Source organism: Megalobrama amblycephala, linkage group LG14 (genome assembly GCF_018812025.1).
Source record: "Megalobrama amblycephala isolate DHTTF-2021 linkage group LG14, ASM1881202v1, whole genome shotgun sequence".
NCBI classification, from domain to species: domain Eukaryota; kingdom Metazoa; phylum Chordata; class Actinopteri; order Cypriniformes; family Xenocyprididae; genus Megalobrama; species Megalobrama amblycephala.
The window spans coordinates 33,555,310-33,699,488 of NC_063057.1; the positions used below are offsets into that span (position 1 = coordinate 33,555,310).

The 144,179-nt window shown below is 39.4% G+C and overlaps 4 protein-coding genes and 2 long non-coding RNA genes across 13 annotated transcripts; 2 read left to right on the top strand and 4 right to left on the bottom strand.

Annotated features, from left to right (window-relative positions):
* The first annotated feature begins 11,273 nt into the window (after nt 1-11,273).
* LOC125244317 lies at nt 11,274-12,736 on the top strand. The gene is made up of 4 exons (XM_048154361.1): nt 11,274-11,615; nt 11,751-11,989; nt 12,086-12,111; nt 12,256-12,736. The coding sequence occupies exons 1-4, from the start codon at nt 11,429-11,431 to the stop codon at nt 12,446-12,448; spliced, it is 645 nt and encodes a 214-aa protein (XP_048010318.1). The 5' UTR covers nt 11,274-11,428; the 3' UTR covers nt 12,449-12,736.
* A 339-nt stretch (nt 12,737-13,075) lies between these two features.
* LOC125244320 lies at nt 13,076-14,523 on the top strand. Of its 3 annotated transcripts, none has more exons than XR_007179302.1 (4): nt 13,076-13,233; nt 13,897-14,046; nt 14,219-14,235; nt 14,477-14,523. It is a non-coding gene; the product is annotated as an uncharacterized LOC125244320 (long non-coding RNA). The 3 variants fall into 3 exon arrangements; XR_007179301.1 differs by lacking the exon at nt 13,076-13,233 and adding an exon at nt 13,301-13,807; XR_007179300.1 differs by lacking the exon at nt 13,076-13,233 and having other exon boundaries at nt 13,250-14,046.
* Nucleotides 14,524-21,464: 6,941 nt separating this feature from the next.
* Nucleotides 21,465-86,363, bottom strand: LOC125244315 (guanylate-binding protein 6-like). 6 transcript variants are annotated; one of them, XR_007179299.1, is made up of 15 exons: nt 86,229-86,363; nt 63,886-64,078; nt 63,602-63,729; nt 63,053-63,162; nt 61,090-61,280; nt 60,666-60,908; nt 60,299-60,579; nt 53,077-53,289; nt 52,879-52,981; nt 49,558-49,792; nt 41,589-41,714; nt 28,805-29,138; nt 28,581-28,631; nt 28,354-28,491; nt 21,465-22,062 (listed from the first exon to the last, which is right to left on the bottom strand). XR_007179299.1 is itself a non-coding variant. In XM_048154356.1 (10 exons), the coding sequence occupies exons 2-10, from the start codon at nt 64,058-64,060 to the stop codon at nt 51,416-51,418; spliced, it is 1,887 nt and encodes a 628-aa protein (XP_048010313.1). In that variant the 5' UTR covers nt 64,061-64,078; nt 83,130-83,153; the 3' UTR covers nt 49,859-51,415. The 6 variants fall into 6 exon arrangements, 4 of the variants coding, with proteins under 4 accessions (XP_048010313.1, XP_048010312.1, XP_048010315.1 ...); XR_007179298.1 differs by lacking the exon at nt 41,589-41,714 and having other exon boundaries at nt 21,466-22,062; XM_048154356.1 differs by lacking the exons at nt 21,465-22,062; nt 28,354-28,491; nt 28,581-28,631; ... (2 more) ...; nt 49,558-49,792; nt 86,229-86,363 and adding exons at nt 49,859-51,858; nt 83,130-83,153.
* Nucleotides 86,364-101,608: 15,245 nt separating this feature from the next.
* Nucleotides 101,609-103,752, bottom strand: LOC125244318 (ladderlectin-like). Its single transcript, XM_048154362.1, has 6 exons — nt 103,652-103,752; nt 103,446-103,524; nt 103,157-103,251; nt 102,476-102,601; nt 101,983-102,091; nt 101,609-101,848 (listed from the first exon to the last, which is right to left on the bottom strand). Exons 2-6 carry the CDS (start codon nt 103,504-103,506, stop codon nt 101,781-101,783), a joined length of 459 nt encoding a protein of 152 aa, XP_048010319.1. The 5' UTR covers nt 103,507-103,524; nt 103,652-103,752; the 3' UTR covers nt 101,609-101,780.
* A 15,262-nt stretch (nt 103,753-119,014) lies between these two features.
* LOC125244322 lies at nt 119,015-121,102 on the bottom strand. The gene is made up of 2 exons (XR_007179303.1): nt 120,861-121,102; nt 119,015-119,869 (listed from the first exon to the last, which is right to left on the bottom strand). It is a non-coding gene; the product is annotated as an uncharacterized LOC125244322 (long non-coding RNA).
* Nucleotides 121,103-132,382: 11,280 nt separating this feature from the next.
* LOC125244319 (ladderlectin-like) lies at nt 132,383-135,130 on the bottom strand. Its single transcript, XM_048154363.1, has 6 exons — nt 135,034-135,130; nt 134,828-134,895; nt 134,534-134,628; nt 133,929-134,051; nt 132,774-132,882; nt 132,383-132,624 (listed from the first exon to the last, which is right to left on the bottom strand). Exons 2-6 carry the CDS (start codon nt 134,886-134,888, stop codon nt 132,557-132,559), a joined length of 456 nt encoding a protein of 151 aa, XP_048010320.1. The 5' UTR covers nt 134,889-134,895; nt 135,034-135,130; the 3' UTR covers nt 132,383-132,556.
* Between the last annotated feature and the right edge of the window lie 9,049 nt (nt 135,131-144,179).

Consider the following 144,179-nt stretch of genomic DNA (forward strand, 5'->3'; position numbering starts at 1 on the left):
CAAACAAACAGACACTTAGCTGATGGGTAAACTTTGGAATGTCTTTGTAGGAACAGATGGAGAACATAGAGAACAGGACACAGGAGACGAAGAGGCAACAGCAGGATAACAGGTGAGTAGCGGGTAAGGAGTCCAGGGGCCTGTTTCAATAAGGAGGTTCAACCAACTCTGAGTTGAAACTTGAACTCTGAGTTGACTTACCCTGAGCTGAGTTTTCAGTTTCAGAGCAGCTGAATTGAGTTAGATCAATCGACTCTGAGTAGGTTGACTCAGAGTTAAGCGCGTGCACCACGACTATGAAAAGCCATCATCAATGGAGCTCCGATATTACGATTCACCATGGCAACAGCACGTGACAAAATAATGTCCGGATACTTCTGAGTCAATGCAGTTTAATTCTTATCACTGTTATAATATCAAAGGTGAAAACTGGTAGAATGGTAAGTTATTGAACTGATATTCATTTTCATGGTATCCCACATGCAATTTTTTTTTTTATTAATTAAAATAATTTAACAGGATGCAATAATAAGCAATAATCGTTATTAAACACTCGTTAGGCAATTTACTTTCACTTTTAGAACATTTTCTTAATTTTTATTGAAAATAAATGCCTTTCTGATGTGATGGGAAAAGGGAGAATAGCGAGCTCGGCAGAAGGTGGATTCGAAACGGGTCAATCGCATCACAAGTTAATTCTCCGCTTCTGACACATTACTGCCTACACCACTGAAGCCATTATTCATAAGCAATGTTTTTAAAGGTGCCCTAGAATCAAAAATTTAATTTACCTTGGCATAGTTAAATAACAAGAGGTCAGTACATGGAAATGACATACAGTGAGTCTCAAACACCATTGTTTCCTCCTTCTTATGTAAATCTCATTTGTTTAAAAGACCTCAGAAGAACAGGCGAATCTCAACATAACATCGACTGTTACGTAACAGTCGGGATCATTAATATATACGCCCCCAATATTTGCATATGCCAGCCCATGTTTAAGGCATTAGACAAGGACAGCCAGTATTAAAGGGTTAGTTCACCCAAAAATGAAAATTATGTCATTATTGACTCACCCTCATGTCGTTCCAAACCCATAAGACCGCCGTTCATCTTCGGAACACAGTTTAAGATATTTTAGATTTAGTCCGAGAGCTTTCTGTCCCTCCATTGAAAGTGTTTGTACTGTCCATGTCCAGAAAGGTAATAAAAACATCATCAAAGTAGTCCATGTGACATCAGTGGGTTAGTTAGAAGTTTTTGAAGCATCGAAATACATTGTATTCTCTTCCGGAATCCTTTCCATTGATTCCTTTCATCTGTCGGCCATGGTTGTTTTTGGCGATTAGGACATCCGCGACATGCACACTTACGAACCATTTAAAAAAATATAGCAATACCAAAATACAAACAATGTAGAATAGCTTGAATACAGCGTGCGTCTCCCTCAGACTGTAAACGAAGCTCGGGCGCACCAGATAACACGTTAGCAGCGTCTTACATCAGCAGTGTCACTGCAGAGTCGTGAACCACACTCCGGAGCAGAAGGGGGCGGTAATGCACCAATAAACTGGATGCCAACCGCCGTAAAACAGGAAAGAAGAAGAAGAAGAAGCGGAGTCGTGAACACGGATTGACAACAGACCCGGAAGAGAAGACAATGCTGAATGAAGTCGTAGTTTTTGTTATTTTTTGAACCAAAATGTATTTTCGATGCTTCAAAAACTTCTAACTAACCCACTGATGTCACATGGACTACTTTGATGATGTTTTTATTACCTTTCTGGACATGGACAGTCTACCGTACATACATTTTCAATGGAGGGACAGAAAGCTCTCGGACTAAATCTAAAATATCTTAAACTGTGTTCCGAAGATGAACGGAGGTCTTACGGGTTTGGAACGACATGAGGGTGAGTCATTAATGACATAATTTTCATTTTTGGGTGAACTAACCCTTTAACGTCTGGATCTGCACAGCTGAATCATCAGACTAGGTAAGCAAGCAAGGACAATAGCGAAAAATGGCAGATTGAGCAATAATAACTGACATGATCCATGATATCATGATATTTTTAGTGATATTTGTGAATTGTCTTTCTAAATGTTTCGTTAGCATGTTTCTAATGTACTGTTAAATGTGGTTAAAGTTACCATCATTTATTACTGTATTCACGGAGACAAGACTGTCGTTATTTTCATTTTTAAACACTTGCAGTCTGTATAATTCATAAACACAATGTAACGATGTAGCGGTTCGTACAGTTATTAATCAATTCATGGGTGGAATATGAATATAATAATTCATAAAGCTTTATGAATAATTATTATGCACATACCGACCCAAGGGGGAATTAAACATATATGGTTAATTACAACAAATTATAATCAATTATATATATGATTAGTTCTGGTTTAATAATTATCTAGAGAAACTGTTCGTTTGTCCAGCAAACTAAGCCCCTCATAGAATATTATAAACGGATTTATTCTTTGGCCACAAGAATAATTCCTATTATAGCATCAAAGCATAAAGTGATCGAAAAACGTTAAAGTGACTTGGTCTTCGGTTGAAAGAACAAACAGAACAATCGAGCATGAATAACGTGTTTAATATATGCAAACTACGACTACAGCGGTTATACGTCTAAATATATATACAAGAATATACACACATAGCCTATATATACAAGAGTAGAAATGAAGAAAAGACAGGGAAAGAAAGATGATCAAAGAATGGCAAATTACACAGTTAAACCTTTTTGAGAGAGAGCCAGCACAGAAATCAGTTTAGACAAATTTCAGAGGAATTATAATACTTGCTTATTGGTTCAAGTCTGTGTGTAGCAGTTTCAATGCGCCTGGCTTGGTTGGTCCTTTCCGAGAGGATTTCTCCGGCGGGGTTTTCAAACGAGGTTTAAACTTAAGTAACTTAACCGAAGAGAGAGAGAGAGTCCAAAGAAGTGGTGGTCCCGTAAAGAGGAGCACGATGGAGGCGCGTGGTCACCGGAGACGCCCGGGAGAGACGTGCACGAGGTGCTCGTGAGACAATCGGGAGAACAAAGGAAAAGGTGTGTGTCGTTGTTTTTATGGAAACCCAAGCTAACACACCTCCTGAATTGTAGCGGCCAATAGATGCGCAGCACTATTTGGTGGGCAAAGTTTCTTTGTTTGGTCTCCTAGCTGAATTTGCATACTTTACGACTATCAGATCGGATTTCGAGATGGAGTACTTTCTTCACAATATCATTACACACATAGAAAAATGCATTTGTCAGCTATGTGACATATCTCAGTGAATAGCTCGAGTCCTGAGCTTTACGGAGAGATCAAACCATAGACTGTAAAAAAATATGGACGTAGTGTCCGTGACGTCACCCATAGAGTTCTGAACAGCAGTTTTGACGCCTAAATGAGGCCGCGGCCATCTTAGCTGCGCGTCACCGCACGTCACTCCCGGATAACTGAAAATGGGCAAAGAGGCGGGGAGGTGGTTTGAGCTGATATGATTGGTTGCTGAAACCACGCCCGCCTAGCTCGACGTGACCATGTTAGCAGCAAAGGAGCTATCTATCTTAGATACGATCTAAAATATTAATGAAGATGAGTTTTATCATCAGAACGTTCTAAAAGTTTACTGTCAATCTACGGTGTTTCTTTAAGATATAGATCCTCCAACACCAGTAGTGTTGGGTGTGCAAATAACAACATGGAAAATCAAATGGGACTTCATACCTTTATAATGAAATAGAGATCGCGAGATGAATCCAATCTGTGGCACTTGGGTAAAATATGAGTGTCCATTGCAAAAAAACATTTCACATTTCTTCTGAATGATCTGCTCTCTGTCATCGTTCTTCAAGAAAGGATGCAATCTGAGCAGCCTTTATGTTGTAAAACTGTATACGATCGTATCTAACAAACAAATGAGCCGTGTCCAAAGTATATTTTTTTCAAAATAGTGCAGCAGTTTTAGTTATAATATCCAAGCAGTGCTGTCGGATTTTGATATCCTCCCGCCATTGTCATTGTAGTAAATCTCACAACCAAAACTTTCAGCCAATGCCACGATCCAACAACGTGTGTTCTGTGTCTCTTTCGCATGCATGCACATCTACACAGACACACATCAGTCTCGAATATTATGCAGCAAGCCATATTTTATAATTGTATAAAATAATCAAGAAAAAAGGCACAAAAACGGCTGAGATGCCAAATTCAGCGGCATCTGAGGTAAAGTGACGGCTCACAGAGAGCAGTGCCAATCTACCTGTCACTCAAGTGACCACGCCCTTAATTATGCAGAACTTTAAGGCTTAATATAATTTAAACGGATAAGTTATAAAAAAATTCACCCCCCTCAGAGTTGTCATGAAGGGCAAAAATAGCAGTATAGACCAAAACCACAATATGAACCAACTTGTAAACATGTTTTTTTCTGCTATAAACTTGGCCAATTTAACATGGGACTCTATGAGATTCTGCTCCCTTTTGGAGCCTGTCCCTAGCGGCCAGTCGATGAATCGCAGTTTAAGTTACTTCCGTATTGGCTTCACGAGAGAAAGGGGGAGGTTGCCGCTTGGATCAAACTCGATAGATCAGAAAGGCATATAAAAGAAGTTATGGTTTACAGACAAAATTCTATCATTAAAATGCACACTAGCACAAATACACTCATTTAAACACTAGGAAACATGCATACGCTCGAAATACATGATGGATATATTTCGGCATAGTTGTATTTTACATATACAGTCAAAAATGTATGTTTGTGTGTTTCTGTATGTGTCTGTGTGTTGGAATGTGATCTGGTCAGTCTCTGGGGGGGTGCTCCTTTTGAAGTCTCCAAAGTTGGGAAGTTGGAGTTTTCTGTTTTACTTCGGAGGGTAACAAAGGTGTCAAGTGGGCTCATTTTTTGCAGACCGGTCGGAGCCGAGATGAGGTTTTACAAACAAGTCCAGCATGCTAAAAGCGTTCTGAACATTCCAAAGTTTATTGATTATCCTGATACGTGTGCATATGCTACAACAACTTTCTTTATAAATCTCTCCAACAGTGTAGCATTAGCCCGTTAGCCATGGAGCACCATCAAATTCATTCAGAATCAAATGTAAACATCCAAATAAATACCATACTCACATGATCCGACGCATGCATGCAGTATGCATGACAAACATCTTGTAAAGATCCATTTTGAGGGTTATATTAGCTGTGGGAACTTTGTAAATGCACTGTACTATAGTCGAGAGCTCGGGGGGCAGGCAGCGCGTGATTTAAAGGGGCCGCAGCCTGAATCGGTGCATAGTTAATGATGCCCCAAAATAGGCAGTTAAAAAATTCATTTAAAAAAATCTATGGGGTATTTTGAGCTGAAACTTCACAGACACATTCAGGGGACACCTTAGACTTATATTACATCTTGTAAAAACTGGTTCTAGGGCACCTTTAACAGTGTGTGACACATTGGTGGGCGGGGCTACTGTAAATTTGCACTTAGTAATAGAGACTCCGGAAAATTGTGTGTTCCGTTTGCATTAAGATTATTTTTATTACCACACTGGCAGATATTGATAATTTTACTTAAGTAAAATGCACTTAATTTAGATCCCCCCACCCCCCAGGAAACACGACTAAATATCTTATAGCCTCTCATTTCCAAATCCATCTTGATTCAAGAATTTTTAGATATTTGTACTTGAAATAGGACAAAAAAATACTCAATAAGAAAAGCAATTTTGCAGCGTGAATGAATGAATGAACTATTTAAACATCACTTGCACTTTAAAAAGGGGGAGGAGACCGAAGGAAACTCTGGGTTTACTGAAGAAAACCTGCTCCTGACCAGGTTAGGTTCACAGAGTAAGTAACTGACTCTGAGTATAAGTTACCTCTCTTTCAGAAAAAGGCTTGACTTACCCTGCTTTCTCGGGTTTGACAAACCTCCCATTCTGAAATGGAAAACCATGTTTATACAACTTTTTCAATAATATATAATGATTAACTGTATCAAAAATACTACAAGTAAATTCATGATTTTCAAGTGCAAGAGTAACATTTTCAATCAGGTGAAGCAAAGCAATATAAGTAGAGCGTTTTTTGCAGAATCCATGTTTATAAAGAATAGAATTAGAATCTAAATAAAAAAGAATTCATTTATATACAAGTTTTTTTCTAAAATTTTTGCAAAAAATGGCAAAATAGATATAGGTCTATAGTTGTTAAAACAATGAGGATCATCTGCTTTAAACAGAGGAATAACTTTGGCTATTTTTAAATCTTCTGGTACAACACCTGTTTTCAAAGAAAGAGAAAAAATATAAGTGGCTGTAGAAATATTATCATGACCAGCTGAAGATATTTTTAATTCATCAATAATTTCACTTATTTCGTCAATCTCAGGTGGCTTTAAAAAATAGAGATAATAGGAAAATTTCCTGATATATAATCCAAGGGTTCACCACTACCAATAGGAATATTAGTCGCTAATGAATGGACGACGTTAACAAAAAATCCATTAAATTATCTATATTACCTTTAGAGTTTATTCTTAGTCCTCAACATCTTTTGTAAGCTAGCTGTATACCAAGGCTTATTGAAGTCCTGACTGAGTTTCTCAACAGAGCTACTAACTGGAAAACATTTATTAAAACTAGAGCTAATAATGGTCATAAATTGTTGATATGCTCTATCAGCATCATATTCCTCATACAAATTATCCCAAGAGATGCTAGCAATCAAATCTTTAAATTTAGAAATATTTAACTTACTCATAATTCTCTTTTGTTGTATTTCTTTTGAAAGTTTAACTCTAATTTCAGAATAATTAAATATGGGAAAATGATCTGACAAGTCTGAATATAGAACACCAGATTTAATTCCTTCACTTAGAGAATTTGTTAAAATAATATCAATCAATGTTGCTGAGTTTTCCTTAAAGGTGCTACAGAGGATGTTTTGTTTTATACATTTTTGCAATATTACTTGAAACTGTCTTTACTAACTGATAAAAGACTATTTATTAGGTGCACTGAAAGGAATAATATCAATATACATCATCTGTGCACGAGGCAGGGCCTTAAAAACATCAGCCAATGATCGCGTAAACGATTGGCCCTCTGGCTTGTCAATCACTGCCGTGACGTTCCTTGTGAGAGACGAGCGCGGCTGCGCGCTCCAGTAACTTTCCACACTCCACAGGCGCCGCATGCAATGTTTTTGTCAGGAGTAACAACTGCAGATTATGAGTTACCTGCGGTGAGTCCGACATAATGAATCCACTAACACAACACAGCGAATGCCGGTGGTAAACACTCGTGTTTCAATACTCGTGCACGAGTTTTGGGAGGCCTTCCCTCAAAATGAGCTGTGAAGGAGGGGGGTTGTTCTTACGCATGCGCTCATTTCAACTCACTAACAGTCTTTGGTTTCTCAGTCGACGAAAAGATCCTCTGTAGCACCTTTAACTCTTGTAGGTTTATGAATAAGAGGAAAATAATAACTAAAATAAAGAATATTGAGAAAATCTGCAGTAGGGGTATCAAATTTATTTTGTAAGATATTTATATTAACATCACCTAAAATATAACAGTTTTTATGCTCATTATTTATCAAATCAAGTGAATTTGGCCAATTCACTTGATTTGATAAATAATGAGCATAAATACTTTCATTAAAATCTTGAATACTAGAATCAGGTGGTCGGTAAATAACCCCAGCAATAATGTTCTTTCCTCCAAAACCAGTAGAAAGCTCAACAAATAAACATTCCACTTCATTTCCATCTGATTTTAAGGCGAGATCATCCCTAATTTTAAATTCATACTCTTCATAAATAAACAGAGACACTCCTCCTCCCAATCTATTCTCTCTAACATGATGACAGTTATAAGTGGATAATTAAAAAATTTCTATAGAATTTTCTGTAAGCCATGTCTCAGATAAAGCAATAACAGAAAACTGGTGTTTTAGTAAAAATAGTGCATGAAATTGTCATAATTCCTAGAGAGACTTCTTATGTTCAAATGAAAAGTAGAAAAAACGGCCCCTTTAAATCTCGTGCTCCCCACCCCCGGAGCTCGCGCTTGCCTTAAACAACATAACCCTCAAAATGGATCTTTACAAAGTGTTCGTCATGCAGCATATCAGATCATATAAGTATAGTATTTATTTGGATGTTTACATTTGATTCTGAATGAGTTTGATGGTGCTCCGTGGCTAAAGCTAACATTACACACTGTTGGAGAGATTTATAAAGAATGAAGATGTGTTTATGAATTATACAGACTGCAAGTGTTTAAAAAATGAAAATAACAACAGTCTTGTCTCCATGAATGCAGTAGGAAACGATGGTAACTTTAACCCTTTAAGACCTGAAGGCTTTTTTAGAGTTTTTTTTTTCTGAGCGACACACACAAAAGTAAAGACTCATAACTCCAAAACTCTAGAAAGGAGAGTCAAAAGGTAGGTATCATTTGATAGAAAACATTTTAAATTTTAAGAAAATATAAATTACATGACATTTGGACATTTTCTTGCTGAGAAACAGCTGATAAAAGACAAAAAATATATATAATTTTTTAAAAATAATTTTTCTTTTTTTTTATTTGACATGGAATAACTCAGGAACACAATAAGATTGCTAAAAAATTCTTTTTTGGTGATGCTCTCCTATATGTGAGCTGCATCTGGTTCAAATTTCGTAGTGATAGCATAAAGAATAGTTTGAAAAATTGTTGTTCATTTTTTCCGCAGCCAGGTGGCGCCAACGGGCTGTAAACTCCGGTTTAGTGGTGCTTCTCAGCACTCGTTAGGAGTTTTTCAAAATGGTTAGATGCATTAAAAAGATGAGATTCTAAGCTTTAAAATGATATCTATTATGTGTTATTCCACGTTGGAAAACAAACATGGATGGGTCCGGGAACATTGGATACACACTGCATCCCGGAGAGATGAGAGACATGTTTTTAGCCAAGTATGTTAAATCATTCCGTGAGTAATATCTTGTGATCAACGCAATATATTATATTGATTTTGGATTCATTTTAATCTTGAGAATCTGCTTTAAATATTGATGTGCGATTTTTATGATCTGTGCATTTTTCATGAAGTTATGAGCATGTGAAATATACATACTTGTATTCAGTTAGCGGCTGTGCTATTTTGTTGTAAACGCATATTACTCAGACTCATTAGAGGGTGAAAACAACACAACAGAAGCATGTTGGAGGCTTGATATGAAAGTTTAAAGTCTCTGGTTTTGTATGCAAAAAGAATTTTTGTGCTACCTATATGGATTCAATTTTTATTGGCTTTTAAAGAGAGACGCTCCATTCGGTCTTAAGGGGTTAACCACATTCAACAGTACATTAGCAACATGCTAGAAAGACAACATTTAGACATTTAGAAAGACAATTTACAAATATCACTAAAAATATCATGATATCATGGATCATGTCAGTTATTATTGCTCCATCTGCCATTTTTTGCTGTTGTCCTTGTTTGCTTACCTAGTCTGATGATTCAGCTGTGCACAGATCCAGACGTTAATACTGGCTGCCCTTGTCTAATGTCTTGAACATGAGCTGGCATATGCAAAATTTGGGGGCGTACATATTAATGATCCCGACTGTTACGTAACAGTCTGTGTTATGTTGAGATTCACCTGTTTTTAAGAGGTCTTTTAAACAAATGAGATTTACATAAGGAGGAAACAATGGAGTTTGAGACTCACTATATGTCATTTCCATGTACTGAACTCTTGTTATTCAACTATGTCGAGGTAAATTCAATTTTTAATTCTAGGGCACCTTTAAAGGTCTCGGCTTCAAAATCGAATTTGTTGGAATCAATAATGTAAGAGTAGTATACAACTGATATGTGATTAATACTACAGTCACTTATTGCATTTTGATTAGTTAATCTACTGAACATTTGGTTTTCTTTGTTTTGGTTGATTTTGGATAGGTGGATGAATAATAAGTTTGTCGTATCTCAGACATGCAATATCACCTCTCTCAAGGGCTGCCTTCATTCCTGGTAATTCTCTTCTTCTTTGCCGGATGGTTTCAGGGAAGTCCTCATTATTGAAGATGCCCAAGCCTTTTAAGTTCTTAGCTTTATCCAAAACTGCAAGTTTGTCCTTCAGCCGCAAGAATCTAACAACAATAGGTCGGGGCTTCTCTGATGATGCCATTTGCTTTCCAACTCTATGAGCCCAATCCAACTCTATTTTCCGATGATCCAGCTGTAAATTTTTACAAGTTTTCTCACTTTTTATTCAGATTCAGACACCTTTTCTCTTACAGATTCTTTCAAGCCACCTACAATATTATGGCATCTTGACTGGCCCTCCAGATGTTCTGTCTCGTCTGAAATTGTGATCAAACTTTTACAAATTGTGTCCAGATCTGTCCTGATTTCATTACAATTTGTAGACCAATAAGATCATCAAGTTCTTTTTGAGTCATTTCTAGACTCACCTTAAAATCATAAACTTGCTTTGACAGGTCATCAATCCTCCTGTTTGAAGAATCAACAATAATTTGTACACAGGTTTTGAAACTTTTTTTCTTGTTGTTCAAGCAATGTTCTGTAGAAGTCTTTTTGCTGTTCCAACAATTCACGCACTTGAGCCACGGTAACATATTCCTCGGTATTGTTGTTTGTTGCTTTAGGTGGCATGGTTTGGTCATCAAGGCCTGTTAGGACCAAAGTTCACCTGAAGCTAAAAACCTCCACAAAATACAGATAAAGTCCACAATTTTGCTATTTAAAGTTGATTTACCTCTTCTTAACACAATCTTCAAAAGAAGAATGTAGTTTTGGGCAGGATTCTTTGGATTTGTGTTTGATTGAAAACCTTGCACAAGCACATCACATAGTAGAAGATTACAAAATAGTTGTCTATAAACAAGTGAAACACATCTGTCCTGATATTATTTGTGTGGAAAGACACAAAATGTTATCACATAGCACACATTATACTCTATACTTCTAAGGCACCGTTACTCACACTCCACCTATATATTATTTCCTGCTGAGATGTTTCTGTGGTTAAACTGTTAAATACGTGAATACACATCAAGAAAAACTGTGCGGAACGAGCAATACAAACACAAAATCTGAAATTCAAATAAATCTTTATTAATTTTGAGCACCTGTAATATGAACCAGACTGAAAAAAAGATTTACTCACACATTTACAGTACAACAAAATGCACAGCCAAAACGCTCTGCAAAAAAAAAAAAAAGAGTTCTTCCTTGCATCACGTCGACACTAACCGACACTGTGGCTTTAGCCTGTGACTCATAAGGGGGTTAAAAGGTGAAACAGGAAATAGAAGCAGAAGGGCACAGAAGAAGCTGACAGAAACTCTGAAGCTGTTCTCAAGAATTTTTAACACAAGAAAATACATATTTAAGAGCTGCAATGTTTTTGAGAGACTTTATTTTCTTCTTATACGCAATCAACAAGAATTTTGACCTGATTGAGGAAAATGACACAGGCATACCATCACAATATAACCTTAAAAAAGGAGACCTTCTTATGAGGGAAACAATTTTTGGACTTTATCACGCTGGGGTTTATGATGGAAAACATGTCATTGAGTTCACAGGTAATCATTTCACTTTATTAACTTTGAAATAAGATATCACATGTCTGTTCTGAGGTTAAAAATGAACAAACACAGGGTGTAAAAATATTCTGTACTTAATAGTTGTGTACCTAAAGACTTTGTTGTTTCTTATAGCTCCTCTGAGCCTATCATCGGGTTATCATTTCACACTTATTTCATCAAGCCATCTGCCTGGCGTAGCGAGCATAAAGAGTTTGAAGGGCTTCATTGCAAAAAAGCCGTACTCTGTCCACCGTCCAAAGAAGGCTATTCCTGGGAATTTCTCTGACATGGTTGAAGAAGCTTTGGATTATGATGAGAATTATAATTTTTTTACAAATAACTGTCTGCATTTTGCACTCGACCTCCTGGGGGTAGGCACATGGCAGAAATCAATTACATATTCATTTATGAAAGTAATATATGGTATTGCACGAAATAATCTAATGTTTATATTTCTTTATATGCAGCTGAAACCAGCACGTTTTCCAGAAAGGTATACATTTATTATGTAACTTTATACACGTCTGCTCTAAATATTTAATATTATAAATTTATGGTTATTTTAAGTATAAAAATTATATTCAAACTTGAAAAATATTCACTAACTTTGTTGATGCATTTCTGATCTCTTCTGCAGCTTGTGTTTGGAGGTATATGAAGATCTTTTAAATGGAGACATCAAGAAGGAGGGTCTGGAAGAAAAAGATGCCTGCTTAGCCATTGGAAACAAGTTGGAAGGATGGAAATATGGTGCACTGCCTGAGAAACAAATCAAGTTTTATTTAAAACAGATCCAACATGCACATTCTTATTTTAAGCCTTATCTGTGAAACCGGGGGTAAAAGCTTTAACCTAAAATCAGCCCTTCTTGTCCTTGTTTCAACAATGCATCATCTGCTGGGTAAAACAGACCTGATGGTCTTAATGTAGCTTTCTTTCCCTATCATTTGTTGAAGTTTTTGCTGCTTTTTTTGCACAACGACATGCATGCTAAAGGTTCAAAAAGGTTGACATTTATCGGGCAACAATTAAAAATCTGGTTTCAAATTCATCAATATTTAGGCATTAACATGTTGCATGACGGAACAATTTCATGTTCAATAAAATGTACAAAATTACTTCATCTGTTCTCTGGTCTATTTGTCTGTAAGTTCCTCAACAAATGTAAACCATCAGATGGAGCAGAGTGACAACCACAGGGACAGGACAATATTTATTAATGTGAAATAAAAAGTATCCAACCACAAACCCATAACAAAACTATGTAATCTTTGCTGTAACAGATTCAAAAAAATACAAACAGGTGTGATCATTAATGAATGTCCATGGACAGATAGTGATGGGAAAATAGAACAAAGAGAAACACGTGACTGACGAGAAACAAACTCAAAGTCCATGAAAACGAAACTAAACACCTACAGAGTATCAGGTTGAGATCAAAACAGATACAGAGCTGAGTTTGTGTTTTGTTTGAGCAGTTCTAATACACAGTGGAAGGCTATTCAATAACAGAGAGAGTCCGATCTCCTCTCATTTTTAGACTTGCCCTGGAACAGTCAACAGCCTCTGATCAGATCTCGATGGGTTGTGTATGGACAAAAGGCTTGACAGATAAGTAGGTACCAGTTTATTAAATAAAATAATAAAATAAGAATTAAAAACAAAAGAATCTTAAAATAAATTCTATATCAGACAGGAATCCAGTGAAAAGACATTACAATTGGGGTAATACTCATGCTTAAGTAGACCCAAAGTCTAGCTGCAGAATTTTGCACCATTTGTAATGAGCCAAACACAAAAACCACACAGGATGATAAAGTAGGTGTTGCCCTGACATGCAGGCTTTGTAAAATACTTTCTGTTTTCTAGTAGAAGAACTTGAAGTAGAGAAGCTTTCACTTTTATTTTACACAAAACTCAACTCTTCACTTTTGTCCATTTTCATCAGAATTATTCTTGTGTGCTTCTTATGACCAGAATATAAACCAAAAATCTAGGGGGGAAATCGTTTGAAGAAGAACATTTGAATAGCCAAAACGCCCTGCAAAAAAAAAAAAAAAAGTTCTTACTTGCATCACGTCGACACTAACCGACACTGTGGCTTTAGCCTGTGACTCATAAGGGGGTTAAAAGGTGAAACAGGAAATAGAAGCAGAAGGGCACAGAAGAAGCTGACAGAAACTCTGAAGGTGTTCTCAAGAAATTTTAACACAAGAAAATACAGATTTTAGAGCTGCAATGTTTACTTGGACTGAGATTGTGTTCTTACTATTTGCAGTCAACAAGAATTTTGACCCGATTGAGAAAAGTGACTCAGGCATACCATCAAAAGATAATTTGAGACCTGGAGACCTTCTTATGAGGGAAACAAATATTGGACTTTATCACAGTGGGGTTTACGATGGAAAACTTGTCATTGAGTTCGCAGGTGATCATTTCACTTTATTAACTTTGAAATAAGATCACAAGAATCACATGTCTGTTCTGGGGTTAAAAATGAACAAACACAGAGTGTAAAAATATTCTGTACTTAATAGTTGTGTACCTAAGTTTAAACGTATATATCAGCCATGTTCATGCATTTCTGATCTCTTCTACAGCTTGCCACAGGAAAGAGGTAAGATCTTTTTCTGATTTATACAACTATTATGATTTCTTGAAAAGCCATTGCTGTGAATTTAACAGTAACTTACTGACTGCTGGATGACAGTAAATGACTGTAAAATGTTTACAGTATTATTATGATATTTTAACTTACAATATACTGTATGGTTTACTGTACTTAAATTTGTATTTTCATTTATTTAAAAGTTAAATCAAATATTCTTTTTTTTAATCATTGAACATTTTCTTTTTAGGAAAACAAATTATACATGGTGACCTGTAGGAGCCACTATTTGAAGGGGGAAAAAAAGGCAACACCACCAATGTCCTTAAACTCATTTTTCTGGGGACCATTTGTATAGCATGGCAAAAACGTACACATATTGAAAAGCAAAACAGGCCTTAAAAATAAAACATAGTAACAGTCAGCTTGTGTTTGTCACAATTATGTTAAGTTTGTTTAGTTTTCATGGACTTTTCGGGTGCTTCTCAAACTAAAGGCTGCATATATTGGATCCAACGTCATCAAGCATCGTTGAAGGATCCTTGGAAGGCAACCTTCATTTCACGTCCTTCGTTCAGCTGAATTTGAAGGATGCATGGAATGTATCCTTTGCAATCTTCAATCACCCACAATCCTTTGTACACATTCCAATTCATGAAAATAAACTGAGAGAAAACGAGTCGGTATTAAGCTTGTCTGAATTTATTATGAAATGTAAGAGAAAAATAATGTTTTCAGACATGAAAACATAGATGTTATATTTTGTTTTGCTACTATTTACTCTTTTAAAGGGTTAGTTCACCCAAAAATGAAAATAATGTAATTAATTACTCACCCTCATGCCGTTTCACACCTGTAAGACCTTCGTTAATCTTCAGAACCCAAAGTAAGATATTTTTGATGAAATCCGATGGCTTTGTGAGGCCTCCATAGGGAGCAGTGGACACTTCCTCTCTCAAGATCCATTAATGTACTAAAAACACATCTAAATCAGTTCATGTGTGTCACAGAAACGCCAGGCTCCACCATCACCCAATCAAAGCGCACTGCGTCGCCAGAATACTAATCACACACCCCTGCACATCATCAGCACACTCATTACGATCAGTATAAAGGACTCTCAGTCACTCACACTCATTGTCCGGTCTCGTTAGCATCTGACCTGTATGCTCACCTCAAGGACTCTATAGGATTATTTACCTGTCTCCGTTAGTCTCTTGTTCTTTTCTCATGTGCTCCATCATCGTGTGTGAAGTCCAGCTACGTGTTAACGTCTGGAAGCCAGCTTTCTACCTGCCATCATCACCTGCAATACAAAGGACAGTATTACCATTCCATTCATCTTCATTTACTCAAAGAATATCTATTTACTCACCTGCTAAGTGTTGCTTCATCTGGTTGTGAAAATAAACACCTTACTTTATTATATCCAGTGTCTCTGCCCTTCTGTGATTGTAACAATGTGAGTACAGTGGTTCAATATTAAAGGTGCTCTAAGTGATCCTGGGTGGAGTAACTTCCTGTTGACATTTGAAGTGTTGTCAAACAAAAGAGGCTAGCTAGACCCTCCCTCCTCCTCCTCCTCCTCCCCTCCGTGCTTCCTGAAACAGTCATGATCGCGCATTTAAAATCATTCTTGTCGGTAATTGGCTGGAGCATGTTTATTATGTTTCGTGGTCCAGGCTGCACCAGGTTGTTTTTATTGCCGTTTTTGGAGCTTGTGGCGACTACAGAGACCACGTTTTTTTACAGTGTGTTCAGGGGACAGGCAGCTAGCGGATAGTGAGATGTTTGATGTATGTGACAAAATGTTTTGGCCTAAAAACGCGTGACATCACTTAGAGGACCTTTTAATATTAATAGATGGCACTTAGAAGCTTTTGCATCTGAAGTCTGTCTCTCTCTCTCTCTCTCTCTATATATATATATATATATATATATATATATATATATATATATATATATATATATATATATATATATATATATATATGAAGAGTTTGGTTCCAAAACACGATAAACGCCATTTTCAAAAAAATTGAGTTTCCGCCAAAATCAGTATTGTATATGGTCAGTATTGAAAAGTCATTTATTAATTTTGCGCAAAATGCGATATCCGTCGTGTTATTCTGTCATGTTCCCTCCCTTTCTTTCCAAAATGCGACAAACGCCAGTCTCCTTTTTCTCCAAAATGCGATATATCCTCTCAACCAATCACAGTGCACCATTCCACCCACTGTAAACATTGAAGGCTTTTTAAAAAGCCGATTTTAATAACAATGTACTCGGCAAATGTGTTTATTTAACAGTGCGGTGGCGCAAGATACTCTCTAATCGGTAATGACAAATAATTTATAACATTAACAAGATGACCCGTTGAATTCATTTTGGGAGCGACGGCTGAATGTATTTTTAGTAAAATGTCTGTACATAAGATAAATATTGGCAAAGTTTAGACTCTGTCATATATGTGTGAATCAACTTACTTTGTTGTGTATTTTCAATTTGAAAAATAACTTTTATATTGATATAATAACATGTATAAATAACATGTTTTTATAATAAACTTTTTAAAATCAAAATGTAGATTTGAACTTTTAATGTTTTTATAACCAAAAGATGCTATGTGAAAGTTTGAAACAGAAAATAGTGGTTTTCATCTTGCCACTTTCTTGGTAAAGAAAACACCTTTTTACTCAAATTAATCAAAATGGAATTATTGCGTTTTGGAACCAAACTCTTCATATATATATATATATACTGTTTATATTTTAAAAATGCATAGAACATAAAGCTTAAAAATTGATCTTCATGTTACATGTATAAATAGGCCTGTGTACATATGTAATAAGATGATTAAAAAATATAGCCTATTCATGATTTGTTTTTTTTTTGTTTTTTGTTTGTTTTTGTTTTTATAACCAAAAGATGATATGTGAAAGTTTGAAACAGAAAACAGTGGTTTTCATCTTGCCACTTTCTTTTTAAAGAAAACACCTTTTTACTAAAATTAATCAAAATGGAGTTATTGCGTTTTGGAACCAAACTCTTCATGTTTATTAGAACAACTGCTAAGCTCTGGAGCACTATAATGTTGGCTAATGCATTTTATTTACTAAAATCAGTCAGTCGATCATCTTTTCCAATGAGTGATTATTGTATTGAGTTGGAGTAGCTATGCTGTGGCGCCAAATAGGCCTTCAACTTTACCGGGTGGAAGAACTTGATTTTTTTTCTCCACAAAAACTTTATAGCCTAATGATTGTTAACATAAGAGCAATAATAATTCTGTAATGAAATTGCAGCTTCAGCCTTAAAGTTCCTTTTTTATAGTCTATGGCAAAGCAATTTTGTGAAATCTCCACCCTGTCTCCTCCCAGAAATCACCACATATGGAGCTTACAACACATAATTTTATTATGCATTATGTCATCTGCATATCATTTCCATGCATATTACCCTCCATGTGACACCGTGTTTAACTGTACAAGACATAAGGAAAATATGACAATAAATGCCGTCTCATTACATTGCTAAAAAATCATTCACTCTGCTTGTCTTTTTTTAGAAAAAATTAATCATATAAATTACTGTTCAGAATGTTTTCAGTGAATTTATTTAAATACTTTTCCAGTAGCTGAATGGTACTTTTTTTTTTTTTTTGGTAAACTAATCAAATGTATGCAATATATGCCTACAAAGTAAACAGCCTATATTTTAGGATGTTTATATATTTTTAATTGAAACAAATAGGCGGCCTTATTTTTGCATTGTAAATTATTGTACGAGTCAGCGCATCACTGACAAACATTTTAAAAATAAAACGCACATATCTTACTGTTTCCTTCTAAATCTAGCCGTCAAATACAATGGCATTTTTCATAATATTGGGAAGACAATGAATTTGGTTCTCTTAGGCTACTGTGTGTCTGAGGAAATTGTTTGTGTCGGTTTTCGGTGTGTGGACCAGTTTTGGGCCAGGGACCCAGCCAGAACTGGGCCGGAATTGAAGCAAGGATGCATACAAATTACGCTCGTCTTGCATCTTTTGCAGCATCTCGCGCATGACACAGCATTCTAAAATTGCGGCACTTAAGTTCAAATCAGCTCAACTTTTTTTAAAAAATGCATCTGTAGACCTTGCAGTTTTTTTTCCCCCATTCAACCGCCTTGTGTTTTTGAAAGCAAAAATGTGTTCTGTGTGAACCTTGCAAGTTGTATTGTGCACAGCTATGGCATATGACGCTGCCCACAAATAGGCCTATTGCTCCTACGTAACAGCTTATTTTTATCGGTTCTTTTGTCTTTGGGTCATTATATCAGTCCCTCCAGGATTTCGTGATATTTTTTTGTGATTTTTGCAATCAAAATGATAAATTTTGTGGTGGTAATTTCCAGAAATTTATGAAAAATTTGCGATGTTTTTTTTTATTAGAATACAACATTTACCATTATTATGTTAGATGCACAGCAGTCATACCTGGCAATAGAACAAACAAAATGCACAAATCTTGTTTATTGTGGTGTCTTGCCAAAAAAGGCTAGTCCAGTGCTGTACTAGGCTAGCTTTAATAACATGATCACTTATGGTGGGAAATGTGACCAAAATATTACAGGTAAGCCACAGCAATAAGCTAATGCCTAATTATAAAAAGTTCTCAAGTAATTAAGAATCAAGTAAACAGTCAGCAATAAAATAAGAATAAACAAATTACAATAGGACAAATAAATAAATTAGAAAGATACAGATACAAACAGTGCTTTAAGTTTAAGTACTGATTGTATTTCCCCTGTTGTTGTTGTTTGATTAATATTAATGACACAGACAGGAGCGGTTGCTATATATTAGGTTGCTAACCTATATATTAGGTTGCTTTCACTTTAAGGCCTACTGTAATGAGCGGATCCAACACTGACACACGTCCCAAATTTGTTCACTCAAGATATAACCTCCAAGATGGACATTTAGGCATAATTATGTGTGTATTTGACCATTCAAGGGCAATACGGCTAGAAATATAACACATTTCGGTATGCACGTGCGAGCGTTGACAGGCGGCAAACGCATGCACAGAATCCGCAGCCAGTCGGTCAGTGTGTCAGAGCCGAATTGAGTTTGTGTAGTTTATACAGTGCTTTTATCAACTCTTATTTAGTGCTATCAGGCATATCATACTTTTTATTTGTCATTCATCCATGTCGCGTAATCGCTTCACCCACTCCTTGGCATGGATGCGAGACGACAGATGAGAAAGATCGCTTTCACAAGCTATGCACAGACCACAGAGCCTACTGTGCATGCACATTGCACCACGGTCTGAAGGCTATCCTCGTGAAAATAATACATTGCAGCTTTTAAGGATTAGAAATTAAGGATAATTCAATTAGATAATATTTATTTTTTGAATAAAATTATTTTTTGCGATTATTTTGCAGTGAAATGAATTATGCAGGATCGCAAAAAAAAAGCGACATTTTGTTGATTTTGCATTGTATTCAGCAATCGCGAAAAACTGGAGGGACTGTTATATTTCTCGCAGATTTCGGCTTGTTCAGATACAGATAAAGCAGAAAAGTAAAGATTGCATTTATAACGATACATTATATTGCCAAAAGTTTTGGGACGCCTGCCTTTATGTGCACATGAACTTTAATGACATCCCATTTTTAATCCATAGGGTTTAATATGGAGTTGGCCAACCCTTTGCAGCTATAACAGCTTCAACTCTTCCAGCTTTCCACAAGATTTAGGACTTTTTGCATTCTGATTCTGACATCCAAATGGTGCGTTCACACCGGACGCGAATGAAGCGGTAAGCGCGAGTGATTTACATGTTAAGTCAATGCAAAGATGCGAATTGACATCCTGCGGCGCGATTCGCGTGAATCGCGCAAGTTGAAAAATCTGAACTTTGGCGAATTTCCGCGCCGCGTTAACCAATCAGGAGCTTGCTCTAGTAGTGACGTGACGTAGCGAGCTGAGGCAGAAATTAGAAACAACAATGGAGGACAAAATCATCGTCGCTATACATCTTCATACATTTATAGAAACAGAAATAAAAAGGATCGTGTTTGAAAGAAAGTGAGTGAGGAGATTGGACAATCTGATAAGTTGTAAAAAACGGTCTTTACTCAATTAGATATATATATATATATATATATATATACATATTAAGACTACAAGCCAACTAAAGACGACCAATTGAGCTTATTCGCTGTAATTTACAATTATTTCCCCACTGACAAGTTGTGTTTATTCAGAGGAAGTGTGCAGAAAGCAGTGGGAGAGTCTGGGACACATAAAGGAGCGGGAGAGCCCCTCTCATGACGCGAATTCGCATCTGTTGTGAAGGGATTTTCACGCGCGAATGAAGCGAGTAAACTCAAAACGTTCAAGCGTCCAACTACGCGCGAATAGCACGATTTATTCGCGCAAGTCGCGTCTGGTGTGAACGCAGCAAAAGGCACAACAAAACATTTTTCTCCACTTGTTACCACTATTTTTCTGTCACCACTATGCGCACACAGCTACTGTGACATCTGTTCCAAATTGGTCTATAGGCAGTTAACAAGGCTATTGAGTAACAGGTGAATACAATCATGGTTGATTAGTCCGGGAAGTGGGTTATGAGTAGTGTAGTCTGTGTTAGCGTGGTAATAGTCCGGGGTGGAGTGCTCTCTGGTGGTGATCACTTCCACTTTCACAGGTGATCATGACAAATAATTTTACTTTACGGGAAAAATGCAGGTGGCCTATAACTACATCATTAGAAAGGAACACTTCACTACACTAGAGGAAAAATACATGGCTTATCAAATGTTACTTCAAATGTTTTCATACGCTATGGCGTTATGAAGTAAGTTTGGAGTAAAAGCATTTAATGTTTGGCACGTTTTTGCTTTTCAAATGCAAATTCTAGTGACACAAACTCAAAGCGCTTGCAGAGACCATTTACTGGATCGAGCCACTCCTCACTATGAAACATTATACTTTAGCACACTGGTCTAAACATTTTAATATGCATCATGTTAGTGTAAACTCTCATACTACTTATATATCATACTGGGTTTTATATTATAGAGCATTAAAACACCCTCATGTCGTACATGTATATTTATTTAGCACTGAAAGATTGACTACCTTGTTAAATATTTAATATTTCAACATGTTTCCATCGATTTCACACATTTTAGTCTGGCACCCCTTCATTCAAGCATTGTTGGGGAAATACATGAAAAAAGGGAAAGAAAATGTCACAATGTCTCTTTATTTATGTAAAATGAAGAGATACAGATCAAGGATCAGTAACAAACTAAATTTAAAAAGGTATAATTAAACATTCTAGATTTACTACAGCCTTACATGTAGCTCAATACTTGACATTGTTTTATACAGACTTTTATACAGTAATACATACAAACTTCAAACACACATTAGTCCTCATTAATACAGGTTCATATGTTAATGATTCTTCATAATTTTCATCTTAAATCATACGCTGAAGGTTCAGAATTATTGGAATCACATTCTGCAAATCTCCTGTTATATTAAGGGAAACAGCAGGAAACCACTGAAAACATTGAGGTTATATACATTATCATAAATCATCTTGTGAGCCCAAAGTTTAACATAGACAACATCTCCAACTTCCAGGGTCAACACAACTCCATTAGAGGAGCTTAACACACCCTGATGATTAAGATCATTATTCATATCATGTGCAACAACCACATCCTCGCCATTCTTAACAATGTTTGCAGTTACTGATTGTTTGTTACCAGTATATAAAGAGAATCTGAACATGTACGCTCCTCTCAGTGGGGCTGTGAAAATACCTAAATCAAATAACAAGAGACACAGAATCAGCTGTTTCCTGTATGATTTCTTAATGGACTACTTGCACAACTACTTCCGCGTTCTACTTATTATAACTCAGGAGTTTCCGGTAACAGTGTTCAGCGCACCTACATACATGAGAAAGCAGATTATTACTGTTTTATTTTTGATTAAAACAATGAATCATGTTCTTTGAGTTAACATGAATCATCTTGAATTATCTTATCTTGAAGCTGCTAAAATGTTTTCATTAACAGTGTTTTTCTCTTACTGACCATATTTCATACCTGTTGAGTTCACATTCACAAGTTCAATTGTGCTGGAACTCTTTTTCCAGTCTTTTAAAATAGTTGAATGAATGTGCACTGATGATATTTAATGATGTTAAATATTTAATTCATCTGACACACTAACTGACATCCTGTGGTAAAAAAAAAATAATCTTGTTAACGGCTTGAGTTGGATTAAAACTTCATATTCTGCTGAGTTTAGAAAATACTTTACACAGTAATCATAAGAATATCTTGTCTCTGAAAATATCCAGATTTTTTAAAATCTTTTTGCTGACACATTTTAAGTGGTAAGTAAAGTAGGTGACTAGAGCACACTGAAAATATACATAACCAAAAGTAAATGAGTTGTACTATTCAAAACGGAACTGCGTCACGGAGCTCAGTGCAAATAGTCCATTACCAAACACACTGTAATCATTTTGAAAGATGTTAGATTTAATTCTCTCATACACATTACACAACTAGGGCCCTATGATTTCCGCGATGCAAAAAACGCGGACGGAATCGTGGAATCCAGTCATAAAAATAGATTTACTATATAACGCGTAATGTCACGGAATTTGTCAAATTTTTGATGAATGAATTAAAAACAGGTCAGTACACTTAAATCAAATCGCGATATAGACTAGTGTCCGTGAATATTAAACCGCAAAAATACTATTTAAATATGAATCCTGTGTGCCTCTGAAATGAATAGTGCGGAAGCATGGTTTCATTTACCTCACACCCACTTGCGGTGTTTTCGTCCTCTGTCGCCTCACTATATGAACGCACGAAATTCATCTCCAGAGCCACTCTGAAAGTCATTTCATCAGCATTTAACTGCTTCGTTTGAGAAAACTACCGTCATAAACACAGAGAAACGTCTAGGTTACTATTGTAACCCCGGTTCCCAGAAGGAGGGAACGGAGACGTTACATTGATACTGATGTAATGGGGTCTCGCTTAGGAGCCCAATCACCTCCAAAGGGTACAAAACAAGCCAATGGGAATTGGCCAGTGAGATTTACATGCCGGGCCCCTCCCCCGGCATCCGGGTATAAATAGGGCTGGCGTACTCACCTTCATTCATATTTTTGCTGAGGAGCCGAGATAGGTATCTGGCCGCTCAGCGGTGACTCTGAGCTATGGCAGGGGAACGTAACGTCTCCGTTCCCTCCTTCTGGGAACGGGGGTTACAATAGTAACCTAGACGTTCCCATTCAGTCAGTCACGTTCAACGTTACGTCGATACTGACGTAATGGGGTCCCTTGGAAAGCGCCATAGCAATTGAACCACGTTACGAGTGTTAGGGAGGCAGATGCTGGCAGGCCGTAGCGTGCCAAAAGCAAGTGCGGCCCATACTCGCAACGCTCCAGCACCCAGAGTAAGCCCAGGAATGTCTTCCACGCCAGTGGGATGGAGAGGACAGGGCGTTACAATGGAGAAGGTCGAAGCTGCTGTTCCTTACCCACGGGAAAGAGTGCTTCGGAACTCAATTCCCACGTCAGCCATGACCAAAATGCCAGGAAAGCGTTCCCCAAGGAGGGGAAAGCTATGGAGACCACACCCTGCCCGAGGGGAGGTAATGTGTGGAAAACACATATGGACTGGCCTGAGGACAGTAACGCATATGGAAGATCTCTGATGTAGGTCCTACCTTCCGGGAGGAACACACTAGCAATCAGAGACAGGGCCGAGCGAAGCTGCCCAGGGAAAGACACGGGTTTACCGTTAGGGAAACTGTACCGTGGACAAACACATATGGGATTACCCGCGGGGAATCACAGCATATGGGCATCTAACCCAGTACAAGGGCAGACCAATTGGGCATACACACGAGTACTGGACCTAGCGCCGGACGCCTCCACCACGTCTGGCCGCCGCAGGATGCAGGAGGAACTCCACAGGGTTCACCGTTACGGGGAACTGAACTGAGGAGCGGGAAAAGTGCACAGCAAGCGAACACCCGTAGCTATCTATGAGTAGACAGCACACGGGTGGACACCGGTGCCACTCGGAGATTGTAATATCTCGCGAATGTATTTGGTGTCGCCCAGCCTGCAGCTCTGCAAATGTCTGCAACAGAGGCGCCGTGCGCCAACGCCCAGGAAGAAGCAACAGTGGAGTGAGCTCGCAACCTGAGGGGGCACGGCTCGCCTTGCGACTGGTATGTCAAGGCGATGGCATCCACTATCCAGTGGGCCAACCTCTGTTTGGAGACAGCCTTTCCCTTCTGCTGACCTCCAAAACAGACAAAGAGCTGCTCAGAGCTTCTGAAGCTCTGCGTGCGGTCCACGTAAACGCGCAGAGCACGAACGGGACACAGCAACGCGAGGGAGTGCTTGCAAGTTCACCACCTGGTCCTGGAAGGGAGTGGTGGGAACTTTGGGCACATATCCAGGCCAGGGTCTCAAGATAACGTGAGAGTAGTCTGGCCTGAATTCCAGGCACGAATCGCTGACTGAAAAAGCCTGCAGGTCCCCAACCCTCTTGAAGGAGGCGAGCGCGGTCAGGAGCACTGTCTTGAGAGACAGATGTTTCAGCTCAGCTGACTCAAGGGGCTCGAAGGGAGCTCTCCATAGGCCCGAGAGGGCAACAGAGAGGTCCGAGGAGGGAATGAGGCGAGGCCTAGGGGGATTTAACCTCCTGGCGCCACGGAGGAACCTGATGATCAGGTCGTGCTTTCCTAGTGACTTGCCATCGAGCACATTGTGATGCACTGCAATGGCGGCCACATAGACCTTCAGGATGGAAAGGGACAGCCTCCGTTCCAAACCCTCTTGAAGGAAGGAAAGCACAGCACTGACCGGCATTTCCGGGGGTCTTCCCGGTGGGAAGAACACCACTCAACGAACAGACTCCACTTCATGGCATAGGCGCGCCTTGTAGAGGGGGCTCTGGCCGAAGTGATGGTGTCAACTACCGCGGACGGTAGGCCACTTAAGTCTGCCGCATCCCGTCCAGGAACCACACGTGGAGGTTCCACAGGTCGGGACGTGGGTGCCATATGGTGCCCTGCCCCTGAGAGAGGAGGTCCTTCCTCAGGGGGATGCGCCAGAGATGGGCTGTTGCGAGGAGCATGAGTTCTGGGAACCAGGTCCGGTTGGGCCAGTACGGCGCAACAAGCAAGACCTGCTCCTCGTCCTCCCTGACCTTGCACAGTGTCTGTGCAAGGAGGCTCACTGGGGGAAACACATACTTGCGTAGGCCCAGGGGCCAGCTGTGTGCCAGTGCATCTGTGCCGAGGGTCAGGGAATAGAACAACTGGCAATGGGCGGACTCCTGAGAGGCGAACAGGTCCACCTGTGCCTCCCCGAATCAGCTCCATATCAGCTGGACCGCCTGGGGGTGGAGTCTCCATTCCCCCGGGAGCGTGAGCTGTCGTGAGTGTGCGTCGGCCGCACGATTGAGCTCGCCCGGGATGTAGGAGGCGCGCAGCGACCTGAGTCGGCGCTGACTCCACAGAAGGAGATGGCGGGTGAGTTGCGACATGCGACTGGAGCGTAGACCACCCTGGTGGTTGATATACGCTACAGATGATGTGTTGTCCGTCCGGACCAGTACATGCTTGCCCTGCAGCAGCGGTTGAAACCGGCGCAGAGCAAGGAGTACTGCTAGCATCTCGAGGCAGCTGATGTGCCAGTGGCGATGGGGTCCTGTCCAGGAGCCCGACGCTGACTGGCCACTGCATATGGCACCCCAGCCGGTGGTCGAGGCATCTGTTGTAACAACAACATGCCTGGACACTTGTACTAGGGGCACCCCGGCCCGTAGAAAAGCAAGGTCCAACCACGGGCTGAATGTGCGGCGACAGCTCTTGCAGCAGCCCTGGCTCAGAACTACCCTCGTGCAGCTCCTTAAGAGCTTTCGCCTGATGGACCTGCAAGATGGCCATGGCGTGCAGGGCAGAAGCCACCTGTCCAGCGGCGGAGTAAGCCTTGGCAGCGAGAGCGGCCGTGGTCTTACCCGCCTTGGACGGGAGACGCGGACGATTCCGCCAGGTGGTCGCGGACTGCGGGCACAAGTGCACCACAATCGCACGTTCCACCTGCGGAACATCCACATACCCCTTGGCGGCCCCGCCATCGAGGGTAGTGAGAGTGGAGAAGGCAGAAGACCGTAGTCTGGCAGTGTGAGGTGCCATCCACGTCTTCTGGAGCTCCTCATGCACCTCCGGGAAGAATGGCACTGGGGCAGGACGTGGCTGGGAGCCACGCCCCGAACCCAGAAACCAATCATCCAACCGCGAGCGCTCGGGACACGGTGGAGGGTTCCACACGAGGCCGATGCCCGCGGCGGCCCGGCAAGCATGGCCGTCAGCTCAGAGTCCGCCTCCGACTGAGCAACTGTCCCTGAGGGCGGAAGCTTGGAGTCGTCGTCACTCTCTGAGCCATTCAGCCCACTCCCTGATGCAGCGATTGACATCTGATCCTCCTCCGGAGCGCCGAAAGTGACGTGGGGCACCCTGGTGGAGGGCCCCGCGACAACAGGCGGCAGCTCGACGGCACATGGCATTGTAGAGGAGTGGGAGGTTCGTGGGGACGGACCCGACAAAGTGGCTCCCACTGTGATCCTCAGATCTCCCAGAGCACTAACCGGACCGACGGCCACTACAGCCGCCGGCGCTGGGGTAGTGACAGAGGGGACTCTCCCTTCTGTGTTAAAGAAGGAGAGTCACGATCTCAACGCCAACATGGACATGCCCTCGCAGTGAGGGCATGTACCATCCACGAGCGCTGACTCAGCGTGCTGTTTACCCAGACCCGTGAAACAGTGATCATGGCCGTCAGAGGAGGTCAGGAAACGACCGCAGCCAGAAACACACGGACGAAAAGACTTGAAAAAGATGTTGAACGCCCATGCTTGCTCTTTCAGTATACCTCACCAGCCGAAGCACACAGGGATGAATGCAGCACCGTCCCGTGAGCAGCGCGCCGTCACACACACCGCTGAGCGTGCCTTCCCAACCAGCTGGAGAGATTCGAGCAGCCACCAGAGAACACTCAAAAGAGCAATTAAAATTGCTGTTGAAGGAACTAGTCCTTAGCAATTAAAATTGCTGTTGCTCTCTTTTTGAAGAAATTCACTCTAGTAGAGGTGAAAGGATGATCAGCCGATCGGTATGAAGTATGAATGAGGGTGAGTACGCCAGCCCTATTTATACCCGGATGCCGGGGGAGGGGCCCGGCATGTAAATCTCACTGGCCAATTCCCATTGGCTTATTTTGTACCCTTTGGAGGTGATTGGGCTCCCAAGCGAGACCCCATTACGTCAGTATTGACGTAACGTCGAACGTGACTGACTGAATGGGAACTAATAATACATTATTAAAACTATATTTTTAAGGAGTAATCTCAGTTTTTCTTCCATGTATTAATTTTAACAGTAAAGCTCTGTTGTGCAGCACATTGTTTGACAATTTTAATATAATGACTAAAAGATAAATTAAATGGTATGCGTTCATTCGATTGCTGGAAAAATTTAAGTACACAACAGAATTTCTGAAAAAACAAAACATTTCATAAAAATATATTTTTAAATTAATAAATATTGTTGTCTTTAAGAATTTAATTAATTAGACATGCTTTTTGATTATTAAAATGTAATTAAACCATTAAATGGAATCCATAAAACAGAATTTGGTAAAAAAAAAAAAAAAAAAAAATTGAGGGGAAAGAATAAAACGTATATCATAGGGCCCTAAATTTTTTATTTTTTTTTGTTAAACTTTTAATAAATTGTTGGTAAATTGGACAAGATTCATTATTTCAATTAATTAGACATGCTTTTTGATTACTAAAATTTAACCATTGAAATGGAGTCCAAAAAAAAAAAACTGGGAAAAAAAAAAAAAAAAATGGAATCCAGAAAAATTAAAACGGAAAAAACAGAATTTGGAAAAAAATAAAACGGATTTCATGGGGCCCTACTCAACTGCAGAGAGGTCTGAATGGAGCAGAAGGTTTTAATTACTATAAACAAAGTTTTATAACTCCATGGCATTAATAATTACCTGTAACTGGGTTGTAGGTGTTCCCTATGTTTGTGATGACTTTCTTGTAGATTATTACGGTTTCAGTTTTAAAAGGACCGATATATCCATCGCCAGATTCCATCAGTGCAGCTGAAAAAGCTATTTCTCTGTTTGTTGCTGAAAAACATAAGCAATATTGTGATATATTACTGTATTACACTGAGAATGAATACACTGAATTTAACATCATTCAAGCACACTTTCACCTCTATTTTCCTTTCTCAACTCCACTTGACTCAGAGTAAGATTAGAAATTTCTGTGAAGGAATAAAGATTCTGTTAAATGACATTTACACTGATTATTGTAATAGATAACACAATTTACACAGTACACACTCAACTTTACATTAACATTTACACTATACAATGTATTGTATTGGTGTTTTACTCTGAGGATCATTGATAAAAGAGTGAATGTTTGGAGAAGTACCTTCATTTTTCTTCTTCATCTCGTCCCTCAGTTGTGTCTCTAAAGCTCTGATGTTTTCTTTCTGCTCTGTAACGGTAGCAGTCAGTTCTCTGTTCTTTTCTTTCTGCTCTGTAACGGTGGCGGTCAGTTCTCTGATGTTTTCTTTCTGCTCTGTAACGGTGGCGGTCAGTTCTCTCAGTGCTGCATGGATGTCAGGGATGCCCAGATCACAGTATTATTGTCTGTCAGTTGAAGCTTCAGCTCTCAAAGTGTCTGTTTGAGGTGGATTCTGTCTTCCGTCCTCAGTGCTGATCTGTTGACTGATCTCATTCTCATTGAGTCCTCCATCTACCTGCTGCTGGACGACAAACACAAAGGTTTCCAACAGCAGCAGTATACATACTAAAGCCTTCATTCTTCACTGATGACTATTTGTTTCCAGCTCTTGCTCTGTCATCCTCACAGCCTCTCATGTTCCTTTTATAGTGTCCTGATTTACTGGCTTTTGTACTTGATTTATATTGCTTCAGATAAATAAGTAGTTCAAGTTAATTGTTAATCATAATCAATGAGATGTTCTAGACTCAGTAGATGTTTATCTCTATTTACAACATTTGTGGCACTATGGTTATTTTAACATAAAATAACTTTGACTCTGGTTGTGATTGGATTGTTGGATGTGCACACTAGTGCAGGTTAAAATCTCACACTTTAATAATATTTATAACACCTAACTTAATAAAATAGGCTGTGTGACTATAAGGAATGATTACCTCAAAATCTACGTCCATATGCAAGTTTGAGTGACTTTATTTAGCTGTTGTCACGTGTTGGTGATTATCCCAACCTCTGATATATTTCTGACCTTTGATATAGATGTCACACCACTATTAGTAAGTGATGTTTACACATAATGTTTAAGCCTTAAGGCTATACTATTGAAACAGTACGTATTAAAATGTTTACTGCTTGGCTCATTTACATCGATTGCAACTGCCTGATAATTTATTTAAATAAAGAATGAGTCGACATTTATTTCTGTATTGATTGATATCATGCCACAAATGTTGCTAATGGAGTTTAACTTGTGTTGAATCCACAAATTCCTTTAAATGTTATTTTCCCCCACAAGCAACAACAATCTGTATCAACAGATGTAAAACTGAATAAATGCATAAAACCTGTCAACTTAAATCAATTTATAATGACGTGTATAAAAACATTAAGGCCGCATTTACACTGTAGGTCTTGATGATCAATTCCGATTTTGTGACTATGCGATTTTTTGGATGACGTGCTTACATTTCTTTTAAAGGGTCATGAACTGTGTTGTTGTATAGTTTTAGAATGTTTCCTGGGGTGCACATACACTCACCTAAAGGATTATTAGGAACACCTGTTCAATTTTTCATTAATGCAATTATCAAATCAACCAATCACATGGCAGTTGCTTCAATGCATTTAGGGGTGTGGCCCTGGTCAAGACAATCTCCTGAACTCCAAACTGAATGTCAGAATGGGAAAGAAAGGTGATTTAAGCAATTTTGAGCGTGGCATGGTTGTTGGTGCCAGACGGGCCGGTCTGAGTATTTCACAATCTGCTCAGTTACTGGGATTTTCACGCACAACCATTTCTAGGGTTTACAAAGAATGGTGTGAAAAGGGAAAAACATCCAGTATGCGGCAGTCCTGTGGGCGAAAATGCCTTGTTAATGCTAGAGGTCAGAGGAGAATGGGCCGACTGATTCAAGCTGATAGAAGAGCAACTTTGACTGAAATAACCACTCGTTACAACCGAGGTATGCAGCAAAGCATTTGTGAAGCCACAACACGCACAACCTTGAGGCAGATTGGCTACAACAGCAGAAGACCCCACCGGGTACCACTCATCTCCACTACAAATAGGAAAAAGAGGCTACAATTTGCACGAGCTCACCAAAATTGGACAGTTGAAGACTGGAAAAATGTTGCCTGGTCTGATGAGTCTCGATTTCTGTTGAGACATTCAGATGGTAGAGTCAGAATTTGGCGTAAACAGAATGAGAACATGGATCCATCATGCCTTGTTACCACTGTGCAGGCTGGTGGTGGTGGTGTAATGGTGTGGGGGATGTTTTCTTGGCACACTTTAGGCCCCTTAGTGCCAATTGGGCATCGTTTAAATGCCACGGCCTACCTGAGCATTGTTTCTGACCATGTCCATCCCTTTATGACCACCATGTACCCATCCTCTGATGGCTACTTCCAGCAGGATAATGCACCATGTCACAAAGCTCGAATCATTTCAAATTGGTTTCTTAAACATGACAATGAGTTCACTGTACTAAAATGGCCCCCACAGTCACCAGATCTCAACCCAATAGAGTATCTTTGGGATGTGGTGGAACGGGAGCTTCGTGCCCTGGTTGTGCATCCCACAAATCTCCATCAACTGCCAGATGCTATCCTATCAATATGGGCCAACATTTCTAAAGAATGCTTTCAGCACCTTGTTGAATCAATGCCACGTAGAATTGGCAGTTCTCAAGGCGAAAGGGGGTCAAACAGTATTAGTATGGTGTTCCTAATAATCCTTTAAGTGAGTGTATAATGGTAGTGTGCTTTTTACATCCAAAATTGTCATAATTTACAAATAAAAGGCATTTTTCCTATCCTGATTTTAGCCCTCTGATTTGAACGCTCTGTTTTAAGGGGCGTGTCTGCTGTGAGAGTTCAGCGTAAACGCCCACTGCTGGGATTGGCTGACATCTTTATATGAAATAGCTAATTACTCTCTTGAAAACTTTTAGCACGTTTTTACTGTTACAGGTCTCAAGGATAACTAATTGTGAAAAGTGTTGCATTATATTTAGATCGTGGCATGAAAGGTTACAGTGATGAACATTGTAGTCGATCACAGACATGTTGTTGAGCGCATGAAAGCAGTGATCTCGTCATTGCAACTCAACTTCGACACACTAATGAATGCTTTCATCATAACTAACAGTCCAAACACATTGTAACTAAGAAATTCGTTGAATAAAATGGGAGATTTGACGCGAGTCCAGAACTCAGTCACTGATAAACTTGCACTGTTTGATTGACAGCTCCAGTGTTCTTTTATTGTGTTCTTTATATAATTTAATCACAGTTTAAATAACTTTAAACTGAAAATATACGGATGTGAGTTCAGTTATAGAATGCGGTTGTCACTCCCGTGAATAACCGTATCGTGTGGACATAACCAAAAATATCTTAATTTGTGTTCCGAAGATGAACAAAGGTCTTACGGGTGTAGATCAACATGAGGGCGAGTAATAAATTACATTTTCATTTTTGGGTGAACTAACCCTTTCATATCCGATTTATTTCCACATATGAATGTGACCTGAAATCGACTAGAAATGGAATCCATGTGCTTTTTTTCCTGCTTACATGGTTGTGGCTCATATGTGATCTGTGCCACATGGGAGGAAAAATAGGAATGGGGCCACTTGAACCATGCAGTGTATATGTGGTAAATGTAATTATTAACCTGATTTACAACTTTGCACAAGCAAGAATGCCCTTGATTTTGGGAAAGTGGATTTATGCACTAATGATAACCTTGACATCGGCTTGTTTTACAGTACCATAATGTGAGCTGTTGTTTTTATCATTGTTAATTATTACTTACTCATACGTTCTGTCAGAGAGTGAAATTAATTTTACATTTACACATTTGGCAGATGCTTTAATCCAAAGCAATTTATATTACAATTCAATTTCAATTTATTTGTACATCACCTTTTTACAATGCACATTGTTGCACAACTTTACAGAACACAGAGAAGAAAATATAAATAAAAGAAAGTAGTCTTTTAAAACACAAGCAGCCAATGGAAAAGTGCCAAGAAAAAACCTTAAGAAATGTACAAAATTACTTCTAGCTTCTGACCAAGGCTTTATCTCAATACTAATGTTACTTGATCTTAGTGCTGCGGTTGACGCTATAGATCATAAAATACTTTTATATTGACTACAAAATTACACTGGTATTCAGGGACGGGCATTAAGGTAGTTTAGATCGTATCTATTAGGCCATTACCATTTTGTTTAATTAAATGGGGAAAAATGGAGTGATTGAGTGATGAACAAAAGAATGTATGCAAAAAAAAAAAGAAAAAAGCTTTTCTTACTTAGTATTTTTGTCTTGTTAAATTCTGAAATCAGGAAGCATTTACTAGATAAGTAAAATTACGTAAGATATATCTTGTTTTCTGAAAAAAAAATCTAAATTAAGTGAGTAAACAAGCAAAATTTTCTTTTTGCTGTCTTTTGTACATGATTTGTTTCAGATAATAAAAGTAATTCAAGTTAATTGTTAATCATAATCAAAGGGATGTTCCAGGCTCAGTTAATAAATTTAACAACATGTATAAAAACATTAAGTGTAATTTAACCTGATTTACAAGGGCAATTCCATGCAAGGGTCATCTTTACCAAAAGAGAAAGACCCCTTTTAAGTTGTTCATTTAGGTCTGTAATTTACTGTGATAATGTGCTCTAACAGAAATTTTGAGAAAATGACCTTGTTTATTCGCAACATAACAGCACTGCCTGTTGAATTTATAAGAGCTATAATTAAGAGGTCATGATGCTTCAGTGCTCTGTGCATCCATAATGTTTTAAAGATTAAGTTTATGTCATATAACAATTATAATTACAAATAACTTGAAACTTCATATAAAATGCTAAATTATGTTCATGCTTATTTGGATCAACAAATCATCTTGCTCCTTTGCTCTGAACAACCATAATAAGTGTTACGGATGCTTCATATTAAATGTGCTCTATGTAAGAATGACAGCTAGTGGTTGAAATGGGTACTGCAGTCCAAATTCAAAATATTGTTTGCCCCGCCCCCTCCTCCTCAGACTCAATCAATCAATCAATCAATCAATCAAAATTTATTTGTATAGCACTTTCAACACCATAACAATGGACCAAAGTGCTTTACATGGTAAAAATCATTATACAAGTCATTAAAGTATAATCATAAAACACATCAAACTAACAATAAAATAAAAGTACAAAAAATACCATACACAGTAACTCAGGAAAACACCAATCATACAGCAAAAGCCTTAGAAAAAAGGAAAGTCTTCAATTGTCCTTTAAAACTACCCAAAGGAGGAGCCAATTTCAAAGACAACGGTAGCCCGTTCCATAACACAGGAGCTGCCACGGAGAATGCACGATCTCCACTCCTCCTCAACCGTGTTCGCGGAACAAACAACAACATAAGCTTATTTGCTCTCAAAGAGCGAGAAGATTTGTATGGGCTCAACATAGCTTTGATGTAGTCGGGAGCCTGTTGATGTAAGGCCTTATACACAATGATCAGGACCTTATATTCTATCCTATATAACACTGGAAGCCAGTGTAGAGAAATTAACCCAGGTGTTATGTGATCCCTCTTCTTAGTGCCAGTTAAAAGCCTAGCAGCAGCGTTTTGAACATACTGAAGGCGAGCTATGAGAGATGCATTCAAACCCAGGTATAGGGCATTACAATAGTCCAACCTGGTAGAAATAAAAGCATGAACAACAGATTCTAAATCTTTTCTAGAAAGAATAGATTTCAGCTTGGACAACTTCCTTAACTGATAAAAGGATGATTTCACGACAGCATTTACTTGTCGGTCAAAGCAAAGTTCTGTGTCAAAAATGACACCCAGGTTCCTAACATAACCATTTATGCTGGGAGCAAAATCCTCACTCACAAACAGATTTCCCGTAGACTGTTTGTTTCCAAAAACTATAATCTCATTTATTCTCATTTAATTGCAGAAAATTACTCGCAAACCATACCTTCACTTCATTTAAACATATGTTGAAGCTGTCCCATGCAGCACGCTTATCCAAAGAAAAATATAATTGCAAATCATCTGCATAGATGTGGTAATTAATATTGTGACGTCTAAAAATAGACCCAAATACAGAGAAAACAAGGTTGGTCCAAGAATAGATCCCTGAGGGACCCCTCACAAAACATCCACAGTGTCAGAAAGACAATCTCCAATCCTAACTGAACATTTTCTGTCCCTTAGATAGGAACCAAACCACTTCAAGGCCACATCATTAATACCAACATCATCTCTAAGACGTGCTAATAAAATACCGTGATCAACAGTATCAAAAGCTGCGCTCAAGTCCAGCATCATCAAAACAACACATTTCCCAGAATCTCTTCCCATTAAAATGTCATTTACGACTCTTATTAATGCTGTTTCAGTACTATGGTTTCTTCTGAAACCTGATTGGAAAATGTCCATTATATATTGTCAGTTAAAAAATCTATAAGTTGAGTGTGGACAACTTTTTCTAAAGTCTTACTCATAAAGGGGAGTTTCACTGGCTCAATAATGGCCCGCTTGAACTCAAGTGGTACTATGCCAGATTGTAAGCTACTGTTGATAATTAAAAGAATGCTAGGGCCAAGGACATGCATTGCCTCTTTTAACAATCTAGTGGGGAGGACATCATAAATGGATGTAGTAGATTTTAAATGCAAGACAATGCCCTCCAACTGTTCCAAGGAAACCAACTTAAAATGACTCAAAACTGCAAGAGATGAGCTATCTATTATATTAAACACTGTGTGCCCTACTCCTGATATACCTGATCAGATCCACTCTGTCCACAAAAAAACTTGTCATAAGATGGTCTTACAAGTACACTTTTAGGCGGGTTTAACACCTTATCTATGGTAGCAAACAGCACTTTAGATTTGCTAACGCCTTGTGATACAATCCTTGACAAATAGGATGATCCTTCTGATTTGACTGCATTTTGATAATTTCTCAAGGATTCCCTAAAAATATCATATGAGATTTGTAATTTATTTTTAACCCACGTACGCTCAGCCTGCCTGCAGACCCGCCTGAAACCCTGTGTTACCTCATTTAGCCATGGTCGCTTATTCACTTTTTGCCTCTTCACCTTAAAAGGTGCAACAGTATCAAGAATCTTACTACATACATGATTAAAAGAGTGTACCATTTCATCTGGTTCTGTTACAGGCACTTCAGAGAAACCATTTACAAAAGGTGGCTCTGCAGCCATAAAAGCAGCAATAAAAGCATCATGTGTATGATCTGTAATGACTCTGGACATTTTTGGAAGAAAAGAATCCTGTACAACACGAGGCATGTTCAAATTAAACCTAACAGGCTTATGATCCGAAATAGGAATCTCATCAATGCAAATACTCTCAAGGCTTATACCCAAAGATAACACCAGATCCAGTGTATGCCCATGAACATGTGTATGCCCCATTACACTCTGGGTGAGATTAAAAGAGTCAATCAAAATTTAAAAATCCTTAGACATGGGTTTTTCTGGGCAAGACATGAATATTAAAACCCCCCATAATCAGAATCTTGTCAGCACATGTTATAACACCAGATAAAAAACCCAATAAAAATCCTCAAGGAAATCCTTACTGTAACCAGGTGGCCTATAAACTAACATTTATTACTAATATTTATAACTAATATTTATTACAAACATTTATTAAACCCATGTTCACAGTAGTCGAATCAAGACATGTGTCTGTGGAGTGAGCACTTAGCTTAGCGGAAATGACTCGTTTCAAGTGGCGCAGGTTTGCGCAATCCACCCCTCTGCTTTCCCACTGCCTTATCCACGTAGTCCGGATCAAAGGTGGCCGAGATGCAGGAGGGACCACAGGTACAGAGAAAGAAGGCCGTATCTCCACAACTCGTCTGCTTCCACAATCTGACCTCAGTTTCTTAAGCTTTACCATGATTCCCGCACGCATACCCAGAGATGGGCGTAAATACATGGAAATGTATTTAAAATACAAATACAAAATACTGTGTGGAAAAATGTATTTAAATACAAAATACTGTGTGGGAAAATGTATTTAAATACAAATACAGTATTTTGTGTTTTGAAAATACACAAAATACATGTGAAATTGAAGATTCAGTGCAGGTATCCCTATTAGGCTGAAATCTACCTGGGCCTATTCTGAATGCCAAAAAGCATTTAGATGTGTGCAACTACTTAGAAACTTTCCTCATTTCTGCTCTCTCTGTCATTCTCTCTCTCTCTTTCTTAAGTGCTTGCTTCCTTGCTGGCAATTACAAATAAACTTATGTAGTGCAAAATAGCAGCCATTTATATACTTACTTCTGACAAGGTTACAATGTAGTCTATTACTTATGGTGAACACTACTAAAAAAAACTGAAACTGTGGGAACCTTTTCTGCTATATAGCAAATAATAGGGATGGGTGATATGACCAAAATCTTAATTTTACTTCACAGTAACAATATATGGCATGGTTTCACAATTATCAATATCAGTTTTGATACCACAGCAAAAACTGAATTTCAAACTCTTTTGATGCTTTTTTTTACGCAAGTAGTATAGTAACTTTTATATTTATTTAATGTAAAGTTTATTTGTTTCTATATACATAATTAGAAAATATAAAGTTTATCTAAAATAAAAAAAAATTTAATTAGAAATCATTTGGCACTTTTTTTGGTGAACAATAAAACTAAAAGTGTAGTGTATCTTTCATCATTGTCATCACAAATGCACACAATCACTACACCAAACTGATGGAGACAGACAATGATTAACCTAATTATTTCGTCTCTACATAAACAAACATTTGCATAGATGGGTAAACACTATCACAATTTGGAAATGTGTCCAGTTACATTTTCATAAAGCACCATGTTTGTAAAATTTAAAATGATTACATTTACAAAATGAGCCTGCATAGCAGAAATAATGAATAAAGTAATGGTCGGTGTTTAATACAATCGTTAATTGAAATAAAATAATTAATGAATTAAAAAACATATATAACACAGTATTGTTCAATTTAGTGTTATACATATGTTATCATATTAATATGTTTTGTTCTAATGTCACAAGTCACAATTTCAAGTTTACTGGTCATGAAACCCCCCTGTTTTACCCTGGTCATTCACACCTCTGAGTTTCAAAAACTCTGTTAAAATGGGCATGTAAAGCTCTGGAAAAGTGGGAGTGTAGAGGGGGAGAAGAGGGGAGAGAACAACCAATGAAACAGAGACATACAACACACTCATTATACAGAATAATGAATATTAATATATGAGCACGGAGAAAATGTCAACAAACTCCCAAGCCCAAGGGAGAAATGCGAAAGAATATTTAATAGGGCTAATAATAGGCTACTTTGATTACGTTTATGAGCACTGCAGTCTCAAAATCAGTCTTTTAGAATAATCATGTCGTCGCGTTCAGATAGGCTACACCACTATATCAGTGTCCCTGTTTACACATATAATTCATTTGAAGAAGACTTGATGAAATATGTGTGCATAACTACACCGTGCTGGTTAATGTTTGGTGCAGGAGAATGTGTGAAATAAAAACTTTAAACACGGATACTTTATTCTGTATGAGCTAGTGTTATTAAATTCATCGCGGAGCTCCGCGCTGAAACCGATCATATGCGCGCTCCGCCTGTATATCGTAAAAACAATCGTATTTTTCATGTGTTCGTATTCAAACTCCAGTTCTGACCGCATCGCGAGCAAAGTACAAACAACACATGTGCTGCTGTGCTGAGGGAAACAGCCTACGGCTCGCGTGTTTGAACGCAGCTAGAGCAGGCAGATGTGAATGAGCCGCACTTTTGTGTTATTTGAATTCTCCGCTGTAATGCGATCTCACGCAAACATATTTCCATTTGTGCTGGTAGATTACAGCAAAACAATCCACATGCACACAAACCTCTGCTCTGGTCGCGTCGCAGGAAAACACATTGTGTTGTAGTACTGAGGAAACGAGCAACAACGATATGTCTCTGAATGACAAAAGACCGAGGCGAGAAAAGTGACACTTCCTCATATCGTATGCATACTACAGCGCAGTGATTGGATTGAATGAGCTTTATGTCATGAATATATGTCGAGAATCGCTCGAAACGGTCTACATCAGCATGTTCGAAAGTACACGATGACGTCAGATTTTGTGACGTTGCTCCGACTCGGCTTTTCAAACAGGAAGACAGAAATCGCTCTGAAAAATGCAAAAATAACTATTTTTCACTTATGAATAACATTAATGAGTACCTTTAGTGTTTTCAATGATGTGCAGCCTATACATATCTGTTTACATCTCAAAAAATGTGTTTTGGGGTTTCATGACCCTTTAACTTGATTATTTGGTTAGGGTTTAAGAAGTGTAATAAAAAACTTTTTCACATGTGTCGTCAAAATGACCCACAACCTAATCAGTTTACATGTGAAGAAATCCATTTATTCACAAACTTCTCATGAGACGAGTGTTTGACATAGTATAAGAGGTGTTTGACAAATTATTCGGCAAACTACTTCCTCTCATCGCTGCTTTTTGGTGGTTTGGAGACAATTACTCAGAGTCGCCCTCTGTCGTTTCACAGAATTATACAACGGAGAGCACGTCAAGCATAAAAGCCTTGTAGGTTTACTGAGGAGCGCGCGCAGTAAGCAGGTAACAGGTTCATGGCGTACAGCCATGCGAATTGCGAAAGTATAAACAAGGCTTCAACTGCACAAAGCTAAAGAGAAAGCGGAAAGTCCTATCTATGTAAACGATTTAGAAAAAGTTCCATCGATTCACAGTTTATATCATCGCTACCAATCTACGATATTGTCATATGATATCACCCATCCCTAACATGCAGTAATGTTAATGCTTCAAACACAACTAGTTGATGCATGAAAACAACACCCTGATAAAGAGGTTGACTGTCTCAAAGTATTTTGAGTATTTTGAAAATACAAAAATACTCATCTTAAATGTTTTTAAATACAAATTACATTTGATTTTTTCCAAAGGCTTTAAAATACAAAATACAAAATAGTATTTTGTATTTCAAATACGTATTTTAAATACATGTATCTGAAATACTGCCCATCCCTGCGCATACCCCGTTTCCTCCGACGTATAGTGAACCAGCATGCACAGCCCAGTGAACCACACAATTTAAAAGGTAAGTGTGGTATTCGTCTCTGCTCAGCGAACAGTTTTATGTGGGAATCGCAAGTGTTAGTATCCGATACCATCTGTCGAAGGTTTAGCAGAGTAGCCTGATCATCAGCCGTAGACAGTCCATGTGATTTAAAAAGCATAATAAAACCAAAAATGAGTTGATATCGTGTTTTAATATGTTCCCGTTCATGGAGATTTTTAGATGAATGCTGACGCTTTTTAGGTCTGGTAGAATCTGTGATCTCTGACCCAGTTTGTTTGCTGCCTTCCATGGCTGCAATTCACTGCATGTGTTTTCCGCCAACTGGCAACCCGGGGTGGCGAAATACTATTGGGTAAATTGTCAACGTGCGGTCTTGCACAGACCAACCCAGGTGAAAAAAAGTGCAGTAAAATACACTTTATTTTAGTACACTTCTATAATGTACTTGAAGTGCTCTATTTTCATGCACTAATTTTGTACTTAATATACTAAAAATTACACCAAAAAAACCTGGCCCCCGGGGCCAGCTATGTGCCAGAGCATCCGTGCCGAGAGTGCCCTTGGTCATGGAATGAAACAACTGGCAATGGGCTGTGTCTGGAGAGACAAACAGATCTATCTGTGCGGCTCCGAAATGCTGCCAGATCAGCTGGACCACCTGGGGATGGAGTCTCCATTCGCCCGGAAGCGGAGGCTGACGTGAGAGCTCGTCGGCTGCATGGTTGAGCACGCCTGGGACGTGAATGGTACGAAGCGACCTCAGATGCTTCTGACTACATAGCAAGCAGGGGCGATTCTAGGATTTTGATTTTAGGGGGGCTCAGCCCCCAATAAGGGTATGATTAAAAAAATATTATTTGACTATTAGGGTAGGGTGGTATGCTACTAACCTTACTGCAATCCACTATTCCATTGTATTCCCTGTATTTCATACATGGGAGTAGGAGTACTGACTGAGCCATATACAACACTGTAATAAAAAATTATTATTGGATGTGACCACTAGAAAATAGGGAATGTTGATTTTTTTTTTTTTTTTACAATGAAGACCTCCTGATTCATTCACTGTACAAACACACGCACACATGTTTCCAGTACAAACACAACATTTTACTGTTTGCATTTCTATGCTCACATACAAACCTCAGATAGGAATTTTTCTGACAAAATGAAATAACATTTTAACCAGAAAATAACATAAAAGCCATAAACTTTGATTATCCATATCAGCAATATAAACAACACAGGTATGAGGCTGGACAATGGATTAACTGGGGGCTGTGGTTAACTATCGGAAGTAATGGAAAAACAAGCCAAAATGAAGAAGCACACTGATCTAAAGGTGCAGCTGCTGTCTGTGCTTCATCTGACATTTGTTTCTCTGTATGTCTGTCCTCTCTCTCCTGACTCATGTCTTCCTCTTCTTCATGCTCTCTCTGTCCCTGTACTGTGACAATCACGTAAATATAGTTTGGTAACTAAAGAAATCTTAACTTCTTTTGTATTTATTAACTGACCAGACAAATTATCCAAAACAACTGTGGCCACGGGAGTGCACTCAGAGAAGTTTAACTGCTGCACTTCGAATTCACCTCTTAAATGGAACAAATAATGATGTGGAAGACTCGACAGGGTTTTCCATAGTAACAAGGGACACATTTATCTACATAAATGTTTATTTAAATGTGTTTATGTATGTTTAGTAAATTAGAGAATACTGACAATAGCCTTAAAGGGATCACCTGGTGTTAAAGGGATAGTTCACCCAAAAATGAAAATTTGATGTTTATCTGCTTACCCCCAGCGCATCCAAGATGTAGGTGTCTTTGTTTCTTCAGTAGAACACAAACGATGATTTCAACCGCTGTCAACTCCAACAGCTGCCGTCTGTCAGCCGTATAATGCAAGTCAGCGGGAACTTGGACTATAAGAGTAAATAAAACACGACAGACAAATCCAAATTAAACCCTGCGTCTCGTGATGACAGATTGATGTCCTAAGACACGAAACGATCGGTTTGTGTGAGAAACCGAACAGTATTTATATCATTTTTTACCTCTAATACACCACTATGTCCAACTGCATTCATCACTCGATTCATTTGGTCTGATCGCGCTCTGACAGCGGCAGTGATGTCTCGCCCATATACTTCAATGAGTGCTAGACATCACTTCCGTTGTCAGAGCGCAATCAGACCTCACGAATCGAGAGCTGAATGCAGTTGGACATAGTGGTGTATTAGAGGTAAAAAATGATATAAATACTGTTCGGTTTCTCACACAAACCGATCGTTTCGTGTCTTAGGACATCAGTGTGTCGTCACGAGCTGCAGGGTTTAATTTGGACTTGTCTAAGCAAGTGTTATTTACTGTAATTGTAGAAGTTCCCATCCACTAGCATTATTTGACTGACAGACAGCAACGGTTGGAGTTAAAAATCATCATTTGTGTTCTACTGAAGAAACAAAGTCACCTACATCTTGGATGCTCTGGGGTAAGCAGATAAACATCAAATTTAAATTTTTGGGTGAACTATCCCTTTAAGACTATAATATATAACATATATAATGGATTTTTTAAATAACGCAGATCTTTCATGGGTTTTCTACTACATATTTCAGTAAGAGACATCATTTATGTTATATTAAGTCATACAAGTCTTAACACCAGGGGATCCCTTTAAAAAATGTTTGCCATGTTTTATCAATAGCCTGACAATTTTTGCCATTTTTTTTTTTTTTTTTTTTTTTTTTACAGTAAAATTAGCTATAACTCAGGATAGGAATGATATATCAACAAATCCCTCTGGAAAAGCCTTCAGAATATAGTTCAGTATAAGACTGGAAAAGCTGACTCTGAGTGTGAGAAGAAAAAAAAAAACTCATTTTGAGAAAACGGCCTTTAAAGTTTTATATTGTATAATTTCATACATTTCTATTGAAACCCACAACCTACAAACAAAATATACATTAAATTAATTAATATCAGTAAGTGTATAATATTTAAAACACATTGAAATAAATGAATAAACTATTAATAGCAATAGAAGATAACTACTTCTCTTGTCAGAGAAGAGTTAACATTTTTTGAGTGCAATTCACACCCACAAAATTGTCCGAATGGGCCATGTGCAACATGGATTGGGTCTTCTGACCTTTTGATTTTGATTAATGTGTGAAATATGAGAGAGTTAAGACAGAGAGAGGGGCGGGGGAGGGGCTCTCTGCTCGTTCTCTCTGTCACTCAGTTAACAAGTGCAGCAGTCATCTACATCACTCATAGACAAGCGGCAACCTCCCCCTTTCTCTCGTGAAGCCAATACGGAAGTAACTTAAACTGCGATTCATCGACTGGCCGCTAGGGACAGGCTCCAAAAGAGAGCAGAATCTCATAGAGTCCCATGTTAAATTGGCCAAGTTTATAGCAGAAAAAAACATGTTTACAAGTTGGTTCAAATTGTGGTTTTGGTCTATACTGCTATTTTTGCCCTTCATGACAACTCTGAGGGGGGTGAATTTTTTTATAACTTATCCGTTTAAATTATATTAAGCCTTAAAGTTCTGCATAATTAAGGGCGTGGTCACTTGAGTGACAGGTAGATTGCGCTGCTGTCTGTGAGCCGTCATGTTACCTCAGCTGCCGCTGAATTTGGCATCTCAGCCGTTTTTGTGCTTTTTTTTCTCGATTATTTTATACAATTATAAAATATGGCTTGCTGCATAATATTCGAGACTGATGTGTGTCTGTGTAGATGTGCATGCATGGGGAAGAGACACAGAACACACGTTGTTGGATCGTGGCATTGGCTGAAAGTTTTGATTGTGAGATTTACTACAATGACAATACCAGGAGGATATACAACTCTGACAGCACTGCTTGGATATTATAACTAAAACTGCTGCACTATTTTGAAAAAAATATACTTTGGACATAGGCTCATTTGTTTGTTAGATACGATCGTATACAGTTTTACAACATATAGGCTGCTCAGATTGCATCCTTTCTTGAAGAACGATGACAGAGAGCAGATCATTCAGAAGAAATGTGACATGTTTTTTTGTTTTGCAATGGACACTCATATTTTACCCAAGTGCCACAGATTGGATTCATCTCGCGAGCTCTATTTCATTATAAAGGTATGAAGTCCCAGTTGATTTTCCATGTTGTTATTTGCACACCCAACACTACTGGTGTTGGAAGATCTATATCTTAAAAAACACCGTAGATTGACAGTAAACCTTTAGAACTTTCTGATGATAAAACTTATCTTCATTAATATTTTAGATCGTATCTAAGATAGATAGATAGATAGCTCCTTTGCTGCTAACATGGTCACGTCGAGCTAGGCGGGCGTGGTTTCAGCAACCAGTCATATCAGCTCAAACCACCTCCCCGCCTCTTTGCCCATTTTCAGTTATCCGGGAGTGACGTGCTGTGACGCGCAGCTAAGATGGCCGCTGCCTCATTTACGCGCCAAAACTGCTGTTCAGAACTCTATGGGTGACGTCACGGACGCTACGTCCATATTTTTTTACAGTCTATGCTCATAGATCACAATAACTGATCAAACCAGGCTTTGGCGGGACAAAAATTCGTTTTGGCGGCCGCTAAAAAAAATAAACGCAGGAAAAACCCTGGAATATTAACTTTTTTTTTTATGATTTACGGTAGAAAAGCGCAAGTTATAATGAAAAATGATGACAAAATATAATGAAATAACCACCTTAATGTGTAATGTTGACAATTTTTTATTTTGACATGAAAGCTTACATCTTTAGGGAGCAAACTGGCCCAAAATCTCAAAATTGATCACTGCATGGTTTTCACCTGCCGTGTCTCGCCTTAAAGGTCCCGTTTTTCGTGGTTTTTTGAAGCTTTGATTGTGTTTATAGTGTGCAATATAACATGTGTTCATGTTTCGCGTGTAAAAAACACAGTATTTTTCACATAATTTACTTATCTGTATACCGCTGTTTCCACTGTCATAAAAACGGGCTGATGACTTCCTTGTTCTATGAAGTCCCTCCTTCAGAAATGCGTAACGAGTTCTGATTGTGCCAGCGGTTCCTTTGTTGTGATTCGACAGCAGCTTAGCGCATCTTGCCCGGAAAGGTCACGCCTCTTACCATAACGTGGAGATGCACGCGCTCAGTGTTATTGTAAACATGTCTTTAATTTTACCCTATCAATTTGAGCCGGAATCAGACCCGGTGATTGGACTGCGGGATGAAAATAACAGCGTTTCGACGACATGGCGACAAACACACTCTACAAACACAACTCTTGTGTATTCCTGTGGGCGGAGGTTAGTCAAAAAACTGTTTTAGTGACATCATTAAAGAAGGAAGTAGAGGGATGTAGTCCAAACTGGCCGTTCGATGTAGGCGACTTCTGTTAAATAAAATATCTCGCTTGGCATTGAACTTTGAGCTTTAAAATTTTACAGATTTTATTTATACTCTAACAACAACATTACACACTAACTAAAGTTTGAAACATGGGATCATGAAGAACGGGACCTTTATTTATTTTATTTATTTATTTCATTTATTTATCAAGGACAATGCACAGAAAAACATTAATCTCGAGTAGAGAGAAGATGCTCTGTACCAGATTTAGCTAATAGCTAATTTCCATCTGTAGTCCTTGGGCAGGTCACTAGATAAACGATTTCTCTAAATAAAAAAAAATCTAACATACACAAATTTCATAAAAACAATACCCTCTAGTATTATCATCAGCATTTCAGTTCAGCAATTACAACAGCAATTAAATTTAATAATTAATAATTAATTCATCAGTAAGACTCCCCACTAAAAATACACAATTTAAATTCAACAATAACACTAGCCACCAAAACAGAGTTAAAAAATCTAACAATATAATCTCTGAGTCCAGCTCTTATTTGATAAATAATAATATTGACATTAATTTTAATAATAATGTTGACAAGTCTGTTTGCTCAATAGCCATTGTTTTAAACCATATGAAAAAGTGTGGTAGTTGGGACATGTTTTAAGCTCAACCGGTAATGAGTTCCATTTTTTTACCGCAGTAAAAGAGAAAGAAGATTGTCCCATTGCACTATGTTTAAGAGGGATAATCAGATTGGAATTTACAGACGAACGGGATGTTCTAATCATTTGATCCGAACGAAACTGGAAAAATTCTCTTAATGGAGGTGCAGCAATGTTATGCAAGATTTTAAACAACAAACGCATTTCAGAATAATAGATCATATGATCAAAATTTAACAATTTGTATCCATGTAATATATTACAATGATGATAATTCAATGATCTTTTGTCAAATATTTTTAAAGAATGTTTAAAAAGTCTTTCCAGTTTCTTTCGTAACGTTTTAGCGGCCTGTGACCAACAAGTAAGACAATATTGTAAATGTGAAAAAATCATGGCATGGAGAAATACCTTTGAAGCCTCTAAGTTTAGAGAATTTCGAATATGTCTAAAGTTGACATTACTAAATTTTAAAACTTTACTTAAATGTTTAACATGTTTGTTGAAGGTCAAGGTTGAGTCTAAATACATTCCCAAATACTTGACTTCCTTGACATTATTAATAGTTTGCCCTGATATACTAAGTTGAGGGCCACAAATTTGTTTCTTACTAAAATACATTGTCACTGTTTTATTAGTATTTAGTGTGAGACATGAGTTTTGTAGCCATTGAGCAATTTTATCAAGTGCTAATGAGAGCTTATTAGCCACTTCAGTCACATTTCTCCCATGGGTATATATGACCGTGTCATCAGCATACATTTGTATCTCTACATCTTCACAAACTGTTGGTAAGTCATTGATGTACAGGCAAAAAAGCAATGGTCCCAAAACTGAACCCTGCGGAACTCCTACTGTACAAGGTCTCAAAGTTGATAATTTATCAGCAATGCGAACACATTGTTTTCTTTCAGAAATGTATGATTGTAACCATTTTAATACAGTATCAGAAAGACTGAATTGTGTAAGCTTTGATAACAGTACTGCATGATTTACAGTATCAAAGGCTTTTTTGAAATCCAAAAATACTGCTGCAACCACTCCTCTCTTGTCTAATGCTGATTTAATTCTTTCTATGAGATAGCAACAAGCTGCCTCTGTCGAGTAGTTACTCCTGAACCCAAATTGCATTGGGTGCAGGAGTTTTTCACTGTTGAGATGTGCCACAAGTTGTTCGGCCACTGCCTTCTCAATTACTTTCGAGGCAGCTGGCAGAATGCTTATCGGCCGATAGTTGCTAATCTCTTTCTTCTCTCCACCTTTATGTATAGGTATTACTATCGCTGTTTTAAAGGCTGAGGGAAACACGCTGTCCAATAAGGATTGATTAATAATGCAAGTAATTGGATACGTGAGACAGTCCTTGTGCTGTTTTAAAAAGACTGTGTTAAGTCCCCAGTTATCCTTTGCCTTTGAATTAGACAGAGAGGAGATGATTTGATGTACTTTCAATTCATTGATGCAATCAAATTTAAGACCTTGTTGATTATCAGCTAAGTTTTCAAGAACATCACTGACATTAAATTTTTGTTGCAGTTCTAAACATGAGTCAATAAAATAACAGTTAAAACTATTTGCTACGTCTACATTATCTTTTAGGATTTCTCCATTTATTGTTAACTCTATCTTTTCATTTTGATATTGATCTTTACCCATTAATTTATCAATTGTTTTCCACAACTTTTGAGTATTCCCATGTGCTTGTCGAATATGGTCTAAAAAATAATTTGCCTTAGCCTTTCTTATCTGTGATATAACTTTATTTCTTAAGCTTTTGTATATCAGATGGTCTGTAGTTAATTTTGATTTTATGGCTCTTTTTAATGCTGCATCCCGTTTTTTCATAAGTTGCCATAATTCATCTGTGAACCACGGTAAACTAATTTTTCCATTCTGCCTCTTTTGTTTAATTTTTGTAAACTTATTAATTGTCTGTGTTATTGAAGTTTTAAAGTTGTCACAAGCTTGCTCTGTGTCTTTTACTAAAGTTAAATGGCTCCAATTAATCATCTTTATTTCATTTTCCAGTTTCTCTCTATCTTGTTCCGTGATATATGTAAAATATCTTTTTATATCCAACAGCTTTTGATTTTTATATCGTTCTTTGGACAATTTTCTTGAGACTAGCGTTAAATTATGATCAGAGATTCCTGTGATTAGGTTATATATCTTCATTATACGATCGCATTTGTTAACAAAAACTAGGTCTATCAGGGTTTGAGATGATTTTGCAATTCTAGTGGGACCTTTTATTATCTGAGTCATTTGAAATTGAGTCATAATATCTTTTAATTTCTTCCTACATTGTTTGTTTAGCCAATTTATATTAAAATCTCCAAGTAATATACACTCTTTCCCATTGCAGTGTTTTAAAATTTTGTTCAGTTCTTCATAGAAATTGTCTTTAGCATTTGGTGGTCTATACAGCACAATAACATTGAATGACATTTCAGGAGATAGAGTTATTGTAACACCAATTCCTTCAATCTCGTTATCAGGCAAGTCACATAATTTACTCTGCAGGGTCGTTTTAACATAAAGCAATACCCCTCCCCCTTTTCCATATTTACGATCTTTTCTATAGATGTTATATCCTGGAACTGAAACTAAGTTTGTTTGGATACTATTGTTTAACCATGTCTCTGAAAGTCCCAAGTAATCCAAATTAGAATCTGTTAATAAATGTTCAAGCTGTTCAGGTTTAGATAAAACACTTCTAATATTTAAGTGTCCTCCAAATATTCCTTTAGGCTTTACGGTGGGGTCCCATAGTACTTTTGCGTGATTTACAGTTTGAAACAGACTTATTTTTTGCTGTTTCATACATGCCATGTTGCTAACCGGTCGCACAACAGTTACAAACTCACGTGGGCTCTGTGCCTTGCTGGTAGTGTTGGCGTTACCCTGCTCGACGCAACTGTGGCCCACGATGCAGAGAGATGGCTCCACCGGGCACCCCGCCGTCACAGTCGGTTTCCAGACCGCTCTCCCCGACGGTTCCGCCAAGCGGCTCGCCGTAACAGCCGGGATCCTATCCATCGCGTGGCTCGTTGTCACCGCCGCAGTCGTAACCGGGTTCCAATCCGCCATCGTCTCCATTGCCACTCTCTGAACCTGTTCACTCGCACCTGCTCCAAGTGCCCCCGCGGCAGACGCCAGATCCGTCACCACGTTCGCCACAACACCTGTAGTCCGTGCCAGCATCTCAACCGCGGCCTTTAAGAGGTGAATTCGAAGTGCAGCAGTTAAACTCGGCTTCTCTGAGTGCACGTGCGCTCCCGCGGCCAGGGGATGCAAATCCTGGCGGGGATATGTGCCTTAATTGGCATGACACCCTAGCCGATAAAACTTTGCTGACATTTACATGGACTTTCATCAGTGTTTTTGCTTTAACTGTAAATGCAACAAGTGCAAACATTAAAATTCCACCAGCTGAAAAGCGGAGAAAAGGGCATTTTACAGCTTTTTTAACAGCTTCCTAATACCTGTTCGACTGCCGTGCTAAGAAGTTTACAACCAAATACTTCTAAACAATATATTTAAGTCAACCACTCAAAACAAGCTCAAATGCTACTGACTTAATAAATTAAAGTTGTCTGTTCAGCGCATTCACCAGGTTTAGCTAATGTTACATTTGCTAATGCACAAACATTTGCTAAAAGCTATCCTCGTAACTAATACTTTCCAAAAAAGCTTTTGGTTAACATCATGCGGTAAAATCATCAAGTAATCAAGTTTATTATACTCTTACCTGCCTTTTGTCCACACGATGACACCGCTGAACTCCAGGATCCTTAACGGACAGCAGACAGTGAAAAGGCGGCAAAGTTGTTGCTGGGCAGATTCTTTTGCTCGGCGATGGGGGTGGAGCTTTCCAGATGTGCGGAGTGCGCACTGCTTACGGTTTAAACATTTTGTGGGGAAACCATACAAACTTGTCTTTTGAAACTCGTACAACGTTCTTAAAACAACTGTTTAGCTGCAGTCTGCAAAAAAAAAAAAAAACAGTTAATAAACAGAATTCGTCTTGCGGAAGAACACTGCAGCCGGAGCTACTTCTCCTGTTTATGTCTATGACGAGTCACGCAGGGACTTTGCTCCATCCGCAGCGATTCCTACTTGACCGAAATAGTCCCAATATAAACACTTATTATAAATGTATAATGATTCGGGGTAAACACGGTTAGGAAAATGGATTGTTGGATGGATGGATTGAAAATGAATGTTGTACATTCTCATTATATAATTTTTGTAAATCTTAAAACACAAAAAAAGTTACAGACAGCAGGTAATCTAATAAAATTTGTATAAAAAGTGGACCTAGCCCAGAGCCTATATTGTTAAAAATAGCATCCATGTCTGACACAATCAATTTTGAATGGAGCCCTTTAGCCAATCTACTGCCCATGTGGGGCCCAACAACAAAGCCCACTCTGAGCCCATGCCCAGCCGAAGCCCAACTAGCCCAAGCGAGGCCCATGTGGGCCCCAACTGGACGTGTTTGCAGGGTTGTTTCAAAACGGCAAATTTCACCGAAAGGTGAGGGATTTTCATGTATGTGAGTGACTAATCAGCTCAACCTGATAGAAAATGTTTATTTAATGTTATCCGTGTTATATTTCATTGCAATACCAATGTGGACTTTTATAAAGATCCAATTGGCCATTAACTTTTAAATGCATCATTCTGCATTAATATGAGGAGAGTTCTCCACATGAAAGATCCACAACTGCAGATCAACGTGGTACTGCAGAGCAGTGAGCACTGCGTTTGGACCCTGTCAATCGGGACACACCGGAGTTCACGGAGCTCTTCTAACGAGCTGATGATCTGAATCAGGTGTGTCAGATAAGAGCGACTGTGCAGAGCTGGGAGACGTGAGAACTGGAATTGGGAACCCCTGGACTCTGTGATTCTTGAGTTTTCTGTTCACCACAAGATATTTATCTCAGCTTTTGTTCTGTGTCTCGGGTGCTGTTCTGCTTTAAATGATGTCTCAACGAATGTTTATGCCCACCTGATCCTTTTAATTATGTTATTTACCTAGTGCCTTAGTTGTTGCGAGACTAAAAGACTATACAATGGAAGTGTTTACTTACCTGTGAAACTCACCTCATGCTACACATGAAACATTTATTGCAATTATGCAACTCTGATCATTTTTTCTCTTTTTTCCCAATTTCCTCTTTTTTCTCTTAAATTGAGTGTGAAACACGTTATAATTTTATGCCTTCCTGTGGTTTGTTAAAATCTCATTATTTGTCTCAATTACTTGTCTGGCACAAAAAACACATACATACACACGCACATTTTTTTTTTACACTTTATTTTTATTTATTTACACTTTTATGTAGTGCAATACTAGAGAAAGAGTTGAATCACTAACCTTATTTGTCTCTGTCTATAATTAATTAACACTCTTAAACGTAATTAATTAATTAATTAATTAATTAATTACAAAACATGCTTCTGAAGTGAAATTGAAATTTTCTATTTCATCATATCAAGCTCTTTCTAAGGTTTAAGTGTAAATAGAATGAGATCAATTAGTGTTTTATTGTAGCACTACATATACTGTAATTACATTATGATCACAGAATTAAAGCATTTCACATGATACCACATCCACCTGGAGAGCTTGCATTCATATCCTGAATGGCCTGCATCTGTTCTCTGTGTTGCTGCATTATCATAGCCATAGTCTCCTCATGTCTCTTGTTTGAGTTCTCTAACATCTCTTTAAACTCTCTAGCTCTGTTACGCTCAGATTCAGCATTCTGTCTCTTGAACTCTTCCATCTCCTGGGTCATCATGTCTGCCTTATCCTTAAAGCCCTTCTCCAACAGAGCAGCCTGCTCCCTCAGTTTACTGTCCATGGCACGCTCAGCCTCCTCTCTCTGGAGCCCCAGCTCCTCATCCATCTTCACCTTCACCTGTCTCATCCTCTCTTCATTACTCTGTTTCTCTGCTTCCATCTTCTCTTCGAGTTTTCTCTGCTTCTCCTCTTTAGCTTTGATTTCCTGATGCAGGAGAGCTGCTTTCTCTATTTCCTCTGGTCATTCAGTGACAAAAAGAGAATGAGGGAAACAGATGCTTCAGAGATAGAGACTCATACTATGAATTTAAGGGCTCTGTTTTACTGTAAAGGTACAGAATTTAAAGGGTAATATATTTTAAATATGATTCGTTGTCCTATAATGAGGTACACTACTATAATAAAATACTCTGTAAATGCTTCTAAACATACTAATGGACAGTTCAAGAAGAACACTTGGATATTTTACTAAAAGAATTTCATCTAGTTCACTTTCAATAACATAATAATGTTGAATTTTGCTAATGTACATTTTCCACATTTGCTAATATAGTTCTGGCCTTAAATGAGTTAGAACCATGAACCAGAAGAGATTGTGATTATCTAGATCACATTTATCTTGATTCATAATGATAATGGCATTAATACACTGAACAAAATTATAAGTGCAACACTTGCTTTTGGCCCCATTTTTCATGAGTTGAACTCGAAGATCTAAGACTTTTTCTATGTACACAAAAGGCCTATTTCTCTCAAATATTGTTCACAAATCTGTCTAAATCTGTGTTAGTGAGCACTTCTTCTTTACCAAGATAATCCATCCACCTCGCAGGTGTGGCATATCAAGATGCTGATTAGACAGCATGATTATTGCACAGGTGTGCCTTAGGCTGGCCACAATAAAAGGCCACTCTAAAATGTGCAGTTTTATCACACAGCACAATGCCACAGATGTCACAGGTTTTGAAGAAGCGTGCAATTGGCATGCTGACTGCAGGAATGTCCACCAGAGCTGTTGCCCGTGAACTGAATGTTCATTTCTCTACCATAAGCTGTCTCCAAAGGTGTTTCAGAGAATTTCTTTGAGTTCAGCTCATGAAAAATGGGGGCAAAAACAAAAGTGTTGTGTTTATAATTTTGTTCAGTGTAGTTGGATGGTGCAATTCTTGAACCTTTGAAACAGATGTTCCTCTTTCAAAGGGAATCTGGTAAGAATTTACAAACAGGGAAGCTGTGATCTAAAGGTTTAACACTCACCCTTAATCTTTTTCTCCTTCTCAGTCAGTTCTTTGTCAGCCTGCAGAATAGCTTCTGATTCCTCAGACTTCTGCTTCAGAAACTCCTCTAGGACCTCTTCAGCCTTGTGAAATACACACATACACGCATAAAAATTGGATAATTACAATGATGATGGATGAAATTGATCATGTTCCTGTAATGTTGTGCAATATGGACCTTGACTTCTTTATTGGCCTGTCTGTTATATTTCTTCACAATGTCCTCCAGATCCTTGCAGAAGACATCAAAGCCACCAGGTTTGGTATAGAAACCCTTCTTGAGATTTTCCATCATTTTTACAGAGAGTGTTGATAAGAGCTTCTCACATTTTGTCTTTGAAGCTTGCTCGTTTTGGCACAGGTATCCATCAAAGAGTTCTTTAACCTTTTCCTAAAAACATAACATGCAGCTTGTAAGTAGCAGTTTTATAATGTGTCTAAAGGACATGTCATTAATGGATGCTTGAGAGAGGCTGCATTATTCCTAGACCAACATTTCTGAGGTTTGAAGTCTAGAGTCCTCCTCAGCACTGAATGCTAGAATTCAACGGTCAAGGTTTCTGCGCTCAACATCGGTCACATAGAAATACTCTTAAAAAAAAAAAAAAAAAAAAAAAAAAAATATATATATATATATATATATATATATATATACAAACCCAATTCCAAAAAAGTTGGGACACTGTACAAATTGTGAATAAAAAAGGAATGCAATAATTTACAAATCTCATAAACTTATATTTTATTCACAATAGAATATAGATAACATATCAAATGTTGAAAGTGAAACATTTTGAAATGTCATGCCAAATATTGTCTCATTTTGGATTTCATGAGAGCTACACATTCCAAAAAAGTTGGGACAGGTAGCAATAAGAGGCCGGAAAAGTTAAATGTACATATAAGGAACAGCTGGAGGACCAATTTGCAACTTATTAGGTCAATTGGCAACATGATTGGGTATAAAAAGAGCCTCTCAGAGTGGCAGTGTCTCTCAGAAGTCAAGATGGGCAGAGGATCACCAATTCCCCCAATGCTGCGGCGAAAAATAGTGGAGCAATATCAGAAAGGAGTTTCTCAGAGAAAAATTGCAAAGAGTTTGAAGTTATCATCATCTACAGTGCATAAAATCATCCAAAGATTCAGAGAATCTGGAACAATCTCTGTGCGTAAGGGTCAAGGCCGGAAAACCATACTGGATGCCCTTAGACGGCACTGCATCACATACAGGAATGCTCCTGTAATGGAAATCACAACATGGGCTCAGGAATACTTCCAGAAAACATTGTCGGTGAACACAATCCACCGTGCCATTCACCGTTGCCGGCTAAAATTCTCTAGGTCAAAAAAGAAGCCATAGCCAAAGTGGAAAGCTGTTCTGTGGTCAGACGAATCAAAATTTGAAGTTCTTTTTGGAAAAATGGGACGCCATGTCATCCGGACTAAAGCGGACAAGGACAACCCAAGTTGTTATTAGCGCTCAGTTCAGAAGCCTGCATCTATGATGGTATGGGGTTGCATGAGTGTGTGTTGCATGGGTAGCTTGCACATCTGGAAAGGCACCATCAATGCTGAAAGGTATATCCAAGTTCTAGAACTGCTCCCATCCAGACGTTGCCTCTTTCAGGGAAGACCTTGCATTTTCCAACATGACAATGCCAGACCACATACTGCATCAATTACAACATCATGGCTGCGTAGAAGAAGGATCCGGGTACTGAAATGGCCAGCCTGCAGTCCAGATCTTTCACCCATAGAAAACATTTGGCGCATCATAAAGAGGAAGATGCGACAAAGAAGACCTGAAACAGTTGAGAAACTAGAAGCCTGTATTAGCCAAGAATGGGGCAACATTCCTATTCCTAAACTTGAGCAACTTGTCTCCTCAGTCCCCAGATGTTTGCAGACTGTTATAAAAAGAAGAGGGGATGCCACAAAGTGGTAAACATTACATTTTCTGAGTTTAAACATTTGATGTGTCATCTATGTTGTATTCTGAATAAAATATTGAAATTTGAAACTTCCACATCATTGCATTCTGTTTTTATTCACAATTTGTACAGTGTCCCAACTTTTTTGGAATCGGGTTTGTGTGTATATATATATATATATGTATATTAACTGACTTTCTATTTATGCAGTACAGCTATGATGGATGAAATACAAAAATCAAGTACTAAAGGTAAAGATACCCTAATGAAATATTACTCCAGTAGAAGTACAAAAGTTCTTGATTTTTAATGTACTGATTGATGAACTATGTTTATTTCTTTCTATTCAATATGCACTAGTCAATATGAAAGATTGGTGCAGACATTTAATATGTATTGATCTGCAAATAAGCAGTTTTAAATGTTTTTATTATATTACCAAAAGTTCTATTACACTGTACTCCAATACTAAAATATAATTAAAGTGCCCCTATTATGCTTTTTCCAATATTACCTTTCATGCAATGTGTAATGTAGCTGTCTGTGAATGTAAACAATCTGCAAAGTTGTGAAGCCAAAAGTGCAATATAAATAAAGATATTGTCTCTCAAAAGAAAGAGTTGACTCTGAACCACTTAAAGTCATCATGAAATCAAAATCAACCCTATTTACTTTGTTAGCGCATATTAATAGTCTTGTGGTGAACAATTAATCCGTGCAAGTTAATACACAGAAAAACATTGTTTGTCGCGGTAATCTTTAATCAAAATCTGAAAACGTTACTTCCAGTCTGGAATGGCGTTCCTTCCCTGATGACATCAGTTTGACGGCTTGGGTTGAAAACACTTAAACCGCTCTCCTCCAACCGTTCGTTTGCTGTGAGCGAGAGATGGAGAGTGTAACGAGGCAGACTCAGAGAGATCCATGTGCAGCTTTATTGTAAAATAAATTTGGTACAGGCTGGGGTCAGACAACAGCAAGGGCAGTATCAGAGACAAGACTTAATCAGTATCAGGGCAGGCAGCAGGCAAGACAGGGTAAACCAGAGAGCAGGCAGTAATCACACTAGGCAGGCAGCAAGCAGAGTCAGAGGAGTCAAGGCAGTTAAAGGTCATACACAGAGAAACTATACACAGGGATAAACGCTCAGAAATGTTAGCCGTGGCAAAACAAGACTTCGCGGAGCATTGTGGGTCAGTGGGTCTTTTATAGTCCAAGGTGATATGGAACAGGTGGAGAGGTAATCAGTCCAGATATGGAGTGTGGGAAATGTAGTCCGGGAATGGCTTAATACTTGGGTGAAGGCGCCCTCAGGTGGCGATCGGAGGGAGCCACAGAGGTCGTATTCTTGACAGAGAGGAGGAGCGCTAAAGTAAAACTCTGCCCTCTATTCAATATTCCGTTTCACTTGGAAATACGCCAGAACACTGGAGAAAAGTCGTTTGCAACTTCCGGTTCACAGGGACTTTAAACGTACAGAGCCCCGGACATGACATGCAAGAAAAAAATAGTAGGCTAAATCGTGCACACAATTTACTATTTCGTTCCCTCGATTTATAAATCATGTGCATGATATATAAATCGAGGGAACAAAATAGTAAATTATGTCTTGCATGTCATGTGCAGGGCTCCGTATAAATGAGACATCAGGAATTAGAAACCCACTTCCGGCCACACGTCACAAAGCAACACATTTGCATAATGCCTGCCTATACATTGTCCACCACCGAACAACTTGACTCTCCCTCAAACACTGTAGCTGCCTGGTTTGTATTGTGTACATGTTGAGAAGACGCTGTTTTCTGCTCTTCAAAAGAAATTCATTTTTTGTAAACGCTTCCAACAGATGAGGATGTGAAGAGTCAGTGGTTAAAATGACCACAGCAATAGCCTACAACAGCAGTATAACATTGATGATGGCTTCTCAAATCTCCGTGAGGTCTCAGTGGGATTTACAAAACGCTTTTCCATTAAAGATGGGACAGAACACACAGTATTTGGGCCAACCTGCTCCTCAGGATCACAACCTGTAAGATTAATTATTGATGTATATATTTTTTACCAAGTGTTCAAGATGTGTTTTATATTTTGTCTATGAAGCCTATGTCTTCATCTAACCGGCTAAAGCCTGGTTCACACTGTCCGATTTATAATAGTCCTTTACGATGGTTGCTTGTCAGACTGTACGAACATGATCCTCGTGTCACACCGTGGGATCTCAGCTGTCATTAATGTCAGACTGCACGACAGTCAAAACGCGTTAAAAACGGTAGTTTTACATCATCAAAACATACACATTTGATGACAGTGAGCTGCATTACACGCAGGGCTGAAAAGGTGGCTAACAAAGACATCTCTATCATTAATATTGATCACGGCTTGTCTTGAAAAACGAAGACAATTTGATGTTTGTCGTAGGAGAAGTCACACTGAAGGATTGTGCGCCAAATCTTCTGACATTGCCAGAATTTCGTCTGAGGTAAAATTTGATCCCAACGGTCATTAACCGGCTGTCAGTGAACGTGTCAAACTAGCGATCAAAGACTACAGGCTTTAGGCTAGGATTATAGGAATCTTTTAGGATTTGCAAAATTTGTCTCAGAAGACCAAATCGTGGCCAAAATCGCACAGTGTGAACCAGCCTTAACTCACGTTATTACTGTCTTACTGAAATACTTCTGTGAATCAGCTGAAAGCTCACTATTACCTAAAACTGTGTCCATTAATGCAGATTGTCTGTCGTTCTTACTACTCTGAGTAATGATAAAGGATGTAGCAATATTTGTTTTATAAACTGTTAAATCAGTCATTCATATTAGTGCTCAGCTAACAAATGCACAGTTAATGATACTGATGATAATATAGTTCTCACATGTGCACTGCAGTAAATTAGAAATATATATTTGGCAGATGGTCAGGTAGGGGAAGAAAAGGAACAAAGATCCTTTAATCAGTAGTATGCCATCTGGAATACACCAAGAAATAACAGCCCTACACAAGGGCACGCAGGTTTGTCGCCAAAGGCAGGGTGAACAAGGTGGTTGTTCCACTCGCCTATTAAACAAACTCCAGCTGGTCCACTGCATTGGCTCCCTGTTAAACATCATATAGATTTTACCTACAAAGCTCTAAATGGTTTAGCTCCCCAGTACCTGAGCAAGCTTTTAAAGCATTATAGTCCTTCAGGTTTATTGCGATCTCAGAATTCAGGCCAGCTGATAATACCTAGAATATCAAAATCAACCGCAGGCGGTAGATCCTTCTCCTATTTAGCACCTAAACTTTGGAACAATCTTGCTAGCATTGTTCGGGAAGCAGACACACTCTGTCAGTTTAAATCTAGACTAAAAACACATCTGTTTAAACTTGCATACACATAAACCATTATCTATTTCTATAATTCAAATCATGTAAATTGTTAGGCTGCATAGATTAGGTCAGCCGGAACCGGGACCACTTCCCATAACACCAGATGTACTCACTACATCATAAGAAGAATGCTGTCTACGCTAATATTAGTCTCTCTGTTTAGTCTGAGGTTTGCCGCAGCCTGCCAGATCCAGGGCGTATCCAGATGAGATGAAGGACCTGCGCCTAGACATGATGATAACGCAGCCCTGACGTTTCAACTAAACTATTCCCTGTAAAGGCCTCCTTCCCTTTCCTTTCCCTATGTATAGATAAAACATTATCAAAATGATTATAGTTTGCATAGATCCGTGGACACAACTAATTTTTCTGTATTATGCAGACCAGACAAGTAATTTGGTAAAATATCACTTTTTTAAAAAGACCAACCTTCTGCGCACATACACACTCAAACACGCAAACCTATAGACTAAACATGTAAATGAACAGCAAGAATGCATTAAAGGTCATCGGTTTTCAGTAGGAAAGGTGTCATTTCAGCTATTTTTTCAACGGAAGTGATTCAGTCAAAAACCAACTTTAGCTTGATTATAATTTTTTTCTTAGTGCTGCTGTAAATCCAAAACAATCTGTCAATTAATTTTCCTATTGTGACTGTGATGCTGCTTTGAAACAATATGTATTGTGAAAAGCGCTATATAAATGAAGATGACCTGACGTGAATGAAAAAACAAAAAAAAGTAACTTTATTAAAATACAAAATAATTAACACAAACAAACAATACCTAATGCCACATAATCTATTCACTAAAAACACAAAAAAAGAGAGATGGACAGCAGAGACTCTCAGATTTCCACACCACACTCAATGAATTCAAATAAGACCCAGGCAAAGCAGCAGTGCAGTCACATCAGTGGGTTTAGATCGCACCCCAAAATAAATTACAGGAACCCTTGGACATGTGGTGCATTCAAGTCCTCGTGGGAAGTTTGTATTTACGAGGCGGGAAGTCGTGTTTACAATGGTAGGTGCGTTCAAGTCACTTTTGTTGGAGTAAGATGGAGGTGTACCTTCTCTTAGTTAATTACACAAAAATACAACACTTTTACTTAAAGAAAATGAAGAACAAAGAGTGTGCATCAAGCGTGTTTTGCTTTTTTTATATTTTTAGTTATTTTTGAAGCCACTGTAAACTTTATCATTACGTAGGCTATTATGTTGTCATATTATAATGCTACCATATTTTGTGCAGGCAAATAGCTTCATTGTAAATAAAAAAGGCGAACAATGTCACTGCTAAATACCTAATATTGTAGTATTTCGCCATGTTTCTCATTGACATGCCCCCAACTTGTACAGATTGGGGCTTAAAGAAAATCCCGAACCACGCTGTACTACAGGGTCATACATTAACCTGCTACATTCACATCAGTTTGTTGATGGACATACACTTGTTAATGCTAACGTAGAGGTATTACAGTTGAAACAACTCATTTTGTACATCAAAATGAATAGCGTATCACTGAAGTAATGTCCTTAGAAGTCGTCCTTGTAATAGAGGTTCAGGTTGAATAACTAGTTCTTACAATGTTTCATCATTGGACTCGCGGTCGGATTGATATGGTAAGATCGATGCTGTCGTTACTTTCTTTACAGTGTGTACAATTGCTGAGCTCTGAAGGCCTCCGGACCGGTACTGAAGTTCTGTTATGGTAATGGCCGTTTTGCTGTTGTCAGGCACCAATCACAACAGAATGTGCCATCTGGCCAATCAGAGCAGAGCAGGCTCACAGAAAGGAGGGATTTAGAGAGACTGAAGCATCAGATGAGTCGTTTGAGCATCAGTGAATAATGTTGTAATGTGCAATGTAAGAAAATGAAAAGCGTTTTTGGCCTTTGATGCATGTAAACCTGTTGTAGGAGACCTCCTAAACAAAATTAGGAACCTTTAAAATAGCATAACAGGGGCACTTTAATATCAATACAGTGAATGAGAATCACATGACAACTGTTTTTGCTCTCCCGGTGATTTACTTCATGGTAAATTTTTTCACGGCATCATCCTAAATGAACTGAAACTGGAAAGAGATTCAGCCTACCTCTAGAGATTTCAGGTAGTTCCCATCAGTGTCCCTGAAGGAACGCTTCATGAAGGCTTGTGTCGCCACGCTGCTGAGATGTTGGTGTTTTGAGGACACATCTTTCAGTTCCAGAGGGAAGGAGTCCTTCAGCTTCTCCATTCCACTCTGGTAAACCTTAGTCCCCTCCTTCACTGCAGCCTCATTCTCAATCATTGCCATAGCAATCACAGCATTCTCCAGACACGGCACAGCCCCACTGGAGATGGTGTCCGCGTATGTTTTTGCCAAGTTACCCAAAACTTCAGAGAAGGAAAGAACGGAAAAGGTATTCAAGAACAGTCTTCTGTATGTACATGCAAACTCTACAGATTTAATTTTGAATCACCTCTGCCAGTGACTTTGATTCCATCTTTGAGCTTCTTCTCATGACTCTTGTTAAAGACGAATGTGCAGAAACGATCTGTGACCTCCCGGAAGTCAGAGGAAAGGTCAGCAGGATCCAAGCTCTCCAAACGTGACAAATTCTCTGGGGCAGTTGGGAATGGGAAAGTGAAGCACGTTCTGGAAGGGAAGAATGTTTGGATGCACTCCCTGGGCAAGTTGTATTCCGTCACTTTTCTTGATTTGCCTACAACAAAATGAACACATATTTTGGTTCCTCTCAATTCAAATATTATTAAACAATAAGTATCACCTCAATAAATTCTGAATTTAGAAATAGTAATGCGAAAGAGCTGTTGAAAAACCTGTTGACAGATATTAGTCACACAAACTCATTGTGATTGGGAAATAATCTTTTTTTAAATTACCAGATTTCAGCTTCAGAGCAAACTCTAGGTACTCATCCTCTGTTGCATCTTTGCCATCAATCTTTCTCTCAAGAGTGAAGTCCCTCACAGCCCAGATGAAACTAGGGAAGAACTTCACAAACTCGCTTGAATCGTCAGCTTCCTCATCTGATGATTTGACTTTAATGCACTCTGTTAGTTCAGTGACGTATCTGACAGTTTGTTCAGGCATGAACACAAAGTGACTGTCAAACACTAACACATGATCCGTTCCATAGTCTAACATCTGATGTACTCATAACCACATTAAGTGACGTTTGATCCAAAAATCACAATGTCAGCAGTGACATGAGTATCAATCCCTATTTTACTTAGTGTCCTTGGATGGGCGAAAGTATAATCACTACACCTAAACAGGTAATGGTACCTTTCATAAATTCACACTTTGCAAGATTTAATGTTAATGAGGTAGCCTCCAAACATCTACGGACTTCTCTAAGAGTCTCCAAATGCTGTACCCAATCATCTGAATGAATTACAATATCATCTAAATGCACTTCACAATCTCACACTGATGCATCATCCTCTGAAATGTAGCAGGTGCATTTCTCATCCCAAAAGCTAATACAGTATATTGTAGAAAACTGTCTGCGTAACAAACACAGAGATTTCAGAGGCATGTTCATTGAGAGGCACCTGCCAATATCCCTTCAACAAATCCAATTTTGTAACATATTTAGCTAAACCGACTTGGTCTACACAATCCTCGATCCTAGGGAGAGGAAAGGAGTGAACTAGTCTGTTAGCAATTGATTCAAAAGAAGTTCTATTCACATAAACCTTAAGCCAATTCACATGGCACACACTGCTTTTACTCTTTTGGTCTGGTGTAGCAATAACATAGTTTTGTCCATTCAAACTTCTTTCAGTCAGGTACGGACTGGCAAATTTGGCCTGAAAAATAGATCCAGGAGTCAGCAACAAAACCAACACCTGATCACTGGGGAAAGTCTCGTTTCACACTTTTTGCTTAATGTCTACTTTTCATTTTAGACTGGGTTTCAGACAGATGGGATTTAGCAAGGTCTTGTGCTCTATGTAACTTCTCATGGATAGAAGTACATACTCATCAAAGGCCACAGGATCATTCCGTGTCAACTCGACTAGAGGTCCCCTGGTGAAATTTTTACTCTGAGATTGGTAGGTCTATTAGTAAAATCTGTTGACTTTAGCAATCTTTGTTTCAGTATATGCGAACAGTGACCATTCAAAAATGGCAAAAATCACTTCTTGTGTTATTTGCCTTGAGTTTGTTTGCCTGTAAATATTAGAGAGATCTTAATATCCTTTTAGATTCTGGTTCTTAAATTTTCCTTTTGGTATCTTCATTTTAAAGGCCCTCCATGGTTCAATCCCAGAAATATGGAGATCTTAATGCGGCTCCATGAGTAAATTGGTAAATTGTACAAATGTTTAGTGGTCAAAAAACAAATGTGGGTCACTTTGCATACAGCTGATACTTTTTCTCTTTTAAAGAGAATATCTGAAGAACAAATAATGTTGAAACTAGAAATGTATCTCGTGTTTTCTGTCAACTCATTTGCATAAAACATACCTGTCTGAATGCCATAAATATCCCTTTTCCAAAGTTTGAATGCCAGTAAACTGTTCATAAATCTGACAAAAAGTGTCCATTAATGCTACTTGCACATTAATATCTGGGCTCTATTTTTCTATTTAAATCCAAACAACGACTGTTTTTGGCCAGGTAGTGTATATAGACTGAGCAGTGTTAATTTTAATGCTGGGGATTTTGCTGTGTACCTGCACATGGCAGTAAAGCATAGGTGCAGCACCTTACAAAAAGTGATGTGTCCCTGCTTTGACCACAAAACAGTGTTGAGTTTATATTAATTTGTATAAGACTTTAGATAAATGTGTCAGCTAAATTACTTGATAGTTGTCTAGACAGTCAGAAGGATACTGCAGTTCCTCTACAGCTCTGTTGTCAATCGTCCCTCGACTGTTGTAGACCAGAGTGCTGCTCAGTAACACAGCCAGACAGAAGATGTTGGTGTCATGCTTTGAGTCTCCCTGAGATAGAGAAAGACAAGCATGGAGATTAATCTCAATAAATGCTGCTCAAACAACTACCAGATACAACTGTTGGGATCTATTTTAACAGATTCATCAGCGATAATTAGTCACAACACCAATGGACATGTTTGATATCCATATTGATTAAATGTGTGGTTTCAATCCATTTTTTTTATTTAGTTAAGTTAGTAAACAAAGTGCATGGCAGTTAGGAAAATATTATTTTGCATTCCCTGCCTCCTATTTACAGCAAACTATTCATTAAAACTATTAATTCATTCTGAAAAGCCAACAGCATGCTGATCACAATTGCTAACATAGCAATATTATCTGAATAAGGGTATCTGCTCCAACAGTGAAAGTATTCTTGGATCCTTTAAAATGTTAGTGACATTTAATGCTACTTGTTTTTGTGTTTTAGTAGTGGTTACGTCACCTTGTCCACGTCTCCGAGTCCCTCAGTGTCCAGCAGCACCAGAGTGGTTCCTGCTTTAGTGGGGTGATCCACACACCACATCCAGATGCCCTTCGTCTTGGACTCGATGGTGCTGCCCAATGCAAACCCTGATAAAGCAACACCAAACACACACACACACACACACACACACACACTGGCTTATATGCATGCTTACATGCATTCAATTTAGGTCATTCTTTTAAACCATATGATGTTTCTCTCAAGCTTTTGGATGTTATCACTGTTGCCTGTAAAGTTCTAACCTGTTTGTTGTCCTGCGAGGCGATTCATCAGGTAGGACTTCCCGGTGCGGTAGAGACCCACCACGGCCACCACCACCACTGGCTGCTGGATCTGCTGCAGGATCTGTAGAGCTGACTGCTGCACACACAGCTTCCCATCTGACTCCGTGTCAATCAAGCATACTGGTTTGTCCATGATCACTGGAGAATACAGCTGTCGAACAGATACGCACATTTAAAGTCCTTCAAGTGACGGTAACACTTTATAATAACGTTCAGTTATAAGTCATTTGTGACTTATTAGTTAATGATTAACAAATCATTTACAAAACATGAATATACATTTATAAATGATTTATAAGTTATATACTAACATTTTATTAATGTTTTATTCATTCAGTTATAAGTCATTTATAAATGATTTGTCAATTATGAACAAATCATTCACAAAACATGGCTATACATTCATAAATGATTAATAAGTGATATGTTAACATTTTATGAATGTTTTATTAATTCAGTTATGAGACACTTATAAGTTATTAGTTAATGATGAACAAATCATTTACAAAACATTACAATATACATTCATAAATGATTAATACATGTTATGCTAACAATTTACAAATTTGTTGTAAGTTATCTTAATTAAATAAATCAAACAGATCATTAGTAGATAGTTTATAAGTTATTAGTTAAGACATTATTTATCACATAATAATTGAAGTATTTATGACAATTGTTTTAGTATCATTATCTGAATAAACAATTGTTAATCATGAACAAATGTTGAACAAACCATTAGTAAATGATCAGTATATGATTTATTGATGAAGTTGTAAGCTGGTCTGTGTTCAAAAGCACAAACATTCAGGTATGCTAAAGCACTATTTTTAAGAAGAGTAATTTGTTTGTTCTGAAGTGGATAAACATTTATAAATGCCTTACAGTCAGGTGATTCCAGTGGATTATATTAAATCCTTTCACTCATCAGTACAGACTTGTGTTCTGTGTGGAGTGTGTGGGATCTAGTGATGAAGTGAACCTCTGAACCGGTTTTACCTTCCACTGAAGCTCACATCAGGTGCACAGAGTTAAACACTCCATGTGTGTCAGAGAAGACAGCTGTCTATACCCTCACCAGTCAGCACTTACACTGCACTACACACTTCAAAGTGTTCAACACCTGTTATAGATGATGTGTAAACGCATGAATAAATCATTTACAAAGCTTTCTGCATACCCTATTCTAAAGTGTAAACTATTCATCATGTATAAATGTGTTACACATCATTTGTAGACATTTCTTACCTGTTACAAATTATTTGTATATGTATACAAGTCATTCATAACACTTTCTGCATACCCTATTCTAAAGTGTAAACTATTCATCACTTATAAATGTGTTATATATCATTTGTAGACCTTTCTTACCTGTTACAAATTATTTGTATATGTATACAAGTCATTTATAACACTTTCTGCATACCCTATTCTAAAGTGTAAACTATTCATCACTTGTAAATGTGTTACATATCATTTGCAGATCTTCTTTATAAATTATGTACAAACTAAAACTTGTAAATGTACAATTTATTTGCCATATGCAAAGTATACCTTTCAGTTACAGGATCTAAAAATCTATACGAATCCCAATATTTAAATTATATATTTTTATATAAAATTATAATATTTTTATGCAAATATATTTTACTATTATATAGATATCTTTGAGCCCCTAACTCACCCCTTATACCTAAACATGACCACTTTTTAGCCACTTCACAAAAATAAAAACGCAATATATATTTACAGTGACTGTTATCTTAGTTGATATACTGTTGTATAAAAATAATAATTTTAAGCTCCCTACTCCACCCTATAACCTTAACCATAACCATTTTGACAATATACGTAGTGTAACAGGAAGATAAATGTACGTTAGTCACAATCATTTATTTAAAACATTACAAAAAACAGTAACGTTATACAGAACAGATAAAATGACGTATGTGCTACATTACCAGCGAAATGACAGCAAATCATAAATTTGTGTGAGTTACAGAATTAAATTAAAGTGTTTAATTGCTGCAAACATTCCTCTGATCTGCATTTCCTTCCTTTTAAGCATCGCGCTGAATCTAACACAGCGACTCAAATTCGGCATGTCGCAAACACTCTATGGTAGTCGCAAATCACATGTGACAGCCGGTGACAGCCAATAAGGAGCAAGGTTTGACGTCACTGCCGCAAACTGTGTCGTATTGTGAGAAGTAGGGCTGTAGTCAACCAAAGAAATGCTTAGTCGACCAAAGTCCTGTCCTGCGCAACGATCAGTCGACTAAAAAAAAAAGAAAAAAAAAAAAAAGACACGATGTCTTTTTTGATTGAACATTTATTAAACAATTATAATAGAGCATTTATAAAACAACAACGAAAAACATCAATAATACATAAAACTATAATAATAATACAATTCTTTGAAAATTAGGTTATTTTTTAAACTGCAAAGTGAGGAGTTCTGTCCTAGGTCTATAGTGACCGTCACAATCGTGCACCTGACCACACCACACGCTACAAAAAATATAACTGCTAAAACTGCCAAATAATGAAAAATCCTAACAAAAGCTCTCGATTATACAGGCTGTATATTCTTCTTTACTTTCAAAGCTATGGGTTAACTTTTGTCCAACCGATCTAACGTTAGGCGTTTTAAAACAAACGCCTGTGGCATGGCCTATGGATGCGCCTAGTACATAACCAATAAAATATATAAACTTTCGACATTAGACCATAGACAGTAAAAGAAATTAGACATAGCAAAGCTGTCTGACACATTTATATCTCGCTTACCGCTTTTAGGTGATAGGTCATATTGGTCGTTGAGCTATGGTAAGTTAGCTTTAGGCCGCATAGCTTGCACTCCACGGTCTTGTCGTCTTTTTTTGTAAAATGCAGCCAAACAAAAGATTTACATTTCGTGGACATTTTTTCGACTAAAGCCCAAAACAAGTAGCGTTCTAACTGAATGAATACAGCAAAACTACCTATATTCCTTACTGAGCGCGAAGCAGCAGTACAGCCAGCCACAGGTGCGGTTCCCGAGTGTTCATGTGGTGCGCTAAACTGTGGCACCGTTATAAAATAGCCTAAATTAAAGCATTTAAAGTTTGGTATAAAACATAGGCTAATTATATTTAGAATACAGTAATATATAACTGCTAATAAAGGAATAAATATCAAGGAGTAAATCAATGAAAATTTATTTATTGGTAAAAAAAAAAAAAAATTTTTGCAACTGGTCGACCAATGAGAATGTCAGTCGACCAAAACGGTATCGACCGATTAGTCGACTAAACGACTAAAGTTGACAGCCCTAGTGAGAAGCGGCAATTTTGAAAGTTATGAAACGGCGGATTGATACAATTATTAATGTATAATGGTTATATTACTTTATAAGAATCTTTTCCTTACACAATTGCATCGTCCGACTTCTGAAGACTTGAAAAAAATGCACGAAATAATGGACTACGTTTATTATCAGTTTATGGTGCGTTTTCATGTCATGGTGAGGAGCTGTTCCATGAAAAGCAAGATAAAAATTAAATGATTAAGTGCTGGTTAAACGGTGGCAGCGTGATGATTTTTTTTTTTTTATAATGTAAAGTTTAGGCTTGGGTAAAGTGATGGAATGAGATGGATCATGTAACAGGAAGGTCTACAAATGATATGTAACACATCTACAAGTGATGAATAGTTTACACTTTAGAATAGGGTATGCAGAAAGTGTTATGAATGACTTGTATACATATACAAATAATTTGTAACAGGTAAGAAAGGTCTACAAATGATGTGTAACACATTTATACATGATGAATAGTTTACACTTTAGAATAGGGTATGCAGAAAGCTTTGTAAATGATTTATTCATGCATTTACACATCATCTATAACAGGTGTTGAACACTTTGAAGTGTGTAGTGCAGTGTGAGTGCTGACTAGTGAGGGTATAGACAGCTGTCTTCTCTGACACACATGGAGTGTTTAACTCTGTGCACCTGATGTGAGCTTCAGTGGAAGGTAAAACCGGTTCAGAGGTTCACTTCATCACTAGATCCCACACACAGAACACAAGTCTGTACTGATGAGTGAAAGGATTTAATATAACCCACTGGAATCACCTGACTGTAAGGCATTTATAAATGTTTATCCACTTCAGAACAAACAAATTACTCTTCTTAAAAATAGTGCTTTAGCATACCTGAATGTTTGTGCTTTTGAACACAGACCAGCTTACATCTTTATCAATAAATCATATACTGATCATTTACTAATGATTTGTTCATGATTAACAATTGTTTATTGAGATAATGATACTAATACAATTTTGTCATAAATACTTCAATTATTATTTGATAAATAATGTCTTAACTAATAACTTATAAACTATCTACTAATGATCTGTTTGATTTATTTAATTAAGATAACTTACAACAAATTTGTAAATTGTTAGCATAACATGTATTAATCATTTATGAACGTATATTGTAATGTTTTGTAAATGATTTGTTCATCATTAACTAATAACTTATAAGTGTCTCATAACTGAATTAGTAAAACATTCAGAAAATGTTAACATATCACTTATTAATCATTTATGAATGTATAGCCATGTTTTGTAAATGATTTGTTCATAATTAACAAATAATTTATAAATGACTTATAACTGAATGAATAAAACATTAATAAAATATTAGTATATAACTTATAAATCGTTTATAAATGTATATTCATGTTTTGTAAATTATTTGTTAATCATTAATTAATAAGTCACAACTGACTTATAACTGAACGTTATTATAAAGTGTTACCCAAAAAAGGCAGCCAAGCTAAATGAAAATTTAAATCCACTCTCTGTCAGTAGGTGGCGCTTATGGAACAGCAGAAATAGAGGGTATGCATTGACGTCACTTTCCCCCACTCTCTCAGCTGGACTGAGTGGTAAAAGAACCTGCTGCATGACTGGATTTAATAGGGGAAAGTGCGAAAACATGAGATGGTCCTCACTGCAGAACACAAGATCCAACTCCTTCCACTTTACATATCCCTTAACCTACCCGACTCCGCCCCCTGGATCTTGAGTGTTCTGCAGTGAGGGGCTATTGGAAAACAATTACACTAAAGGTTGGGCTCGAAAGTGTTCCTTATGACATGTCAAATAAAGCTAATCTATGGATATTGGCATATGTGCCTGATTTTGACGCCGGGGAAATACATAAATCAAATCTGACTGTGAACACTTTATATAAATACAATATAGGTAGGTCCGAGTAATCACTTATATCAATGTTATATATATTGTCATATTGTCCAGCCCTAAAACATATATAGGTTTTGTCACTGTTTATTTAAAATCACCCAATTATGCAGAATATAAGATTGTAAATATTTAATTGATGAGTTGTCAACACAATATATAACAATACAATATATACGGTATGATTTTACCACAAAATCCAACAATTTGACACAAAATGATATTTTTGCCTGGAGTCCAGCTGTTTCAGTGAATAGGTTGTTTGCAATCAGGTGGTTCTGGTGACATGCGAAGTTTGGTTGGAGGGCAAGCAGTGAAAATTAGATTGGAAGAGATGGAGAAAAGTCCTTTCTGTGCTGGTTTAGAAAGGTATAAACAGAAAATCACAACATATGTTGGACGTGATCTTTATGTTATGAAGAGGAGCAACTTTTTCACTGAATTGAAAGACTTGATTGCCATTGAGGAGGTAGATATAGAGAATGTGAAGCTGCCGTCACGCCGCGTTCAGTTCTAGTCTGGGTTTGTTTATATCGCGCTGCCTTTCTGCTAGTGAAGTTAGGGCATTATTTTTGATTTTCTGTCGTGATTGTGAAAAATGTCGCCATTATAGGTCATTTATGCTGAATCGAGAATTGCAACAGGAGCTCACATCATCGTTCAAAGAAAAAACTGGACGGTGTAATTTACGGGAAGACACTGTATATCAAATCTAATAATGTCACTGATTTAACCCACTCCCTATCACTCAATAAAATAATCACATAGATGAGTGTTTTTGAAAGTGTTGTCTTTGTCTTTGTTGTTGAATCGACTTCTGTCAGCTTGTTAAACATTTATTTATTTGGACATTTTCTACCATATTGTAAGGATGGATTTCACCAAGACTGAATTCAAGATTCCTATCCTGTAATAAAACAATAAAACTCTCTAATCTGAAGAGAGGATCTACGAGAAAGAGCACAGGACAACATCTGGCTCGACCTCCTCTCTTCCCCCCCATGCTGAGTTCCTGACTCCTCACACCCTCTCCTTCCCCTCAGGCCATGCAAACCTCACATATCTACCATCTTAGTTGTTTTAAGTGACATCAATGTAAATACTTCTGGTGCGACTGGTGAGAGGGTTTCACTCCCACATCAATAGAACAGACAAGAATAAAGAAAACAAAACCTGTTCTCCTGGTGTGGGAGATGCCCCAATAAAGATCTTTATTAACCATTTGTTTTGATCCCCAAAACCAGGCTTGTGACCCTTTGGGGCATGAGAAAGGGTCCAACAAAAGCTGCATAAATATTTGGGTGCTAAATGTTTACAGTCTTTTTGTTAAGACTTGGGTATTTAAAGGGATTTGGCAAACTACTCAAGGAAGAATCTGACTCTTTAAAACTCTTTTTAATCTTTATCTTTATTATACTTTGTATTTTATACTGATCAGTTGTGTGATGGATTCTTTTTAATTCTTTAATTGATGTTTAAACTGCCTGACAAATCAATGAATGTTATTCTTGATTTATTCTGCATTATTCTTAATTCATTATTTCTAGTAGATTAAAGCAAAGGTATTACCACAAATCTGTGTTCAGGATTGATCATACGGAAGATTTAATAGATTGAGCATAGGGCACATCAATTAAGGCCATTTAGATTTCTGACTATTGCTGCCTTAAATAAGTTGCAGTTTTCGTAAATATATAAAAACTATGCTTTTTGTTATGAGTAAGCAGAGCCGGCTGACTTATAAGTAGATATTTACCCTGCATCCAATGTTTAAGGTCAGAACTGACGAGTTTGTGTCCGGGAAAAGCACTCAGTCGGCCGACATGACTTTTCTGAGATAATCAGAAAAATCTAAGATCCAAATTTAAACACAACTAATCTTATGATCAGCTGTTACATCGGAAACATTGTGAAACTAAGAGTCATTTATAATTGGAGTCAGATTAAAATTATCCATGGAGTCAGATTTGAATTTGACACAAAAACTGTATTAAATTAAGATGATTTTTACAGAAGTGCCAGAGGACGAACACGTGCAATACCTTCAACCAGACCACTAGACGCCATTGTTGGGCTAGTGGGTGGAACCTTACAATATGTTGGCTGAAGCAGCAGCGCGTGACACTGTTCTCATGGTAACCAGATCAACATTGTGAACAGAATACTACAAGACTTAAAGCTGCAGTCCGCGATTTTTCCTCTTTGTCGCCATCTCTTGTTTGAAACCTGCAATCGCAGTCATATGCGGAACAGTTATCTGTACGTGCGTTGTGCCTCGGCACAGCTCGTCAGCGCGGATGAATCTAATGTTTGCTGTCAGTCACCGCACCGGTGTGGATACTGCACTTCAGAATCACAGATTCTACGTCTTGAAAGTATGACCAATATAAGAATTTTCACTGGAAAATATCATCTGAACAAGTAAGTAACATGTTTGCCACTTTTGTTCTGACCAACTGAGGAAAAAGCATTAGGCCTACAATAAATTGCGCTGCCAACGATGATTAAATCTAACAATCGCTTAGCTCGGATCACGCCAAACTGTGCAAATTATTATTACTGTTATATTGTTCTCAAATTGTTATTGTTAACAACATCAGCATTGCGTGACTGTGTATTTAGTGTGTATTAGCGTTACCTGTAGATTTAAATTTCTGTATCCACTCCACAGTCCAAAGTCTTTTGCTTTTTGACTACGGATGAATCTCCAGTTGTCACTGATGATTGTCATTTAGACCTTTCTGGATTACAATCCACCATCAAAATGATAAGTTTAATTATTTCAGCTGCTGTGAGAAAAGGCTATAAATGTGCCGCTACCGGCAGCATCCTCAACCGACTAGCCTCTCGACGGGACTCCTTCCTTTCTGTTTACGGACGTGACTTAATGATGCACAGAGGAACTGCTGCATGCTCAAATTTCCCGCGGAAATCCACCATGTCGCTCTTATTATAAAACATTATCATAACATGAATATACATGAATAACATCATTTTTAACCAAAAAAAGTTGCGGACTGCAGCTTTAAGTGAAAACACCAAATTATCATTAAATGGGATAAAATAGCTTCTCTTCCCTGCAAACGATACCATGAAGAATGTGGATATTTAACCAAGTCAAAAACAAATAAGGTAAGCAAGTATCCATATTCATTTCAGTATCGGCAGACGCAAAACGCTATTAACCCTTTAGGGACGGATTGGGCGGTACCGCCCAAAATGGCATACTTTTACAAATGTGTAGTTATCTCAAAAACTGTTAATGCTAGAGAGATGCGGTCTTTTTTGCCGTCTTCCTCAGATTCCACTGAAAACAGTTTGTATATTAAACACGCTTCCCTTATTGCGCAATACCACTGCATAAACAGGCCAATGAAAACGATTATGTTAGGCAGATTCAACACGCAACAACCAATGTAAAAATTGCCGCTGGGAGGAATATTTTTCTAACCCAATCAGAGGAAGGTTACCATGATGTATTCTAGCCATTCAGAGGACTCTGTAGCTCTGCTGTAGCCTTGTAAAAGCTGGCTGGCCTATAGTAAAAGACCGGCAGCGGGGTGTAATCAATAAGCGATCGGAGAATCAGCATGAGGTGGAGAAAGCAGAAAGCGATCGGAGTGTTACAGAGAGCGATCGGAGTATTAGCGAGCACAAAGAGATAAATTCGAGAGAGATATAGCATTATTACAGAATTGTTTTATCAAAATGGCAAGCAGTAAAAGATTTACGGCAGAACAAGCTCTGGAACAATTACTGGAAAGTGACGAGGAGAAATCTGGAGCAGACAGCTTTTACACAGATGACGAAGTATTTTACCAGGATGGGGAAGATCCATTTGAGGACTGGTATGTAACTTCAAATAACCTCTTTATCATTATAATTTATTATATCATACATCTTGAGTATGTATATGTTTTGGATTTTTAGTCAGATAGCGATTGAGGCATGAAATATTTGTTTTAGTGTACTATATTACTCTTTCCCTGTAAACTCAGTTCAAGAGTGGTGTGAAATTTGTTTCAATGACTGACTTACTCAACTAAGTAAACTGCTCAGGTCAAGAGAGGTGAAATGTGTTTTTAGTGTACAGTGGAGTTTCATAGGGTTACATGAGTTTATAGGAGTTATTTTTTTCTACATTGAATTTTGACAAAAAAAAAAGCTTCCAGTTTTATTGTGTATTTGCTCTCTCCTTTTACATTTATTTCAGTAATGATAACGACCCAAGCACATCATATACACCGGCAAGACCACCTCAGCTTCCACCGAGGAGGAGATTGAGCCAGCCAAGCACGTCATCTACAACTGCAACAGCACCTTCTCAGCTTCCACCGAGGAGGAGATTGAGCCAGCCAAGCACGTCATCTACAACTGCAACAGCACCTTCTCAGCTTCCACCGAGGAGGAGATTGACCCAGCCAAGCACGTCATATACACCGGCAAGACCACCTCAGCTTCCACTGAGGAGATTGAGCCAGCCAAGCACATCATCTACACCGGCAACAGCACCTCAGCTTCCACCGAGGAGAGGAACTCTAACACGCAGACACTCTACCGAGAGTGTTCAGAGGCCCACGCTGAGCCGCTCAAGATCACGCTCTCCACACCGTACAAGACCTGAACAACACTGGAAAACTGAAAACAATCCAGATGTGGCACCCATTCTCCCCAGGTTTGCCCCTGCCAGGCCCCCAGGAGTGCAACTCGATAAATCCAAAGTGTACAGTCCACTTGATTTGTTACAGCTTTTTTTCAGCAATAATGTCATCAGAAAATTATGCAGTAACACAAATAAGCAAGCTACAAAGAGGATATCAGAAGGACTTCAATTCAAATGGACTGATGTCACTCCCACAGACTTCCTAAAATATCTTGCACTTGTGATTTTCATGGGACTGCTAAAACTTGGATCAGTGAAAGCTTACTGGAGGCAAAAAAACATTTTTTCAGTGCCATTTCCAAAGAAAGTGATGCCAAGGGACAGGTGGCTCTCCATTTCCTCAAATGTGCACATGAGCGATCCGGCTGAGGATGTTGTAAATGACAGCAAAAAGGGAACATCAGACCATGACCCACTGTTTCGCCTCAAGCCTCTGATGACCGAAATCATGGCAGCATGCAAGTCCTTTTACCAGCCCCAAAAAAATCTGGCAATAGATGAGAGGATGGTGGCGACAAAAGCCAAAACAGGAATGACACAATACATAAAGGACAAACCGACTAAGTGGGGATTCAAACTGTTTATCTTGGCTGACTCTTCAAATGGTTATACATCTAACTTTACCGTGTACACGGGAAAGGCAAAGTTCCCCACTGGCTTTTGATGATGCAGTTGTGGGCCTCCTGGACAAAGCACATTTGGGAAGTGGTTATCACATTTATTGTGATAACTTTTACACAAGCCCTCAGCTCTTCAGACACCTGTCATCTCTGCACTTTAGAGCCTGTGGTACATATAGACAGGGGAGGAAGGACACCCCTAAATCTACTGTGAATGCCCTCTCCAAAAAATCCCAAAGAGGCACAATCAGGTGGATCCGAGATGATGACTTGCTCTTCGTCAAGTGGATGGACACAAGAGAGGTGTCCATCTGCTCGACCATCCATCAAGCCTACACATCGGAGAAGGTCACGAGAAGGCAAAAAAAGACAGATGGAACCTGGGAGAAAGTGAGAATTCCAGTTCCCACTCCAGTTGTGGAATACAACAAACACATGGGTGGTGTTGACTTGTCTGATCAGCTCATCCAGTACACCTCTGCTCACCACAAAGCACACAGATGGTATAAGACTATGTTCTTGCACTTTGTGGACATCGCCACATGTAACAGCTACATCCTCCACAAAGAACTGTGTAAAGAGCAAAATACTACACCACTGACACACAGAGACTTTATGGAGGAGCTCTGTGCTCAACTTGCAGGGGTGACAACTGAGGATGCAGACAGGACAACTCACCACACACCCCTACCCATTGCTCCCTTGGACCCAGCAAACCCTGCACACAAGCCTGCAGATGTCAGAAAGTGCTGTGAGCACTGCAAGGCAAGCAAAGTGTACAACAAGACCCCCTGGCAGTGTGGGGCTTGCCAGGTGCCCCTCTGCAACTTTCTGGAGAGGCCTTGCTTTGCTCACTGGCATGCCTAGGACTGTTTGTAAAAAAAGTTAATTATTTAATTGTTGTTTACACATTTGATTAAACAATAACACATTTCTGTCAAGCAAAGAGTTTGAAACTTTTTTTTTTTGTTGTTCAAAAACTTTTCTATATTGTGTGATGTGTGATTTTCAGTAATAAATGACAAAAATCTAATTTTCGTTTTTGAAATTCTCTAGTTTATTGTACATTTTCTTTCACTCATACTTCCTTTATAAACACATTACATGCATGCTTATGGTAGCTTAGGGTCTTCTGAATCCATAGATACCAAACACAGGGTGTTCCATCTCCTTTACATATGATTTATAAGCCCAAATATAACAATAGAGAAAACAGACCAAAAAGGGCTTAGTCCCAAAAATAAAAAAAACCCTAGGACTGTTTGTAAATAAAGTTAATTATTTAATTGTTCTTTACACATTTGATTGAACATTAACCCATTTCTGTCAAGCAAAGGGTTTGAAAAATATATTTTTGGGTCAAAAACTTTTCACTATTGTTGTGTGAGGTAGGATTTTCAGTAATAAATGACAAAAATCTCATTTTCGTTTTTGAAATTCTCTAGTTTATTGTACAATTTTTCACTCATACTTCCTTTATAAACATATTGCATGCATGCTTATGGTAGCTTAGGGTCTTCTGAACCCATTGATACCAAATACATGGTGGTCCATCATCATTACATATGGTTTATAAGCCAAAATGTAAAAATAGAGAAAACGGACCAAAAAGGGCTTAGTCCCCTAAGGGTTAAAGGCGACAACTTTTAAAGTTAAAAAATTATATAAGTTATAAAAAACGATATAAGTGTCACAGTTCATGGATTCACTGACTCGCCCTCGTGTGTTGTTGGGTGTGTGTGTGTGTGTGTGTGTGTGTGTGTATGTGTGTGTGAGAGAGTTATTGTGTGGGCGTCGCCTAATTACGACTGATTGTGATCTGTTGTCAGCTGTGTCTTGTTTCAGTGTGCTATTTAATGTTTGTGCCAATGTGTCGTGTTTGTCAGATCGTTGCAGGCTGTCCTGGTGTCGTGCACTCCTTGTTTGTCTCTCCCTGGTTTTTGGATCTCTGGACTGTTGTCGTGTGCCCTGCTTTCTGGGCTGGATTATTTCTTCGGTCTCTGATACCCGTTGCAGCCCTGCGCCACCCCACGCCGCCATCTCATCTTCGTCTGTTCTTCTGGAGTGAAGTTATTGTACAGCGTATTCTGTCAATAAATACTGTTATGCTCGCACTTGGATCCTCTGTCTGTGTTTCATTTCCTGACAATAAGTTATGTAAACAACATAAACACCTTCAGGGTTCTCAATTTTATCGATTTGAGCAACCATAAACAACGCAAAATATACGAATTTTGAGTTTTTGATAGGATTCCTATATAGAAAAATCACTCCCTGCTCTCCAGACTCATTCACGCTGCTGCTGTGACGTCATGTGCAAACAACCTATTGCAGCAACCCATTTGCTTGGCATGAACTTACAATCAGAATTTGCATTGACTAGGGTCACAGACCTAGGGGGGTTCGCACCTTGCTGTGGAACAGGAGGTAGTTTGGATGAAGGACCCTGGGAAAGGGGGCACAACCATGGTTGCAACCACAGTATCTCCAAACTCTTAAAACCTTTAATACCTTCCATGTAGATGAGACCATTGTACCAGTTGCACTGAGACATTTCAAATGATACCAAAATGTATAGCATTCTTTGATGACTGTTCACATTAAACCATATAGATTTTGGGTGAATTTCAGGTCATCTATGCATGAAGAGAGAAGAGATGGGGGAAGAGGGGGTGGAGGAAGGAAAATGTAGATTAAGGCAATGCTGAGGTGTGATTGACTCAGTGTGATTGCATCTCGGATGGGAATGCTAATTTTGCAAGAGAGAGTTCAAATGTTAATTTCATTTGTTTTCTCAAAGAGTAGCCCTCTCTTGGTCCAGGCACTCCGGCATCAGTCTTACAGTACCTATCACATTTTCCTGTTCTAGGAGACTTATACTGTAATTTTATCACAGATACACATTTTCCCCATTTCCACTTTTTCTTCTTGTATTGCTGCTAGACCTACCTAGTCTTCAAGTTTCGACCATTTTGTTCTGTCACATGAGCCACGTTCCATTTTTCTTTCTCATGGATAAGCCTAAACACATTGCTGGATTTTCGCTGGGCTCTCCCTTCCATAAGCGAAGTGTCCTTCAATAACAGGTCTTATCTTTAGCCCATCTCGCCTCTCATTCTCTGAGGCTAGCTATGTGAGACTTTCTGTCTCTCCTACAGCTTTCTCAACCTTTACTGCTCCCTGGTTCGTAAAGTTATCTGTTCTGCGCGCGTTCAACCCTTTCTGGGCCGTCTATAAATAATCCCTCTAGATTTTTTACATTTTTGGGTCTTACATGTTTCCTGGGGCCAGTTGCATAAACTTGTGTCTTTGAACAACTAGTCAAAGAACATCTCAGGTTACGTATGTAACCATAGTTCCCTGAGATAGGGAACGAGACACTGCGTCCGATAGAAACGCTTTGGGAATGCCTCCAGCATGATAGTGTCTGATGCACGACTGTCAACTAGTCCAATGGCGAGAGTGAACGTCACGGGCGGGTGACGTCACGACCAGGAAAGGATAAATACACATCTGGTGAGACCAGCTTCAGCTAAAACTGCTGAGGCAAATCGATCACAGGGATGCAGGGAGAATGGCAACGCGACGCACCGTCTCGTTCCCTATCTCAGGGAACTATGGTTCTATGTAACTATGGTTACATACGTAACCTGAGACGTTCCCTTTCGAGGGAACTCGTGCTGCATCCGATAGGAACGCTTTGGGAACGATATACCAAAATGCCATAATCACAAATACCTGTCTGTGTGAAACTCTGGCACACTTAAGACAGCAAAACCTATGATCCTGGAGCTGTGTCCAGGTCAAGGTCATAATACCTCACAAAAGTAAGTGGCGAGGATCAACTGGACGCATCGCAGATCTCTTTGAGGGAAACCCCCGAAATTAAGGCCTTGGAGGCCGCCATACTCCTAGTTGAATGTGATCTGACAGCTAATGGACACTGCTGGCCAGAGACCTCGTAGGAAAGTGAAATTGCCTCAACTATCCACTTGCTTACAGTGTGTATTGATGCTGGACGACCTCTGTTATGTGGTCCAAAGCACACAAATAACTGATCTGCTTTCCTCCACAGGGCAGCTCTGTGGACATATGTGTCCAGTGCTTGCAGATTCAATTTCTCCTGGTCTGGTGTAATAAATGTAGGAGGACAAAAGGCTTGCAACACAATAGGCCTTGGGACATTAGTCAAAACCTTTGGAATATATCCAGGTTTGGGGTAAAGGAAGGCTTTGACCATCCCCGGAGCAAACTCAAGACAGGTCGGGGACACTAAAAAGGCCTGAAGGTCTCCTACTCTTTTAAGGGATGATATAGCAAGAAGGAAGACAGTCTTAAGTGTCAGGAACTTATCTGAGACTGACTCAATAGGCTCAAAAGGAGCTGTAGATAGGCCTTCTAATACAATAGCCAAATCCCAAGCAGGGACCCTTGTGCGCACCGCAGGCCTCAGCCTCTGGGTGCCACGGAGGAAATGAATAACTAATGGGTTCTTCCCAACAGTAGTACCATCCACATGGGCATGGTAAGCAGATATAGTTGAAACATAAACCTTTAGAGTAGATGGGGTTAACCCAGACGAGAAGCGGCACTGTAGGAACTCAAGTACTGAACCTATCGGGCAGTAGACTGGATCCAACTGTCGTTCTTGACACCAGGAAGTGAACAGTTTCCACTTCAAGGCGTATAGTTTCCTCGTGGAAGGAGCACTGGATTGAAGAATGGTCTCTACAACCTCAGTTGAGAGACCAGCGTCTATGAGTTTGGCCCCCTCAGAGGCCAAACCCACAGATTCCACATTTCTGGAAAGGGATGAAGAATCGTGCCCCCTGCCTGAGACAGGAGGTCCCTCCTGATCGGAATCTTCCAAGGTGAGCCATCGAGAAGAGCTATTAGGTCCAAGAATCATATGCGTCTGGGCCAGTGAGGTGCTACTAGCAGTAGACTTCTCCCTTCCTGGCAAATTTTCTCCAGAACTCCTGGGAGCAGAACAACTGGGGGAAATGCCTCGGCCACGTCTGTACCATGGCATCCAGTCCCAGAGGAGCTGGATGTGTGAGGGAGAACCAAAGTGGACAGTGCGTCGTATCCTGAGACACGAACAGATCCACTTCTGCTTGGCTCCATTCAAGTCTCCATTCCCCTGGCCTCAGCCCCTGCCTCGACAGAATGTCTGCTCCAATATTGTGAGTCCCTGGAATATAGATAGCTCTCAAGGACAGCATCTTCCCCAGAGACCACAGGAGGATCTGTTGTGCCAGTTTGTATAATAGGCGCGACTGCAGACCCCCCTGCCGATTTATATACGAGACCACCGATGTATTGTCTGTTCTGACTAGCACATGATGGCCCCTCAGGTCTGAAAGGAAGAACTTAAACGCATTGAAGACTGCCATCATCTCCAGGCAATTTATGTGCCACGAGAGCTGATGACTCTTCCACAGACCCTGAGCTGAGCGGCCTTCCATTACCGCTCCCCAGCCTGTGAGAGAAGCGTCCATCATCAGAGTGATACGATGACATCGAGCTCCTAACACAGGGCCCTGAGACAGGAACCAATTTTTCCTCCATATGATCAAGGCGTGGAGACAGCGCCACGTGATCTTGATCATACGAAATGGGTTGCCCCTCAGGGAAAACCCTTTGGTCCTGAGCGACCACTGTAAGGGTCTCATGTACAGCAGGCCAAAAGGTATCACGTTGGATGCTGCTGCCATCAGACCCAACAGTCTCTGAAACACAGTCTCATCAGACCCAACAGTCTCTGTTTTACAGTGCGTGACTGTCCTAGCTTCAATTCTTTCATGGCTAATAGAATAGCAGTGATGCGAGCTGGAGATAGACATGCTCGCATTGTCACCAAATCCCAAACCACACCAAGAAAAGTGGTCCTCTGTTGTGGAGTAAGCACGCTTTTCTTGGCATTCAGTCTCAACCCCAATTTCTGAATATGTGCGAGAACGACATCTCGATGCCGAACCGCCATCTCCTCTGACTGTGCTAAAATCAACCAATCGTAGATATAATTCAGGATGCGTATGCCCTGCAGCCTGAGCGGGGCCAGCGCTGCATCTACGCATTTCGTGAATGTGCGGGGTGAGAGAGCTAGGCCGAACGGAACAACCTGAAATTGGTACGATTCGCCCCCGAAAGCGAACCTCAGGAACTTCCTGTGCTGTGGAAGGATGGAGATATGGAAGTATGCGTCCTTGAGATCTATTGTGACAAACCAATCCTCGGATTTGATTTGAGTCACAATTTGACTTATCGTCAGCATCTTGAATTTTAGCTTTTGTACTGCTCGATTCAGATGACGTAGATCTAAAATAGGGCGCAAACCCCCATCCTTTTTTGGAACCAAGAAATACGGGCTGTAAAACCCTGACTGCCTGTCGGCAACCGGAACCCTCTCTATAGCCTCTTTTGCTAATAAGGTTTTTATTTATTGCTCCAACACCAGAGCCTGCTGTGGAAGCACTGACGTTTGCAGCACTCCTTTCAATAAAGGTGGACGGCACCAAAACTGGATTTTGTAACCTTTTTCTATAATTTGCAGGACCCAACGTGAGATATTTTGAAGAGATTTCCACTCTACCAGAAAATCTACTAAGGGAAACCAGCCTCTCGAGGCTGGCCTCTGATGTTTTGTTCACAGCACATTTTTAATGTAAATTTATCCTCTTCAGAGGATGTGACGCAGTGTTGTGTTGTTCTGAACACTGCGTCACTAATTCGGTGGGAACCGCTGCGCCCCGAAGCATCAGAGGTGGCGGGGTTGGCAGAACGGCCCCCTGAGGGCCACGAGATGGAACGGGCACCGTATACTGAGGTGTGTACCGCACCACCCCGTGTGGGGCTGCCCTCCGAAGTCTGACGCCACTGCCGTCAGGACTTCTTCTGCCCAGCCTTCCTCGTCTGAAGCAAAACCCTCAGGTCTGGCTTCGGCTTGGAAGGCTTGGGCTGAGAGTGCCGTCCTGGCCCACCATGTCTTTGGGGTGGAGCACGAGAGGCGACACTCTCTTTCTGCTGCGCTCGGTACGAGGAGCTATACGGCTGGGGCTGCTCATGCCCAGCAGCCCCAGAAGGTGGATGGCAGCGTGGTAAGTACTTTTTGAACGCCTCTGCCTGCTTTTTAACTTCCTGGAACCTGTCGATGACAGATGTGACTGCATCGCAGAACAGGCCAGATGGTGCAAGCGGGGCGTTGAGGAGAAAGGTCCTGTATTTATCCTTTAAATCAGACAGATTGAGCCACAAGTGCCTCTCTGTCGCCACCAAGGCTGCCATAGACTGCCCAACAGCTCTGGCGGTCTCCTTGGTGGATCTTAGAGACAGATCTGTGGCTCGACGCAGTTCTCGAACTGCGTCCGGGCCAATCCCCTCCCCACCATCCAAATCCTTCAACAGGTCTGCTTGGTATGCTTGCAAAACAGCCATTGTATGCAAGCACGCACCAGCCTGACCTGCTGCCGTGTACGCTTTTCCCACTAACCCTGATGTATCTTTTAGTGGTTTAGTGGGAAGCGTGGGGGCCTTCAGGGACGATGCTGAACCCGGGGACAGATAGCTCGCAAGCGTCTGTTCAATCGCCCCATAACCATATTCTTTCAGCCCCCTTATGTTGGAATAGTGCTTTACATGAGGGCTGAATAGACGTGATGAATATGGGGTTTTCCAAATTCTAGATAACTCATCATGTAAATCAGGGAAAAAGGGAAGGCCCCGCGGTGGAAGTGCTTTATTGGATGATAAAAAGCACTCGTCTAGTTTGCTTTTTGGACGAGCGCCAAAATTCTCGGCCGGCCAATCAATGTTTAATTTAGACACAGCATGAGAGAGCACATCCACCAGCTCCTCGTACTCACGGGAAAATGATGGCGAGTCATCTTCCCCCATTTCGACGCTCTGCACATCTAATTCCTCAGAACTAGAGTGCTGATGCGACGAGCCCTCTCCCTGGGCAGAAGAAGCCACGGGGCGGGCTTCCGACACCAGAGAGGGGGCGCGGGATCTGTCAGGTGAAGACTGAGAAAGAGCACTCATGCCCGTCTCAAGCCCCGCTGACAGATCCATCTGCGAGCCCCATGAAATCTTTCTCCGCACTGCCTCGGCAGCCACGGGTCCAGAGCCGTGGGGAACGCTTGCCTGCGCACTTTCCTCGAAAAGTGCGAGGCGGGAGAGGAGCGTCTTTAGGGGAAGTTTTTCACAATGCTCTCATTCAGCCCCCTCGAAGGCTGAAAGAGCATGCTCGGCTCCCAAACACATCACGCACAAACTGTGTGTATCCCCACCCGTGAGAAAACGAGGGCAGGGAGGAACACACAGTTTAAATGCTTGAGTGTTCGCCATTATAACTGCTTGATATTGAGCTGTATGATAACGTGACAGACAACAATAAATGGACAAAGACAGTTTCACATAGAGCGCTTTGCTGAGGCAGAAAAGCTGAAGCCGGTCTCACCGGATGTGTATTTATCCTTTCCTGGTCATGACGTCACCCGCCCGTGACATTCACTCTCGCCATTGGACTAGTTGACAGTCATGCATCAGACGCTATCACGCTGGAGGCGTTCCCAAAGCATTCCTACAACAGCAGAAGACCCCACCGGGTACCATTCATCTCCACTACAAATAAGAAAAAGAGGCTACAATTTGCACGAGCTCACCAAAATTGGACAGTTGAAGACTGGAAAAATGTTGCCTGGTCTGATGAGTCTCGATTTCTGTTGAGACATTCAGATGGTAGAGTCAGAATTTGGCGTAAACATGGATCCATCATGCCTTGTTACCACTGTGCAGGCTGGTGGTGGTGGTGTAATGGTGTGGGGGATGTTTTCTTGGCACACTTTAGGCCCCTTAGTGCCAATTGGGCATTGTTTAAATGCCACGGCCTACCTGAGCATTGTTTCTGACCATGTCCATCCCTTTATGACCACCATGTACCCATCCTCTGATGGCTACTTCCAGCAGGATAATGCACCATGTCACAAAGCTCGAATCATTTCAAATTGGTTTCTTGAACATGACAATGAGTTCACTGTACTAAAATGGCCCCCACAGTCACCAGATCTCAACCCAATAGAGCATCTTTGGGATGTGGTGGAACGGGAGCTTCGTGCCCTGGATGTGCATCCCACAAATCTCCATCAACTGCAAGATGCTATCCTATCAATATGGGCCAACATTTCTAAAGAATGCGTTCAGCACCTTGTTGAATCAATGCCACGTAGAATTAAGGCAGTTCTGAAGGCGAAAGGGGGTCAAACACAGTATTAGTATGGTGTTCCTAATAATCCTTTAGGTGAGTGTATATACAAATCACTCAGTTGGCTAACAATCTATTAATTTAAACATTGTATTAATTTAAAGCTGAAAAACGAGCTCATTGAAGTAATGATTACATGTTAACAAATGATTAGGATATATAGAAAAATTTAGCATTGGTGCATGTTGATCCAGAATTTGTCATCTGAAGACCTCGCAGGGGGTTGGGTCATATCTTCACAAGTGTTGAGACATCTGAAGTCTTCATAAGATCCGAATGTGTCTTTACTTTTGTTAAATTTTAAGAAATGTTTTAGTTTTAATCAACTCATAGTGTGTGTGTGTGTGTGTGTGTGTGTTACAAAAGAACAAATACACATTTGACTTAAATAAGACGCGTGCAATTTTAAATGTTTAAACATTTATACATTGCATGTTGTATAATGTCTTTAAATAAAACTTTTATTTTATTCTTTAATTTCTTTTAAAACAGTCTGATGTATAGGAAGTCACATAGCCATGGGCCATATATTACCTGACATATGTCCTGACATCTGACAACCTGTCAGTCTGAGATTTATGAGGGGGTAATAAACCATATGATCATAAATCATTCAAAAGTGACACAAGGTATATGATAAGACTACTTCTGTGTGCTGCAGTCCAGTTCTGCTCCTCCTTCTCATGGACAGACACACACACATATCTAACAATAACAGTACATCTCTGGCCATACAGTATAATAGCTGAAAATTGGACCAATGGTCTAGGAGGAGTTTAAAAAAGTGTAATTTTAAAGAAAATCAAAGTAGTGAAGACTTAGTTATGCGGATTATGGCAGAATTGGCATAAATGTTCTCAGTATGACCCACAGAATCTAATAAGACCAGTCTCATAACAATAGGCCACATTTATATAAAGCTATTAGCATGTTTTAAAATTTTAGTTATAAAATTTGACCACAAGGAGGCATTATCTCAAAACCTATTATGTACCTTCAGAGCATGATGCCGATGGCACATCCCGAGTTTCGTAATGGTACATCAATGTATTCGTATAATATAGAATTTTTTTATAATAATACTGTATTGTAGTTAATGGAAATTTCATGTTTTGTTCAATTATAGCGCCACCAAGAGGCACAATCCAACCAATTTTTTATGTGTCTTCATCGTGAGCCCATACATGTGTGTGTCAAATTTGGTGCAAATATCTCATTTCGTTTTTTGAGTTATAGACATTTACATGTAAGAGATCATAAAAAATGACCCATGGACAACTTTGTTTTGATTTTTTTGCCACTTCCTATCAAAATTTTGACATTTGGGCTGTGACATTTAGTTAACCAGCTTAGGTTCCTTGTTTCCTATGCTGGTTTCGTCTCGATCGGACTTACGGTTTCGAAGATATTCGTAATCGTTTTTTAAGTGCTAAATCACCTCGCCGCACAAACCGTAAGTCGAAACTTAGCATGTTTGGTATCGTTGGACTTGGCAAGGATTCAGGAGTCTAAGGATGTGACTATTGTGAAAATAAGCCAACCAGATCAAAAGTTACAGGCATATGGAAAAAAAAATCACCAATGGGTGGCGCTGGTCCGAAACTTCTCAGGCTCCTTCAGGGCATTGTGCTGATGACCCATACCGAGTTTCGTAACGATACGCTAATGCGTTCATAAAATACAGCATTTTAGCACAAAATTCTAAATGGCCGACAGTCAAAATCGCCAATATGGTAAAATTGGATATCATTCGACTTGGCATGATGCCCCGAATCCAACAAGATTTATGCTTTTTGGACAAACCCATCAGAAGTTATAAGCAAAAATATATATACTATACTATAATATACTAACCATCAGAGATTGCATCATGGTTTATATGATGATTCATATTATTTTAGCATCTGTAAGCTTATCAGTTTGAAAGAATTTTCTACTTCAATGTGCCATAAGAAGTCAAGCTATAACATTTTCCTTTTTTATTATAGCATTTGTTATGAAAAAGAGCAACCTACACATATAGAAACAATAAACATGTCACAGTTGTAATAGAAATCAAATATATTCTCTTAATAGATTATAAATTCTACAAGTTAGCCAAATTTACCACAATTCATACAATAAAATGTGATAAATTCTAGTAAAGGTGGGTCATGAATAGTTTTTTAGTCGATGATGGGCGGGAAAAGGTAGAATGATAGAAGTGCTCATGCACCAATTACAACAAAGAATAGCAAGTTTACACAACAGCATTGGACACACAGTTAAAGGGGAAGCTAACAGGACAATAAATTATGCACTTTTGAAGCAAAAATACAAGTGGGTATACACAAATACTGATCCTTAGAAGTCATAATACACAAACAGCCCTGGGCAAGTATACGTGCCTATGCTCCGACTACACCACTGGTGTACAGTTGATAACCTCACTTGGTTTAGTTACTGATTACTTTACAGGAGTTACACAAATGGTATAAATTAACTGAATAATGTCCCTTACCTTTTTGCTTTGCTTCGGTCACTTCAGTCTTGTGATGAGTTGTGATGCATAAGTTTTGTAGAGTCTGTAGGTCCACCCTCTTGATGCTTACTGGTCTAGAGTGATTCAGTGGATGTTACTGGTCTCTCATAATCTTTCTGGCTATTCTCTTGCACCCCCTTCAAAAGACTAAACAAAGGCATGCTCAGTTTTCACTTTCAAAATCAGCAACTGGATCAGTAGATTTACTGAAATGGCAATTCTATTCAAATTTGCACACCTGCAGACTGCTGTGCAGTGTGCAAGTAGCCTTGCCATATCCCAAACGTATAGTTTTGACATTTTTTTATTATTTAATAATAATAATTATATAATACATAATAATAATAGTTTATCATATTGGTTGCTATTCTTTCACATTTTAAAATAATAATTATTCAATCAAAAATGAGTGTAAGCATTGTAAATGCACATACCAAACACGCGGTCCTCTCCTCTCATGCGTCCTAACCATTGCGTCGCTGGCCGAGGCAATAATCACTTTAGTTTCACTTTCAAAGATCTCTTTTATCGATGCTTTTCGTTTCTAGATGTGATTAACAAATCAAAACTCACGAATACTTCAGTCAAGCCAGCTAAGAACACTAACTTTCAGACATGATTTATATACCATCGACATGTCTTCAGAAAATGTTGGCACGCTTTGATCGATTGTTTGGAGATCGCGTGTTTCTCCATTCGAGAGCGCATTTCCTGTTCTGCACTTTCGCGACAAAACAGTTGATTATTTATGAATGAAAGCTCACAGAAACGTGAAAATGGTTAGCCTGACGTGGTCATACTCAATTCTAGTCAGAATATGAGTCTGATACTGCTCCATTGGGCTTTGATTATGGGGGCGTATTTCAACCGATCCAGGAAAGTCCTCAATTGGATAGACCTACAACCAATCAGAGCTACAGAGTAAGTGACGTATGTTGAGCGACGCATAGTTGTCAACAGAACTCTTCTTAGCGACCATCGGGGCCAGCTGATAAATCAAACTTTTGCCGAATCCCGTAGGAAGGACGGCAAAGACATCTTTCCCATCGACAAATGCCTTGATCGCGGTCCTCTGTTTCTTTTTTAAATTAATGCGCTGTCGATATCTTCTATAACGGACGCGATGGCGGAATCTACACATCTCAGTTCTTCAACAGCCATCATTGTTGTAAACTAATTGACCTTTCGCAAAGACTCGCCCCCCTTAGTTACTGTTGCTTTGTCCGACAAGCCGTGGCGCTGTCACGCCACACAGAGTGGAAAATACATCGCGGAGCAAAGAAGAAACTGACAACACATCGACAGACGAGACAAAGTCCCAGCTTTCAAACTGTGTAGTTATTAAAAAAATTCAAACAATAAAAACCGTTTTGTGGCTCTTTAATGGGTTGTGACCATGATCGTGACAGATTGCTGTAGCGCCTCAGCTCAAGAGGCTCGTGAACCGATCATCTCTTCCTACTAGTCCATTTATAGCATCTAATAAACATGAATGAACATGAGAATGAATGTTGTTTCAAATGCGGAAAGACGTCAATATGCACAATTTTTCAAGTTTAACTCCACCGAGGTTAATCTTCTAACTCCTGACTGCTTTGTTGGACAAAATGGCGGATGCGGTGTTCTGATTGGTTAGATCGCTTGTCAATCAAACTCCCCAAGCGCTCTTTGATGACGTGGGTGGTTACGTAACCGCAGATAGCCTGTCCATCATCGATTAAAGCCCGCCCTGGCAATTTGATTGGCTCGGCCTTCTGGGAGCCGAGCATAATTACTCCACAATGGATCGAGTCCAGACCGAACTTCCCGTCCAAAAAATGTTGTGGGCGGGGTTCGGGCTGGCACCCAGGCTAGAAAATGGTCTCATTTGAACGAAAATATCCTAAGCTAAAAGGTGATATAGAGTTTGTAGCTTTGTTGATACTGTTTTAGTTTGATACTGACCAGTGTTGGGCACATAAGTAATTCATTATAGTTAGTATAGAGTTAGTAACTGAGTTACATCATTATAAAAGTAAGTAATTACCAGGGAAAGTAAATATTGCATTACTTTAAAAAATATATATGTCAAATAGCCTAACTTGGATGCCCTTAATATTAAATATAAGTCTAAAAATAAATTATTCTGATCCGATTAATGACTCATGATCCGCTCTTGCTCACGACATGAAATTTCTCTGTACTGTACAACACGTGTTGGTAGCCATTAAAGAAAGCGTTGTTTCATATTTATCTTTAAATAGTCCTATGTTATGTTTTAAATTCATCTATTTGATTATGAAAAGTGAAGAGCATGAGTAAGATGCATCATAAGATGCGCAATTTATCGGGAGACTTGGAGTGGGTCAGACATGATTTTGACCACTTTAGTAAGTTTTGTTTTGTAGAAAGCCTTTCTTTAAAGTGAATTTCATTTTGTAAAAATTGTATCTTAATTTTAATAAATGTTTCATCAACCAATTGCCTGGATTTAATAAATAAGAAGCAAATATAGCAGACAATATAATCCCCTGACAGCAGCATAGTGTTGGGCCAGATCCGGCCCACATCTGGTCCGTGTGTAATCCACATGTACCAGATGTGGGCCAGATTTTGGGCCGCACTATGTTGCAGTCTGGGTCATGACATGGAGGTGCGGGCGCAATCACTGGCACAAGAACTGGAGCGCGTCTTATAGGCTAAATGAACCGAAACTCAGCGTATAGGTTGCTTGCCTCACAGACATGAGAAATATATCTATAGAAAGCTAGAAATGTCTACTTTAATGAAAATGAAATAATTAAAAATTAAAAGTATGCTACTCTGATTATGTAATCTGAATGAAATGTGCAATTTCTCTCTAAGCGCATCCACGGAGATGATGAGAGTCAGCAATGTCAACTTCATCTTTGCAGCCGACACTGATTCAGAAAACATTAGGCTACTTTATTAATTAACAATTAAAATGTCTCCTTGCTGTTTTGGTCACATTCATAATTATTGCTTTTGCCGGTTCTTTATGGAAAGCCTCATGTGTGCGCTTGAGTGCTATATAGCCTAAATTACGTAAACACTCATTGTTATGGTTTATTCTCTCCAGTACTAATGACTTAAATTAATAACTACTAGTTGACTAGAAAAAGACTTATTTCACATATTTTCGATCCAGCATGTCACAAAGGGTATTCTGGTTTGAGCTTGCGCTCCGCACACATGCTCTGACACAAACACACAGAGCATCATACATTATTATCAGTTTAAAATTATATTTGTGAAATGACTAACCTGCACTATTTCTTTAGAACAAAACTTTGCAGGTCTATCATCTCTAGTCACACACCAATCATCATCAGTTAGCCTGTGTCCCACCCCAACACACACACCAGAGAAAACCCATTGCAGGTCCTATGGCTGAGAGAGAGCTACTCGGATGAAAACCGTTTCAGTAAGCTCAATTATAGTAACGCAGCATTTTTTTTTTGTCAGTAACAGTAACGGCGTTGTAACGGGAGAAAAAGTAATTCGCTTGATTACTCGTTGCTGTTATTCCCATCACTGGTGATCACACAGACCTGGTCCTCTGATTCATAAAGAGAAGCATGACTGTTTGCACCCTGGATGTTTCTGAATATATTTATCATAAACACTTTTGTCATCTCTTAATCCTTTATGACCGTTCGCTTGTCTCTCTTTAAGAGCTAAAAAAAAAAGGAAACCAAGTAGGTCGCACAATAATTCTTTTTGCATACAAAATCAGAGACTTTACACATTCAGATCAAACCTCCAACATGCTCCTGTTGTGCTGTTTTCACTCTGAGTCTGCACAAATTGAGTTTACAACAAAAGTTTGAGTTATGAGTCTTTACTTTTGTGTATGTCATTCAGAAAAAGAAATTATCATATACTAATTATTATCAAATATATCATGAGAAACTATAGCCATTGTTTATTGTTCAGGAAACATATAATTGTATGAATTATGAATAATAATATTATTGTAACGAGTCGTCACACGAAGTGGGATACATAAGCAGGCTTTATTAAACAGTGTTTGTAGTCAGACAAACAATGGTCAAACAACAGGCAGATTGGTACAGCAGAGAACAGACAAAATCGTGGTCATAATACACGCAGTGGGTCAGGGCAGGCAGATATCAATCACAGGTCAGAATCAAAGCAAAGAGTCCAAAGGGCAGGCAGCAGAGAATCATGAACGGGGATCAAACAGGGTCAAGAACAGGCAGGCAAACACAATAAAGAATGCTCAGAAATGCAAACGTAATAATACAAGACCTCACCATGAGTGCAAGGCTGAGAGCAGCTTAAATAGTCCAGATAATGAGCTGCAGCTAGGTGTGGTGATCAGTGCCAAGGTACGGGGCTGATGGGAAATGTAGTGTGTGTGTGTCAGTATTCTGGTGAAGGCACCCTCTGATGGCCAAAGGAGGGAATCACAGAGTTCGTCTCTGTGACAATTATTAAAATAAATAAAACTTTCATTTACAAAAACAATCTCTATAATGTGTATATACAGAAATAAACTATGAACATAGTTTACATTTTAATGTCTGATGGCTCAGACATTAAAACCAAACATCAAATGGTCTACCAGGAAGGCTATTTCTCAGGAAAATGGCTAAATGTTTTAAAAGGAAATATAGGCAATGTTGGTATATATCATTGACTGAGATTTTTATTAATAGACCTTCTGATCTTACTGCTGGAGAACAGACATGATTAAATTCTAAACATAAGAAAAGACGGAAAAGCATAGCGCCAGATCACAGTCCAAAACAATGCTTATACAGTTTCTGGTGGTGCGTAGATCCAAAAGATAAATCTAAGATCAAAAAAATGAAAGATCCGCACACGAGAATAAAAATGTATTGTCCAGAGGCCATCAAAAGTGCAAGTGCAAAGTGCAAAACGTTTGATCCTGAAAACGTTTTGCACTTTGCACTTGCACTTTTTGCGCTTTTGCACTTTTATGGCCTCTGGACAATACATTTTGGAGCTTTTCTGACTTCATTCTTATGTGTGGATCTTTTTGATCTCAAATTATAAACATCACAACATAGATAAATGCTCAGGTTAGGGTAACACCAGCAGGAGCAATTTCATTTTTGTCACCTGGATGGCCGCATAAAAGAAATAACATGAAAATCAGGATTATTTGAACTGCTGGAGCCAAAAGGATGAAAGTTTGGCTCAATGAGGGTTTTTTTTATTAGGGAGGACCTTACAGGATATGGAGCTTCCCTTCATATCGCACAATTCACAAAAGACCAGAATTAGCAAGAAAATTTGAAATTTTAATATCTGTAATATCTGTCGAGTATATAACTGCCTCAGTGTGACCACTGGATACAGTCATTTTCATGTGAACCATCATTTGTGGTTTTTAGATCCAGCAACAGGAGCTCACACTCCACATATCAAAAGACTGTGGGCAACTGGTAAAAGCGAAGTCTGGAGACTGAGAGGGAACAAGAATTCAGCCATCAAAGACCTTCTGCATGTTATTCACTGGACCTACTGGAGAAGAAACGTTCACAGAGATGGCAAAAAATACAGATTCTCTGTATCTTAGGGCAAAGAGTTTGTTCATGTGGTTTATTCTGTTATAACAACTTATGAATTTATTAATTTTCTTCCAATTAGAAGGTGCAGGTTTATTCCATAACTACGATAAGAAACATGCAGACGATGATTCTTTTTATGGAGACGTGGGCAGTTTTTCCTCTGATACCCTTTCGATAGCAACAACATTGTCATTTTGCAAGTCCAGTTTCATCCATCCATGTTCCAGAAACTATTCCTCCATTTCCTGACCATCTTACAACAAGTTAGTCCAGCACCACATACTTCTGCAAAACCAAACTGTAGATGGTAAGGATGGGTTTGTCAACATCTCGTAATCTTCTCTTCTGATTGGTCAAGTTTGGGTTTGCGATCTCTAACCCAGAATAAAACCTTTCCATCACTGAAACCTTAGCATTTTCAGTGATGGAAAGGTTTTATTCTGGGTTAGAGATCGCAAACCCAAACTTGACCAATCAGAAGAGAAGATTACGAGATCCTCGCCCTCATGCCTGTCCTGATGAACCTCTGTTCATCACTGAGGAGAGAAAAGCCATGTCCAGATCCTGGTTTGCTGCTCATCTCCACTTGGTCTACAAATCCTGAGGCCTTTCCACAGAGCAATATACGGCTCACTCTTTTCGGATCGGAGCAGCAACAACAGCAGCCTCTGTCACAACGATTCCCACACTGAAAGCTCTGGGACGACGGTCTTTCGTTTCATATGAACGTTTCATTTTTCCTGGAGTTAAGGACATTTTAGATGCACCAAAATCTATGGGATCTAATATGTTGCTTCTCCTCATTTTAATTTTTCTCGAGAATAACGTTTTAGTGAAAGTAAATCAGACAAAATTAACATCTCATTACACAAGCTAGCAATAACCAAAGTCAATCAATAAACTTGTTTCTTAGAAAAATATTGTGTTCAAAACATTACTACAATTTGCAAACTATAAACAAAGTCATATCACAAATTGAATAGCGTTTAGCTTTTCAAGACATGCTTTTTTGGACACAGTTTGTCAGTGCCAAACAAAAGGTCTGAGCCAGGACATCTCCAAAAACAGCCTGGCTACTTTGGTACTTGCCCCCTCATCTCCACTCTTACTATTTATTCTTTTCATGGCTTTGGAAAACTTCTGGTTCTGGAAAAGTCTCAGATGATTTTCCACATTGCTTTGTCATCAACACCAAGCTTAATTGCAATTTCTTCCCAGGATTCAAATGCCTTCTCCGAGTCTCTCCACGAGCGATCGTACAGGTGCGGTTACATTTGTACCAGCTCCGCCATTCGGCACTCCAATGTATTCATGTTGCTCATAATTTGGTGGCGTTGATGTATGTAATTTCCACGTGCCAATGGCTCAAATGTGTTTAGGAGCCAGAAAGTTTGCTTTGGTGAGCTGTTTCAAACTGCCGAAAGTGGCCTGATTTTGTTTGAAATGCCATCATATCAGTTCTTTCTTAGATTTCACTTGAAGTATATCAGGGCCATTACTTGTTACCTGAAAATATGTAGTTGTTGCTTATTTTTTTCATTTTACTAGTCTTTGACTAGTAAATAATAGTTCAGTTCAACTGACAGTTTAATTCAGAAGTACACAAAAGTAGTGATGGCGAGATGAAGCCTCATGAAGCATTGAAGCTTTTCAGCCAAGTGGTTCACAAAAGGGTTAATTTCTCGAGGCTTCATTTGCTCACAATACCACCTGGTGGTCAAAGAGTGTAAAAACCACACATTTTGAGGGGATCCCATGGGTTTATATATATGTCAAAATGTCGCGCCACGATTCGAACCGCATCCTGAACCAGTCAGGCAGAAGCAAGGCTTCGAACGTCATCAATGATATCATTGATCTAAAGTGAGACAAGCCTCAATACGCGCTTCACTGAAAGCTCCCAGGATTTCTCGACACGCTCCGAAACCTCGGCACAGAACCTAACATCACTACACAAAAGTATTTCAGTGAATTTTTCAAATATTTTGTAGTTCAGATTTATTGTAATTAACCAAAACATGGTTGTTACTTGAACATTTTTTTTTTCTTTTACTATGGTTAATGTTTTGTAGTCTTTTATTAGTTTATTTTTTATATAAATTCACATATTTTATTTATATGTTCATTTAGCTAAAACTTTAAATATTTTGCTTTGTTTTTAGTAACATGTTTGTTGTATACAATTATATATTTCATTTATAATCATTTAAAAGAAGTGATTTTGTTTTTTCAATGAGCTTTTGAAATGTTTGTATTTGTGTGTGTGTGTGTGTGTGTGTGTGTGTGTGTGGTTCATGTCTTCCATTATGTTGTGTAGTAATGCATCAGATGTTTGACCTGAGAACAATGTATCCCTATTAGCAAAACAACTTTTTAAATTATAAATTAAAATATGAAATTATACTAAATTATATTTTTGAAAATATAAAAATGCAGAAAAGTTACTGCGATAGGTGTGATTAGGGGTAGGGGATAGAATATACAGCATGAAAATCATCATGTCTATAGACACCCTCCATAAAACATAGAAATTTGTCTGAACATGTCGGGGTCCACAATATCTCTTATGATTTGATCTGTTAAAATGTTTATTCCTTTACTTATTTTGACATCGCTGGTTCCTCATTATAATTGTCTGATAACTTTTTCTTAACCTAAACTAAGCACATTTTTGGAAACCTTTCATTCTGACATCACTACACAAGGAAATCTTTATATATATATATATATATATATATATATATATATATATATATATATACATACACATTTTTATTATTAGCTAAAAAGAGTTCCAAATGAATACGTCATTTCTAAAGGTCTAAAGAAACAAATGAGGAAATCATGGACACATGCAGTGACTGAATTTTTGCAAAGTCACAGCGCTACTCCACACAGTACTACATATCTTCTTCCTTCTGAACCATCGCAAAACTGCGTACAAAGCTGCACATCTTTCCTGTGGGCCTCAAGAGTGACAAATGTGCTCAGGTGAAAGATACTGTGAGTAACAAACAAGTGAAAGCTACACAGATGAGCATTGTGGGGCCAAGTACCACACTTTAAAAGCAGAAGAGCAGGTGAAAGAGATTGTGAGAAACCACCCCTGAGTTTGTACCACCCTTGAACCTTGAACATTGAGCAACAAATAGGGAAAAGTACTTTTGTGCTGAGTGACAAAAGGAAAAGGAAATGATTCCAAACTAACACGGTTCACAGGTCCTGTTGCTCAACATGAGGACCTACAGTCACAAGTGACATTTAATCCTTGGAGGAGCAGCAGAGTGGGTAGATCACATGTGTGGTTGATTGTTAAATGTTGAAACTTTGTACATGCATGGAAAAAAATGCATCTTGTTTGAGTATTATACTGTAAGTTATGCGAACAGTTATAATTGCCTGAAACGCTTGAAACTGTGCATCAGTATTTATGCAATTTCATTAAAGTGTCAAATCTATTAAGTCAGTGTTAAAGGCTAATGACAGTAACAGTGCACAGTAATGTTTATTTGGTTTTGTGTTCTTTACAGGATAATATTGTGAGGTTGTAATTGGTTTTAGTCTAAAAAAGAGAATTTGTTCAGAATAGTATTCTGTGATGTAAAGAAATCTTTCAAGTAATAGGGCAAATGTGGTGTTTCTTAGTTTGAGCACAAGGTGGCAGTATAATGCTCGAGTATTGAGGTGGTGCTGAGTATGATTCTGAGAGTATATGCAACATGTGCTGAATAAAGAACCTAAAAGAATTACTTGACCTGATACTAGAGGACACAACATAAACTACAAAAATGCAAAATTGTGAAAACAGAGTAAATATGTTCAGTCTATAGGCAGTTTTCTTTTGACCTCGTCAATTACTCGTCTGGCATGCATAATACAGCTGTAACCCTTTTATTTGTACGTCTTGACTTCAGGTGGCACAAGGAACCTGGTGTCCCAACTTTTAGCTGGTGAAATATGCTGGATTTTTAAGCATGTAGAAATAACTAAAAGTATTAGAAATAACTAAAGTGGAACCTCCCTTTTAACACATACTGTAAAGTATAAATGAATTGCAGAAAATATCTCTGATTAACAATTATTTATTAACAAATCTAAACAATGAAACAAGTGTTTTATGGTGCGTCTCTAAGCACCTTTACCTTATTCTTTATTATTCTCAGGTTAGGTAAGTAAGTCAAATCTGATCTAATTTATAAGCACATTAAGATACTTACAATAAGACAGAAGACTTCTCCGTGGTCTGTTCAGGCTCAACGACTTAAATTAATGCCACATGAAGCCGAGTTTAGTTATAAAGTTTTAAGTTCATTTATTTATTACATTAGTATTTATAGCATTACATATATTCTATGAACATTCTATACAAGTAATTAAATGAAGTAATATAAATATCAGCGATGGAGGCATCATCAGCGTTGGTTCTGGTGTCGGAGAAGCAGCCCCTCCTGTTCTCTTCACGTTCCAGCCTTTTATAGACTATCTGACCTCTTGAGGTCATCTTCTTTGGAATTCCCCTCATTTCTCAGTCTATATATACAGGCTTTCGCTTCTTTGTTTACGGACTCTTCTCTTTTGCTGTCTCTTTTGGTGTCTCGTCTTGCAACACATCATTCAGTAGTAATAACTAATACGTGTTATTTCCTTACTATTCTACTAGCATGCCCTTTTATTAAACATTTTTACAAAAAAACAGTTGTTTTGTCTTTCTTAATATGCAGTTATCATGAACAGTTATCTTCTCCTTATAAACCACCTATCTCAATAAGTGCTTTTCCTTTCAAATCGCAGTTGTGTCTTTTCTTCTTAAAGAACAATTATAACATTGTCTATTCACAGAAGAGGTACACGTCACAGAAAAGTTGCATTTCCTAATGAAGCAGGGTGTGGCTGATAACAACACAAGATAAAATAAACCCCTTTTTTCTGTTGTACAGGAAATATGAAATAAAGATTATTTACCCCAATTAAGTCTTGTTCCTCTTTTTTTAAAAACAAAAATCAAATAAAAATGTATCTTGCAATGTGCAAAAAAACCTGCTAAATGGATTCACAATCCAGCTGTTATCCCATTTCACATTCAGAATACACTTCCTGAAAACTCTCTAATGTGGAATTAACCACAAATTAGGAAATTATACAGTGAATTTCAAGGAATCACATGAATTCAATCTCAGGAGAACTGAATCACTTAGACAAGAATCAACTGTTTGTTCAGTTCCTTTGAACAATTCACAAATAAATAGTACTCAAATGAAATGAACTAAATCACCCTTCAAAGAATCCTGATCATATGACTGGTCTTTCAAACTTGGAGAAGGTCCGCATTGGCCTAATATATTGCTTTACACAATATAAATCAAAATACAATAACAAAATGGTTTACATTACACATGTTTGAAAAATAAATACATACGTGGACAATGAAACATTTCTCGATGTGTAGGTTTTCCTAAATATTGAGTACTGTACACAGTGTTTTTAATAGTTTTCATGGATCCGTGTGAATAGGTAACATTTTGAAAACATTGCCTGTATGAGAAAAATGCAATGGAAAAACTTTTCCATTTTTAGTACATCATTGTTGTGTATACAGGTGCTGGTCATATAATTAGAATATCATCAAAAAGTTGATTTATTTCACTAATTCCATTCAAAAAGTGAAACTTGTATATTATATTCATTCATTACACACAGACTGATATATTTCAAATGTTTATTTCTTTTAATTTTGATGATTATAACTGACAACTAAGGAAAATCCCAAATTCAGTATCTCAGAAAATTATAATATTGTGAAAAGGTTCAATATTGAAGACACCTGGTGCCACACTCTAATCAGCTAATTAACTCAAAACACCTGCAAAGGCCTTTAAATGGTCTCTCAGTCTAGTTCTGTAGGCTACACAATCATGGGGAAGACTGCTGACTTGACAGTTGTCCAAAAGACAGCCATTGACACCTTGCACAAGGAGGGCAAGACACAAAAGGTCATTGCAAAAGAGGGGAGATGGGGGAGATTCACAAAGAGTGGACTGCAGCTGGAGTCAGTGCTTCAAGAACCACCACGCACAGACGTATGCAAGACATGGGTTTCAGCTGTCGCATTCCTTGTGTCAAGCCACTCTTGAACAACAGACAGCGTCAGAAGCATCTCGCCTGGGCTAAAGACAAAAAGGACTGGACTGCTGCTGAGTGGTCCAAAGTTATGTTCTCTGATGAAAGTAAATTTTGCATTTCCTTTGGAAATCAGGGTCCCAGAGTCTGGAGGAAGAGAGGAGAGGCACACAATCCACATTGCTTGAGGTCCAGTGTAAAGTTTTCACAGTCAGTGATGGTTTGGGGTGCCATGTCATCTGCTGGTGTTGGTCCACTGTGTTTTCTGAGGTCCAAGGTCAACGCAGCCGTATACCAGGAAGTTTTAGAGCACTTCATGCTTCCTGCTGCTGTCCAACTTTATGGAGATGCAGATTTCATTTTCCAACAGGACTTGGCACCTGCACACAGTGCCAAAGCTACCAGTACCTGGTTTAAGGACCATGGTATCCCTGTTCTTAATTGGCCAGCAAACTCACCTGAACTTAACCCCATAGAAAATCTATGGGGTATTGTGAAGAGGAAGATGCGATATGCCAGACCCAACAATGCAGAAGAGCTGAAGGCCACTATCAGAGCAATCTGGGCTCTCATAACACCTGAGCAGTGCCACAGACTGATCGACTCCATGCCACGCCGCATTGCTGCAGTAATTCAGGCAAAAGGAGCCCCAACTAAGCATTGAGTGCTGTACATGCTCATACTTTTCATGTTCATACTTTTCAGTTGGCCAAGATTTCTAAAAATCCTTTCTTTGTATTGGTCTTAAGTAATATTCTAATTTTCTGAGATACTGAATTTGGGATTTTCCTTAGTTGTCAGTTATAATCATCAAAATTAAAATAAACATTTGAAATATATCAGTCTGTGTGTAATGAATGAATATAATATACAAGTTTCACTTTTTGAATGGAATTAGTGAAATAAATCAACTTTTTGATGATATTCTAATTATATGACCAGCACCTGTATGTACCATAAAGCAGACTTAAATGGAAATCAATTGCAAATAAAATACATCATTAGATGTAACTAACTAAAAATCTCTGACTATGATTACTAGAGGTTTAACTTTAGTGCTGCTGATATTGCTTTATTAAAAAATCGCTATTATGGTGATTAGTGTCCCATTTGGTTGGGTGGTTAGATTTTATTAATATTAAATTAATTATCTTCTTGTCTGTACAGTAGAGTTACAAAAACACATTGCACCAAGGAAGAGGATAAATTAGACTACTTTTAACACTGAGAACATTAAAATGTGTCTTAAAAAATTTTGTTATCCTAATTGTAATATGTGAATGCAAGTCAGATTGAAGAGCTGAATCTATGGTTGTTGTAGCAATACAGTTAATGACAATATAGTGGAACTACAGTGAAGAAATACTGATGAGGTGAGCAGATACTGCTTCTGAAGGATGTAAAAAAATGTAACATTTTATTACACATAAATAGACAAACATTCATCATACAAAACTCAACAATGGTGACATTTAAACATTTTTAATCAGAAAATTAATGCAATGCATGCTGGGCACCATTGTTGAGTTGGCACTATCCTGGTACCCAGTATGCACTGCAGCAAGAGAAGGGATGGGTATCATGAAGGTTATATATATATATATATATATATATATATATAGTGGTGGGCCGTTATCGGCGTTAACGTGCTGCATTAACGTGAGACTCTTATCGGGTGATAAAAAAAATATCGCCGTTAATCTATTCTCAAAGTTGGGTTGGGAGCTGGGTCTATATTACGCAAGCTATGACTTTCACCTTGATATTTTAGCGCGGATGTATACCTAGCCGAACTGACACTTCGACCGCCCCCTTAGTTACTGTTGCTTTGTCCGACAAGCTGTGGCGCACACACACAGTGATTAATGCATCACGGAGCAAAGATGACACTGACAACACGTCGACAGAAAGACAGAGCAGGTTACTTATGATATTTAACAAAGTCCCAGCTTTAAAACTGTGTAGTTTTTTAAGAAATTCAAACAATAAAACACATTTTCTTTAATGTGTCGTGACCATGGTCGTGACAGATTGCTGTAATGCCTCAAGAAGCTCGTAAACCGATCATCTCTTATTACGAGTCCATTTATAGCATCAAATAAACATGAATGAACATGAGAATCAATGTTGTTTCAAACGCGGAAAGATGTCAATATACACAATATAATATACAAAAGTTTAACTCCACCGAGGTTAATCTTCTAACTCCTATCTGCTTTGTCGGACAAAATGGCGGATTACTTTTAGTCGTTTGCTGCGTCCCAATTCGCCTACTTATACTACGCCCTAAAAGTATGTACTCTTTCTGTGAACAAAAAGTACTTACTTTTGAGTGTGTAGCAAAAGAGTAGACAAGCTTTGGGACATACTATCACGTCATACAATTGCGTCTTTGCTCTCTGTCGCATCCAGTCACCGTAAACTGGCCTGTCAATCATCTTACATCCTCCACATTTCATTTAGCTAATTTCCTACCGTATCGGAGAGAAATGCAGCACGTTGATCTGCAGTCGCGAGTCTTTCATGTGGAGAACTCTCCTCATATGAATGCATAATGATGCATTTAAAAGTTAATGGCCAATCAGATCTTTATAAAAGTCCACATTGGTATTTGCAGATGAAAAATAACACATATAACATAAAATAAATATTTTCTATCAGTTTGAACTGATTATTAGTCACTCAAACAACCTCTCAGCGTCGATTGTGCATATTCGCCATGTTTTGTAGTTTTTAACACTTTTTACTCGTGTTTGTAGTTCTGAACTGAATCCTCGTCCAACGCGCAATGGGTTGTGGGCAATATTAGCCTTTATAGTGTGCACGAATCCACACTTCGAAAATCTACCGGAAATAGTAGACCATCCGGGGACTTTTGGCATACTCTTTTCAACATACTATGCTTTGGGACACACTTATTTTAATCTCACATACTATTTAGGATGGATAGTATGGACATTGGGACGCAGGGACAATTTGGGTATCTCACATATTCTGAATGTCTTCGGCAGAATTAAAATGAGCCATTTTAATCTAGATTAATAAAATTAATCTATGCCCACCACTAATATATATATATATATATATATATATATATATATATATATATATATATATATACATGTATATGTATATATATATATATATATGAAGAAACAAATTAAGGGTAACACTTTACATTAAGGTTCCCTTTTTAAAGGGTTTATAAAGGTGTTTGTTAATGAGCAATAAGTCATTTACAAATGCATTATAAATCATTAATAATGCAGTTATAACTGCATGAATAAAAAGGGCAACTTTAATGCAATACCTGCCAAATAGTGAGCTGTTTTTAACTCGCATGTTATAATTGCTTAATAAATGTATTTATTTAGGTTTAGAAATTGGTCTGAAATTGTTCACGATTCAGTTTCATTAGTAATGGGATACTTTATAAGACAGAAAACAAAAAGAGCGCTGGATGAGGATGATATTTGCCTATACAATCCATTGTAGGAAACAAACGTGCAAATGTCTTCTAGTGTTTGTCAATGATGAAGCAACTGTGTGCAGCTTCCTTAAACTCATCCCATGATGATTACACCATTTAATGTCATTCTAATAACCATATCCTCAAACCTTGTGACACAATATTCTTATTTTTTTATACATTTATTTGATTTAACTCCACAACACACATGATTTGCTTTATTAATGCTTTTATTGATTAGAGGAGTGTTTCAGAGAAGGTATTGGGAAGAGAGTAAAGCTTAGAAAAGAATCAAATGAAGTTTAATTTTAAAATATAATTTTTTGTAAAGATCACACAGTGTAAAATCAATGTAACTGTGGAGCAGGATGCCTGCATATGATCTCAAGCATCTGTAACACAAATATAGCCTATTTGGCCTGAACAGGTCCAGTCGTTCCAGCAGCGGTTAGCTGTAGAGTGGAAAAATGAAATTATTCTGATCATTATAGTGGTGGTAGAATCAAAATAAAACAGAATGTTCAACCTAAGTATGATATGAAATTATAGTATTGTAAATTATTCAAAAACCAGACTGTATTCTTACAGGTCCAGCTGATATCCACACAGTTCTCAGTACTTAGATTGTTAGGTTCTGTAGCGCACCAGTTGGTAAAGTCATTCACAGTTCCATCACTCCACAGCCACTGACCTTCCTAAAGAGCAAAGACATGATTATAAGAGTGCACTACTGTACTCAGACTCCAGTATGGAGCTAATTAATTTCAGATTTAACCCATCTTCATTAGAACATTTGCATTTACTCTATAGAGCAGATATTCTAGTAACACTTTATTTTGATGGTCCCTTATGAACATTCCGTTGATTATAAGTAACAACGTGTCAACTTATTCTAACTCCAATACTCTGTTTAGAGCAGAAATTCCAGTCTACTAATTCTCGACTAAGTTAGTAGACATGTAGATGCAACGTTACTTATAGTCAACAGAATGTGTTAAAGGGACCATCAAAAAACAAGTGAAACTGAAATTCCAGTCTACAAATAAATAGATCTCTTTAGTACACACAATTTAACTTACTTGTACAGCATCATGAGCACCAATCCAAGCACGTGAGGAAGAAGTAGGCAACAGACCCAGCAGAAAATCATTTTCCGGTTTATTATGCACAGATGCGAGATTCGCACCAAGACCTTGGCAGTTTCTCTAAAGAGACAGATTTTTTATTGTCAATACAAAATCGAATCTTTTTAGAATAAAGCATAAGTGACTTTTTAAACACCATTTTAGTCATTTTCAAACAAAGTCTGATCGATTATTTGCTCAGTATCAGTTTTGTGTATTTATTTTGCAGAAAAGAAAGGTTTACTTTAAAAATAATAAAATTCCCACTTCATATTAAGTGTCTTTAACTACTATGTTCTAACATTTCAATTAATCCATTGATTCAGTGCACTTATTGTTTACATACGTTTTTACTTTGTACTTATATTAAAAAAAAATACCTGCATGTAATTACATCTGTAATTAGATCAATGATTACACTGTTGACCTTTCCTTACACCTTAACCCACCCTTAAACCTACCCATACCACCATAACTGTCCCTAACCTTACCTGTATCCACCTCAATAGCAGCACAAGTGATTTGCAATACAACATCAACACAAGTACATTGTACCTTATTGATTTATTTATATGTGGTTAAAGACATTTAATGTAAAGTGTGACCAAATCACCTTGTTGTAACTTAACACATTACCTCTGCTGTGATCCAGTTAACCGACTGAGAGAAGTACTTGAAGCACCGAAGTCCAAAACTTGACCATCCAGCGGGGCATTTCATGACTAAATCAACTGCATCCAGTACATAAATGTTAGGACATTCATAATATTCGCAGCAAAAAAAAACAAAAAAAATCATTATTATTTTATGTTTGTGTGATTTTGTGGCTAAATTAGGTGTACTTTAACACTGTAAATCCCTCATTAATCATGCGAATATTAGTAAATGGAATAGAAGGGTTTTTACAATTAGATGTTTTGGTTACCTTTTGCATTCCCCATGGAGAAGATGATGAAAAGAAGCATTAGACTTCTCAGCACTGCCATGATGAACCTGAAATGAACCTAAAAATGAATAAGCAGGAAAAGTTAGATGTCTGCACTCATATGTGGATTCTCAATATATTATAAAGACAAAAAACAAAGATACATTAGAAATGTTATTCAGTAGGTTTTTGTTCCCAAAACTCACCTTGGTTTGGTTGTTTCCTGTAGAATCTCAGAGGAAGATTTTGTGAAGTTCCAGAAACAGCTCTGCTTTTATACTTTACTTAACGTCAAGTGTGTGTGGGCTTATAGTCACGAGGATGACATGTGATTGTTTGATATGTAGAATTTATGTACACGGGAAATAAAATCCTAATATTGGAGAACGGTTTAAGATGAGCCTATAGAATAAATGTTAGTTTAACACTTAGTTACAAATATTTAAAATAACTATTTAGCTAAAGTAAATAGTAAATATTTGAAATAGCACAAATTATGAATTATAGTAATTTCCTTCTGTATAAACTTTTAGAAACATCTAAAACATTATTTTGTGAACAGTGCCTGTACAAAAATTCCTAATGTGTATTTCTAATTCATTCTAATATTTAATCTAGGAAGAAAGAACATCATTTTGATCTTTTGATCATTTTGCCAACTTTGCTGCATTTAAACCCATCAAATGTAATGACAAAATTAAATAAAAAGTAGGCCTGAAAATATTGATTCTCAGTCAAACACAACGGAGGACAGCAGGAAGGGGCCACTTGTGCTTGTAGGGGGTACACATTAACATTTATATGATATTTATTAGTCATATTTGGAAGCACATGAGAGAATTTTCATTTTTGGGTGAACTAACCCTTAAACCTGTTTTCAGGATTATTGGAAGTCATGTTTGTTTTAAATGTTGTTAAAAAACAAACATATAATAAAGCAACACTGGACAAATGGATATATATATAGTATTTCTCATTATACAGTAGACTACGTGAACATGAAACATGAACATGTAATTAAATATTTTCTTTTACCTGTATCTTTTCTCTGGTATCTGAACATCACATTACGTGGCAGCCTCTGCATGCTATTCTGCATTGGTCATCAAGTAATTCAGAAAATTTTTGGTGCAACATGATTCCAGGCTTTAGGGGGCCAAGTTTGTGGACCCAGGGGCAGTGCCTCCCAGCTCTGGAACCGTTTATTCTTATGTATGTCAGTTCAAATACACAGAAAACACATGTTAAATGTAACTAATTTAGCACATATACTGTATTTAATGAACAAGATGTTACTTGTCACTCTATGAGCATTGACTGCGCTATAGTGTTTACCTTCATGCTCTGCCTACTCTTCAGCACAGTGTAATCACAAAAACTTCAACTTAACAGACACTCCTTTAAATATCAAATATAACAGTGTTAAACTCTAGCAAGTCTTTCCTTTCATTAAAAAAACACATAAAATTACTTAATTTCAACTTTTACTCTCCTCACCAGTCCTATGCAAAGCATGTTGGGAACTAGAAATCTACTACCCAATTTCCAAAGTAACAAGACAATTTTATTAAGTTACAACAGCTTAAAAAGAAATTCAGTTAAAGCAGAAATTTGAGTTTAGTTACACACAGTATTAAGTTAAAGGGTTAGTTCACCCAAAAATGAAAATAATGTCATTTATTACTCACCCTCATGTCGTTCTACAACCGTAAGGCCTTCGTTAATCTTCAGAACACAAATTAAGATATTTTTGTTGAAATCCGATGGCTCGGTGAGTGCCAGCAATGACATTTCCTCACTCAAGATCCAGAAAGCTACTAAGAACATACAGTGGGTACAGAAAGTATTAAGACCCCCTTACATTTTTCACTCTTTGTTATATTGCAGCCATTTGCTAAAATAATTTAAGGTCATTTTTTTTTCCCTCATTAATGTACACACAGCACCCCATATTGACAAAAAGACACAGAATTGTTGACATTTTTGCAGATTTATTAAAAAAGAAAATCTGAAATATCACATGGTCCTAAGTATTCAGACTCTTTGCTCAGTATTTAGTAGAAGCACCCTTTTGATCTAATACAGCCATGAGTCTTTTTGGGAAAGATGTGACAAGTTTTTCACACCTGGATTTGGGGATCCTTTGCCATTCTTCCTAGCAGATCCTCTCCAGTTCTGTCAGGTTGGATGGTAAACATTGGTGGACAGCCATTTTTAGGTCTCTCCAGAGATGCTCAATTGGGTTTAAGTCAGGGCTCTGGCTGGGCCATTCAAGAACAGTCACAGAGTTATTGTGAAGCCACTCCTTCGTTATTTTAGCTGTGTGCTTAGGGTCATTGTCTTGTTGGAAGGTAAACCTTCGGCCCAGTCTGAGGTCCTGAGCACTCTGGAGAAGGTTTTCGTCCAGGATATCCCTGTACTTGGCCGCATTCATCTTTCCCTCGATTGCAACCAGTCGTCCTGTCCCTGCAGCTGAAAAACACCCCCACAGCATGATGCTGCCACCACCATGCTTCACTGTCGGGACTGTGTTGGACAGGTGATGAGCAGTGCCTGGTTTTCTCCACACATACCGCTTAGAATTAAGGCCAAAAAGTTCTATCTTGGTCTCATCAGACCAGAGAATCTTATTTCTCACCATCTTGGAGTCCTTCAGGTGTTTTTTAGCAAACTCCATGCGGGCTTTCATGTGTCTTGCACTGAGGAGAGGCTTCCGTCGGGCCACTCTGCCATAAAGCCCCGACTGGTGTAGGGCTGCAGTGATGGTTGACTTTCTACAACTTTTTTCCATCTCCCGACTGCATCTCTGGAGCTTAGCCACAGTTATCTTTGGGTTCTTCTTTACCTCTCTCACCAAGGCTCTTCTCCCCCGATAGCTCAGTTTGGCCGGACGGCCAGCTCTAGGAAGGGTTCTGGTTGTCCCAAACGTCTTCCATTTAAGGATTATGGAGGCCACTGTGCTCTTAGGAACCTTAAGTGCAGCAGAAATTTTTTTGTAACCTTGGCCAGATCTGTGCCTTGCCACAATTCTGTCTCTGAGCTCTTCAGGCAGTTCCTTTGACCTCATGATTCTCATTTGCTCTGACATGCACTGTGAGCTGTAAGGTCTTATATAGACAGGTGTGTGGCTTTCCTAATCAAGTCCAGTCAGTATAATCAAACACAGCTGGACTCAAATGAAGGCGTAGAACCATCTCAAGGATGATCAGAAGAAATGGACAGCACTCTCTTTTCTTGAGAGAGGAAATGTCATTGCTGTCTATGAAGGCCTCACTGAGCCATCGGATTTAATCAAAATATCTTAATTTGTGTTCTGAAGATGAATGAAGGCCTTACAGGTGTGGAATGTTTTTTTTAAAGAAATAAAATAAAAACAAACGTTGCAGGGATATGTAACAAAGTATCAATCATAATAGGCTATCTGTGCTGCTGTTTTTCATAAAGTAAATGACAGTAGTGACATTGTACAATAAAGAGGACCTTGCCATGTTGCTGTAAATGGAGCCATCAGTGTCCCGGTGTGTAGTGAGTCAGGGTCAGTACCAGTCAAGTGCGCATCAATGATCATTCTTCGCATTATACACTTTGAAGTTTCTGACAATAGGGAGTTAGATGACGTCTTTTTCTGCAATTTAAATTGTTCTTCATTCTGGTTCGTTTGAGGATCAACAGTATTTTTGTCTTTAGGCTGTTTAATGCTGAAAACTGCATGTCTGCTTTCTGCATCAAGCAAATTTAAGCAGATAATCTGAAACTAATTTAGCCGTGTTAAAAAGTAAAATAAGCATCGAGCTAAATTTAAGAAGCTAAAGTTCAGCTACATTTTACACTGTCATGTCCACACTGCTGCTGGAGCCAGGTAGTCATGATAAATAATAATGTAAATATGAAAAGATATGATATAACTCGGCAGTGGTTTGTTTGTACAATACAGGGAAACAGGGACTGAGAAAAGGTGTTCCCGGGAAGACCAGCAAATCCATGTTTATGCTAGTTGTTATCCATGTCAATCACTGATAACGGAGATAATATTGTTAATGTAAATATTTAAAGACAGTTTAAAGACATTTTTAAATATTTGCAAAATGTGTCAACATACAGTGTCAACAAACGTTTCTGGCCTTCTATGAGGAACTCCTCAATCCAGAAGATTTTTGCCATCATCATCTGAAGATTAAGTGAAGATTTAATGAGTTACATAATATATAAGATTTAATGAGTTACACAATATATAAGAAATATATTTTTAATATTTTTTTTTATAAATTAAGTATTAAAATGCAATGTATATGACTCACATGTAGCATCACTGTCATCTTGACCTCAAACACACACCAGCCAGTTCTTTGACTGCATGTAATATGTTTCTGCTCTTTCTCTGGCTGACAACTTTTCATTTTTTTCACTTTTTTTATCATAAAAAAGTGTGTTATCTCTGGATTTGAAGTTCTTGGCAGGGGTGGCGCTAGGGGTGGTCTAACAGGGCTTAAGCCCTGAATGTTTTGTTACTTGTTCTGTCATGTTTATGGATTAATGATTGTAAAGCGTCTTTGAGTTTGCAAAAAAACCCTATAAAAATAAACATTATTATTATTATTATTATTACTTCTTGTCTTTGTTGAACAATTAATCAGAAAAATAATTGTAAATACAATTACAACTGTGGCGATGACCTAATCATGAAAAGTGCATATTACAGCATTATATTTTCCCTCTTTGCATCAACAGTTACTGTTTACAATGTGCTTTTGCAGCTTAGAGCATTGTAGCCAATCGCAGACATGTCTGTTGAACTCAACGGCCAATCAGACGCGTTTAAATAAGTCGCTGCACTGAAGATGTTTAGCGTTAACTCACTGAATTCTTGTAGAGAAAACAGTTCAAATCTTTTTATTTGATTATTTCATTCATCTTTTATTTTATTGAATTTCAAAAATACAAAACTATTTAGTAAGATTTGAAGACATTTAACAAATGATGGTATTCTATTTTAATATGCTTTATATCCAGTCTTCAGTGTCACATGATCCTTCAGCAAAAGTTTTGCCATCTCCCAAGTTGATTACCACAGGCCTGAGGTGGCATTTGCTCTAGATGCTACCATAGGCGTGGTCACATCATTTCTTCAATCAGTTTTTAGTAGGAAGGGAAATCCCCAGTGTGTCATGACTGACAATGGCCCTCAATTTCTCTCCATTGCGTTTGCAGCTTTCTTCAAGGTGAGAGGAATAAGTCACATATGTGTGCAATGGCACCGTGGAGCACTGGAATAGAGTTCTAAAAGAATGCATAATTTCTAAAGGAACAAATGAGGAAATCATGGACACATGCAGTGACTGAATTTTGGCAAAATTACAGGGCTACTCCACACAGTACTACATATCATCTTCTTTCTGAACCATTGCAAAACGCCTCGGGTTACTGATGTAACCCTTGTTCCCTGAATAAGGGAACGAGATGCTACGTCAATGACGTAATCAGAACCCTCTGCATAATTGCGTCATGAAGCACTTCTGTATCCAACCAATGAGGAAACGAGATGTCAGAGGCGAGTGACGTCACAGACCAGGAAACTATAAAGCATACCCAGAACAAAGAACGCTAGCTTCTGGGATATGTCTGAAGCAAGACGCTCACAGGTATGCAGGGGGTACGGCAATGTGACGTAGCGTCTCGTTCCCTTATTCAGGGAACAAGGGTTACATCAGTAACCCAAGACGTTCCCTTTCATGGGAACTATCGACACTACGCCAATGACGTATCACCAAGTACCGGTCTATTATCTTGTAGAACCGAGGAACCCGGATTAGAATTTACATCTAGGTTATAAAACCTAATGAATGTGTGCTCTGGATGACCATCCAGCTGCATCACATATATCATTCAATAACACTCCTGACATTAATGCTTTAGAAGCGGCCATACCCCTGGTAGAATGAGCACGGACAGCCAGAGGACATGGCTGTCCAGATGCTTCATAGGCAAGTGAGATGACCTCAACCACCCACTTGCTCATCCTCTGCTTAGATGCTGGGCCCCCCTTCTTAAGGGACCCATAACATACGAACAGCTGGTCTGTTTTTCGCCACAGGGCAGCTCTGTGGACATAAGCATCCAAAGCCCTAACTGGGCAAAGCAGATTACGTTTCTCCTGATCCGAATTTTCAAAAGGATGAGGACAGAAGGCCTGGAGTACAATAGGACCAGGGACGTTGGTGGGGACCTTTACCACGTAGCCAGGTCTAGTATGCAGGAAAGCCTTAACCATACCAGGCGCAAATTCCAAGCACGAAGGAGCAACCGATAGTGCTTGTAAATCTCCTATTCTTTTCATGATATTGCCAGAAGAAATATGGTTTTTAGAGTGAGAAACTTTTCTGACACTTCTTCTAGTGGTTCAAAGGGAGCCTCAGCTAACCCTTGCAACACTATAGCCAAGTCCCAGGCTGGAGTTCTTGTACGTACCGCAGGCCTCAGCCTCCGTGTACCTCGAAGGAAGCGTATGACTAGGGGGTCTCGACCCACCGAGGAACCACCCACAAGAACACGATAAGCCGAGATGGCTGCTATACAATGCTGAAGGAGATAGACCTTCTGAAAATTTTTCTTGAAGGAACTGAAGCACAAAGCTGATAGGTGACTGGACAGGGTCCATATTACGTTGACTACACCATGTAGAGAACAGTTTCCATTTATACATATACAACTTCCTCGTGGAAGGAGCTCTGGATTGAAGGATGGGAGACCGGAGACCGGAATCTATGAGCCTTGCCTCCTCAGAGGCCAGACCCACAGCTTCCATAGTTCTGGGCGGGGATAGAGAAAATCGTGCTGTCCGCTTGCGACAGGAGATCCTGTCTGAGAGGAAGCTCCATGGGAGAGCCGTGTAGTAAGGATATTAGATCCGTAAACCATATCCTGGTCGGCCAGTACAGGGCTACCAGTATCAGATTGACCCCTTCCTGGCGTACTTTTTCCAGAACTCCCTACAGCCTCGGCCACGTCTGTAGCATGGCATCCAGCCCTAGAGGTGCTGGGTGCGTCAGAGAATACCACAGAGGGCATTGGGTTGACTCTTCTGTAGCAAACAGGTCAACTTGAGCTCGACCGAAATTTTTCCAAATAAGCTCCACCACCTCGGTGTGGAGTTTCCATTCCCCAGGCCTCGGGCCCTGCCTCGACAGGGCGTCTGCTCCCACATTTAGATGCCCTGGAATATAAGCTGCTTTTATTGAGAGGAGCTTTCCCTGGGCCCACAGGAGGATCCGACGGGCCAATTTGCAGAGTTGGCGAGACCGCAGAGCCCCCTGATGGTTTATGTATGAGACCACCGTTGTGTTGTCCGTCCGGACCAACGCGTGATGGCCCCTCAGATCTGGTAGGAAGTGTTTCAGTGCAAGAAACACCGCCATCATCTCCAGACGATTTATGTGCCAGGAGAGCTGATGGTCCTCCCATAGACCCTGAGCCGAGCAACCACTCATAATCGCCCCGCAGCCCGTGAGGGAAACATCTGTCGTAAGCATTACGCGACAACGAGAAGTCCCCAACACAGGTCCCTGGGACAGGAACCAAGGCTTTTTCCACATGACCAGGGCACGAAGGCATCGCCGCGTGACTTTGCTCATGCGAAAAGGATTTCCCCTTGGTCCTGAGCCACCACTGTAAGGGTCTCATGTGCAGAAGGCCAATAGTAATCATGATGGACGCAGCTGCCATCAGACCCAACAGTCTCTGAAACTGTTTTACAGTGAGTGACTGGCCTAACTTCACCCCATTCACGGCTCCGAGAATGGAACTCACACAAGCAGGAGACAGACGTGCCTGCATCGTAGTGGAATCCCAAACTACCCCTAGATAGTTGGCAATTTGACTCGGAACCAGCACACTCTTTTTGGCATTGAGCCTCAGCCCAAGCCTCTTCATGTGTGACAGAACAACATCACGATGTTGAACTGCCAATTGTTCTGTTTGAGCTAGTATCAACCAATCGTCGATATAGTTCAGTAGCCGGATGCCCTGGAGTCTCAGTGGAGCCAGAGCTGTATCCACGCACTTCGTGAACTTGATAGTGATAGGCCGAAAGGAAGAACCCTGTATTGGTAAGCTTCGCCCCGGAAAGCAAACCTTAGGAAATTCCTGTGAGAAGGATGGATGGATACATGAAAGTATGCGTCTTTCAGGTCTATCGCCACAAACCAGTCCTCGGACCTGATTTGTGGGATAATCTGTTTGAGTGTAAGCATTTTGAACTTTAACTTTTGTACAGATTGATTTAACACACGTAAATCTATGATCGGACGCAACCCTCCATCCTTCTTTGGAACAATGAAGTAGCGGCTGTAGAAGCCTGACATTTTGCTGGGAGGAGGAACCCTTTCTATAGCTCCTTTTTGCAAAAGCCTCTTGTTCCATAACCAGAGACTGCTCTGGGGCCACCACTGTGGGAAGAACCCCGTTGAACCTGGGCGCACGAGTATTTTGTAACTGTATTTTGTAACCCTGTTCTATCATGAGCAGCACCCATTTCGAAATGTTCAGGAGACATTTCCATTCTTCCATAAACTCTACTAAGGGAACCAGTCTCTCGAAACTGGTCTCTGGTGTTTGAGCACTTGGCACGAATGTCTGACGCGGCGCACCTGCAGACAAACGAATCAAGCGCCTGGGAGGATCGATGGAGACCACTGTGCCCTGACGCACACTGGGTGGTAGGGTTGGCAGAACGGCCCCCTAAGAGCGCCAAAGGGGAACGGATATCATATTTTTTAACACCCGAACCCCTCCAGAGGGGGCTGCCCTCGTGAGTCCTGGACGACTGACATCAGGACTTCTTTGAAGCCTTCCAGGAGATAATTACGGTCCTCAGATCCGCCTTACCCCCAGAAGGTTTCACCTGTGATGACCGCCCCGGTCCCCAAGCTTTCTGCGGGGGAGCACAGGTGGCCACACTGGCTTTCTGCTGCGCTCTGTGCGTCGAAGAGCTGGCTGTCAGCCGAGGCTGCTCCCGCTCAGACAGCCGATTGACTTGGCCGTCTCCTTGGTGGCCCGGAGAGCTAGATATGTCACTTTTCTCAACTCCTGAATGGCTTCGAACATCGCTGATATGCCTGCAGTATTGACATTGTGTGCAAGCATGCTGCAGCCTGACCTGCTGCCGAATAAGCCTTGCCCACCAAGCCCGATGTTGTCTTTAGAGGCTTAGTGGGCAATGTCGGGGTCTTGCGGGACGATGCAGACTCGGGCAAGAGATAGCTTACAAGCGTCTTTTCAACCCGAGGCATCGCCCCATAGCCGTGGTGTTTCAGCCCCATAATATTACTATATACTGACGTTTGGGGGCTGAAAACACGATATTGCACAGGTCTATTCCGGTGTGGAGGTCGGGAAAGAACGGCAGACCCCGACGCTGTGGTAGCAACCGTGCGGGGAGAAAGCGGTCATCAAGTTTACTTTTTGGTCTATTCTCACTTCTCTCCACGGGCCAGTCTATTTTTAGTTTGTCAGCTGCCCTAGTCACTACCTCCAGCAGCTCCTCATAGGTTGGAGACGAGGATGGTGGGTCCTCATCTCCAATCTCGACGCTCACCACGTCAACCTCCTCGGAGGAAGATATGTCGAGTGTCTGTGTCTCCCTCCGGGGGGAAGAAACCGCAGCGCGTGCTTCCACCACCAAAGGAGAGACACTGGGTCTGACAGGTAAGGGGAGCGATAAGGCTGGGCCCGTCTCTCCCCCCTCCGTCAGATCCATCTGTGATCCCCACGAATGCGACTTCCACTGTACCTTGGCAGCAGCGGGACCTGATTCACAGGGAACACTCGCCGCGGCACTCTCCTCGAAGAGGAGGGGGTACGGCAATGTGACGTACCCCTGACGTACCCACTCTCCTCGAATATATGTGATATTCTATCACATATATATATATATGTGATAGAATTAATGTGAGTCGTCCTGTTGGATTGGGTTGGTTATGCTCATTGATTGTCCTATCACTGTGCAGTGGACAGGTATAAATTTGGCCGTCAGGTGGTATGGCGTCACGAGTCACGCCCCTTTGCTCTGCGTCATTTCTAATCGCCGGTCAGAGCTGTAGCTTGGGACAAACCTTGCGGCTGGTGCTTGGTTGACGTGGTTTCTTTTTGCAGTTTCAATACATGCGGTTTCCTGACGCTACAGACTTGTTGTCTCCCGTTGTGTGCTGTATTACCATTGACGTGAGCTCATGGATGCACGCATACGATTGCGTTGCTGCGTATCAGCGGTTCCTTGTTCTCCCCTGTGCACGTATTTTATGCGGATTGATAGAACGAGCCCGCAGCTTTCTGGTTCACCGGTGCACTTAATGGTAGACTCGCGCCTATGGGCCATTAAATCTCGTGCTGTCGGGGCTTCGTGGGAATTATCATCCAGGGGCGCTGTTGCTTTGCCTGTCATTTCGTACATTTGTGGTGTTTTTCTTTGGTTTTGTTGTTTTTCCTCTGTTGTTGTATGTTTGGTTATAAATGTTTATTCTTATTTCTTTTGTTTAATGTTCTTGGTTAATTTATTTTGTTGGTACAACCTTCTTATAATTCTTTATTGTATATTAAGTTTATTTTGTGTATAAAAGAGGGATTTAATATCCTTCTCCTTTCTTTTTGTTTGTTTCATTATATTGTGATTTTGTATTTATGGGTGAAAGGCATGATTAAGGGTTAAAAGTGCCTTCACATCCCTTGCATTGATGTGCTAGATGCAGTGTGTTCGTGAATTTACCAGTGATTTTGTGACTATCCTCAAGTGTAACACACCATCTCTTTGTTACAGGAGCTGAGTGCTGAAGGTGGGCGGATTTTGGTGGTGGTGTTGCTTCACAAGTGCTGTGTGCAGTGGTGTGTGTGTGTGTGTGTGTGTGTGTGTGTGTGTGTGTGTGTGAGTGAGAGTGTTTCCACACAGTTGTAACCAAATTGTGCTGTGCTGTGGAGGCCTATTAGTGCCCTTACTCCCTCCTGTTGTGCCTCGGCTCCTGTACTTATTCCTTTGCGGTGTCTGAGAATACAGGTCATCCATATTGCATTTTATTGAGTTTATTCATTTTTGTTTTCTATTGTTGCTTCAGATATTTTATCTTTAATAAAATTTCATAATTGTTTTACCCACGTCTTCTGCCATTTCTTGCACACAAACCTGTGTTGCCCAAGGGCAAGTTATTATCTCTGGCAAAGTGCCAGAGTGGCGTAGTCGCTTCATCGTTTATTCCATCAGTCCTCTGTGTCCTGCCACATATATATATATATATATATATATATATATATATATATATATATATTTTTTTTTTTTTATATTTATGTAGTCTTTTTTTGAAACTCTTGTCCTCAGACGAAGAGATCACTGTGTATGATATATAACAGGACAAACAACACCAAATAAGACATACAAGATACAGAGAGCGCTTGCTGAAGACAACAGAAGCTAGCGTTCTTTGTTCTAGGTATGCTTTATAGTTTCCTGGTCTGTGACGTCACCCGCCTCTGACATCTCGTTTCCTCATTGGTTGGATACAGAAGTGCTTCATGACGCAATTACGCAGAGGGTTCCCATTACGTCATTGACGTAGCATCGATAGTTCCCATGAACGGGAACTGAGTACAAAGCTACACATCTTTCCTGTGGGCCTCAAGAGTGACAAATGTGCTCATGTGAAAGATACTGTGAGTAACAAACAAGTGAAAGGTACACAGATGAGCATTGTGGGGCCAAGTACCACACTTTAAAAGCAGAAGAGCAGGTGAAAGTGATTGTGAGAACCACCCCTGAACATTGAGCAACAAATCGGGAAAAGTACTTTCGTGCTAAGTGACAAAAGGAAAAGGAATGATTCCAAACTAACATGGTTCACAGGTCCTGTTGCTACTCAACATGAGGACCTACAGTCACAAGTGACATTTAATCCTTGGAGGAGCAGCAGAGGGGGTAGATCACATGTGTGGTTTATTGTTAAATGTTGAAACTTTGTACATGCATGGAAAAAATGCATCTTGTTTGTGTATTATACTGTAAGTTATGCAAACAGTTATAATTGCCTGAAATGCTTGAAACTGTGCATCAGTATTTATGCAATTTCATTAAAGTGTCAAGTCTATTAAGTCAGTGTTAAGGGCTAATGACAATAACAGTGCACAATAATGTTTATTTGGTTTTGTGTTATGTAAAGTTCTTTACAGAATAATATTGTGAGGTTGTAATTCATTTTAGTCTAAAAAAGAGAATTTGTTCAGAATAGTATTTTGTGATGTAAAGAAATCTTTCAAGTAATAGGGCAAATGTGGTGTTTCTTAGTTTGAGCCTAAGGTGGCAGTATAATGCTTGAGTATTGAGGTGGTGCTGAGTATGATTCTGAGAGTATATGCAACATGTGCTGAATAAAGAACCTAAAAGAATTACTTGACCTGATACTTAGTACTAGAGGACACAACATAAACTACAAAAATGCAAAATTGTGAAAACAGAGTAAATATGTTCAGTCTATAGGCAGTTTTCTTTTGACCTCGTCAATTACTCATCTGGCATGCATAATACAGCTGTAACCCTTTTATTTGTACGTCTTGACTTCAGGTGGCACAAGGAACCTGGTGTCCCAACTTTTAGCTGGTGAAATATACTGGATTTTTAAGCATGTAGAAATAACTAAAAGTATTACAAATAACTAAAGCGGAACCTCCCTTTTAACACATACTGTAAAGTATAAATGAATTGCATAAAATATCTCTGATTAACAATTATTTATTAACAAATCTAAACAATGAAACAAGTGTTTTATGGTGCGTCTCTAAGCACCTTTATACGGAAGCCCTAAACGGCCATTGATTATTATTATTTTTCTATCTTGTCTTCTCGTGATCACGATTTATTTTCTCGTGATCTCGAGATAACAAAAGTTGTTTTGCCATGATCACGACTTAATCTCTGCTCTACTTTACACAAATGTGCCAACAGGTGGCAGTATATTACCAAATACAACTGATGATGTGCTGTAAATATCCACTTTACTGTATTAGTTCATATTGGCCCAGATTGTACGAGTTTCGGACAGAGAGAGTTTTCGTGATCGCTTTATTTTGTGCAGAATTGTGTGCCTTAAGCGATTAACTAACTGTTAAATTACTGATTATAATTATTTTGCTTGAAAGTGTATCTGTTATCGTTCTGAGTTGCATGACTCACCACAGTTTCACGACCGCAATAGTTCGGTGTGATACTAAACTTTTTGCTTATTAAAACTAATTTTGATGTCACTGTATAGCATTCTGTTTGAACCTTATTGTGTATCTTTAAGATGCTATTTAATCATCGAAGTTTCAGTGTTCGTTTACCTAAATATGTCACTTAATGTATATTGATAAGAAATATGATTTATAGCCCATGTCATTTAATTCAGTGATAGCGTGTAACCTATTGTATTTTTTTACATTTCTTTGTAGAAAACACATACACATAAACACGCTTCTCAAACAGCATCCCAAAATTGTTTTAGCCTATATCAACTGGATTAAAGTTTTTTTGTTTTGTTTTTTGGAAATCTGGAGTATTGCACCTCTTTTTAATGGAAGATAGGAGGAAGACAGTTTAACGCACATGATATTGATATCACAGCCATATCCTACATGACGAATAAAAATAACAAATGCATTATGTAATATATATATATATATATATATATATATATATATATATATATATATATATAGGCTATATAATATGATATATAAATTTAAATGAGTACGAAAAATAAAGTTGTTTAATCTAAAAGGTTTTAGAATTATAGAATAATCTGGCATCTTTCTGAAGGCACTCTGCCTGCGCTTGAGATGCTCTGTTGAATATTAGCATGTTAAATACACAAACAATATGTTAAGCGTACATTTATTGAACAGTGATTGATTAGCCTACATGTATTTATTTATTGTAAACTTTATTATTAAGTGAAGTAAACATTTAGCTGAAATATCCACAAGATATAAGAGCGCATGATTTATCCGTCGATCAGATGCGCGTCAAAGTTGTGTTCGTTACTATAGCAACAGTAGAGTGCAGTGTTTCAGAATCAATCATTGTAAAAATAACTTTTATGTCGTGATAACGAGAAAACAACTTTTGTTATCTCGAGATAACGAGAAAATTAAGTCGTGATTACGAGAAAACAACTTTTGTTATCTCGAGATCACGAGAAAAATAAGCTTTGATCACGAGAAAACAACTTTTGTTATCTCGAGATCACGAGAAAATAAGTCGTGATCACGAGAAAAAAAGATAAGAAAATAAAATAATCCATGGCCGTTTAGGGCTTCCATACCTTTACCTTATTCTTTATTACAATCAGACAGAAGACTTCTGTTCAGGCTCAATGACTTAAATTAATGCCACATGAAGCCGAGTTTAGTTATAAAGTTTTAAGTTCATTTATTTATTACATTAGTATTTCTAACATTACATATATTCTATGAACATTCTATACAAGTAATTAAATGAAGTAATATAAATATCAGCGATGGAGGCATCATCAGCGTTGGTTCTGGTGTCGGAGAAGCAGCCCCTCCTGTTCTCTTCACGTTCCAGCCTTTTATAGACTATCTGACCAGTTATCATGAACAGTTATCTTCTCCTTATAAACCACCTATCTCAATAAGTGCTTTTCTTTTCAAATCACAGTTATGTCTTTTCTTCTTAACAATTATTACATTGTCTATACACAGAAGAGGTAGGGGAGCGCGGGGCACAACGTAACACTTTTTGGATTTGGCCAAATAATTAACAAAGTAATGGGGTTAGACAAACCATATTTTTAAACCAACAACATGCAAGCCTCTCTTACAAATGAGCACTGTTTGTATGTTCGTCGGACCTACCATTCCTGTGCTGTATCGCCCAAAGCGCCGAGAGTCAAATGTTACAATTTACCCCGTGGGCGGGGTTAGTTGTAACAGACAGAGGGTTAGTTGTAACAGTTGCTGGAAGAGTCAGATTTCACACAATAAATTCAAAATCAGTTTAGTTTAGATCGTAGTACCATTTCCTTATAGTATACTCAACTAAATGTTGTATTCCACATAGCACAGTATGTACATTTTTTGATCTATTAAAACAATATTCTTGAGTGTAGACAAAGATTTATTTTCAACAATAAACTGGTTCAATAATTATAATAATTTATTTTTCTTATGACAGTAGGCATAGTAGATAAATACATTAATTAATAAATAAATACATTAATAAATAAATAAATAAAAATTAAAAACATGTCACTCTTAACATTTATGAAGACATTTCAACCTCTTCAACTGTGTGATTTAAGGGAGATTAGACAACAAATCATGTCAATTTCTTTTTATTTTACTTTTAAAACAGACCTGTATATAGGCCTCAGTTTCATGAACCGATAGGCTAACATTTTAAAAATCATGTAACTTTCTTTTTTTATCTTAAGACATTTTAAAATGTGCATAAACCATTTAATTTCACAAGACATTTAAACATTTGCATAAGCTTTTTCAAGGTAAAGATAAAAAAAAAAAATCATCTTTTCACACCGTTTCTGTATAACATTGATATTTTGAATGAATTGAATAACTGATTATTTTGTATCAGTACTAATAAATGATAAATCTAACAAATATTCATGACATAGTAAGTGGAAACATTTTCAACATACCACTGTACGACGTGTAGCCTAGAAACTTTACTCATTAAAGGGATGGTTCACCCAAAAATGAAAATTTCCCCATGATTAACTCACCCTTTAGTCATCCTAGGTGTATATGACATTCTTCTTTCAGACGAATATAATCTGAGTTATATTAAAAAATGTCCTGGCTCTTCCAAGCTTTATAATGGGAGTGAATGGGTATATTTTCCATCACAGATGAATGTGCTCTGATGGACTTCCAAAAAAATGTACTCATTAACTCTCATTATAAAGCTTGAAAGAGCCAGGACATTTTTTAAATACAACCTGAATTGTATTAGTCTGAAAGAAGAATGTCATACACCTAGGATGGCTTCAGGGTGAGTAAATCATTGGCTCCTTTTCATTTTTGAGTGAACTATCCCTTTAATACAACTTACTCTTCATCACAGACGTGACAAACATAATGTTCATTTCCCTCTGTGCATAACTCATGTGACCACCCATCACAAAAGACACATTTAACCCATTTCTCTCCAGGTGCAGAGGATGTAAATTCCTCCCCGCACACAAGGCAGTCGACTGAATTACTTGATTTACTTCGCTTTTTCACACCAAGGCTTCTGTTCTTGGGGGCTGTCTTTTTACTCTTTCGAACCTCTTCCTCTGCAACGGCTGGAGTGTCTGTGAGGATGGCACTTATTATCTTCTTTCTGGGCTTGGCAACTTCTTTTCTTGGAGGTGCCTTGGGAAAGGGCCTGACTAAAGCAGGAATGAATTCAGGCACAGAGGAGCCCTGGTGAAGAGAGGAGGAGCCCTGGTGAAGAGAGGAGGAGCCCTGGTGGAGTGTGGTGGAGCCCTGGTGAAGAGAGGAGGAGCCCTGGTGAAGAGAGGAGGAGCCCTGGTGGAGTGTGGTGGAGCCCTGGTGAAGAGAGGAGGAGCCCTGGTGAAGAGAGGAGGAGCCCTGGTGGAGTGTGGTGGAGCCCTGGTGAAGAGAGGAGGAGCCCTGGTGGAGTGTGGTGGAGCCCTGGTGAAGAGAGGAGGAGCCCTGGTGGAGTGTGGTGGAGCCCTGGTGGAGTGTGGTGGAGGAGCCCTGGTGGAGTGTGGAGGAGCCCTGGTGAAGAGAGGAGGAGCCCTGGTGGAGTGTGGTGGAGCCCTGGTGAAGAGAGGAGGAGCCCTGGTGAAGAGAGGAGGAGCCCTGGTGGAGTGTGGTGGAGCCCTGGTGAAGAGAGGAGGAGCCCTGGTGAAGAGAGGAGGAGCCCTGGTGAAGAGAGGAGGAGCCCTGGTGGAGTGTGGAGGAATCTGCAGAGGATGTCAAGGTAGTTGGCTCTGGTCGGTCGGTTGCATATGCAGGAGCGAAGTCATTTTCATATAATTTTGTATAATATGCATATGTATGTATATATAGCTTATAAATATAAATGATATATGTGTTTGAGTGTGTACACAAACATATAATTTATATTTCTAAGCTATATATATATATATATATTCGCAAAATGTAGTTGATAGAATCCGACATTGCCGATTATTATGTGCGGCTTAGTTGTAACACCGTGTTACAACTAAGCCCGCTGTGTAGTGTTTACCTCAGGACTGGCTAGCAGTCACTATGCGTTTTTCACATCTTTCAAAATGGTAACATCTTTTAGCCAAGAAGACGGTAATCACAACAATATAAGGTTGGACTAACCTACATTCATACATTCTTTAAAAATCGAAAAAAACAACTATTATAAAAAACAATACTTACATGCTGACGAAAGAGTTTCTCCTCCGTTCTCATCCAATATGTGACGAACTTTCTCGAAAGATGGCGGGAAGATGTCTGCCGACAGTGTGGTGAAAAGCCCGGAAGTACATCATAGTTAACCCTTTGCAACTATCTAAAATGTCTGTGTTACTTTTTACCCCGCGTTACTTTGTGCCCCGCGCTCCCCTACACGTCACAGAAAAGTTGCATTTCCAAACAAAGCAGGGTGTGGCTGATAACAACAGGGAAATATGAAATAAAGATTATTTTCTTGTTCCTCTTTCTTAAAAAAAAAAAAAAAAAAAAAACTAAAATCAAATAAAAATGTATCTTGCAATGTGCAAAAAGACCTGCTAAATGGATTCACAATCCAGCTGTTATCCCATTTCACATTCAGAATACACTTCCTGAAAACTCTCTAATGTGGAATTAACCACAAATTAGGAAATTATACAGTGAATTTCAAGGAATCACATGAATTCAATCTCAGGAGAACTGAATCACTTTGACATGAATCAACTGTTTGTTCAGTTCCTTTGAACAATTCACAAATAAATAGGACTCAAATTAAATGAACTAACTCACCCTTCAAAGAATCCTGATCATACAACTGGTCTTTCAAACTTGGAGAAGGTCCGCATTGGCCTAGTTGGTGTTATAAATGCTTGATAAATGTATTTATTAACACTTATTTAACTCAAAACTAGATTCCTGGTTTATTTCATGATGCAGCAAAAATTGACTATTAAAAATCAGACTATTAGACTGAAGGGTGTTGTACATGTAGCGCCCCCTACCTGTCTTTATGTTAAATAAGTAGGGCAGCATACCAGATTCATTAACTATGTGCCTACAGATGTTGAAGTTAGGCCCCTCTCACGTCAAAAGTAAAGAATTTAATTAGAACAGAAATAGAAAGGAAAAATAGTTTAAATAGCAAAATTTGAGAATGTGTTGTATTCACAATCACAGTGACTTTAAATCTAACTAAATTGCCACCAACAAGGCAATATCTCAGGTAACAGAGATGGAAAGTGGTCTCTGTGTCAAAACGATATCAAAAGACAATCAATTGAACCAATTAACTGATTTGTCATGAAATGTACACACTGAGGTTCAAACCATCACTTTGAATATACAGTTGTTAAGCGCGCTGGATAACAACGTAAATGACGATTAAACACTGTGGGCCCACATACACACAAACAAACATACACACACACACACACACACACACACACGCACACACACACACACACACACACGCACACACACACACACCGTTGCAGGCCTGGATCGTAGCTTGTGTTCGTGGTGGCCGGGAAACTGAAAAAATGGCCCCTTCACTCTCCTGAGCACAAACAAATCAACACCGGTACCTCAATTTCATGTGTGAAGCAAACCGCGATATGGACTCCTGTATTAGGCCTCCTGCAGGTCCTTGGTCTCGCTCTCTCTCACCAGCCGATGAAACGCTCCTCCCACGCAGCCAGAGGAACCCCAAATATCGCGGGTATTTGGGGCGCTATCTGGTCCTCAATGTCTCCCTCAATGTCTCAATCTGTTTTGTTCAAATGTTCCGCTAATTTAATAGTCCGGTTCAGATGAACCAGGTAAACCGTATGGGATATTCAGGAAACCGGAATGTCGAATAAACACTCACAGCGAACTCACAATAAACACAAATAAACAGGACTCGTGTTTCACACGCGATCAATGTTACAGTTTAAGATTTTAAAACTTGTAAATCATTCACCACTCTATCACCGCATACATCGCGTCTCTCATCGCTTGCCATCGCATTCCCGCCTTGTCAATCAACCCTCGCAAACAGCCACTCAAAATACATAAGACATAGGCGCGGGCGGGACTTAACTCTATTGTACCAATAAAATAAAGAAAGGCCTAACTTGTAGGTTAAAACCACGTTCCCTTTCGATACTCTCACTCATACTGCGTATGGGGAAAAGCTCCTTTTTTCCTCCTTGCTGAAGCCTTTTTCAATAGCGCGGTGTAATTGCACGTCTATTGGTTCAAAGGAATGAAACTCTTTGAGCCAATGATGGCGTGGCGTAGTCGCGTGAGCCTATAGCGAAACAGCGCGCCAACGAGCCCGCCAAAACGGGCGTGGCCTACGGCTATCTAAGCCGGCGTTTCGCCATGGGATTCAGTCTTCTCTCCTTCAGTGACGACTGCACTTCGCTGGATTCCTGCTGATCGCCTTCACTGCTGGAACGAGCTCTCTCCGCCGTAGAAGAGGCTTCGCAGAGGACAGCTGAAAACCGCAGCCTGCTCCCGCTGCCGCCGCCGCAGACTGCCGCCCAGAGCGCCGCTCTCGACCGCCCGCCGCAAGCTTCCGGTTGCACTCTCAGCGAGTCTCCTGCTGCCATCCGGCGAGCTTTCTATAAAGTGCCTCAGCGGTTCTCCACCGCTGCTTAAAGAGCATTCTCCAGCGGTCTATACCGCTCTAAAAGAGCCACCCAAAACAATGTTTTCACGGCGGCGGCGTTGTTAAATGCTGCGCCACGCTTGTGGTACCTGCAGAGCCCCTCTGCAGGATGATGACGGCCATAGTGAGTGCGTCGGATGTCTGGGTAAACCCCACCCAGAAGCCGTGCTCACTGAGACTTCATGCCCGCACTGCGAGCGCATGAGTCTCGCTTCTCTCCGCGCTCGTATCAATTTCTTCACGGAAAGCGATCACGACCTCCGCGCCTTCCGGTCTTCTTCCTCCTGCGAGCCGGCCAGGAAGAGACAGAGAGGCAAAGGGGCCCAGCATTCGGATTTGGGAGAGCTTACGCCGGCTCTGCACCCACCTACCTCTCCCTCTCCCGTGAGAGAGCTGTCTCCCGTCCTCTTCACACGCCCAGAACTGCGTCCCTCAGCGGAAGCGAGCGACCTAGTTTCCTTCGGCGGCTCAGAGGACGAGCAGCTCGATGACTCCATGTCGCTCGCAGCATCTGAAGCGGAGGAGTGGGTCGGCGATGAGGAGCCCGCCCCCCTGCCGTCACTAGAGCCCATTGACTCCAGGCCAGGGATGGACGCCGAATTGATCCGCGTCCTCTCAAGGGCCGTCGAGGAGCTCAACTTGAAATGGGACACCCCTGAAGAGCCGACCCGCAGTAGACTGGACGAGTGGTATCTGCAGGGACCTCGCCAGGCCCCTCGCCAGCGATCTGCACCCTTCTTCCCTGAGGTCCACACGGAGCTGACGAAGTCACGGCGCGCTCCTTACGCCGCCCGCCTTTGCACTTCTTCACCCGCGGCTCTCACCTCGGTTGACGGCTCACATGAGAAGGGCTATGAGCAGATGCCGCCGCTGGACGAAGCCGTGGCCACTCATCTCTGCCCACCTGCGGCTGTAGGCTGGAAGAGCAAAAGAGCCCTCCCTTCCAATCCCTGTCGTATGACCTCCGCCATCGCTGGCCGAGCGTACTCCTCTGCTGGGCAAGCTGCATCTGCGCTCCACACGATGGCCATTCTTCAAGTCTTCCAGGCCAAACTCCTCCACTCTCTGGACGAGTCTGGGATTGACGCGCCAGCTTTCCGCGACCTACGCAGCGCCACCGACATGGCCCTGCGCGCTACGAAAGCCACGGCTCAAGCCATCGGAAGATCCATGGCCAACTTGGTCATTTTGGAGTGCCATCTCTGGCTTAACCTCACAGACATCAAGGAAGCAGACAAGATGGCCTTCTTGGACGCCTCTGTCTCGCCTTCCGGTCTCTTCGGCTGTGGAAGGGTTCACTGAGCGTTTCACTGCTGCGTAGAAATCGTCCCAAGCAATGCGACATTTCTTGCCCAAGCCCTCCAGCTCTTTGTCTGCTGCAAGTCGGCCCAAGCATGCACCGACCCAGCAACAGAGCAAGCCCGCCTCTTCCGCTTCTCAAGCTGCGCCACCCAAGGAGCAGCGCCCGTGAGCCCACCCTGCAAGGCGCTCCACGCTCTCGAGATGCCAAGGTCCCTGGCCCAACATAGTGCTGGACCCGACGCCTCCGGCGTCTTCCTGATCCAACAGGAAGAAAGAGGATGGGGCCAGGTCTCGCCACGGCCGGACCACCCCAAAAGCTCTCACGCTTAGATCCCCTGCTACCTCGCTCAGTGCCGGGTATTGGGGATCATCGAGTTATGTGTCCTGGGCCCACAGAAGTTGCGCCCACACAAAATGCCGTTCTAACGGCGAACTCAATATTTTTAAATATTCAAAAAGAGAGCAAAATTCCTCCCCCTTTTATGTCAGTGCAAAGACCCCTTCACAGCGGTCTGTCACCAGACGCCATTCAGCCCCTGGTCACACGGGTCGAGGCCTGGCAAGCCATCCCCGACGTGTCACAGTGGGTTATCGGGACTATATCCCGCGGCTATTCCCTTCAGTTCGCCCGAAGACCCCCGCGCTTCAGCGGTGTGGTAACCACTTCAGTCAAACCGGACGACGCACACGTCCTCCGTACGGAAGTGATGTCTCTGCTCAAGAAGGGAGCCATAGAAATCGTTCCCCCCGCAGAGAGCGAATCGGGCTTCTACAGCCGCTATTTCATTGTCCCCAAGAAAGATGGCGGTCTCAGACCCATCTTAGATCTCAGAATTCTGAACCGCTCCCTCATGAGACGGAAGTTCAGAATGTTAACGTTGAAACAGATCCTCGCGCAGATCCGCCCCGAGGACTGGTTCTTCTCACTGGACCTGAAAGACGCACACTTTCATATCCAGATAGCCCTGCACCACAGGCGATTCTTGAGATTCGCCTTCGAGGGTGTGGCCTATCAATACATGGTCCTTCCCTTCGGGCTGTCTCTAGCTCCCCGCACTTTTACCAAGTGCATGGACTCGGCGCTTCTCCCTCTAAGAAAGATGGGGTTCCGAGTTTTAAACTACCTCGATGACTGGCTCATACTGGCCCAGGCTCGTACCGAGCTAGAACGCCACAGATCCGTGCTCCTCAGCCACCTCCAGTGCCTAGGACTCAGGGTCAATTTCTCCAAGAGCTTGCTGCTCCCCAGCCAACGTGTCACGTTCCTGGGCGCAGTCTTCGACAGTTTTCGAGCGCGCTCTGAAGATCCAGAAGCTCTTGGCATCCATCAGGAACAAAGTCCGTTACCCTCTGAGATTCTTCCAGAAGGCGTTAGGACTGATGGCTTCCGCCTCCCCGGTACTGCAGCTCGGCCTCCTACGAATGCGGCCTCTGCAATACTGGCTGAAATCCAGGGTTCCACCGCATGCCTGGCGGCACGGCCACCTCCGAATCAAGGTCAATCAGGCCTGTATCACGGCCCTGACACCTTGGATGAACCCCAGTTGGTTCAAGCGCGGAGTTCCCCTTCAGGCGGTATCAAGGAGGAAGGTGCTCTCGACGGACGCCTCCAACACAGGTTGGGGCGCTGTATTCGAGGGCAGACCGGCCTTCGGCTCGTGGACTCACGAGCAGAGCCATCTGCACATCAACTGCCTTGAGATGCTGGCAGTGGAACGAGCCCTTGCTGCGTTCCAAAAGTTCCTGAAAGGACACCACGTCTTGGTCCAATCGGACAGCATGACGGTCGTGTCATATATAAATCATCAGGGGTGCCTGTCGTCCAGCCGCCTTTGTGCCCTGACGCAGCGCCACCCCGAGTGGGCAACACCCAGACTGCAGTCGCTCAGGGCGACACACATACCTGGGAAATCGAACCTGGGAGCAGACATGCTGTCTCGGAGCAACGTCCCCTCAGACGAGTGGATGCTCCATCCCCAGACGGTGCAAAAGATATGGGAAATCTTCGGGAAGGCAGAGGTCGACCTCTTCACCTCAGAAGACAATTCTCATTGCCCAACCTTCTTCTCGAAGGAAAGAGATGCGCTGGCCCACACCTGGCCCAGGCTCCTCCTTTATGCTTTTCCCCTGATCGCGATGATTCCTTCTGTCATCAGATGCATCAGGGAAGACAATCACAGAGTCCTCCTGGTGGCCCCACTCTGGAGGACCCAAATATGGTCCCCAGAGCTGTTCAGACTCTCTACGAGACCACCATGGCCAATTCCCCTGAGACGGGACCTCCTCTCTCAGGCAAACGGGACGATCTGGCACCCCCAGCCATCATTACGAGCTCTGCACCTTTGGTTCCTCGATGGGAGCTGGTAAGCCTCCCCGGGAACATTTTACACACCATCTCTCAGGCTAGAGCTCCGTCTACCAGACGTCTCTACGCTCAGAAATGGTCAGTCTTTGCTGACTGGTGCTCAGCACGCAGCGCTGACCCTGTGGAGAGTGACGTATCTCAGATACTGTCTTTCCTCCAGGAGCGACTGGACAAGGGTCTCCCCCATCCACGCTCAAGGTCTACGTTGCAGCCATCAGAGCATTTCACGCCCCCATCGCTGGCCAGACAGTGGGCAGAAACGGCCTCATTGTTCGTTTCCTAAGAGGTGCTAGGCGGCTTCGTCCCCCTAGACCACTTACAGTTCCCACATGGGACCTTTCCACTGTCCTTGCAGCACTCAAGGGCCCGCCCTTTGAACCGCTGCAGTCAGCCGATCTCCGGCCTTTAACGCTCAAAACCGCACTGCTACTAGCGTTAGCATCGGTTAAGCGTGTTGGCGACCTGCAGGCCCTCTCTGTGAGCCCTGCATGCATGGAGTTTGGGCCCAACGACTCTAAGGTCGTGCTGAAACCCTGACATGGCTATGTTCCTAAGGTGCTCTCGACTCCGTTCAGAGCACAAGTCATTTCCCTCTCGGCACTACCTCCTCCTTCGGACAAGCAAGAGACGAAATCACTCTGCCCCGTCAGGGCATTGAGAATCTATGTTGAGCATGGTTCAAATCTTACTTATCTGACCGTTATCAGTCTGTAGTAGTTAATGAAGAGATGTCGTATCGATCACAAGTTCAATATGGAGTACCACAAGGCTCAGTACTAGGACCGTTGCTTTTCACTCTGTACATGCTGCCCTTAGGAGAGATAATTAGGAAGCATGGTGTTAGTTTTCACTGCTACGCTGACGATACTCAGCTCTATATTTCCTCGTGCCCTGACGAAACCTACAAATTCACAAAACTAACAGAATGCATAGCTGACATTAAATACTGGATGACAAGAAATTTCTTATTATTAAATTCAGAAAAAACTGATATCCTAATCTTTGGACCAAAAACTTCCTCACGAAAAAACCTTGAATACTCTCTAACACTTGACGGGTGCTCCATTAAATCTTCGTCCTCAGTTAGGAACCTGGGTGTGCTCTTTGATACCTATCTTTCATTTGAAAGTCATGTTTCTAGTATCTGTAAAACCGCCTTCTTCCATCTAAAAAATATATCTAAATTACGACATATGCTCTCAATGACAAATGCGGAATGCAGCTAGAGTTCTTACTAGAACCAGAAAGTATGACCATATTAGCCCAGTTCTGTCAACATTACATTGGCTCCCTATTAAACATCGTATAGATTTTAAAAATCTTGCTACTTACTAATAAAGCTCTAAATGGTTTAGCTCCCCAATATCTAAGCGAGCTCTTGGTGCATTATAGTCCTTTACGTCTATTGCGATCTCAGAATTCAGGCCAGTTGATAATACCCAGAATATCAAAATCAACTGAAGGCGGCAGATCCTTTTCCTATTTAGCACCTAAACTCTGGAACAATCTTCCTAGCATTGTTCGGGAAGCAGACACACTCAGTCAGTTTAAATCTAGACTAAAAACACATCTCTTTGCTCTTGCATACACAACACATTATCAATACATTAACATTTTTCAAATCCGTTAAAGGATTGTTACGCTGCAATAATTAGGTTGGCCGGAACCGAGTACATTTCCTATAACACTAGATATACCTGTACATCAGAATAAGAATGGCATCTACGCTAATATCAGTCTCTCTGCTTATCCTGAGGTTTGCCGGGTGCTGGATCCAGGCCGTATCCAGATCAGATGGAGAACCTGTGTCTGGACCTGACTACAACGTAGCCCAGGAGACAATGGGCCTACAGATCCAGTTCTGGCTGCATCTATAATTCAGATTTTTAATCTCCGTATCCGCTTACATACATTTATATATAATCTATTTTTAATCTCTATAATAAAAATGTATAATTCAGATTTTGATCTCCATATCCATTTACATATATTATATATATCTTCCAAGGGGTTTTTTCCCTCCTAGGACTTTTTTCCCAGTGTTAGCACGCTGGGTTTTCTCCTAGGGGTTTTTTTCCACCCCTGGGAGTCAGCCGACATTGGCTTAATGTAGCACCATCTTGTATATGTTACATATTACCACGCTTGCTTGTACAGCTTATTTTTAACCACTTCTCTTTTTTCTGTGCTTCTAATATGTAAAGCTGCTTTGAAACAATTACCAATTGTAAAAAGCGCTATATAAATAAATTTGACTTGACTTGACTTGAGCGGTCTAAGCCATTCAGGCAATCCGACCAGCTCTTCGTCTGCTTTAGTGGCCGCACCAAAGGGTCTCCGGTCTCGAAGCAGCGCCTCTCGCGTTGGAAAGTCAACACGATTGCTCTATGCTACTCCTCTATGGGCCTGGATTGCCCCATAGGAGTAAGAGCTCATTCCACTAGAGGCATGGCCTCGTCCTGGGCTTGGTCTAGTGGATTATCTCTTAAAGACATCTGTGAGGCGGCCGGCTGGTCCTCGCCATCCATGTTTGTCAGGTTTTATAACTTGGACATCCCGAACTTGCATGCTCGGGTCCTCTCAGTGTGACTCGACGGCCTCATTGAGCACCGTCATTACACTTCCCCTGGGTTCTCCCGGGACATAGGGTTCGACGGCCTTGGCCCCTCGAGTATCCTCTGGGCCCCTCCGGCGCCCATGATATGTTCGTGTCGTTCCCTGTCGTGGCACGGCGCGATTGTATCCTCTGGGCCCCTCCGGCGCCCATGATATGTTCGTGTCGTTCCCTGTCGTGGCACGGCACGATTGTATTCGTTCCCCATACGCAGTATGAGTGAGAGTATCGAAAGGGAACGTAGAGATACGGGAACGAGTACTGCGTTCTATGCTGTGCCACGACACTGCGGCTCAGTGTCGCCGCTTCAGTCGAGTTAAACTGAATCCCATGGCGAAACGCCGGCTTATATAGCCGTAGGCCACGCCGTTTTGGCGGGCTCGTTGGCGCGCTGTTTCGCCATAGGCTCGTGCGACTACGCCGCGCCGTCATTGGCTCAAAGAATTTCATTCCTTTGAACCAATAGACGTGCAGTTACACTGCGCTATTGAAAAAGGCTTCAGCAAGGAGGAAAAAAGGAGCTTTTCCCCATACGCAGTACTCGTTCCCGTATCTCTACGTTTTTCACATGTGTATACCAATCTAACTTGATGTATGTTCTTAAAGGCATACATCCACTCATTTTATATATCAATATATAAAGCAGTAAACTCATTACCTGTGGAATATTATTCTACTGGGTTCCATACACAATATAAATCAAAATACAATAACAAAATGGTTTACATTACACATGTTTGAAAGATAAATACATACATGGACAATGAAACATTTCTCGATGTGTATATTTTCCTAAATATTGAGTACTGTACACAGTGTTTTTAATAGTTTTCGTAGATACGTGTGAATAGGGAACATTTTGAAAACATTGCCTCTAAGACAAAAATGCAATGGAAAAACTTCCATTTTTAGTATATCATTGTTGTGTATATGTACCATCAAGCAGACTTTTATTAATATTAAATTAATAATCTTCTTATCTGTACAGCAATGTTACAAAAACTCGCTCTCATTGAAGTATATGCGCGAGACATCACTGCCGCTGTCAGAGCGCGATCAGACCTCACTAAGCGAATGCTGAACGCGGTTGGACATAGTGATGTATCAGAGCTAAAAAATGATATAAATACTGTTTGGTTTATCGCACAAACCGATCGTTTCATGTCTTAGGACATCAATGTGTCGTCACGATCCGCAGGGTTTAATTTGGACTTGTCTATGCAAGTTTTATTTACTCTTATAGTAGAAGTTCCCATCCACTAGCATTATAAGACTGACAGATGGCAACGGTTGGAGTTAAAAATCATCATTTGTGTTCTACTGAAGAAACAAAGTCACCTACATCTTGGATGCACTGGGGGTAAGCAGATAAACATCAAATTTTAATTTTTGGGTGAACTATCCCTTTAATGTAAAGTGAACACATGTGAACCATTTATTAATGAGTCATTAACATTATCCTGGAGGCATCTCCAGGAAGCACGCCCAGCCATCTTTATGTTCTAAAAAGACAGGATTGTTCCTTGAGAGTCTCATGTTCTAAGTTAAGTTTTGCCTCAAAGTTTAATCAACGACTCTACAGTCTTTGCCCGACTCAAAACTTCAAACTTCAGCCACGAGGGAGACTCCACTCCTCCACACAACACTTAAATAATGCAATAAACATTCATTAAACAACAGATGTAACATAAAACCCTAATGTACATAACTGATAACAAAAACTATTAAGAAGCATGATTTTTTAAACAAAATACTTTAAAATGTGGAGTGTCAGTGTTGATTTGTTCTTTTTTACATCAAAAAATTTTAAAATTTCTGTGAAAATTACATAAAATGTCTGGTAAGAGCTTTTACAGTTTTCCCTGTATATAGTACAGGAACTTACTGTTAACCTATTTACATTTTTTTCTGTAGTGTTTTTACCGTTAAAATCACATTTATTTTTTACAGTGCAAGTATTCCTCCAGATTCTAGCTGAACTGGTGCACTGATATAAAGTCTAATAACCTTCCTAAGAAGCGATAGAAGGGTTAAATTAATTAATGATTGTTCGTTCAGATCAGGTCTTATGAAGTGCATATACTGCTAGAAACTTGGGATTTCATTATTTCACTCTCTTAAAACTCATTCTTTCCTCAATTCCTTTCTTTCTGCAACTTGTCTGAATGTGTGTGCATGTGTTTGTGTTAGAGTTTAGTTTGTGTTAGAATAATCAATAAAGTCTCATTTTTATTTTTAAAGAGAAGTGTTTGTGTTTTGTGCTTACGAATTTAATGTCTTAAACTGCCGATCTAATAAATAATGTTTTCGCTATAGTTTGGATTTTCTTATCTGCTACAGAGCTTATAGTTACGCTGGACGATTCATTTGCTCGGTTGTAAAATAAGTGACTCTTCTAAAATTCCCTATAAATTAATTAATAATTCCCTTTGAGCTAAATTGACCTGTGTCCCTTACATAGTGAATGAATTACTATTGACCTAACTGGTCAAACTGGTTCAGAAAATGGTCTGAAATTGTTCACAATTCAGTTTCATTAGTAATGGGATACTTTTTAAGACAGAAAACAAAAAGAGCGCTGGATGAGGGTGATATTTTCCTAGGAAACAAACGTGCAAATGTCTTCTAGTGTTTGTCAATGATGAAGCAGATGTGTGCAGCTTCCTTAAACTCCTCCCATGATGATTACATTGTTTAATGTCATTCTAATAACCATATCCTCAAACCTTGTGACACAATATTCTTATATTTTTATACATTTATTTGATTTAACTCCACAACACACATGATTTGCTTTATTAATGCTTTTATTGATTAGAGGAGGGTTTCAGAGAAGGTATTGAGAAGAGATTAAAGCTTAGAAAAGATTCAAATGAAGTTTAATTTTAAAATATCATTTTTTGTAAAGATAAGATCAGAAAGTGTAAAACCAATGTAACTGTGGAGCAGCATGCCTGCATATGATCTCAAGCATCTGTAACACAAATATAGCCTAATTGGTCTGTACAGGTCTCATCGTTCCAGCAACGGTTAGCTGTAGGGTGGAAAAATGAAGTAAGTTATTCTGAACATTATAGGCACTTTGTGAAATCCAAATGAGCCATTACATGTTACTGTATGATATGAAATTATAATATTGTAAATTATAATGTGAAGTATTCAAAAACCAGACTGCATTCTTACAGGACAAGTTGATCTCCAGACAGTTCTCAATATCCACATTGTTAGGTTCTGTAGCGCACCAGTTGGTAAAGTCATACACAGATCCATCGGTCCACAACCACTGACCTTCCTAAAGAGCAAAGACATGATTATAAGAGTGCACTACTGTACTCAGACTTTCAGAATCAGAATCAGAAAGAGCTTTATTGCCAGGTATGTTGTTTACACATACTAGGAATCTGTTTTAGTGACAGAAGCTCCACAGTGCAACAGTGACAGCGACAAGACACATAATAAAGAGAATAAAATAATAATATACAAATTTACAAGATAGACAGTGCAAAAAAAGCAAAAAACAATATATAATATAGACAATTTGTATGTACAGTTATGTGTGCAAATTTGAAATATAAATAAGTGTTTAAGTAAATAAAGTGTAATAGTGTTGTGTGTTCCGTGTTTGTCAAGTGTTCATGAGATGGATTGCTTGAGGGAAGAAACTGTTCCTGTGTCTGGTCGTTCTGGTGCTCAGGGCTCTGTAGCGTCGACCAGATTGCAAACAGTTCAAAGAGGGAGTGTGCTGGATGTGAGGGGTCCACAGTGATCTTCTTTGCCCTTTTTCTCACTCTGGATAAGTACAGTTCTTGGAGAGTGGGGAGGGTTGTGCCAATGATTCGCTCAGCAGACCGGACTACCCTCTGTAGTCCTCTGAGGTCAGATTTGGTAGCTGAGCTGAACCAGACGGTAATTGAAGTGCAAAGGATGGATTCAATGATGGCAGAGTAGAACTGTTTCAGCAGCTCCTGTGGCAGGTTGAACTTCCTCAGCTGGCGAAGGAAGTACAACCTCTGCTGGGCCTTTTTCACAATGGACTCAATGTGGTTGTCCCACTTCAGGTCCTGGGAGATGGTGGTGCCCAAGATCCTGAATGACTCCACTGCAGACTTCAGTACGGAGCTAATTCATTTCAGCTTTAATCCATCTTCATTAGAACATTTACATTTACTGTTTAGAGCAGAAATTCCAGTCTACTAATTCTAGACTAACAGTAGTAGACATGTAGATGCAACGTTACTTATAGTCAACAGAATGTGTTAAAGGGACCATAAAAAAAGTGAAACTGAAATTACAGTCTACAAATAAATAGGTCTCTTTAGTAGACACAGTTTAACTTACTTGTTCACCATCATGAGCACCAATCCAAGCACGTGAGGAAGTAGGCAACAGCCCCAGCAGAAACTCATTTTCCGGTTTATTATGCACAGATGCGAGATTCGCACCAAGACCTTGGCAGTTTCTCTAAAGAGACAGATTTTTTTATTGTCAATATTGGGATTATTTGCTCAGTATCAGTTTTCTGTATTATTTATTTGCAGAAAAGAAAGGTTTACTTTAAAATTAATAAAAATCATTCCCAGTCTTTAACTATTATGTACTAACATTTAAATTAATCAATTGATTCAGTGCACTTATTGTTTAGATACATGTTTTTGCATTGTACTTGCATTTAAAAAAAAAATATCTGCATGTAATTACATCTGTAATTAGATCAATGATTACACTGTTGACTTTCCTTACACCTTAACCCACCCTTAAACCTACTCATACCACCATAACTGTCCCTAACCTTACCTGTATCCACCTCAATAGCAGCACAAGTGATTTGCAATACAACATCAACACAAAAAAGTACATTGTACCATATTGATTTATCTAGATGTAGTGAAAGACACCTAATGTAAAGTGTGACCAAATCACCTTGTTGTAACTTAACACATTACCTCTGCTGTGATCCAGTTAACCGACTGAGAGAAGTACTTGAAGCACCGGAGTCCAAAACTTGACCATCCAGCGGGGCATTTCATGACTAAATCAACTGCATCCAGTACATAAATGTTAGGGCATTCGTAATATTCACAGCAAAGAATTATTTTGTTAATATTTTATGTTTGTGTGATTTTGTGCCTAAATTAGGTGTACTTTGACACTGTAAATCCTTCATTAATCATGTAAATATTAGTAAATGGAATATTGCACATTTCCAAAATGAAATTACAATTAAATGTTTTGATTACCTTCTGCATTCCCCATGGAGAAGATGACGAAAAGAAGCATTAGACTTCTCAGCACTGCCATGATGAACCTGAAATGAACATAAAAATGAATAAGCAGGAAAAGTTTGATGTCTGCACTCATATGTGGATTCTCAATGTATTTTAAAGACAAAGAACAAAGATACATTAGAAATGTTATTCAGTAGGTTTTTGTTCCCAAAACTCACCTTGGTTTGGTTGTCGCCTGAAGAATCTCAGAGGAAGATTTTGTGAAGTTCCAGAAACAGCTCTGCTTTTATACTTTACTTAACGTCAAGTGTGTGGGGGCTTATATTCACGAGGATGACATGTGATTGTTTGATATGTAGAATTTATGTTCACAGGAAATAAAATCCTAATACTGGAGAACGGTGTAAGATGAGCCTAATGTTAGTTTAGCTAAATAGTTATTTAAACTAAGTGTTAAAGTAAATTCCGTCATAGTCATAAGGGACATATTCCCCATTAAATATTTGAAATAGCACAAATTATGAATTATAGTCACTTCTGTGTAAACTTTAAGAAACAACTAAAACTTTTTTTGTGAACAGTGCCTGTTCATAAATTCCTAATGTGTATTTCTAATTCATTCTAATATCTAATCTAGGAAGAATTTGATATTTCCCCCCCACTTTGCTGCATTTAAACCCATCAAATGTAATGACAAAATTAAATAAAAAGTAGGCCTGAAAATATTGATTCTAACACAATGGAGGACAGCAGGAAGGGGCCACTTGTGCTTGTAGGGGGTACACATTAACATTTATATTATATTCCTTAGTCATAACGAATATAATATATTTGGAACTACATGAGAGAATTTTCATTTTCGGGTGAAGCCTATTATTGGATTATTGGAAGTCATGTTTGTTTTAATATGTTGTTAAAAAACAAACATATAATAAAGCAACACTGAACAAATGGATATGTATATTATTTCTCATTATAGGCTATGTGAACATGAAACGTGAACATGTAATTAAATATTTTCTTTTACCTGTATCTTTCCTCAGGTATCTGAAGATGTGAAGCACTTCATGAATGCCCATCACATTACGTGGGAGCCTCTCCATGCTATTCTGCATTGGTCATCAAGTAATTTAGAAAATTACTTTAAGAAAAACACATAAAATTACTTCATTTCAACTTTTACTCTCCCACCAGTGTGTTGACAGAATTGTATTAGAATTGTTGTTTCTAAAGTAGTTGAAACAAAGTGGTAAGTTTCTAACGTAACTGAAACTGAGTGTAGAGTTGTTATAATTCTGGTAAGATTCTAAAGTAACTGAATTGACCCAAATGCAGTGTGGTCACAGAATTATTTCTAACCGTTATTAGGGGCCAAGCCCCAAAGGGGCTGTAGCCCCTATTGTAATTGTACGTTTTCCCTTTTATTAGGGGCCAAGCCCCAAAGGGGCTGTAGCCCCTATTGTAATTGTACGTTTTCCCTTTTATTATTATTATTCTTCCTCCCGAATGGGAGTCTATGGCAGCCCTATCAACGGAACATGAGAAAATGATGAAATTTGGCACAGTTGTAGAGATGCTCATGAATAGTGATTGGACCAAATTTGGAGTCTCTAGAACCAACTCTATAGCGCCACCACCAGTTCAAAATTTCAACATTCTAACGGTTTTAACATTTGAACTGTTTGTCATAGAAAAATTAAATTTAGTTCATCTGATTCGTCTCTTCATGCTGATGCTATTCAACTTCTTACATTAAGTCTCCACCCATTACAGTAGCGGCCATTTTGAAAAGTACAGTATTTGTTTTTTTCGCTTCTCCTCCTTCAAAATTTGTCCAATTTTGTCCAAACTTTGATCAGGTGATCTTTGGTCTGAGCCGCACAGAAATGACTGAACAGATTTTTTTTATTCATCTTTGTTCAAAAGTTATGATGTCACGAAGTTAACGAGGTTGACCCAAAATTGCTATAGAGGCTGTATCTCGGCCAAACTTTGAGCAATCGAAACTAAAATTGGTACACTTGATCAAGACCATGATCTGAGGTTCCATGCCAAATTTGGGAACAGCGCCACCTACAGGTCATGAGATCTGAAAAATGGCTATTTTGGCCAATAACTTTTGAACACTTTATTAGAAAATCAAGATCTTGGTGTCTATGGATTCCCTGTGCCATGCCGAATCCGAGGATATCGAATTCGTCAACATCGGATGAACCACGTGTCCGCCATTTTGAATTTTGTCATAAATTGCAATAACTTTTAAACAATTTGACATATCTTCACACAAATTGGTACGTATGACCTTTAGAAGGTCCTGAAGGTACCTGAGAAGTTTCAACACAGCGCCACCTACTGTTCCACAGATGTAATGATTATTGCAAAACCACTTATAACTTTTGAAAACACTTTCCAAAATGTGTATGCTTTATGTCATTTTATTCCCTGGCTTATGCCGATTCCGACGATGTGTCATTTGTCATTTTCCTTAAATGTACCTGTCTGCCATATTGAATTAAATCAAAAACAGTTTTTTCGCTACTCCTCCCACAAATTTTGGTCAATTTTGTCCAAAATCAGCTCAGATGATCTTTGGACCGAGCCGCACAGAAATGACTGAACGGATTTTTGATATTCGCTACCATTCCCAAGATATTCATCTCTGAATGTGACCTTGCTTGTGTTTGTTGTCTTATACTAGTTAGCTTAGCACAGTAATTGCTTAGCATGCTAAACTATTGCTATTCTTTCTAATGTGGTCTTCAGTCAACAGGTTAACCAAAACTTAGTTGGCATTAAATAACTTTGCATACTAATATGGTTAACATGCTATGAAGCTTTTTTTTTTGTGAACTCTTTCTCACACTGAAACCTCTGCTTAGCATACTGATGAACTTGCATGGCTGATTAGCTCAATGTGTTACGCCACGGATCCCGAATGCTCTGCATCGTGGGTTCGAAACTCAGTGTGACACATGCCCAGACCGCATGAGGTACTGTGGCAGGAAAAGATGCAGAACTTGTGTCTGTTCTAGGCATTCTGCCTAAAACTGGTCTAATCTGAAGCTATCACATGCAATTCCTTTATGTCCAAATTCGTAGTTATTCTTCTTCCCCCTGTATGGTAATCAATGAACCATAAGAAGGAAAATTATCAAATTTGGCATGCTTGTAGTGATAGTAATTAAAAGTAATTTGACCAACTTTGGAGTATCTAGGACTAAGTCTATAGCGCCACCACCAGTTCAAATATTCACTTTTGTAAAGGTTATAACTTTTGAACCCTTTGTTCCAGAAAAATGAATGTCAATACAACTGATTCCTCTCTTCATACTGATCACATTCAATATCTTACATTAAGTCTCCACCCAGTACAGTAGTGGCCATTTTGAAAAGTACAGTATTCCGTTTTTTCGCTACTCCTCCTTCAAAATTTGTCCAATTTTGTCCAAACTTTGATCAGGTGATCTTTGGTCTGAGCCGCACAGAAATGACTGAACAGATTTTTTTTATTCATCTTTGTTCAAAAGTTATGATGTCACGAAGTTAACGAGGTTGACCCAAAATTGCTATAGAGGCTGTATCTCGGCCAAACTTTGAGCAATCAAAACTAAAATTGGTACACTTGATCAAGACCATGATCTGAGGTTCCATGCCAAATTTGGGAACAGCGCCACCTACAGGTCATGAGATCTGAAAAATGGCTATTTTGGCCAATAACTTTTGAACACTTTATTAGAAAATCAAGATCTTGGTGTCTATGGATTCCCCGTGCCATGCCGAATCCGAGGATATCGAATTCGTCAACATCGGATGAACCACGTGTCCGCCATTTTGAATTTTGTCATAAATTGCAATAACTTTTAAACAATTTGACATATCTTCACACAAATTGGTATGTATGACCTTTAGAAGGTCCTGAAGGTACCTGAGAAGTTTCAACACAGCGCCACCTACTGTTCCACAGATGTAATGATTATTGCAAAACCACTTATAACTTTTGAAAACACTTTCCAAAATGTGTATGCTTTATGTCATTTTATTCCCTGGCTTATGCCGATTCCGACGATGTGTCATTTGTCATTTTCCTTAAATGTACCTGTCCGCCATATTGAAATAAATGGAAAACAGTTTTTTCGCTACTCCTCCTACAATTTTTGTCCAATTTTGTCCAAAATCAGCTCAGGTGATCTTTGGACCGAGCCGCACAGAAATGACTGAATGGATTTTTGATATTCGCTACCATTCCCAAGATATTCATCTCTGAATGTGACCTTGCTTGTGTTTGTTGTCTTATGCTAGTTAGCTTAGCATGCTAATTGCTTAGCATGCTAACCAGTTGTCATTCTCTTTAATGTGGCTCTTCAGTTATCAAGTTAACCATGAGCTTCATTAGCATTAAGTTAGCTTAGCATGCTAATATGGTTAGCATGCTAAGTAATGCTTTTTTTGTGAATTCTTTGTTAGACTAAAAGGTTTCTTCCACAGTCTGTTGAATGTGCATCCTCAAGTAGCTCAATGTGTAAAGCCAGTTATCTGAAGAGCCCTGTATCCGAAGTTAGTGGGTTCGAATTCCAGGTGGAGCGGTTTTATAAAATAGTGTGTTTTGATTCCTTTACTGCCTCTTGGATTAGAAATAAATGCTTTTTGTTTCATGCTGTGTTCATTTTCATCTAAGCTTATGTACATTCTGAGTTCATTCTTGCCCGTAATTCTGAACCAGCTGTTTCATGTTTGTTCATTTTCTGCTGTTTTTCCTCTTCCTGCTCTGTATTGCACTACAGCATGATGAGCTGCAGAATGATCTAAAGTGCAGCTTTATAAGAATTCTTCATTTTGAGTTCATTTTCACATGAACTAATAAACTTCGGCAGGTGTGGAAACATTCACTTGCACAGTGGTGCAATGAGATGAGAAATGGACCTTGGACCCGGAGGTCGTGGATTCAAATCTCGTGTGGGGTTCCTTTATACAATTGTGTGTAATGAGTCATTTTGATACCTTTTTTATCCAAATAAGGATTGTGCTAATCTTTATTCCTCTTCAATGAGATACAAGTATTTTAGTTCATTCCGTGTTCATTCTCTGAACTTCTATTGATTTTCATTAGGGGCCAAGCCCCAAAGGGGCTGTAGCCCCTATTGTAATTGTACGTTTTCCCTTTTATTATTAGGGGCCAAGCCCCGAAGGGGCTGTAGCCCCTATTGTAATTGTACGTTTTCCCTTTTATTAGGGGCCAAGCCCCGAAGGGGCTGTAGCCCCTATTGTAATTGTACGTTTTCCCTTTTATTATTATTCTTCCTCCGAATGGGAGTCTATGGCAGCCCTATCAACGGAACATGAGAAAATGATGAAATTTGGCACACTTGTAGTGATGGTCATGCCTAGAAATCTGACCAATTTTGGAGTCTCTAGGACCAACTCTATAGCGCCACCACCAGTTAAAAAATTCAACATTATAAAGGTTATAACTTTTGAACCATTTGCTCTAGAAAAATACAATTTAGTACATCTGATTTGTCTCTTCATGCTGATTCTATTCAAATTCTTACATTAAGTCTCTGCCCATTACAGTAGCGGCCATTTTGAAAAGTACAGTATTCCGTTTTTTTGCTACTCCTCCTTCAAAATTTGTCCAATTTTGTCCAGACTTTGATCAGGTTATCTTTGGTCTGAGCCGCACAGAAATGACTGAACAGATTTTTTTTATTCATCTTTGTTCAAAAGTTATGATGTCACGAAGTTAACGAGGTTGACCAAAAATTGCTATAGAGGCTGTATCTCAGCCAAACTTTGAGCAATCGAAACAAAAATTGGTACACTTGATCCATACCATGATCTGAGGTTCCATGCCAAATTTGGGAACAGCGCCACCTACAGTTCATGAGATCTGAAAAATGGCTATTTTGGCCAATAACTTTTGAACAGTTTATCAGTTAATCAAGATCTTGGTGTCAATGGATTCCTTGGGCCATGCCGAATCCGAGGATATAGATTTTGTCAACATCAGATGATACGCATGTCTGCCATTTTGAATTTTGTCATAAATTGCAATATCTTTTAAACAATTTGACATATCTTCACAAAAATTGGTACGTATGACCTTTAGAAGGTCCTGAAGGTACCTGAGAAGTTTCAACATAGCGCCACCTACTGTTCCACAGATATAATGTTTTTTTCCAAAAATGCTTATAACTTTTGAAAACAATTTCCAAAATGTGTATGCTTTATGTCATTTTATTCCCTGGCTTATGCCGATTCCGACGATGTGTCATTTGTCATTTTCCTTAAATGTACCTGTCCGCCATATTGAAATAAATGGAAAACAGTTTTTTCGCTACTCCTCCTACAAATTTTGTCCAATTTTGTCCAAAATCAGCTCAGATGATCTTTGGACCGAGCCGCATAGAAATGACTGAACGGAATTTTGATATTCGCTACCATTCCCAAGATATTCATCTCTGAATGTGACCTTGCTTGTGTTTGTTGTCTTATGCTAGTTAGCTTAGCATGCTAATTGCTTAGCTGAAGAGCCATATTAAAAAGAATGACAACTGGTTAGCATGCTATCAAGTTAGCCATGAGCTTCATTAGCATTAAGTTAGCTTAGCATGCTAATATGGTTAGCATGCTAAGTAATGCTTTTTTTGTAAATTCTTTCTTACACTGAAAGTTCTTTTCCACAGCCTGTTGAACGTGCATCCTGAAGTAGCTCAATGTGTAAAGCCAGATACCTGAAGCGCACTGTACCTAAAGATAGTGGGTTCGAATCCCGGGTGGAGCGGTTTTATGAAATTGTGTGTTTTGATTCTTTTGTTGCTTCTTGGATTAGAAATAAATGCTTTTTGTTTCATGCTGTGTTCATTTTCATCTAAGCTTCTGTACATTCTGAGATCATTCTCGCCCATAACTCTGAACCAGCTGTTTCATGTTTGTTCATTTTCTGCTGTTTTTCCTCTTCCTGCTCCATATTGCGCTACAGTATGATGAGCTGCAGAATGATCTAAAGTAAAGTTATTAAATATAACATTCAGTGCAGTTTTATTAAAATTCTTCATTTTGAGTTCATTTTCACATGAACTAATGAACTTCGGCAGTTGTGCCAATATTCATCTGCACAATGGTGCAATGAGATGAGAAATGGACACTGAACCCGGAGGTTGTGGGTTCGAATCCCGTGCCGGGGGGTTTTATACAATAGTGTGTAATGAGTCATTTTGATTCCTTTTTTATCCAAATAAGCATTGTACTAATCTTTATTCCTCTTGAATTAGATACAAGTGTTTTTAGTTCATTCCGTGTTCATTCTCATCTGAACTTCTATTGATTTTCATTTCATTTCCACCTGTCCTTCTGAACCAGCTGTTTTGCATGTACATTCAATTTCTGCTGTTTTTGCTCTACCTGCTCCGTATTGCGCTACTGCCCCTTCTGGGGCTTGGCCCCGAATTGCTGCTTGCAGCTATATTTATTATTATTCTTCCTCCCGAATGGGAGTCTATGGCAGCCCTATCAACGGAACATGAGAAAATGATGAAATTTGGCACACTTGTAGTGATGGTCATGTCTAGAAATCTGACCAATTTTGGAGTCTCTAGGACCAACTCTATAGCGCCACCACCAGTTCAAAAATTCAACATTCTAAAGTTTATAACTTTTGAACCATTTGCTCTAGAAAAATACAATTTAGTACATCTGATTCGTCTCTTCATGCTGATTCTATTCAAATTCTTACATTAAGTCTCCGCCCATTACAGTAGCGGCCATTTTGAAAAGTACAGTATTCCGTTTTTTCGCTACTTCTCCTTCAAAATTTGTCCAATTTTGTCCAAACTTTGATCAGGTGATCTTTGGTCTGAGCCGCACAGAAATGACTGAACAGATTTTTTTTATTCATCTTTGTTCAAAAGTTATGATGTCACGAAGTTAACGAGGTTGACCCAAAATTGCTATAGAGGCTGTATCTCGGCCAAACTTTGAGCAATCAAAACTAAAATTGGTACACTTGATCAAGACCATGATCTGAGGTTCCATGCCAAATTTGGGAACAGCGCCACCTACAGGTCATGAGATCTGAAAAATGGCTATTTTGGCCAATAACTTTTGAACACTTTATTAGAAAATCAAGATCTTGGTGTCTATGGATTCCCTGTGCCATGCCGAATCCGAGGATATCGAATTCGTCAACATCGGATGAACCACGTGTCCGCCATTTTGAATTTTGTCATAAATTGCAATAACTTTTAAACAATTTGACATATCTTCACACAAATTGGTATGTATGACCTTTAGAAGGTCCTGAAGGTACCTGAGAAGTTTCAACACAGCGCCACCTACTGTTCCACAGATGTAATGATTATTGCAAAACCACTTATAACTTTTGAAAACACTTTCCAAAATGTGTATGCTTTATGTCTCTATAGCAATCTATAGCAGCCTCTATAGCAATTTTGGGTAAACCTCATTAACTTTGTGACATCATAACTTTTGAACAAAGATGAATAAAAAAAATCTGCTCAGTCATTTCTGTGCGGCTCAGACCAAAGATCACCTGATCAAAGTCTGGACAAACACTTTATTAGAAAATCAAGATCTTGGTGTCTATGGATTCCTTGGGCCATGCTGAATCCGGGGATATTGAATTTGTCAACATCGGATGAAAAGCATGTCCGCCATTTTGAATTTTGTCATAAATTTCAATATCTTTTAAACTATTTGACATATCTTCACAAAAATTAGTATGTATGACCTTTAGTAGGTCCCGAAGGTACCTGAGAAGTTTCAACACAGCGCCACCTACTGTTCCACAGATATAATGTTTTTTGCAAAAATGCTTATAACTTTTGAAAACACTTTCCAAAACGTGTATACTTTATGTCATTTTATTCCCTGGCTAATGCCAATTCCAACGATGTGTCATTTGTCATTTTCCTTAAATGTACCTGTCTGCCATATTGAAATAAATGAAAAACAGTTTTTTCGCTACTCCTCCCACAAATTTTGTCCTATTTTGTCCACAATCAGCTCAGAAGATCTTTGGACCGAGCCGCATAGAAATGACTGAACGGATTTTTGATATTCGCTACCGTTCCCGAGATATTTGTCTCTGAATGTGACCTTCCTTGTGATTGTTATCTTATGCTAGTTAGCTTAGCATGCTAATTGCTTAGCATGCTAACCAGTTGTCATTCTTTTTAATGTGGCTTTTCAGCTATCAAGTTAACCATGAGCTTCATTAGCATTAAGTTAGCTTGGCATGCTAATATGGTTAGCATGCTAAGAAATGCTTTTTTTGTAAATTCTTTGTTACACTAAAAGTTCTCTTCCACAACATGTTGAACATGTGTCATAATGTAGCTCAATGTGT

Coding starts and splice junctions, on each gene's coding strand:
- LOC125244319 (XM_048154363.1), bottom strand. CDS start 134,888: ATGGCAGTGCTGAGAAGTCTAATGCTTCTTTTCGTCATCTTCTCCATG. Junction 134,052..134,533: donor TTAACTGGATCACAGCAGAG/GTAATGTGTTAA, acceptor CTGTCTCTTTAG/AGAAACTGCCAAGGTCTTGG. Junction 132,625..132,773: donor TCTGGAGATCAACTTGTCCT/GTAAGAATGCAG, acceptor TCCACCCTACAG/CTAACCGTTGCTGGAACGAT.
- LOC125244315 (XM_048154356.1), bottom strand. CDS start 64,060: ATGGACAAACCAGTATGCTTGATTGACACGGAGTCAGATGGGAAGCTG. Junction 60,580..60,665: donor AATCAAAGTCACTGGCAGAG/GTGATTCAAAAT, acceptor CCTTCTCTGAAG/TTTTGGGTAACTTGGCAAAA. Junction 51,859..52,878: donor GAAGGAGAAAAAGATTAAGG/GTGAGTGTTAAA, acceptor CTGAATGACCAG/AGGAAATAGAGAAAGCAGCT.
- LOC125244317 (XM_048154361.1), top strand. CDS start 11,429: ATGTTTTTGAGAGACTTTATTTTCTTCTTATACGCAATCAACAAGAAT. Junction 11,616..11,750: donor ACATGTCATTGAGTTCACAG/GTAATCATTTCA, acceptor TGTTTCTTATAG/CTCCTCTGAGCCTATCATCG. Junction 12,112..12,255: donor CCAGCACGTTTTCCAGAAAG/GTATACATTTAT, acceptor TCTCTTCTGCAG/CTTGTGTTTGGAGGTATATG.
- LOC125244318 (XM_048154362.1), bottom strand. CDS start 103,506: ATGGCAGTGCTGAGAAGTCTAATGCTTCTTTTCATCATCTTCTCCATG. Junction 102,602..103,156: donor TTAACTGGATCACAGCAGAG/GTAATGTGTTAA, acceptor CTGTCTCTTTAG/AGAAACTGCCAAGGTCTTGG. Junction 102,092..102,475: donor GTGCTCATGATGCTGTACAA/GTAAGTTAAATT, acceptor TTTGCTCTTTAG/GAAGGTCAGTGGCTGTGGAG.